Source organism: Orcinus orca, chromosome 5, assembly GCF_937001465.1.
Source record: "Orcinus orca chromosome 5, mOrcOrc1.1, whole genome shotgun sequence".
Taxonomy (NCBI): Eukaryota; Metazoa; Chordata; class Mammalia; order Artiodactyla; family Delphinidae; genus Orcinus; species Orcinus orca.
Genome location: NC_064563.1, coordinates 23,294,798 through 23,438,976, shown reverse-complemented (window position 1 = coordinate 23,438,976; position 144,179 = coordinate 23,294,798). Strand labels below are relative to the sequence as shown.

At 37.8% G+C, this 144,179-nt stretch overlaps 2 protein-coding genes across 5 annotated transcripts; both read right to left on the bottom strand.

Moving 5' to 3' along the window:
• Positions 1–46,120: 46,120 nt before the first annotated feature.
• On the bottom strand, positions 46,121–101,648 carry LOC101281683 (phospholipid scramblase 2-like). The gene is made up of 5 exons (XM_033402720.2): positions 101,591–101,648; positions 76,583–76,803; positions 74,185–74,346; positions 48,800–48,958; positions 46,121–46,250 (listed from the first exon to the last, which is right to left on the bottom strand). The coding sequence occupies exons 1-5, from the start codon at positions 101,646–101,648 to the stop codon at positions 46,176–46,178; spliced, it is 675 nt and encodes a 224-aa protein (XP_033258611.2). The 3' UTR covers positions 46,121–46,175.
• A 446-nt stretch (positions 101,649–102,094) lies between these two features.
• On the bottom strand, positions 102,095–133,063 carry PLSCR1 (phospholipid scramblase 1). Of its 4 annotated transcripts, none has more exons than XM_012536160.3 (9): positions 132,730–133,053; positions 126,374–126,399; positions 123,798–123,878; positions 118,954–119,156; positions 116,928–116,970; positions 113,977–114,197; positions 112,291–112,452; positions 105,464–105,625; positions 102,095–103,094 (listed from the first exon to the last, which is right to left on the bottom strand). In XM_012536160.3, exons 2-9 carry the CDS (start codon positions 126,384–126,386, stop codon positions 103,041–103,043), a joined length of 939 nt encoding a protein of 312 aa, XP_012391614.1. In that variant the 5' UTR covers positions 126,387–126,399; positions 132,730–133,053; the 3' UTR covers positions 102,095–103,040. The 4 variants fall into 4 exon arrangements, with proteins under 4 accessions (XP_012391614.1, XP_004278251.1, XP_033258657.1 ...); XM_004278203.4 differs by having other exon boundaries at positions 132,541–133,052; XM_033402766.2 differs by lacking the exon at positions 112,291–112,452 and having other exon boundaries at positions 132,541–133,063.
• Between the last annotated feature and the right edge of the window lie 11,116 nt (positions 133,064–144,179).

Here is a 144,179-nt window from a genome sequence, read left to right as displayed (position 1 = left end):
ACACCCTGCCCTAACCAGTGACGTGGGCCACAAACCCTGGGGCTGCCCTGGACACCAACCTGACCTCTGACAAGGAGATCTTTCTTTTCCTTTTCCTCAGAATAAGCTGGTTATGAGGCCCAGGAAGAGCTATGGTTGGACAGCTCCAGCCCTGGGAAAGGGTTTCAGAGCCAGAATAAGAGCGTGGACTCTGCACCCAGACCGTGTAGATTTGAACTACAGCTTTGCAACTTACTATCAGTTAAGACCTTGAGGAAAACACCAAACTTTCTCTTGCCTCAGTTTCTCCCTCTGTAAAAATGGGGTAATATTGGTCCCTGTCCTAGAGGTTTGTTGTAGGATTAAATGTGTCAATAAGTATAAAGTGCCTGTGAGAGGATCTGGTATAGAGTAAATAATATGTTAGCTATTATTATCAAGAAGCCTACATCACTGATGACTTATCCCGGCATAGGAAGGTCAAGTGCCACATCAATCAAGATATGTGACCTTGAGCATTTCACTTTATCCATCCGACTTTGTGTTCCTTACTGTAAAATGAGATGAATAATTCCTGCCCCTATTTGTCCCACAATGACTTAAAGGTTATCTTGCAAAGGCTCAGGGCACACAGCAGCAAGAACCACATAATGCAGGCAGGAACTCACAGGTGAGTGCCAGCACGAGCAAGAGACCCCTGCTTTTACAATTTCCTGGAGAGATGTGTTTGGGGCATAGGGCTGGGTGCTGGCAGAGGTACTTTGCCTCCTGCTGTTTTCTTTCTTTTTTTTTTCTTTTTTGCGGTACGCGGGTCTCTCACTGTTGTGGCCTCTCCCGTTGCGGAGCACAGGCTCCAGACGCGCAGGCTCAGCGGCCATGGCTCACGGGCCCAGCCGCTCCGGGGCATGTGGGATCCTCCCGGACCGGGGCACGAACCCGTGTCCCCTGCATCGGCAGGTGGACTCTCAACCACTGCTCCACCAGGGAAGCCCCTGTTTTCTGTTTTTAATGGGGAGGGCGTACCAGTGATATGCCTTTGGGGAACAGATGCTTTGAGCTTTGGTGTCAGTTTTTTAAAGATGTACTGGAAAAAGCCAGGTTTCTAGCACCTGGAGACGGTGAAGGAAGTGGCCTGGCCACCCACAGAGACAGGTCCACAGTCAAGAACCAGCACTCCTGTTTTTCAGTACAAGAGTAAAAGATAAAATGTAAGTAAACAGATTTTTAGAATTGTTAAGCACTATGTAAATTATTCTGCTATGAATACCAAAAAGTCATGGCAAAAGATTACAATGAAGAATACCATATGTAGACTATATAGTGCCCACAATATTATGTTCTTAATCCTAAATATATAACTTTGTTTAAATAATAAGCGTTTCTGATTTTAAAATGAACTTTACTTATGACTGATAGCTCACAACTGGGAAAAGGGACCCCAAGGATTGTGGGGGAGAAAAGCAAAAGATTGTTTTAATTAATGTAATTCTTGTTTCTAACACTAATAGCAAGATTTTAAAGTCACTAATTTTTATAACTTTTATAATACATTCAGTTATTTGTAAATTCACTAGAATAAAATTCACATGTGTAATTCATATGCGATGCTGGAACTCGCAATGGAAATTTAATTTGCATGGCCACATTTCGGAGAGGAAACTGAAAATAACTTGCCCCAAATCCAACAGGTGATATGTGACAGAGCTAGGACTCACATCTGCATCTGCAACACTGTAAACCAACAATTTCCAGTACCAGACAGAAATGGAAAAATATTTAGCTTGCTTCAATATGTAAAGTGATACTGCCCGCTGGCCAGGGCTGGCCTCAAGGGCCTCAGCGAAAGTGCAGTTGCTTGGAGTGCCACATGGTAACCTAACCCATTATCAAGATGTTAAATACTAGCTGCAGTCCAGCAAGCTTCCTCATGCCCCTTTCAAGCAAACCCCCACTCCACTCATTATAGGCAACAACTGTTCTGATCTTTTTCTTACCATAGAAATTTTTGCCTGTTTATAGATGCTATAAACGGAATCAGTATGTACTCTAGGTGTGCAGCTTTTCTCGCTCAGCAGAATATTTATGAGACTAGTCCATGCTGTTGTATATACCAGTAGTTCATTCATTTTATTGCTATGAAGTTTTCCATTTATGAATATATTACAATTTCTTTATTCATTATCCTTTTTTTCTGACCCAGATCCTTTTACTTATTTATTTTTAATTATTTTTTATTGAAGTATAGTTGATTTATTTTATGTTTTGGGTGTACAAAATAGTGATTTGATATTTTTATAGATTATACTCCATTTAAAGTTACTCTAAAATATTGGCCATATTCCCTGTGCTGTACATTATATCCTTGTAGCTTATTTATTTTATATTTAGTGGTTTGTACCTCTTTTTTTTTTTTTTTTTGCGGTACGCGGGCCTCTCACTGTTGTGGCCTCTCCCGTTGCGGAGCACAGGCTCCGGACGCGCAGGCTCAGCGGCCATGGCTCACGGGCCCAGCCGCTCCGCGGCATGTGGGATCTTCCCGGACCGGGACACGAACCCGTGTCCCCTGCATCGGCAAGCGGACTCTCAACCACTGCGCCACCAGGGAAGCCCGGTTTGTACCTCTTAATCCCCTTCCCCATCGTGCCCCTCACCTACCCATCTCCCCACTGGTAACCACTAGTTTGTTCTCTGTAACTGTGAATCTGTTTTTGTTCTGTTATATTCATTCTTTTTTTTTTAGATTCAACATATAAGTTAAAATATACACTATTTGTCTCTCTCTGACATACTTCACTAAGCATAACACCTTCCAGATCCATCTATGTTATTGCAATGCAAATGGAAAAACTTCATTCCTTTTATGGCTGAGTAATATTTCATTGTATATATGTATATATATACCACAACTCCTTCTTCTTCCTTTTTTTTTTTTTCAGTTGCATCGCGTGGCTTGTGGGATCCTAGTTCCCAGACCAGGGGTCGAACCTGGGCCACCACAGTGAGAGCACTGAGTCCCAACCACTGGACCGCCAGGGAACTCCCTATACCACATCTTCTTTATTCATTCCTCTGTTGATGGAAACTTAGGTTGCTTCCATATCTTGGCAATTGTAAATAATGCTGCTATGAACATTAGTGTTACTGTTTTTGTTTCCTTTGAATACAATATCCAGAAGTGGTATTGCTGGATCATATGGTAGTTATGTTTTTAATTTTTTGAGGAAACTCCATACTGTTTTCCATAGTGGCTCTACCAATTTACATTCCCACCAATAGTTCACAAGTGTTCTCTTTTCTCCATATCCTTGCCAACACTTGTTATTTGTAGACATTTTGATGATAGCCATTCTGACGGGTGTGAGGTGATATTGTGGTTTTGACTTACATTTCTCTGATTATTAGTGATGATGACCATCTTTTCATGTGCCTGTTGGCTATCTGTGTGTCTTTTTTGGAAAAATGTCTCTTCAGGTTTTCTGCTCAGTTTTTGGTCAGGTTTTTGTTTGTTTTTTGATATTGTGTTGTATGAGCCTTTATATATTTTAGATATTAACACCCTAGCAGATATATCATTTGCAAACATCTTCTCCCATTCAGTAGGTTGTCTCTTCATTTTGTTGATGGTTTCCTCTGATGTGCAAAAGCTTTTAAGTTTGATTTGGTCCCATTTGTTTTTTTTTGCTTTTGATTCCCTTGCCTGAGGAGACAGATCCAAAAAATATTGCTAGAATTTCTGTCAAAGAAAGTACTGCCTATGTTTTCTTCTTGGAGTTTTTTGGTTTCTGGTCTCAAATTTAGGTCTTCAATCCATTTTGAGTTTATGTTTGTATATATTGTAAGAAAAAGTTCTAATTTCATTCTTTTACATGTAGCTGTCAAATTTCCCCAACACTACATATTGAAGAGACTATCTTTCCCTCATTGAATATTTTTGCCTCCTTTGTCATGGATTAATTGACCACATGAGCATAGGTTTATTTCTGGGCTCTCTGTTCTGTTCTATTGATCTATATGTCTGTTTTTCTGCAAATGCCATGCTGTTTTGATTACTGTAGCTTTGTAGTATGTCAGAAGTCAGGGAGCATGATACCTCTGGCTTTGTCCCTTTTTCTCAAGATTGCTTTGGTTATTTAGGGTTCTTTGTGGTTCCAAAAAGTTTAGAATTACTTTTGCTAGTTCTGTGAATAATGTCATGGGTATTTTGATAGGGTTTGCATTAAATCTATAGATTGCTTTCAGAAGTATGGCCATTTTAATAATATTAATTCTTCCAATCCAAGAGCATGGAATATCTTTCCATTTCTTTTTATCATCTTCAGTTTGCTTCATCAATGTTTTATAGTTTTCAGAGTACAGGTCTTTCACCTCCTTGGTTAAGTTTATTCCTAGGTGTTTTATTCTTTTTGATGCAATTTTAAAATTAAAATTTTAATATTTCATTATTAGTGTATAGAAAAGCAGTGGATTTCTGTAATTAATCTTGTATGCTGCAACTTTACTGAATTCATTTATTAGTTCTAATAGTTTTTTTTTGTGTGTGTGGAGACATTAGGGTTTTTTACATGTAGTGTTATGTCATCTATAAATAGTGAAAGTTTTACTTTTTCCACTCCAACTTGGATACCTTTTATTTCTTTTTCTTGTCTTATTGTTGTGGATAGACTTACAATAACATGTTAAATAGAAACAGTAAGAATGTGGATCCTTGTCTTGTTCCTGATTTTAGAGGAAAAGCTTTTAGTTTTCACTAGTGAGTATGATGTTAGCAGTGGGTTTGTCATAGATGGCCTTTATTATGTTGAGATGTGTTCCCTCTATGCCCACTTTGATGAGAGTTTTTGTCATGAATGGATGCTGAATTTTGTAAAATGCTTTTTCTGCATCTACTGAGATGATGATGTGATTTTTATCCTGCTTTTGTTAATGTGGTGCATCACATTGATTGATTTGTGAATATTGAACCATGCTTGCTTCCCTGGAATAAATTCCACTTGATAGTAGTGTATGATCCTTTTATAAAATATAGCTGAATTCAGTTTGCTAATATTTTGTGGAGGATTTTTGCATCTATATTCATTAGAGATATTGGCCTGTAATTTTCTTGTTTTGTAGTGTCTTTGTCTGGTTTTGGTATCAGGGTAATGGTGGCCTCATATAATGAGTTTTCGAATGTTCCCTCCTTTAGAAATTTTTGGAATAGTTTGAGACAGATAGGTATTAACACTTCTTTATGTTTGGTAGAATTCCCCTCTGAAGTGGTCTGGTCCTAAGCTTTTGTTTTGGGGGAGTTTTATGATTGCTGATTCAATTTTAATTCTAATAATCTGTCTGTTCAAATTATCTATTTCTTCTTGATTCAGTCTTGGAAGATTGTATGTTTCTAGGAATATATCCATTTCTTCTAGGTTGTCCAACTTTTTGGCATATTATTCTCTTATGATTGCTTTTATTTCTGTGATATCAATTGTAATTTCTCCTCTTTCATTTCTTACTTTGTTTATTTGGGCCTGTTCTTTTCTTGAGTGTAACTAAAGGCTTATCAATTTTATTTATCTTTTCAAAACACAGCTCTTGGTTTCATTGATCTTTTCTATTTTTTTGTTTCTATTATATTTATTTATGTTCTGACTTTTATTATTTCCTTCCTTCTGCTGACTTTAGGATTTATTTTTCTTATTTTTGTAATTGCTTTAGATGGTAGGTTAGGTTATTTATTTGAGATTTTTGTTGTTTCTTGAAGAAGGCCTGTATTGCTATAAACGTCTGTTTCTCTAGAAAAATCAGCTGATACCCTTATATGTAACTCTTTTTCTCTTGTTGCCTTAAATTTCTCTCTTTATATCTAACTTTCACCATTTTAATTATGACATGTCTTGGTGTGGGTCTATTGAGGTTCATCTTGTTTGGGACTCTGTGCTTCTTATTCCCAGATGTCTCTTACCTTCTCCAGCTTAGGGAATTTTTCAGTCATAATTTTATCAAACAAATTTTCTACCCCTTTCTCTCTCTCTTCTCCTTCTGGGACCTTTGTAATGCAAATATTAGTATGCTTGATGTTATGTTAGAAGTCCATTAAACTATCCTATTTTAAAAATTAATTAATTAATTTATTTATTTTTGGCTGTGTTGGGTCTTTGCTTCTGTGCATGGGCTTTCTCTAGTTGCGGCGAGCGGGGGCCACTCTTCATCGCGGTGTGCGGGCCTCTCACTGTCGTGGTCTCTCTTGTTGCTGAGCACAAGCTCCAGATGTGCAGGCTCAGTAGTTGTGGCTCACAGGTCTAGTTGCTCCGCAGCATGTTGGATCTTCCCAGCCCAGGGCTCGAACCCGTGTCCCCTGCATTGGCAGGCAGATTCTCAACCACTGCACCACCAGGGAAGCCCTATCCTCATATTTTAAAATTTGCATTCCTTTTTGGTATTCTGATTGGGTAATTTCCATTATTCTGTCTTCCAGATTACTTATGTATCACTGAATCTGCTAATTCCTTCTAGTGTACTTTTCATTTCTGTTATATTATTATTTTTTTTTAGCTCTGATTGGTTCTTCTTTACATTTTCTTGTTCTTTGTTGAAATTTTCACTATGGTTATCTTTTCCCAAGTTCAGTTAGCATTCTTATTACTATTGCTTTGAACACTTTATCAAGTAAATTATTTGTGTCTGTGTCATTAGGGTTTTTTCAGAGATTTTTTTCCCTTTTTTCTTTTGAAACATATTTGTCTTTTCATTTTGTTTAACTTTCTCTGTCTTTGTAGATTAGATGAAACAGTTACCTATCCCAGTATTAAAGGCGTGTCCTGTGTGGGAGCATCTCTATGCAGTTTGTGTGTACCCACTGGCTTTGGTGGGAGAGCTGGATCTGAAGTGAGCACAGGCTATGTCTTCTCCAGGGGTACAGTGGCAACCAATGCATTGGTGGGATGTAGGGCTGGAGTGGGAGGATCTAGAGCTAGAGCCAAGTATGAGTCAGGGCTCCTCCTATGCTCAATGGCAGTCACCACCTTATCAGGGGTAAGGGTAGGACCCAAGGGGTGGGCAGGAGCTGTGAGGGAGTTGGGTCTCTCATGGGTGTGATGGCAGTCTCCATCTTGGTTGGGGGTGTCACCAAGGCCCAAGGACTTGGGGCTGTACTTCTGTGCTTGTTTGACATTTTCCCCCAGTGTGCATGCCCTAGTTTTAGGCTTGGGTGGGGCCAGAGAGGTTGGGGCCATACTACTGAGTAGGTTTCATTCCCTCCCAAGTGTAAACATGGATATTTGTGCCAGAAATGCTGGTCTTCTCCCTGGAGCTGGTTTTACGTCCTCCTAAATGTGTGCACACATGCATATGTCTGCAATGGCTGCCTCTGTCCTGGTCAAAGGCAGTGCCAGGGCCCAAGCCAGCTATGTTCCCTCTTAGTGTGCACATCCTCATTTGCAATGGCTGCCTCTGTCTTAGTTGGGAGCAGCATCAGAGCAAAAGGGGCCCGAGCAGGAGCCCAATGAGAGCTGGTGGGTATGCTAGTGGTGGTCCTGGCAAGCCAGCCAGAACACCAGGCAGTTTTCAATTGGCTGTCGCCATGCTGTGACTGGGAGTAAGCAAGTTTGTGTGTATACTCTTGAAGGGCAGAGTCTCAGTTTCTTACAGCCCTCTGGTAAGCTTCACTGATTTTCTTTTTTCTTTTCTTTTAAATTTATTTATTTATTTATTATTACTTGGCTGCATTGGGTCTTCATTGCTGTGCACGAGCTTTCTCTCGTTGTGGTGAGTGGGAGCTGCTCTTCGTTGTGGTGCACGTGCTTCTCATTGTGGTGGCTTCTCTTGTTGTGGAGCACAGGCTGTAGGTGCATGGGCTTCAGTTGTTGTGGTGCACACGCTTAGTTGCTCTGCAGCATGTGAGATCTTCCCAGACCAGGGCTCAAACCCATGTCCACTGCACTGGCAGGCAGATTCTTAACCACTGCACCACCAGGGAAGTCCCAAGCCTCAGTGATTTTCAAACCAGCTAAGAGGGCTCATCTTCCTAATGTCAGACCCCAGGGCTGGGGTGCCTATTATGTGACTTGAACACCTCACTCCCCAGAGGGACTCCCCAAGCCTGTGATATCCCCCTATCTTCTGGGTCCCCAGCTAGGGGTGTGGGTCCAGACTAGAGCGCTCCTCTTCCCTACCTACCAGACTCCATGTGGATCTTTCTTTATAGCCTTGGTGGTATAAGAAATGTTCTGCTAGTCTTCAGGTCAATTTCAGAGAGAGTTGTTCCCTATGTAGTTGTAGTTTTGATGTACGTGTTCATGATGAGGGAAGGTGAACTCAATGTCCTCCAACTCCACCATCTGGATCCCACCTTCTTTATCCATTGCCCTCAATGGAATCATGAGCTATTTCCAGGCTTTGGCTATTACAAATAAAGACTGCTATGAATATTTTTATACAAGTGTTTTTGTGAAAATGTGTTTTTATTTCTCTTGAATAAACACGTAGGATTTGAATTACAGTGTCAAAATATAAACATATGCTTAGTTTCATAAAAAATTGCCAGAGCTTTTTCCAATTTGGTTGTACGATATTACACACCAGTTAAAAATGTATGAGAGTTACAAGTGCTTCACATTCTTCCCAACATTTAGTTAGGTCATTCTTTTTCATTTTAACCATTCTGATGAGATGTGTAGAAATCTTCATGTGAATTTATTAGACATCTTCCTGTCACAAGCAATACTGAGCAGTTTTTCATGTGCTTATTGGTCATTTATATCTCTCCTTTTGTCAAATTTCTGTTGAAATATTTTTCTCATATTTAATAGATTTTCTTTTGTCTGTTAATTATTGAGTTATAGGGTTTTAAAATATATATATTGTACATAGCAGTCTTTCGTCAGATATGTTTGTAAAGTTTCTTCCCTGTCTTTGGGTTACCTATTAATTTTTTTAATGTCTTTTAATGACAGAAGTTTTTACTTTTCATAAAGTCTAACTTATATTTTTTTCTACTACAGTTATTGCTTTCTTAGTTTTGTCTACAAAACTTTTGCTTAAATCCACATTTCAAAGATATTATGCTATGATTATTTTTCTAAAACTTTACAGATTTAGCTACTATATTTTAGTTTATGTTATAGCTTGAGTTAATTTTTCTGTATGGCATTAGATAGTGTTTGAAATTAATTATTCCCATATGGATATCCACCTTTTCTGGATCATTTGTTGAAGACATTCCTATCCCTTTTGGAGTTCAGGGGCACCTTTGTCAAAACTACCATCAATATATGATTGTATTTCTGAACTCTATTCTGTTACTCTCTATTCTGTAATTTGTTTATCAGTCCTAGACTGATTATATATATAATATATAATATTATATATATAACTAATATATAATATTATTATTATTATTATCGTGATTGTGTTAGGATTGCCCTAAATCTATAGATCACTGTGGAGTGAATTGATGCCTTAACAATTTCAGGTCTTCAAACCAATAAAACCCAGTAAATTGATTCCATTTATTTAGGTCTCCTTTATTACCTTCCATCAATGTATAGTAGTTTCCAGTGTGAATGTCTTTCATAGCCTTTGTTAAATTTCTAAATATTTTATGATTTTTCATGCCATTATAAATGGAATTATTTCTGTAATTTCATTTACCAAATTTTTTTCCTGTTAAGTGTATGAAAATACAATTGATTTTTAATTATAATCTGTGAGCTTGCTAGCTCATTTATTATTTTTAGTATCTTTATTATAGTTTCCTTAGTTTTTACTATGTTAAAAATTATGTCACCTACCAACAGAGACAGTTTTGTTTATTTTTGAACTTTAGGCCTTTTAAGTATTTTCATTGCCTTACTGCAATCAGCTTATAGCTCCAGTACAAAGTTCAGTAGAAATGGTAGGACTGGGGACAGAGTCAAGATGGTGGTGTGGGAAGACACGGACTTCGCATCTCCCCACAACTAGGGTGCCTGCCAGATGCTGGCGGGGGACCCTAACGCTTAAGGAGATGGGAAGAACCCCCAAGCGAACTTGTAGGAAGGACATGGGGGGACTGATGGGGGAGGAGAAGTGGAGGGCAGACAGGACTGGAGCCCCTGAGGGGTGGCTGAGAGAGGGAGGGGTTCCCATGCCTGGGGAGACCCTCAGGAGCTTGGATTGGGGGGGAGCATGGTCAGAGTTTCCCCTGCCCAATTAGCCAGGGAAGTCTGCCCAGCTCTTGGGCTGGGTCCTATGCCCTCAGAGGTCCCCTCTGGGCTGGGTTGGTCCTGGGGGCGTAGGAGGGAGGCCGGGAGAGAACAGGAGAGGCAGGTGGGAGAGGCCCTCTGGAACCAGAGGAGCCAGAGAGGAGCAGAGGGCATTTTCCCCACCCCTCAGGCTCAGGAAGCCTGCTAAGCTCCCAGGCTGATCCCCTGCCCTCCAAAGCCCACTCCAGGCCATGTGGTTACTGGGGGAATAGGAGGGAGGCCAGGGAGATCAGGAGAGGCAGGTTGGAGGGGAACCCCAGGACCAGAGCAGGAGGCTGTATGCCCTGCCCACTCGAGCCCAGGAAGTCTGCTGGGCACCCAGGTGGAGTGCCCCACCCTCTGAGATCAGAGGTGGGAGGCACGCCTGGGCCCCTTCTGTTCTGTTGGGCCTAAGCCCCAACCCCAAACCTCCAGAGCCATTTCCAGCCCCGTGGGGCCTAAGCATAGGCCCCACCCACCACCCAAACCTCGCCCCTGCTTAGGCCCTGCTCTCCACAGCCAAGGCCTTTTCCACTTTTTCTTTTTTTGTTCTCTTTTTTACTATTCTGGTTCTGTTTTACCTTCTGGTTGTTATTTCATCTATATTTTTATTTTTATATTTTTTCTAACATAGCTATTAGTTTCCTAGTCTAATTTTATTTTTTACTTCATTATTGTTCTTCTTTTTTATTTTTGCCACCCCATGCAGCTTGTGGGATTTTGGCTCACAAGGAAGAGGTCCAGCCAAAGCTCCTGAGGTGGGAGCTCTGAGTCCAAACCAGTGGACTAACAGAGAACCTCAGACCCAAGGGAATATTCATTGGAGTGAGGTCTCCTGGAGGTCCTCATGTCAGCACCAAGACCCAGCTCTACCTGCAGTGTTGGAAGCCTCACACCAAACAACCAGTAAAACAGGAACACAATCCCACTCACAAAAAAAAAAAAAAAAAAAGAGCTGTCAAAAAAACATGTCACAGATGAAGGAGCAAGGTAAAAACCTACAAGACGAAATAAATGAAGAGGAAATAGGCAATCTACCTGAAAAAGAATTCAGAGTAATGATAGTAAAGATGATCCAGAATCTTGAGAATAGAATGGAGGCATGACTGAAAAGATACAAGAAGTGTTTAACAAAGACCTAGAAGAAATAAAGAACAAGCAAACAGAAATGAACAACACAATAACTGAAATGAAAAATACGTTAGAAGGAAATAACAGAATAACTGAGGCAGAAGAACGAATAAATGAGCTGGAAGACAAAATGGTGGAAATAACTGCTGAGGAGCAGAATAAAGGAAAACAGAATGAAAAGAATTGAAGGCAATCTCAGAGACCTCTGGGACAACACTAAATGCACCAACATTCAAATTATAGGGGACCCAGAAGAAGAAGAGAAAAAGAAAGGGTCTGAGAAAATATTTGAAGAGATTATAGTGGAAAACTTCCCTAAGATGGAAAAGGAAATAGTCACCCAAGTCCAGGAAGCACAGAGAGTCCCATACAGGAAAAACCCTAGGAGAAACACACACCAAGACGCATGTTAATCAAACTAACAAAAATTAAATTCAGAGAAAAATATTAAAGCAGCAAGGGAAAAACAAAAAATAACATGCAAAGGAATCCCCATAAGGTTATCAGCTGATTTTTCAGCAGAAACTCTGCAGGCCAGAAAGGAGTGGCAGGATATACTTAAAGTGATGAAAGAGAAAAACCTACAACCAAGATTACTCTACCCAGCAAGGATCTCATTCAAATTCGGCACAGAAATCAAAAGCTTTCCAGATAAGCAAAGCTAAGAGAATTCAGCACCACCAAACGATCTTTACAACAAATGCTAAAGAAACTTCTCTAGGTGGGAAACACAAGAGAAGAAAAAGGCCCATAAAAACAAACCCAAAACAATTAAGAAAATGGTAATAGGAACATACATATCGATAATAACCTTGAATGTAAATGGTTTAAATGCCCCAACCAAAACACACAGACTGGCTGAATGGATACAAAAACAAGACTCATATATATGCTGTCTAAAAGAAACCCACTTCAGACCTAGGGACACATACAGACTGGAAGTGAAGGGATGGAAAAAGCTATTCCATGCAAATGGAAATGAAAACAAAGCTCGAGTAGCAATATTTGTATCAGATAAAATAGACTTTAAAATAAAGACTGTCGCAAGAGATAAGGAAGGATGCTACATAATGATCAAGGGATCAATCCAAGAAGAAGATATAACAATTATAAATATTTATGCACCCAACACAGGAACACCTCACTACATAAGGCAACTGCTAACAGCTATAAAAGAGGAAATCGACAGTAACACAGTAATAGTGGGGGACTTTAACACTTCACTTACACCAATGGACAGATCATCCAAACAGAAAATAAAGAAGGAAACACAAGCTTTAAAGAGATTTAACTGATATTTATAGAACATTCCACCCGAAAGTGGCAGAATACATTTTCTTCTCAAGTGCACATGGAACATTCTTCAGGATAGATCACATCTTGGGTCACAAATCAAGCCCCGGAAAATATAAGAAAATTGATATCATGTCAAGTATCTTTTCTGACCACAACTCTATGAGATTGGAAATCAATTACAGGAAAAACACTGTAAAACCCACAAATACATGGAGTCTAAACAGTGCGCTTCTAAATAACCAAGAGACAATTGAAGAAATCAAAGGAGAAATTTAAAAATACACAGAAACAAATGAAAATGAAAATACAACAACCCAAACCTATGGGACACAGCAAAAGCAGTTCTAAGAGGGAAGATTACAGCAATTCAATCTCACCTGAAGAAACAAGAAAAATCTCAAATAAACAATCTAACCCTATACCTAGAAGAACTAGAGAAAGAAGAACAAACAAAACCCAAAGTCAGTACAAGGAAAGAAATCATAAAGATCAGAGAAGAAATAAATGAAAGAGAAACAAAGAAAACAATAGCAAAGAACAATAAAACTAAAAGCTGGTTATCTGAGAAGATAAACAAAATTGATAAAACATTAGCCAGACTCATCAAGAAAAAAAGGGAGAGGACGCAAATCAATAAAATTAGAAATGAAAATAAGAAATCACAACTGACACTGCAGAAATACAAAGGATTAAAAGAGACTACTACAAACAACTATATGCCAATAAAATGGACAACCACGAAAAAATGGACAAATTCTTGGAGAGGTACAATTTTCCAAGACTGAACCAGGAAGGATTAGAAAATATAAACAGATGTATCAACAGTAATGAAATTGAAACTGTAATTTAAAATATTCCAACAAGCAAAAGTCCAGGACCAGACGGCTTCAGAAGTGAATTCTATTAAACATTTAGAGAAGAGCTAACACAGATCTTTCTCAAATTCTTCCAAAAAATTGCAGAGGGACGAACACTCCCAAATTCATTCTCTGAGATCACATCACCCTGATACAAAAACAAGAAAAATCTGATATTATAAAGAAAGAAAATTATAGACCAATATCACTGATGGACATAGATGTAATCCTGAACAAAATAATAGCAAACAGAATCCAACAACATATTAAAAGGATCATACACCATGATCAAGTGGGATTTACCCCAGGGATGCAAGGATTCTTCAATATACACAAATCAATCAATGTGATACACCATATTAACAAGGAGTAAAAACCATACGATCATCTCAGTAGATGCAGAAAAAGCTTTTGATAAAATTCAACACCCATTTACAATAAAAACTCTGTAGAAAATGGACATAGAGAGAAACTACCTCAACATAATAAAGGCCATATATGACAAGCCAACAGCAAACACCATACTCAAAGTTGAAAAACTGAAATCATTTCCACTCAGATAAGGAGCAAGACAAGGATGTCCACTGTCACCACTATTATTCAACACAGTTTTGGAAGTCCTAGCCAGGCAATCAGAGAAGAAAAAGAAATGAAAGGAATACAGATTGGAAAATAAGTAGTAAAACTGTCACTGTTTGCAGATGACATGATACTATACATAGAAAATCCTAAAGATGCCACCAGAACACTACTAGAATTAATCAATGAATTTGGTAAGGTTTCAGGATCCAAAATTAATGGACAGAAATCTCTTGCATTCCTATACACTGACAACAAAAAATCAGAAAGGGAAATTATGGAAACAATCCCATTTACCATCGCAACAAAAAGAATAAAATACCTAGGAATAAACCTACCTAAGGAGGCGAAAGACTTGTACTCAGAAAACTATAAAACACTGATGAAAGAAATAAAAGTTGACATAAACAGATGGAGAAATATACCATGTTCTTGGATTGGAAGAATCAATATTGTGAAAATGACTCTACTACCCAAAGCAATCTACAGATTCAGTGCAATTCTGATCAAATTACCAATGGCATTCTTCACAGAATTAGAAGAAAAAATTTCACAATTTGTATGGAAATGGAAAAGACCCCGAATAGCCAAAGCAATCTTGAGGAAAAAAACAGAGCTGGAGGAATCCAGCTCCCAGACTTCAAACTATACTACAAGCCTACAGTAATCAAGACACAATGGTACTAGCACAAAAACAGAAATATAGATCTATGGTACAGGATAGAAAGCCCAGGATAAACCCATGCACATATGGTCACCTAATTTAGGACAAAGGAGGCAAGAACATACAATGGAAAAAAGACAGCCTCTTCAATAAGTGGTGCTGAGAAAACTGGACAGCTACATATAAAATCATGAAATTAGAACATTCCCAAACACCATACACAAAAATAAACTCCAAATGTATTAAAGACCTAAATGTAAGACCAGATATTATAAAACTCTTAGAGGAAAACATAGGAAAAACACTCTTTGACATAAACAACAGCAAGATCTTTTATTGACCCACCTCCTAGAGTAATTGAAATCAAAACAAAAATAAACAAATGGGGCCCATTTAAACTTAAAAGCTTTTGCACAGCAAAGGAAACCATAAACAAGATGAAAAGACAGTCCTCAGAATGGGAGAAAATATTTGCAGATGAAACAACGGACAAAAGATTAATCTCCAAAATATACAACCAGCTCATGGAGCTCAATATCTAAAAGCAAAAAACCCAATTAAAAAATGGGCAGAAGAACTAAATAGACATTTCACCAAAGAAGACATACAGATGGCCAACAAACTCATGAAAAGATGCCCAACATCACTAATTAGAGAAATGCAAATCAAAACCACAATGAGGTATCACCTCACAACAGTCAGAATGGCCATTATCAAAAAATCTAGATAACTACAATCCTGCAGCCTGTGGAACAAAAACCACATTCACAGAAAGATAGACAAGATGAAAAGGCAGAGGGCTATGTACCAGAGGAAGGAAAAAGATAAAACCCCAGAAAAACAACCACATGAAGTGGAGATAGGAAACCTTCTAGAAAAAGAACTCAGAATAATGATAGTGAAGATGATCCAGGACCTCAGAAAAACAATGGAGGCAAAGATCAATAAAATGCAAGAAATGTTTAACAAAGATCTAGAAGAATTAAAGAACAAACAAACAGAGATGAACAACACAACAGAAATGAAAAATACACTAGAAGGAATCAATAGCAGAATAACTGAGCCTGAAGAACGGATTAAGTGACCTGGAAGACAGAATGGTGGAACTCACTGCTACGGAACAGAATAAAGAAAAAAGAATGAAAAGAAATGAAGACATCCTAAGAGACTTCTGGGACAACATTAAACGCAAAAACATTCACATTATAGGGGTTCCAGAAGGAGAATATAGAGAGAAAGAACCTGAGAAAATACTTGAAGAGATTATAGTTGAAAACTTCCCTAACATGGGAAAGGAAATAGCCACCCAAGTCCGGAAGTGCAGAGAGTCCCATACAGGATAAACGCAAGGAAAAACACACCGAGACACATAGTAATCAAATTGGCAAAAATTAAAGACAAAGAAAAATTATTGAAAGCAGCAAGGGAAAATGACAAATAACATACAAGGGAACTCCCATAAGGTTAACAGCTGATTTCTCAGCATAAACTCTACAAGCCAGAAGGCAGTGACATGATATACTTAAAGTGGTGAAAGGGAAGAAACTACAACCAAGATTACTCTACCTGGCAAGGATCTCATTCAGATTCGATGGAGAAATCAAAAGCTTTACAGACAAGCAAAAGCTAAGAGAATTCAGCGCCACCAAACAAGCTTTACAACAAATGCTAAAGGATCTTCTCTAAGTGGGAAACACAGGAAGAAAAGGACCTACAAAAACGAACCCAAAACAATTAAGAAAATGGTAATAGAAACATACATATCGATAATTACCTTAAACATAAATGGATTAAATGCTCCAACCAAAAGACAGAGGCTTGCTGAATGGATACAAAAAAAAGACCCATATATATACTGCCTACAAGAGACCCACTTCAGACCTAGGGACACATTCAGACTGAAAGTGAAGAGATGGAAAAAGATATTACATGCAAATGGAAATAAAAAGAAAGCTGGAGTAGCAATACTCATATCAGATAAAATAGACTTTAAAATAAAGAATGTTACAAGAGACAAGGAAGGACCCTACATAATGATCAAGGGATCAATCCAAGAAGAAGATATAACAATTATAAATATATATGCACCAAACACAGGAGCACCTCAATACATAAGGCAACTGCTAACAGCTATAAAAGAGGAAATCGACAGTAACACAATAATAGTGGGGGACTTTAACACCAACTTACACCAATGGACAGATCCTCCAAACAGAAGATAAAGAAGGAAACACAAGCTTTAAAGGACACAATAGACCAGATAAATTTAATTGATATTTATAGGACATTCTTCCAAAAACAGCAGATTACACTTTCTTCTCAAGTGCTCATGGAACATTCTCCAGGATAGATCACATCTTGGGTCACAAATCAAGCCTCAGTAACTTTAAGAAAACTGAAATCATATCAAGCATTTTTTTCTGACCACAACGCTATGAGATTAGAAATCAATTACAGGGAAAAAAAACGCAAAAAAACCAAACACATGGAGTTTAAACAATACGTTACTAAATAACCAAGACATCACTGAAGAAATCAAAGAGGAAATCATAAAATATCTAGTGACAAATGATAATGAAAGCACGAAGATCCAAAACCTATGGGATGCAGCAAAAGGAGTTCTAAGAGGGAAGTTTATAGCTATACAAGCTGACCTCAAGAACAAGAAAAATCTCAAATAAACAATCTAACCTTACACCTAAAGGAAATGGAGAAAAAAGAAAAACAAAACCCAAAGTTAGCAGAAGGAAAGAAATCATAAACATCAGAGAAGAAATAAATGAAATAGAAACAAAGAAAACAATAGCAAAGATCAATAAAACTAAAAGCTGGTTCTTTGAGAAGATAAACAAAATTGATAAACTGTTAGCCAGACTCATCAAGAAAAAGTGGGAGAGGTCTCAAATCAATAAAATTAGAAATGAAAAAGGAGAAGTTACAGCAGACACTGCAGAAATACAAAGCATCCTAAAAGACTACTACAAGCAACCCTATGTCAATAAATTGGACAACCTGGAAGAAATGGACAAATTCTTAGAAAGGTATAACCTTCCAAGACTGAACCAGGAAGAAATAGAAAATATGAACAGACCAATCACAAGTAATGAAATTGAAACTGTGATAAAAAAAAAATCTTCCAACAAACAAAAGTCCAGGACCAGATGGCTTCACAGGTGAATTCTATCAAACATTTAGAGAAGAGCTAACACCCATCCTTCTCAAATTCTTCCAAGAAATTGCAGAGGAAGGAAACTCCCAAACTCATTCTATGAGGCCACCATCACCCTGATACAAAAACCAGACAAAGATAATACAAAAAAAGAAAATTACAGACCACTATCACTGATGAATACAGATACAAAAACCTCAGCAAAATAAGAGCAAACAGAATCCAGTAATACATTAAAAGGATCATACACCATGATCAAGTGGGATTTATCCCAGGGGTGCAAGGATTCTTCAATATATGCAAATCAATCAATGTGATACACCATATTAAAAAATTGAAGAAGGAAAACCAAATGATCATCTCAATAGACAAAGAAAAAGCTTTTGACAAAATTCAACACCCATTTATGATAAAAACTTTCCAGAAAGTGGGCATAGAGGGAACCTACCTCAACATAATAAAGGCCATATATGACAAACCCACAGCAGACATCATTCTCAATGGTGAAAAACTGAAAGCATTTTCTCTAAGATCAGGAACAAGACAAGGATGTCCACTCTTGCCACTATTATTCAGCATAGTTTGGAAGTCCTAGCCACAGCAATCAGAGAAGAAAAAGAAATAAAAGGAATACAAATTGGAAAGAAGAAGTAAAACTGTCACTATTTGCAGATGACAGGATACTATACATAGAGAATCCTAAAGATGTCACCAGAAACTACTAGAGCTAATCAATGAATTTGGTGAAGTTGCAGGGTACAAAATTAATGGACAGAAATCTCTTGCATTCCTATACACTAATGATGAAAAAGCTGAAAGAGAAATTAAGGAAACACTCCCATTTACCATTGCAACAAAAAGAATAAAATACCTAGGAATAAACCTACCTACGGAGACAAAAGACCTGTATGCAGAAAACTATAAGACACTTTTGAAAGAAATTAAAGATGATACCAACAGATGGAGAGATATACCATGGTCTTGGATTGGAAGAATCAAGATTGTGAAAATGACTATACTACACAAAGCAATCGACAGATGCAATCCCTATCAAATTACCAATGGCATTTTTTTCAGAACTAGAACAAAATATCTTAAAATTTATATAGAGATGCAAACGACCCCGAATAGACAAAATAGTCTTGAGGGAAAAAAATGGAACTGGAGGAATCAGACTCCCTGACTCCAGACTATACTACAAAGCTACAGTAATCAAGACAATATGGTACTGGCACAAAAACAGAAATATAGATCAATGGAAAAGGATAGAAAGCCCAGAGATAAACCGACGCACCTATGGTCAACTAATCTATGACAAAGGTGGCAAGGATATACAATGGAGAAAAGACAGTCTCTTCAATAAGTGGTGCTGGGAAAACTGGACAGCTACATGGAAAAGAATGAAATTAGAACACTCCGTAACACCATACACAAAAATAAACTCAAAATGGGTTAGAGACCTAAATGTAAGACTGGACACCATAAAACTCTTAGAGGAAAACATAGGAAGAACATTCTTTGACATAAATCACAGCAAGATCTTTTTTGATCCACCTCCTAGAGTAATGGAAATAAAACCAAAAATAAACAAATGGGACCTAATGAAACTTAAAAGCTTTTGCAAAGCAAAGGAAAATACCAACAAGACGAAAAGACAACCCTCCGAATAGGAAAAAAATATTTGCAAATGAATCAATGGACAAAGGATTGATCTCCAAAATATATAAACAGCTCATGCAGCTCAATATTAAAAAAACAATCCAATCAAAAAATGGGGGGCTTCCCTGGTGGTGCAGTGGTTGAGAGTCCACCTGCTGATGCAGGCGACATGGGTTCGTGCTCTGGTCCGGGAGGATCCCATATGCCGTGGAGCAGCTGGGCCCGTGGGCCAAGAAGCACGTGAAAAGCTTCTCAACATCACTAATTATTAGAGAAATGCAAATCAAAACTACAATCAGGTATCACCTCACACCAGTTAGAATGGGCATCATCGGAAAATCTACAAGCAACAAATGCTGGAGAGGGTGTACAGAAAAGGGAACCCTCTTGCACTGTTAGTAGGAATGTAAATTGATACAGCCACTGTGGAGAACAGTATTGAAGTTCTTTAAAAAGCTAAAAATAGAATTACCGTATGACCCAGCAATCCCACTACTGAGCATATACCCAGAGAAAACCATAATTCAAAAAGACACATGCACCCCAATGTTCATTGCAGCACTATTTACAATAGCCAGGTCATGGAAGCAACCTAAATGCCCATTGACAGACGAATGGATAAAGAAGATGTGGTACATATATACAATGGAATATTACTCCATCATAAAAAGGAACAGAACTGGGTCATTTGCAGAGACGTGGATGAATCTAGAGACTGTCATACAAACTGAAGTAAGTCAGAAAGAGAAAAACAAATATTGTATATTAACGCATATATGTGAAACCTAGAAAAATTGTACAGATGAACTGGTTTGCAGGGCAGAAATTGAGACACAGATCTAGAGAACAAACGTATGGACACCAATGGGGGAAAGCAGTGGTGGGTGGGGGTAGTGGTGTGATGAACTGGGCAATTGGGATTGACATGTATACACTGATGTGTATAAAATGGATGACTAATAAGAACCTGCTGTATAAAAAAATAAAATAAAATTCAAACAAATAAACAAATTTAGAAACAATTAATGCTGGAAAGGGTGTGGTGAAAAGGGAACCCTCTTGCACTATTGGTGGGAATGTGAATTGATACAACCACTATGGAGAATAGTCGGAGGTTCCTTAAGAAAGTAAAAATAGAACTATCACATGACCCAGCAATCCCACTACTGGGCATATACTCTGAGAAAACCATAATTGGAAAAGAGACATGTACCACAATGTTCATTGCAGCAGTATTTACAATAGCCAGGACATGGACTGATGAATTGATAAAGAAGATGTGGCACATATATACAATGCAATATTACTCAGCCATAAAAAGTAACTAAATTATGTTATTTGTATTGAGGTGGATGGACCTAGAACCTGTCATATAGAGTTAAGTAAATCAGAAAGAGAAAAACAAATACCATATGTTAACACATGTATATGAAATCTAAAAAGAAAAATTGTAATGATGAACCTAGTGACAGGGCAGGAACAAAGACGAAGACATAGAGAATGAACTTGAGGACACAGAGGGGAGGGGGAAGCTGGGGTGAAGTGAGAGTAGCATCAACATATATACACTACCGAATGCAAATTAGTTAGCTATTGGGAAGCAGCAGCATAGCACAGGGAGATCAGCTCAGTGATTTGTGACCACCTTGAGAGGTGGACAGGGAGGGTGGGAGGGAGGCTCAAGAGGGAAGGGATATGGGGATATATGTATGCATATGGCTGATTCACTTTGTTGTACAACAGAAACTAACAATATTCTGAAGCAATTATACTCCAATGAAGATTAAAGAAAAAAAAAATTGTAGGACTGAACATTCCGACTTTTTTTCAGATCTTAGTGGAAAAGCACTCAATATTTTAGCATTAAGTAGCTTTCCCATATACCCTTTATCAAACGGAGAAAGTTTCTTACAATACCTTGTATGTTGAGAGTTAATCACAAATTATTTTTTATTTATTTTTTTTGCGGTATGCAGTCCTCTCACTGTTGTGGCCTCTCCTGTTGCGGAGCACAGGCTCCGGATGCGCAGGCTCAGTCGCCATGGCTCACGGGCCCAGCTGCTCCACGGCATGTGGGATCTTCCTGGACCGGGGCATGAACCCGTGTCCCCTGCATTGGCAGGTGGACTCTCAACCACTGCGCCACCAGGGAAGCCCTTTTCTCCTATTATTTATTTATTTATTATTTTTTTTTGTGGTACGCGGGCCTCTCACTGCTGTGGCCCCTCCCATTGCGGAGCACAGGCTCCAGATGCGCAGGCTCAGCGGCCACGGCTCACGGGCCCAGCCGCTCCATGGCACGTGGGATCCTTCTGGACCACGGCACAAACCCGCGTCCCCTGCATTGGCAGGCAGACTCCCAACCACTGCGCCACCAGGGAAGCCCTTCTATTTTTTAAATAAAATGTTAATAGTTTTAAGTTTTACATTTCAATATGATTCATTTTGAGTTAATTTTTTGTGTAAGATATGAGATTTAGGTTGAGGTTTATATTTTTACCTGTGGATTTCCAATTGCTCCAGCTATTTGTTGATAAAGCTATCCTTCGTCCAATGAATTGTTTTTCCACTTTTGTAAAAATATCAGTTCAACAAGTCTGTGTGAATCTAACTTTGGACTCTGTATTCTGTTCCACTAATCTATTTGATTATGCCTCCACCAATAGCACACCGTCCTCACTACTGCAGCTCTCCATTAGGCCTTAATATTGGGTAGAAGGATTTCTACCTCTTTGTTCTTTTTCATGATTGTTTTAGCTATTCTAGGGCCTGTGTCTTTATATATTGTTAACATGAAATAAACAGATTGCCAGATATTTCTCTAGCAAAGGTGAGTTTATTTGATATCAGCAGAGAATTGCAGTTATGTCTGTATCCATGGCCAGAACGAAAAAGAAGTTGGGAGGGCTATAGTAAACACAACCGTCCATGGCTTTTCATTGACTGAGTCCTTGCCAGGGAAGAAAAGGAGTCTTTCTTCCTCCTGTTAGGCTCTGCTTTTGTCGCAGGGCGTGCGAACTTCCTGTTCTGGTCTCCTAATTCTAGTTAACTGAAGGTTTCTGTTTATTAATTTTTTGTAATATAAATTTTAGAATAAGCTTGTCTATGCCTACACAAATTTTTCCTCTGTTTTTTTTTTTTTCTGACTCAATAGAAATTACATTAAACCTATAAACCAATTTGGAGATAACTGTCTTTACTATGTTGAATCTTCCAATACATGAAAACTGTGTATCTTTCTGTTCATTTACATCTTTGATTTCTTTCATCAGAATTTTGTAACTTTCAGCATATAGATCCTGTACATGTTTGTTAAGTTTATGAATAAAGTAGGAGAAATCATTCTACCTAAAACTAAGGCCTGTTAAAGACTACCTAAGTCCTTCGTTTTCTTTGGAGTGATAGTAAATGATATTGCATTTCTAATTTTGATTTTCTATATGCTCATTGTTAGTATATAGAAATGCTGTTGATTTTTATGTCTTGATCTGTATCATGTGACCTTGCTCATTCGTTCTAATTTTCTTAATTTGTTATGTAGATTTCTTGGGATTTTCCATGTAGATATACCTGTCATCTACTTGTATCTGTGAATTTATATCTTTCATCAAATTTAGGGAGTTTTCAGCCATTATTTTTTAATACCCTTTCAGCCCCTCTCTCTCTGTCTTTTCTGATGATACAAAGGTTGGATTCTTTGTTACTGTCCCACAGGTCCTTGAAGCCCTGTTCATTTTCTTTTTTTCAGTCTATTTTTAAATTTTTGTTCAGATTAGGTCAATTATATCAAGTTCACTAATTCTATCCTCTGTCATCTAGAGAGTTTAAAAGAATTTGTTACTGTATTTTTCAGCTCTATCCTTTCCATTTTGTTCCTTTAAGTAACTTCTGTTTCTATGCTGGGCTTCTATTTTTCCATCTGTTTCAGAGAATTTGTAATTGCTTGTAAAAGTCATTTTTATGATGGCTGCTTTAAAATCTTTGTCAGATCATCCAATACCTGACTCATCTTGGTGTTGGTGTCAACTAATTTTCTACTCTCATTCATGTTAATTTTCCATCCTCTGTATAATGGGTCAATTTTTTTTTTTTTTTACTGTATCCTGGGCATTTTGCCTATTTTTTAAGGAAGCCCTGGGTCCTATTAATATTTTGTTTTAGCATCAGTCCTCTGTTTATCTTTGGCCTAATTCTGTGAGCTGTGGTTCCAATGACAATCTAATTTTCAAAGTCTATGCAGTGCTATTTTGCTGTCTGCTGCTTCTCTTAGCTTGTAACCTGAGGCTGCCACTGGTCTCAGCTAATGCAATTTGAGGGAGATGAAGGAGCTTCCCCAGGCTGAGTGATCTCACACCACTAAGGTGCATGGGACAAAGAACATTTCCTAGATTGTGTATTTATCTTGGCATGATGCCGTCTGCCAGTGCTGCCAGCAGAATGGTGTTTCTGGGCTGCGGAGAAGAGTCTTGTGCCCTGTGGGGGAGAAGAGAACCTCAAGGGCCAGGTACTTGTGGTGGGATCCCCCTAGCTAGTGTCCCCTACTATGTGGTGTCTCTGGGAAAGTGAGCTGAGTCTTAGCGCTGGCAGGGAGAAGGGCACTTCCTCTGGCTATTTAAAGTCAGTAAGCCTTTCCAATCTGTCCCTTTGTTGGTTCAGTCAGTTTTGCCTAGTGATGTAGGCAGGACTCCTAATCAGCCAGGGAGAGGAATTAGCCTATCTGTGCCAGCTCAAGGAGCTTGTAGTTGGTGTGCAAGATTGTCCAAGGACTAGAGAGTATGATCAGAGTTCAGGGTGAATCCAGATTTTGAAGGGCCAAAGCAGGTAGGATTTTGCAAGCCTTCCTTAAGAAAAACAGTACAAAATTAGGTATGAAAGTGAGTACTGCTTAAGACTTATAAAAGAAATACACATTTAACCCATCTAAAATTTTAAAAAATTGATAAATACCACAAACACCTCAAATCCAGAAAAATAAAATATTTTTATTAATTAAAAAAATCACAAATCAAATTGCAACTGTTTATGAGACAGCACTATAGAAAATGGTAAAGCAAGCTCAAATGATTGCAATTTGACTTTGTTGACTGTATTACTTTTCTGTTGCTCTGTAATTAATTACCACAAACTTAGCAGCTTAAAACAACATACATTTACTATCTCACAATTTCTGTAAGGAGTCTAGGCACAGTTTAGCTGGGTCCTCTGCTCAGGGTCTCACGAGGTATCAATTAAGATGTTATCTAGGCTGAATTATCATCTGGAGCCTTGAGTGGCTGAATCCGATCCCAAGCTCTTTCAGTTTGTTGACGTAACTCACTTCTTTGCTGCTGTGTGACTGAAATGTCTATTTTATTGCTGGCTGTCAGCTGAAGGCCATCTGCAGTTCCTTGCCACCTGGACCTTTCCCTGGGTTCACAAACAAACTGGCAGCTTGCTTCCTCAAGCCAGCAATAGAGAAAAGTCTCTAGTCAGCTAAGAGTGACATCTTATGACTTTTGTCATATAACTAACCTAATCAAGGAAGAGATATCCCATCTCATTTTCATATTCTATTATTTTAGAAGCAAGTCATAGGCCCTGCCTACATTCAAGCTGTGATAAGCGCTGTCATAAATGGATGTAATTTCAATGTATAAGAAATTATTCAGTAGGAAAAAGCTGTTAAAGGCAGAGATCAAGATGGTGGAATAGAAGGATGTGGAGCTCACTTCCCTTTACTAACACATCATATTTGTACATGTGGAACAATTCTCACAAAACACCAACTGAAAACTGGCAGAAGACCTCTTATACAATCAAAGTTGCAAGAAAGATCCCCATGTAACTGGGCAAGATGGGGAAAAAAAAAGGCATTGGGATGGGACTGGTGCTCCTGGGAGGGAGCTGTGAAAGAGAAAAGTTTCCCTTGCCCTGGGAACCCCCTTTGTTGGCTGGGAGGTTCACTATGACAGATAGAGAGTTGAAGGGGCATGGTATCTGCCTGCCTAGGAATCAGGGCAGAGAGAGACAGGAGCTGATGGCTTTCATGTCCCTGCCCTTCCCAGCCCGAAATGTGCGCCAGGTGGGGCTGCTAGTATGTGCAGTGCCTAGACACTGAAACTAGGGCTTCAGTGGATGGACCCTGGGAGAGGACTAAGTCTAGCTGCACACAGACAGCCTGAAGAGCCTGGTGTGTGGTCCGCGCTGCCTAGTGCATGCAGGGTGGGGGGCAGGTATGCCATAGGAGTTCCAATATTAGCATGTGCAGGGCAGGGTGTGGGTATGCCATGGGAGCCTCATTGTCAGCATGCCATGGTGGGGTGTGGCTCCAGAGGCTGCAAACTTTGTGACTTGAGGGCAGGGGCAGAGTGATTATTAACTCTCCCAGAGCAGGGGTATGTCCAGGGGGCAGGCCCAGCAGCAGCAGTGTTTGTTAGCCTGCACATCAGGTGGTGGATGGCATCACAGAATCGCATGTCCTTGGAGGACAGCCCCTGGGGAGGAGTATGGAGTGGTTCCTTTCCCAGCAGGAGCATTCCATTCCCACCTATATCACACTGCATCTTGGAGCTGGATCTGGGGTGGATGGGCCCTAAGAGATGCCTACCACAGAGGCAGGTCAGGTTCTAGGCAGCAGTACAACCACTTTGATTCCTGCAGCCACAGCACTCCGGCCCCCTGCGCCAGCCTAACACTAGGTCTGGGATGAACACAATGGAGAAAGGGATGTGACCTTGGGCTACTTCTGAGAAAAACCAAGGACACCAGCATAGGTGGCACATAGGTTCACTGTGACCACACAGGCCTCACTTGCTTCAGCACTCACCTCTTTAGGCACAGAGCACACACTAAGGGCAACAGAGTTTTACTGAACCCAAATCTCAGGGCTTCTACTCCAACAACTGGGGAGCAGACCTGCCCCTGACAGGGTTGTGACAGCCACAGATCAAAGAGGAGGCCCCACCCAACTTCCAGTGCAGGCTCTGGTCCCTACAAAACCAAACACACCCCCTATCAAGGAATAATAGCCAGCACACTCTGAGGAAAGTTATGGCAGGCATCCATACCAGAAACAGCCCTGGCACCAAAAATAGTAGACTCACACAGTCTACACAGTGACTCTCCCACATAAAAACAGCCCTTCATGACCACAGTATAACTGTTTCTCCTAAATACACAGAGACAGAGAAACTTGAGTAAAATGAAAAAGCAGAGGAACTACTCCCAATTAAAAGAACAAGAGAAATCCCCTGAAAGAACAAACAATGAAACAGATCTCTCCAGTCTACTAGACCCCATTCAAAAAAGGAGGTAATAAAAATGCTAAAGGGGGCTTCCCTGGTGGCGCAGTGGTTGAGAGTCCACCTGCCGATGCAGGGGACACGGGTTCGTGTCCCGGTCCGCGAAGATCCCACATGCCGCGGAGCGGCTGGGCCCGTGAGCCGTGGCCGCTGAGCCTGCGCGTCCGGAGCCTGTGTTCCGCAACGGGAGAGGCCACAACAGTGAGAGGCCCGCATACCGCAAAAAAAAAAAAAAAAAAAAGGTAAAGGAATTAAGAAAGATTATCAATAGAAATGCAGATCACTGTAACAAGGAAGTAGAAACTATAAAGAGGAACCAATCAAAATTAGACAACTCAATTGCCAAAATAAAAACCAAGCTAAAAGCAATGAGCAGCATTCTAAATAATGCAGAAGAACAAATAAGGGATGTGAAAGACAGAATAATGGAAATCACCCAATCAGAACATCAGACAGAAAGTCAAAACATTCTCTGACATAAATGGTAGCAATACTTTCTTAGATCAGTCTCCCAATGCAAAATAAATAAAAGCAAAAATAAACAAATGGGACCTAATCAAACTTAAAATCTTTTGCACTGCAAAGGAAACCATCAACAAAACGAAAAGACAACCTACAGAATGGGAGAAACTATTTGCATATGATGCGACTGACAAGGGGTTAATATCCAAAATATACAGACAGCTCATACAACTCAGTAAAACAACAACAAAACACTCAATCAAAAAACAGGCAGAAGACCTAAATTGACATTTCTCCAAAAAAGACATACAGATGGCCAATGGAACAGTACTCAGCCATAAAAAAGAATGAAATATGGCCACCTGCAGCAACATGGATGGACCTGGAAATTTCATACTGAGTGAAGTAAGTCAGACAGAGAGAGACAAATATTTTATGATATCACTTATATGAGAAGTCTAAGGAATAATATAAGGGAATATATTTACAAAACAGAAACAGACTCATGGACCTGGAAAACAAACTTATTTTTACCTAAGAGGAAGGGAAGGTGAGGAGGAATAAATTAGGAGTATGGGATTAACAGATACACAACTCTACATAAAATAGCTAAGCAACAAGGACTTACTGTGTAACACAGGGAACAATATCCAATATCTTGTTATAACCTATATTGGAAAATAATCTGAAAAAGAATATATATATATATATATAACTGAATCACTTTGTTGTACATCTGAAACTAACACAACTTTGTAAATCAACTATATTTCATTAAAAAAGCACTTATTCAGTAAAATTATATAATTATCTAAGTTAATGGTAAGATAAGATTAAGTATAAGATAATGAAGAATTACACTGTGGCCCATAAAATGGTTTCAGAGCATTGTAATCCAGTCCACTGTTGGACTGGATTACTTTCTGGAACCTTGTGTGAGAGCACAGTATTGAGAAGCATCACCCTCAATTATATGTATGAAAGAGAGAGACACACTACATGTAATGTGAATCAGAATATTCTATTTTTTACAAGGTTCAATAAAATAAAAAGGAAGACCATACTAATTCGAAACAGGAGTGAAAATGATATTAAAAATAAAAAAGAGAGAGAAATTGTGAACACATGAGACCTAGAAGTGTAGTGTTAGGGATGCTATGGAGGAGCTGCCCTTGTGCATGACCCCCTCCGCTCACTTCATCCATGGACCTATGGACAACACAATTGTCCTGGACACTTTTACGTCCCCTTGAACAAAGGGAAGAGAATTGGAAATCCTGTGAAAGACTGTGGGTATAAAAGTAATACCTCACACCTGTCCACAGTGTCAGTGAACATTAATTAACTAATACTGGAGCCTCAGTTTTCTTATCTATAAAATAATACTCTCTGTAAAACAATATTTTACCTGTTAAAGAATACTAAAGTTTCTTCTAGTTATAAATCCTGTGATTGTATAAATGCTCTCGAATTCTCCTTGCTGTACTCTGAAGGAAAGTCATCACATATTTTGAGAGGTAAAAGTTAAACTGAATTATGGATTCTCAACTTAGAACAAGTCTTCAACAAGTCTTCACAAAAACTAAAATTTGGAAAATATTGTTGGAAAACTAATCTGGAGAATGTATGGCTTATTTACATAAATACACATGTAAATAATTATAGTTGTTATTTGAATTGAGTATCAAAAATCAAAAATACGTTACAAATATACACCAGTATTGTAGGAGAGCATCTAATTCCTCAGTGTGGAAAATGCTAGATTAGATATATCCAATATTTAGAATTAGTAAAACTTTACTTTCTCATTATTTTTCTGAGAAATTTATCTCCCACTTTGAGTACTTACGCATCATCTGAAAGCCATAAAAATGTTTATAGGTGAGAATCAAGGGTGTATTAATAATATAAATAAAATAATAATGGTAAAACATACTTATTTAATCATAACAAAAATCCTAAAAAGAGGGAATTATTACCTTTACTTATCAAGGCTAACAGAGGCTTCATCGAGGATTTTGTCCAAAAAGGACAGAGCCAGGAAATCAAACCCTGGTCATATTTGGATTTCTGAAGCAAAAATGACATAACTTTATATATTTTTTATATCTGATAATATGACTGAATTTAATTATCTAGCACTTGCTCATAATTCCCTAAGGATGGATGAAATCAAAACGCTATTAGAAGAGTGGTTTGGCTAATAATCCTCAAAATACCAACTCCCATGAAACTTTGAGGCATGGATATGAACTTAGCACTATTTCAGTTAAAAAAAAAAAAAAACTACATCAGTTCCAGATGTGGAGGTCTATGACCTGTACAATAAAATAGGACAGTGCCAAAAACTAAGGAGGAAACAAAAATGACAACCATTAGTTAAATGGGCTGCACAGATGTGTTTTTGAAAGCCAGTGACACTGTGGTCTCATGGTGTCAGAAGCCTGGAATACTATCGGCCTGATCATTTGGCAGAATTCCAAGTTTTGTTCCACAATTTGACCAGATGAAAAGCTCTACATTATTTTATATCCTGGGACAATATATAAATTAACAAAGAGTGATAAGTCAATTCTTTCTCTTAAGGAAGTGATTGCTTAAATAACACATCCATATTTTCAGTAAGAAAAGAAAATGTAATAAAATAATTACTGGTTCAATTTTGTGTTTCTGTTGCTCCCAGTTTTTTACCCTTCAAAACCTATTTCCTTCCCACATTCTTAAAGAGGGTGTCATAAAAATACCACATATGATAAAACTGGAGAGTCAGTACCTAGATTTGATTTTACAACAGAGGGAAGAACAAAGGAATCTGGTAAAAGTTGTCCTGCTTTTTACTTTATGCACAACTTAGAAAAACTTATTTACAAAATACAAGCTCACTTTTGTTTTGATTGGTCTTCCCCTTCTTTAAATTATTTACTATTACTGTACAACTAATACTTATTAAAACTTTGCTATCACATAGCTTAAAATACTTCACAATTATACTTTACCATAAAAATGATTAGACCTCATTAAAAGTAATGGCATACACACACACACACAAATCAGAAGCAAGAAGAGATTTGTTTGCTCATTTTTTAGCAGAGCTTTACCTGGAGGTTGGTGACATAAAGAAGAACACCCAAGAAATCCTCCTCCCTTAAATGAGTAGTAATCATACGAATTACCTGTCAGACAGTATAAGAATGAGTAACTAGTTGTTTTGAAAAAAATGGCCCAAATGTCCATGGTCCCCACTCCTGCCACATTGCCCTCTCTCTCTCTCTCTCTCTCTCAGAATGCACCTACCATCAGCTCACAGAGGAGGAGAAGACTCAGGCTTGATTTACAGATGGTTCCCCATGATATGCAGGCGCCACTTGGACGTGGACAGCTGCAACACTACAGCCCCTTTCTGGGACAGCCCTGAAGGACAGTGGTCAAGAAAATCCTTCCAGTTAGCAGAGCTTTGGGCAGGACACATGGTTGTTCACTTTGCTTGCAAGGATAAAAAGCCAGATGCGTGATACTGATTCATGGGCTATGGTCAATGGCTGGATGACCATTTGGCTAGACGGTTAGAGACTTGGAATGAACACGGTTGGAAAACTGGTGACAAGGAAATTTGAGAAAGAGGTATGTGGGTAGACTTCTTTGAATGGACAAAAAAACATGACATTATTTGTGTCCCATGTGAATGCTCATCAAAGGGTGACCTTAGCAGAGGAGGATTTTAATAATCATGCAACTAGGATGAGACGTTCTGCTCTCCTAGCCAACTCCTTTCCCAGCCACACATCACTGCCCATTGGATTCATGAAAAAAGTGGCCATGGTGGCAGGGATAGAGGTCAACATGGGCTCAGCAACAAGAACTTCCCCTCCCCAAGGATGACTGGGCTATGGCCATGGCTGAGTAGCCAACTTGCCAGCAGCAGAGACTAACACTGAGTCCCCGGTATAGTATCACTCCATGAGGTAATCAGCCAGCTATCTGGTGGTAGGTTGACTGCACTGGACTCTTACATCATGGAAGGGCAGCGTTTTGTTCTTATTGGAATAGACGCTTACTCTGATATGAATTTGCCTTCCTTGCATGCAAGGCTTCTGCCAAAACTACCATCTGTGGACTTATAGAATGCCTTATTCACCATGATATTTCACACAGCATTGCTTCTGACTGAGGAACACACATTACAGCAAAAGAAGTGTGGCAATGGGCCTATGCTCATGGAATTCACTGGTGTTACCATGTTCCTCACCATCTTGAAGAAGCTGGATTGATATAATGGTGAAACAGCTTTTTGAAGATTTGGCTACAGCACCAAGTAAGTGGCAATGCCTTGCAAGGCTGGGGCAAGGTTCTCCAGGAGGCTACATATGCTCTGAATCAGCAACCAAAGTACAATGCTGTTTCTTCAATAGCCAGTATTCAGGAATCCAGGAATCTAGGGGTGGAAATGGGAGCAGCACCACTATCACCCATTAGCAAAACTTATGTTTCCTGTTCCTGTGACCTTATGCTCTGCTGGCCTAGAAGCCTTAGTACCAGAGTGAGGAATTCTCACACTAGGAGGCAAAACAGTGATTCCTTTACTCTGAAAGTGAAGACGGTCACCCTGGCACTTTGGACTCTTCATGCCTTTGAGTCAACAGGCAAAGAAGGGTGTAACTATACTGGATGAGGTGATTGATCCTGATTACTAAGGGGATATTGGATGGCTAGTCAACAATGGAGGTAAGGAAGAATATTCTGGAATACAGGAGATCCTTTAGGGCATCTCTTGGTATTACTATGCCCTATGTTAATGTCAATGGAAAACTACAATAACCCAATCCAGACAGGACTACTAATGTCCTATGGCATTTAGGAATGAAGGTTTGGATAATTCCACCAGGTAGAAAACCACAACCAGCTGAAGTGCTGTCTGAAGGCAAAGGTAATAAATAGTGGGAGAAGGCAATTACAAATGCCAGCTATGACCATGTGACCTGTTACAGAATTGAGAATTACAACTGAGTATTCCTTACTCTGTTATATGTTGTGTGTAGAGCAAATATCTTTGTTTTCCTCTCCTATTCCCTTATCATGTAACATAAGATATATTGACTTATTATCATGGTATTTACATATTAATTTTATATCATAGTATATAAGTTACTGGATATCAGGAGAAGAGTAAACATCACCCAAGGACTTTCTCTTCTAGGGAAGAGGTTAGTGTGTTTTCTTTTTTCTCTTTTTTAAATTAATTAATTAATTAAATTTTGGCTGCATTGGGTCTTCATTGTTGTGTGCGGGCTTTCTCCAGTTGTGGTGAGCGGGGGCTACTCTTTGCTGTGGTGCACAGGCTTCTCACTGCAGTGGCTTCTCCTGTTGCAGAGCACGGGCTCTAGAGCGCAGGCTCAGTAGTTGTGGCGCACGGGCTTAGTTGCACCGCGGCATGTGGGATCTTCCCAGACCAGGGCTCGAACCCGTGTACCCTACATTGGCAGGTGGATTCTTAATCACTGTGCCACCAGGGAAGTCCCAGTGTGTTTTCAACTGTAGGAAGTATAGCCCTATCATGTCAGGTGGAATTATCAACTTGTTATTATCTGTGTTCAAAGATTAAGTATGGTTTAAGGAGATATGTATGGATACCAAATTGACAAGGAGTGGACTTGTGATAGTTAGTTTTCTGTGTCAATTTGACAGGGCCATGGGGTGCCCAAATATAGAGTTAGACATTCTGGGTGAGTCTGTGAGGGTGTTTCTGGATGACATTAATATTTGAGTCAGTAGACTGAGCAAAGCAGATTGCCCTCCCCAACATGGTTGATTCTCTTCTGATCAGCTGGATGCCTGAATAGAGAAAGTGGAGTAAGGGAGAATTTACTCTCTCTCTGTCTGAGCTGGGACATCAGTTTTCTCCTGCCTTGGACTTGTACTAGAATTATACCATTAGCTCACCTGTGTCTCCAGCTTCCCAACTGCAGATTGTGGGACTTAGTCTCCAAAACCCAATGAGCCAATTCCATATATACATTCTCTTGGTTCTCTGGAGAACCCTAATACAGACACCTTCTGAGATTTTTCCATCTGCCATGTTGTGTTGTACGTCGCAGTTTCTCCCTTTTATTACTGTGGTACTCCATTGTGTGAATACAATACACTTTATTCTCCTATTGATGGATATTTTGGGATCTTTGAATTTGGTGCTATGAAAATAGCTGCTAGAAACATTATTGTACATGACCTTTGGTAAACATTTGCACTCACTTTTCTTGAGTATATACCTAAAAGTTAAACAGCTGAATAATAAAGTATATGTCTAGTTTTATTAGATACTTCCAAATGGCTTTCCAAAATGGCAAACCAATTTATGAGAGTTCCAGTTGCTCTCTACTCTCACCAACACTTGGTCTTGTTAGTCTTTTTAATTTTAAGCATTCAGGTCAGGCAAACTTCGAAGTGAGAGAAAGTATAGCTTTGATACCACTGCCTGTGTCCAGTCAAGAAGCTTCCCTCTATTTTTCTCATTTTCCTTATCCCTAGGGCCTTTCACTGCCTTTACTCAGCTGCCAAATTTATCCTAGCTTCTACTAAGATGTTAGTTGATAAAAGTGAAAAACTAGAAGCCAACAAGCATCATCAACCTAACGATGTGTTTTTAAAATGTAACTATTTGCCCACATTTATATGTGAAGTGATTTCATATAAGCTCTTCTGAAGAAAAAGAAAACAAAAACAAAAAACCAGAACATCTGTGGGGTAGTCATTAACGTTATTTACAAACTCTTTTCTTTCCTTCCAGGTATAAAAGATTGCATTTTTTTTTTTACTCATTTAAGCTGGTTGTATCTACATGGCTTGCGCTAACCAATGAATTGTGACTTCAGGTGAGGTACTTCACTTCTGGGCAGAAACTTTAAGATCCCGTCTGTGAGTTGCACTGTACACCTCCTCACACCCTGGCAATTATGAAAGATTGAATCAATATGGAGTCTTACCAGCATATGTCCTTGAGAAACTCTGATGAGCAGAGGTGTTCTGATAACTTGCACTGGACATATGGGGTAAGCAAGGAACAAACCTTTTTTCTTATAAGCCACTAAGACTTAGGAGTTGTCACCACAGCATAACCTAGACTACCCTGACTGATAATCTGTCCATATTACTCTCACATGCTCTGATGACTCAATCTGCTGATGGTAACAATCAGCTTCCCCCTTTAGATGGGGTCTCCAGTTTGCAACAATCCCCGGTAATTATTCCTCACTCATTAATGTCATTTACAAGGCCTCTATAAGAATTTTGTTTGTTTTTAATAGACTACTTTATAGAGTGGCTTTAGGTTCACAGCAATATTAAGCAGAAGGTAGAGATTTACCATTTACCCACTGTTCCCACACATGCATAGCTTTGCCATCATCAACATCCCCTATCAGAGTAGTACATTTGTAAAAACTGATGAACCTACACTGACATATCATCATCATACAAAGTCCATAGTTTACATTAGGGTTCACTCGTGGTGTTTTACATTCTATGGGTGTGGACAAATTTATAATGACATGCATTCACCGTCATAATGTCATACAGAGTAGTTTCACTGCCCTAAAAATCCTATGCTCTGCCTGTTCATTTCTCCATCTCTTCCAACCCCTGCCTAGCAACCACTGATCTTTTTATTATTTCCATAGTTTTGCCTTTTTTGATATTTGCCAGAATATCACATAGTTGAAATCATATAGTAAGAAGCCTCTCAAGGCTGATTTCCTTCACTTAGTTATTATACATCTAAGTTTCCTCCGTGTCTTTTTTTTTTCACTGAATGATACTCCATTGTCTGCATGTAATACTTTATTGCAGGTTTTTAGGTGGAGATGTTTTCAGCTTCTTTGGGTAAATACCAAGGAGCAGGTTTGCTGGATCATGCAGTAAGAATGTTTAGTTTTGTAATAAACTGCCGAAGTGTTTTTAAAAGTGGCTGCACCACTTTGTATTTCCACTAGCAATTAATGAGAGTTCCTGTCATTCCACATCCTCACCAGCATTTAGTGTTGTCAGTATTCTGGATTTTGACCATTCTAATAGGTATATGGTAGTATCTCACTGCTGTTTTAATTTGCATTTCCCTGATGACATATGATGTGGAGCACCTTTTCATATGCCATTTTACCATCTGTATATCTTCTTTTGGTGAGGCATCTGTTAAGGTCTTAGGCCCATTTTTTTATTTCGGTTTTCTTCTTATTGTTGAATTTTAAGAGTTCTTTGTATATTTTTTGTAATAGTCCTTTATCAGATATGTCTTCTGCAAATATTTTCTCCCAATCTGTGGCTTGTCTTTCATTCTGTTGACATTCTCTTCCAAAGAGCAGAAGTTTTTAAATTTAATGAAGTCCAGCCTATCAATTATTTCACTCATGGATCATGCTTTTGGTGTTATATCTAAAAATTCATTGCCAAATCCATGGACACCTAGATTTTCTCCTCTGTTATCTTCTAGGAGTTTTATAGTTTTGCACTTTACATTTAGGTCTGTGGTCCATTTTGAGTTAATTTTTGTGAAGGGTTTAAGGTCTGTGTCTAGATTCATTTTTGCATGAGAATGTCCAGCTGTTCTGGCACTATTTGTTGAAAAGACTATCTTCACTTCATCATCAAAGATCAGTTGACCATATTCATGTGGGTCTATTCCTGGGCTCTCTATTCTGTTCTACTGACCTATATGTCTGTTCTTTCACCAGTGCCACACTTTCTTGATTACTATAACTTTACAGTAGGTCTTGAAGTATGGTAGTGTCAGTCCTCCAACTTTGTTCTTCTTTTTTCAAAATTATGTTGGCTATTTTGTGTCTTTTGCCTCTCCATATAAACTTTAGAATCAGTTTGCCTATATCCACAAAAGAACTTGCTGGATTTTGATTGGGACCACATTGATTTTATACACAAGTTGGGAAGAACTAACGTCTTGACAACATTGAGTCTTTCTATCCAAGAACTTGAAATATCTCTTCATTTATTTAGTTCTTTGATTTCTTTTATTAGAGTTCTGTAGTTTTCCTCATATAGGTCTTGCGACACATTTTGGTAGATTTATACCTAAGTATTTCATTTATTGGGGGTACTAATGTAAATGGTAATGTGTTTCAAATTTCAAATTCCATGTGTTCATTGGTGGTGTATGGGAACGTGATTGATTTTTGCCTATTAACCTTGTATCCTGCAACCTTGCTATAATCCCTTATTAGTTCCAGGAGTTTTTGTTGTTGATCCTTTCAGATTTTCTACATAGATGATCTTATTTTTCCTGTCTTATTGCATTTGCTAGGACTTCCAACACGATGCTGAAAATGAGTGGTGAGAGGGGACATCTTGCCTTGTTCCTGACTCCACAGGAATTTTAGTTTAGATGTGACAATGTGACTAGGAGTAATTACATTTTACTGGAAACATAGGAAGACTGAACATCCTACTTGATTCAGATAAATAAATTTTAAATAGTCAAATCTTTTCAAAAATGTTTCTTAAGCCAGTTAAAAAGATAATTTTACATATTTTATTAAGTTTTGATCACAGTGCATAGGAGGTTTCCTTACATTTTGGGAAAATGGTGAAAGACTTAGTTCATTTAAGAATCAAGAAAAAGGGAGAGAAATGGAGGACTGGGAACTACCAGTATGAAGGATATTACTTCCTACCTACAGTTAAGTATAACAACATGCCACCTTATAGGAAGCTATATGCAAATAACCTAGTCTGCTTATACTCTGACAAGAATATGCCCTAGGAAAACAATTTCAAAAAAATCAATTAACCTAATTGCTCAGTTAAATTCATCAATTCTTGGACAATTTTTATAATAGTCCATGACTCATGATTTACATACTTAGAAAACATGTGTTTTCTTTTGAAAATCATGAGTGAAAATCATGTGTCATGGACTATTATAAAAATTGTCCAAGAATTGATGAATTTAACTGAGCAATTATTTAAAATAGAATAACCTAATTGATTTTTTTAAGAGATGTATCTTTTAGTATTATGTTTAGGTGCAAGTAACAGAGACCCAGAACAAGATACAAGTTACATGCAAGTCTGCCATTGGGCAGTCCAGGAATCATATAATATCTTTAGGTTAGCTCTATTAGCCCTAAGGAGTTCTTAGGAACCCAGGCTTTTCCTACCCTGTGGCTCAACTATTCATGGTTTTCATTCCCCAAATCAGCTGGTGTCCCAGAAAAGATACTCCCTGAAATGAGGAAAGGTGTTCCCTGGAATCAGGAAAGACTCAAAGAGAGGCAAATGGTGTGTGCCAATTATCTTTTAAAACAGTTGCTACAATTCACATCTAGTAGGCCCAAATTTTGCTAAGTCATCACACCTAGCTGCATAGTAGGATGGGAAATTTTCTCTTTATTCCAAGTTTTCATGTGAAATCAATGAAATCACAGGTTATGATATTATGAAAAAAGAGAAAAGACTTAAGGGACAAGCTCACCTCTACCACAATTACTCTCCACTCCTGAAATTTCCATGTAGAGACAGTGACTCTAGAGAACACACCTGACCTTTTCTGTCACCTCATTTGCTTGCCTCAGGGAATAGGGATGAGTTATTGGTCTGGTGAGATTGAAAGAAGCTGGGTAGGAGTAGTTCAGCCCTGTTTATCTTTGACTCTCTTTGGAGAGGCAGCCTGTCTGCAGGGAGAATACATTCCTAGCTCTTACATGGAGTAACGTTTATAGTGGCAGGCCTCTATGAGAAAGGACTGTGGATTTTTGGCTCTGCCTGAGACAAGAGTAAATCTCAATCTGCATCCTTCTACAAGTCTATTGTAGTAAGTCCCCTACATACGAATGAGTTCCATTCCAAGAGCATATTCGTAAGTCCAATTTGTTCTAAGTCCAACTAAGTTAGCCTAGGTACCCAACTAACACAGTCAGCTATATAGTACTGTACTGTAATAGGTTTATAATACTTTTCACACAAGTACTACATAAAAAACAAACAAACACAGAAAATAAAGAAAACCTTTTTAATCTTACAATACAGTGCCTTGAAAAGTACAGTAGTACAGTGTAACAGCTGGCATACAGAGGTTGGCATCGAGTGAACAGGCAAGAAGAGTTACTGACTCGAGGAGGGAGAGGAGGTGGGAGATGGTAGAGCTGAAGGATTGTCAGCGATAGGAGACAGAGGGCAAGCTGCAATTTCACTCACGCCTGACATTGATGGCACAGGTTATGGCTCCTTGCTGGAACCAGATGCACATTCACATCTTTGAAAGTTTGCAACTTGAAGGTTCGTATGTAGGGGACTTACTATGTTCCCAAAGAACATAACCATGCCCTCTCAACAGCTTTGTCAGGATAAAGATAACATATTTCTCACTCCTATGTCTCTCAATTGATTTTATTCACTGACAAAGAACAGTGATAGTATAAAGTAACCTCTCGAAATGCAAAAAATATGAACATGTTCTCTCTTAGAACATTATAAAGCTATAAGCGAAGAAAACAGCACAATCTCTCCCTGATATCCATGTCCAGACAGGTGCTATAGCCATATCTCAAATTAGTGGCATGGATTACATGTGGACAGAAACATACAAAGACATACAGAACAGAGAGAAATATACAAACATAAAAAAAAAAGAAAAAATGGAAATATTACAGTTGTTGTAAAAATAAAGGAAACAGTGTAGCAGTCCCCAGGTCATAGCTGACTATGAATCTGCTAGACCCCTGAATAAAATATTCCCACATCCCCAGTTAAGTCTTTTGTCAGGCCAGCAGGAAGGCTAGGTCACATCTGGGCATTGCCCATTAAATAGATACATTTCCCTTCTCCTAATCAAGGTAATAGTTTGATTCTGTCTGTGCTCATCTTATATTGTGCCACCAATAATTAAACTACCTCAGTACAAGTGAATCTGTCAAATGCTAAATATCCTTTTACAAAAAAATCTAAAAGTAGCTATATTAATAAAAGAAATTAAACTCAGATGTGAATGGTAGGCATGACAATAAAGATACAAGTGTATCAATGTTTGAAATAAAATAAATCTCTATGTCATCCATGATATAGACATTTTTAAAGTTTTTTTTTTTTTTGTAACAGTAATTTGCTTCTTCCTTCATAGTTAGAGGATTGCTGTGAGATCAGTCTGGATTATTGAAATGGGCTCTATTTGCATGTGCTTAAAAATCATTTAGAATTAATTTAGAATGATTATTAATTAAAATGTCATTGTTATGAAAGTACCTTGAAATGATTTAAATCAAATTTTTGGTGTGGTTCCAAAAATACTGGACAAAAAGGGGGAGTGCGTAGTCATAGTTCTGGTTCTATTACTAATTCCCAGTGTAACTTTGGATACACAAACTAGAGCTTTTCAGCTTTCTATTTGTACATTAGAATGTAGACAGTCCTTAATGTTCCTCCTAACTTTAAAATTCTTTGCTTCTATTCATTAAAATGTTCTAATTAGAACTGACATAATTTTGGCTAAGAAAATGAGTATATTTTAGTAAAGAAAGTTATGAGTTAGTGCTGCCCCCTTTTGTAGGCTTGTTTCATTCAGTTTTATAGCAGAGAAGGTGGAAAAGACTTCCAGCAGCAATAATTTTTTAAAAAACTAGACAAATATTTTTTCATTTTAATTTTCTCTGGCATCCCTCATCTGCCTAAACTTACATAAGCAAGAGTTTCTAAAATTGTTTATTTTCTCAATCTGTTTTGCATATTTTAAACAAAAAATGAGTAAATAATGTTCAGTGATTGTTAGTGTAGACAACTGAGCAAACATGCTCCTGAAATTTTCAGGAAAAACATGGTTTCAGCAATTCTTCCAAAATAAATTCTTCTGTGTCCTGGATCATAAACGAGTTGCTACCATATATATATTTTTAACATTTTTATTGGAGTATAATTGCTTTACAATGGTGTGTTAGTTTCTGCTGTATAACAAAGTGAATCAGCTATACATATACATACATCCCCATATCTCCTCCCTCGGGCGTCTCCCTCCCACCCTCCCTATCCAAACCCTCTAGGTGGACACAAAGCACTGAGCTGATCTCCCTTTGTTATGCTGCTGCTTCCCACTAGCTATCTATTTTATATTTGGTAGTGTATATATGTCCATGCCACTCTCTTACTTCGTCCCAGCTTACCCTTCCCCCTCCCCATATCCTCAACTTCATTCTCTATGTCTGCATCTTTACTCCTGTCCTGCCCTTAGTTTCTTCAGAACCTTTTTTTTTAGATTCCATATATATGTGTTAGCATATGGTATTTGTTTTTCTCTTTCAGACTTACTTCACTCTGTATGACAGTCTCTAGGTCCATCCACTTCACTACAAATAACTCAATTTCGCTTCTTTTTATGGCCGAGTAATATTCCATTGAATATATGTACCCCATCTTCTTTATCCATTCATCTGTCGATGGACACTTAGGTTGTTTCCATGTCCTGGCTAATATAAATAGAGCTGCAACGAACATTTTGGTACATGACTCTTTTTGAATTATGGTTTTCTCAGGGTATATGTCCAGTAGTGAGATTGCTGGGTCGTATGGTAGTTCTATTTTAGTTTTCTGAGGAACCTCCATACTGTTCTCCATAGTGGCTGCATCAATTTACATTCCCACCAACAGCACAAGAGGGATCCCTTTACTCCACACCCTCTCCAGCATTTATTCTTTGTAGATTTTTTGATGCTGGCCATTCTGCCTGGTGTGAGGTGATACCTCATTGCAGTTTTGATTTGCACTTCTCTAATGATTAGTGATGTTGAGCATCTTTTCATGTGTTTGTTGACAATCTGTATATCTTCTTGGAGAAATGTCTATTTAGGTCTTCTGCCCATTTTTGGATTGGGTTGTTTGTTTTTTTCATATTGAGCTGCTTGAGCTGCCTGTATATTTTGGAGTTTAATCCCTTGTCAGTTGCTTCGTTTGCAAATATTTACTCCCATTCTGAGGGTTGTCTTTTCGTCTTGTTTATGGTTTCCTTTGCTGTGTAAAAATTTTAACTTTCATTCGGTCCCACTTATTTTTGTTTTTATTTCCATTTCTCTAGGAGGTGGGTCAAAAATGATCTTGCTGTGATTTTCATCATGGAGTGTTCTGCCTATGTTTTCCTCTGAGAGTTTTATAGTATCTGTCCTTACATTTAGGTCTTTAATCCATTTTGAGTTTCTTTTTGTGTATGGTGTTAGGGAGTGTTCTAATTTCATTGTTTTACATGTAGCTGTCCAGTTTTCCCAGCGCCACATATTGAAGAGGCTGCCCTTTCTCCATTGTATATTCTTGCCTCCTTTATCAAAGATAAGGTGACCATATGTGCATGGTTTTAGCTCTGGGCTTTCTATCCTGTTCCACTGATCTATATTGCTGTTTTTGTGCCAGTACCATACTGTCTTGATTACTGTAGCTTCGTAGTATAGACTGAAGTCAGGGAGCCTGACTCCTCCAGCTCTGTTTTTCTTTCTCAAGATTGCTTTGGCTATTCTGGGTCTTTTGTGTTTCCATACAAATTGTGAAATTTTTTGTTCCAGTTTTGTGAAAAATGCCATTGGTAGTTTGATAGGGATTGCATTGAATCTGTAGATTGCCTTGGGTAGTCATTTTCACAATGTTGATCCTTCCAATCCAAGAACATGGTATATCTCTCCATCTGTCTGTACCATCTTTAATTTCTTTCATCATTGTATTATAGTTTTCTGCATACAGGTCTCTGTCTCCTTAGGTAGGTTTATTCCTCGGTATTTAATTCTTTCTGTTGCAGTGGTAAATGGGAGTGTTTCCTTAATTTCTCTTTCAGATTTTTCATCATTAGTGTATAGGAATGCAAGAGACTTCTGTGCATTAATTTTGTATCCTGCTACTTTACCAAATTCATTGATTAGCTCTAGTAGCTTTCTGGTAGCATCTTTAGGATTCTCTATGTATAGTATCATGTAATCTGCAAACAGTGACAGTTTTACTTCTTTTCAGATTTTGATTCCTTTTATTTCTTTTCCTTCTCTGACTGCTATGGCTAAAACTTCCAAAACTATGTTGAGTAATAGTGGTGAGGGTGGGCAACCTTGTGTTGTTCCTGATCTTAGTGGAAATGGTTTCAGTTTTTCACAATTGAGAATGATGTTGGCTGTGGGTTTCTCATATATAGCCTTTATTATGTTGAGGTAAGTTTCCTTTATGTCTACTTTCTACAGGGTTTTTATCATAAATGGGTGTTGAATTTTGTCACAAGCTTTCTCTGCATCTATTGAGATGATCATATGGTTTTTCTCCTTCAATTTCTTAATATGGTTTATCACATTGATTGATTTTGTGCATATTGAAGAATCCTTGCATTCCTGGGATAAACCCCACTTGATCATGGTGTATGATCCTTTTAATGTGGTGTTGAATTCTGTTTACTAGTATTTTATTGAGGATTTTTGTATCTATGTTCATCAGTGATATTGGTCTGTAGTTTTCTTTTTTTGTAGCATCTTTGTCTGGTTTTGCTATCAGGGTGATGGTTGCCTCGTAGAATGAGTTTGGGAGTGTTCCTCCTGCCATATTTTGGAAGAGTCTGAGAAGGATAGGTGTTAGCTCTTCTCTACATGTTTGATAGAATTCACCTGTGAAGCCATCTGGTCCTGGGCTTTTGTTTGTTGGAAGATTTTTAATCACAGTTTCAATTTCAGTGCTTGTGATTGGTCTGTTCATATTTTCTATTTCTTCCTGGTTCAGTCTCAGATGACTCTGATTTTCTAAGATTTGTCCATTTCTTCCAGATTGTCCATTTTATTGGCATATAGTGGCTTGTGGTAATCTCTCATGATCCTTTGTATTTCTGTAGTGTCAGCTGTTACTTCTTTTTCATTTCTAGTTCTATTGATTTGAGTCTTCTCCCTTTTTTCCTTGATGAGTCTGGCTAATGGTTTATCAATTTTGCTTATCTTCTCAAAGAACCACCTTTTAGTTTTATTGATTTTGCTATCGTTTCCTTTGTTTCTTTTTCATTTATTTCTGATCTGATCTTTATGATTTCTTTCCTTCAGCTAACTTTGGGGTTATTTTGTTCTTCTTTCTCTAATTGCTTTAGGTGTAAGATTAAGTTGTTTATTTGAGATGTTTCCTGTTTCTTGAGGTGGATTGTGTTGTTATAAACTTCCCTCTTAGAACTGCTTTTGTTGCTTGCCATAGGTGCGTTGTCATGTTTTCATTGTCATTTGTTTCTAGGTATTTTTTGATTTTCTCTTTGATTTCTTCAGTGGTCTCTTGGTTATTTAGTAGTGTATTGTTTAGCCTCCATGTGTTTGTATTTTTTTCATATTTTTTTCCTGTAATTAATATCTAGTCTCATAGCCTTGTGGTCGGAAAAGATACTTGATACAATTTAAATTTTCTTAAATTTACCAAGGCTTGATTTGTTATCCATGATATCATCTATCCTGGAGAATGTTCCATGAGCACTTGAGAAGAAAGTGTAATCTGCTGTTATTGGATGGAATGTCCTATAAATATCAAATAAATCCGTCTTGTTTAATGTATCATTTAAAGCTTGTGTTTCTTTATTTATTTTCATTTTGGATGATCTGTCCATTGGTGAAACTGGGGTGTTATCATCCCCTAGTATGATTATGTTACTGTCGATTTCCCCTTTTATGGATGTTAACATTTGCCTTATGTTTTGAGGTGCTCCTCTGTTGGGTGCATAAATATTTACAATTGTTATATCTTCTTCTTGGATTGATCCCTTGATCATTATATACTGTCCTTCTTTGTCTCTTGTAATAGTCTTTATTTTAAAGTCTATTTTGTCTGATATGAGAATTGCTACTCCAGCTTTCTTTTGATTTCCATTTGCATGGAATATCTTTTTCCATCCCCTCACTTTCAGTCTGTATGTGTCCCTAGGTCTGAAGTGGGTCTCTTGTAGACAGCATATATATGGGTCTTGTTTTTGCATCCATTCAGCCAGTCTATGTCTTTTGGTTGAGGCATTTAATCCATTTACATTTAAGGTAGTTATTGATATGTATGTTCGTATTCCCATTTTCTTAAATGTTTTGGGTTTGTTATTGTAGGTCTTTTCCTTCTCTTGTGTTTCCTGCCTAGAGAAGTTCCTTTATCTTTGGTGTAAAGCTGGTTTGGTGGTGCTGAATTCTTTTAGCTTTTGGTTGTTTGTAAAGGTTTTAATTTCTCCATCGAATCTGAATGTGATCCTTGCTGGGCAGAGTAATCTTGGTTGTAGATTCTTCCCTTTCATCACTTTAAATATGTCCTGCCAGTCCCTTCTGGCTTGCAGAGTTTCTGCTGAAAGATCAACTCTTAACCTTATAGGGATTCCCTTGTATGTTAATTGTTGCTTTTCTGTTGCTGTTTTTAATATTTTTTCTTTGAATTTAATTTTTAATAGTTTGATTAATATGTATCCTGGCATGTTTCTCCTAGGATTTATCCTGCATGGGACTCTGTGCTTCCTGGACTTGACCAACTATTTCCTTACCCATATTAGGGAAGTTTTCAACTATAATCTCTTCAAATATTTTCTCAGTCCCTTTTTTTTTATCTTCTTCTTCTGGGACCCCTATAATTCGGATGTTGGTGCGTTTAATGTTGTCCCAGAGGTCTCTGAGATTGTCTTCAATTCTTTTCATTCTTTATTTTTTTATTCTGCTCTGTGGCAGTTATTTCCCCTATTTATCTTCCAGATCACTTATCGTTCTTCTGCTTCAGTAATTCTGCTATTGATTCCTTGTAAAGAATTTAAAATTTCATTTATTGTATTGTTCATCATTGTTTGTTTGCTCTTTAGTTCTTCTAGGTCCTTGTTAAATGTTTCTTGTATCTTCTCCATTCTATTTCCAGGATTTTGGATCATCTTTAGTATCATTACTCTGAAATCTTTTTCAGGCTAACTGCCTATTTCCTCTTCTTTTGTTTGGTCTGGTGGGTTTTTACCTTGATCTTCCATCTGTTGTGTATTTCTGTGTCTTCTCATTTTGCTTAACTTACTGTGTTTGGGGTCTCGTGTTCGCACACTGCAGGTTTGTAGTTCCTGCTGTTTTTGATGTGTGCTCCCAGTGGGTAGGGTTGGTCCAGTGAGTTGTGTAGGCTTCCTGGTGGAGGGGACTGGTGACTTTGTTCTGGTGGATAAGGCTAGATCTTGTCTTTCTGGTGGGTAGGACCACATCTGGTGGTGTGTTTTGGGGTGTCTGTGAACTTATTATTAATTTAGCCAGCCTCTCTGCTAATGGTTCGGTTTGTATTCCTGTCTTGCTAGTTGTTTGGAATAGGGTGTCCAGCACTGTAGCTTGCTGGTCACTGAGTGGAGATGGGTCTTAGCGTTGAGATGGAGATCTCCGGGAGAGCTCTCGCCAAATGATATTACGTGGGGCCAGGAGGTCTCTGGTGGACCAATGTCCTGAGCTCGGCTCTCCCACCTCATAGGCTCAGGCCTGACACCCGTCCTGAGCACCAAGACCCTGTCAGCCACATGGCTCAGAAGAAAAGTGAGAAAAAGAAAGAAAGAAAGAAAAAATAAATAAATAAAATAAAATGTTTATTAAAATGGAAAAATTATTAAAAATTAAAAAGTAATTAAAAAAAAGAATAGAGCAACCAAACTAAAATACAAATCCACCAATGATAACAAGTGGTAAAAACTATACTAAAAGAAAAAAGCAAAAAAACCAAAAAACAATCAGACAGTCAGAACCCTAGGTCAAATGGCAAAAGGAAAGCTTTTGGGAAGTCTGAGGTCTTCTGCCAGTGTTCAGTAGGTGTTCTGTAGGAGTTGTTCCACATGTAGATGTAGTTCTGATGTATTTGTGGGGAGGAAGGTGATCTCCATGTCTTACTCCTCTGCCATCTTGAAGGCACCCCCCCAGTTGCTACCATATTAACTGAATAATGTTTTATCTAAAAAACAGTAGTAGAAACAAACCTTTTCAGATGATTTGAAATTCCATATGGCAGAAACATCATATTTGTCATCTCAAACAGAAAACAAAGGAGTATCTTTTTTAGTCATTGCCAACAATTAATAATTCACAAGAAGAAAATTATTTTAATTGTTATGTTGAAGCTTGAACATTCTTCCTATGTTTTTGGCACTAAAATCTGTCCCCTTTTCACAACTGTCACTTCCATTTCTGGCAATGTGCAAAGTAGATACTGTGAAAATCTAAATGTGCTGACTAAAGTACAGATGACCCCTGAACAATGCAGGCAGTGGGAGCACTGATCCTCTGTGCAGTCAAAAACCCACATATAACTTTACAGTTCTGCATCCGTGGATTCAACCAAGTGTGGATCATGTAGTACTATACCACATATTTACTGAAAAAATTTGCATACAAGTGGACCTGCAGTTCAAACCCTTGTTGTTCAAGGGACAACTGTATAATTAAAACCTATTTCCATGCAAAGCCAAACACCTAGGAAAGTTAGAGAAATCTGTGCGGCAAAAAGTAAGGAAAAATCTGAAAATTCGAGTGTTACAAAGACATTTTCTTTGGCTCCTAAGAGTTGCCAATCTTCCTTAGCAAGGTGATTTGATTTCATCAATTGTGGCAAGGCAGTGGGCCTGAGCAATAAATGTATTGTAATAGAGATGCCCCAACAAAGTGGGAACACTCAAAGGGACACAACCCGGTATAAAGGATAGACTAGAAAAAATTTACCCACCGGCAAATGAGGATTAATAAAAAGCTTGACTGCACTGGCCTGTGCCAGAGGTAGGGAAAAAACTGTCCACTGAGAATTCATAATCAAGATTTGCACTTGTTGTTTAGGGGTTCATATTTAAAACACATACAGAACTTGTGAAGCACCAAACTGACAGAATAACATAAAAAGTGGTCTTCAATTGGCTGCACCACTGGGACACCAGCAGAAGGAAAAGCAAACTGCTCATAGAGAGTGTAACCTCAGACAAGACCTCCTTGGAGACTCACGGGCTTCTAGAGGCAACATGCCACCATTTTACTCTATTTTTCTTCCTAACACAGAAAGAAACCAAATATCACACAGAGATGAAAGAGGCACATGGCACAGTGGTTTAGGGTGTAGCCTCTGGAACCACGTTCGATAGTGGCTTTCGGACATTTAGCTAACTGGATGACTTTGAACAAGATACCTAACCTCAGTTTTCTCATCTTTAAAATGAGAATTATTATAGTACTTTATCTAACATATAAGAATTAAGTGAATTACTATATGGAAAGTAGTTAGAACCAGAACCATGCCTAGAATATAGCAAGCACTAAAAAGGGCTAGCTGCTCTTATCATCATTAGCATCACTGTTGTTATAGGTAATCGGTTACATTATCCCACCTATTTCATCATTAGGATTTTTTTCCTCCATATTTACCCAGATGCATATCCATCTGGCCTGCAATTAAATTTTAAGGTAAACCTAACAACTATATATAGAAAAATTATTTGATTTCACATGACTGGTCTTTGTTGAGAAGCAGCAGAACTAAGAACCACAGGAAAATGTAATGGGCAACTATTAAGCTATCTAATTATATAATGCATTTAGAACTTACTATTTATTTTTTTAAAGCTACACTTATATATAGGTTTCCAGCATAAATCATTTGCCTTATAATGTGTTATGTTAGGGCACACATATTTTGGTTCCGTAGAATCCAGAAAATGTTACATGGATAGACGCTCTAAGATACACACAAGGCTGAGTAAACTGAATACAGCTTTAACCTCAAGAATGGATGAGCCACAGTCATCCCAGCACCTCCCCCTGCTCTGCCACACACACCAGTGACAATGACCACCAGCCTATCGGGGGACTGGGCAAACAGGGTTAGGACAGCAGGCTGCCTCACCAAGTTTCTGTTGGAACTTTGAGACTCATGAGCTCAACAGCTCTTGTATCAGCTAAATTCTACCTGTTCTGCATCCCCTCTTCCAGGACCTTTCATGTTTTTCCCTTTCTTTCCAACTCCCTTCCTTATAATTACATCTGAGGGAAGAGATTCCTCAGCACCCCATCTGCCTACTATGAACTCCTAATGAAATTTCAGCTTTGTCTCTAAAAAGTACAATTAACTGATACCTGTCTCATGATGTAGTTTTGAGAATCATATGACACACATGTATAAACTGATTAATTATTTTATATCAATAACTCTTGGTGAGCTTCATACTTTAATTATATAGTCTTGCTTTACACTTGCTGAGGGATAGAGTACTATTCTGTTCATCTTTGAATCTCCTTAAATACCTAGCAATGTCTTACAAACAACAGGACTTTTATTCATTCTGTCTTTCATTTATTCAACATTAATTGAGCATTTCAGATGTACTAGACACGCCCTTGGCTTCGGTGTAGGTTAATAAATAACTAAAATTTACTGACTGACCTTTTCAATTGAATCTTGTCACAAGTCATGTACCTAGTGAGTGGCGGAGTCAGGAGATATCCTAGTTGTCACATTTATTCCCTTCCCAGCGCCCTGTACTACTTCCCATCAGAAAGGATAACATTTTCAAGATAACTCAAAAGTGACAGACTTACCATGAGGAAGCAAGCTCCAGAAAAGATGGCTTTCATCATCACATCCAGGTCTAATGGGAAGTGAACTTCAAAGTGGTCAGCATCACTCATTGCAGATAACACACCATTCCACTTCTGAGTAACACTGCCCACGTTGGATACACCATTGAGTGATTTGACCTAGAAAGACAAGAATGAGACTTTGTGATGATTGAAAAGTGTTAAAATACATGTTTTAATCTTCTAATTAGAAGCAGTTTATATTGAGATAGCATAAAAACAGTGCATGAAAAGGATATAGAAGTTATGTAGTTTCAAATGAAGAAAGGGTTAAGAGTTAGGAAAGGTTAGGTACTATGCAACTAGTTAAGAGCTAAGCTGGACTACATCTTAAAATTAGCAGGCAATGCTCTTTCTTCATCCTTAAATGAAGCATTAGGGGGAACTTGTGTCAAGAGGTATGATGTGAACTAATTCCTAAATTCTTTTCAACATAGCAAAGGACTGGGGATTGGGAGGAAAACTCCTCCAGTTCAGGAAGCCACATGAAAAAGCAAGGAGGTATGTATGGTGCTGTGCACTTCACACAATCCATATAATCACATAAGCTTCTGTAGGCTAAATTCACTGTCTTCTTTAAGGTATCCTAGGACACCAAAAAGACTCTGCTTCTAAAAGGGGGACCCTGGCACTTGCTATAGGGTAAATGTGCTAATTTCACTTGGTCATGGGAATAATACACTCTTTTCTCCCCACACTTCAGTTTATCCACATTTTCTTTTTGCTACAATGGCCTTTTTATCACATAAGCAATGCCTGATGATACGGTGAAATAAAATGGGAACTCGAAAAGTTTACTGGATGTACATGATGAACTTAGCTGGATTGTAAGGCATTCAGAAAGGAATCTTTAAAAAAATCCAGGAAATATTTCTGTGAATTTCTTTTGTCAAATTTGTTAGACAATAAGGAATTATTTGTAGCCACTGAAATAAAGGCAATGTTGGGTTTTTTTTACTGAAAAAATGCTATAATATGACCTATTATGAGTTTTACCTGTACTAAAAAAATAGATTAGGTCAGGTTATTTCTCTCATAAGGTTTTTAATGAGTTATTACTCTTTTTACCTTTATCAACTGCTGAAATCATCAAAAAAAGAGCTCACATTTTGGAAAAATACCATGCAATCCATTAGCAATCTTTGAAAATATTTTGATGTCAGCTGGTTAACTCTTTCACCATACTACTATATTCATTTTATCAGTGATATTATAAACCTCAATTCACTTAACATGAGATAGTGGACTGAAACAATATCATTCTGAAGTTGGTTACCCCAGGTAGAGAAAATTCTAAATACATTATTTTAACATTAGGTTACCTCAAAAACAGAATCTGAACCACAGCTGTAGGTGGAGCACGGCCCATGCACTCATATCACATTTTCTTTCTTCTCTTTTTGGATGCTGTATACCACCCTTCACAGGTTCCAGTGTTCCATGACAAAGCCAGTGGTGATGCCAGGACACTGCACCTCCAGCTGTAAATGAAGCAGTGACAGAGGCGAAGATGCTACATTTATACATGTACACATACACACCACCTAGATGTGTTCTTAACTCACTCAAGAACTAGGGAAACTGTTGTTGGGAGAGATAGTCCTCCATGGATCTCTGGCACTTCACTCCTACTCTTCAAGAATGTCTTTGCAGGGAGGAACTTTGAAGGATGGGGCCACGTTTTCCTTTAGGGCACAGAGGAAGCTTGATTACCACCTGCTATAAAACAGCCAGTTCCCTTTCTAATTTTATTGTGGGTGTGGTTATAAAAGGGAATTTTTGTAGTGCTGAACTGTTGGGTATCTGTATTGTGGTGGTGGATACAGGAATCTACACAAGTGATACAACTTCACAGAACACACACACACACACACACACACACACACCACGAATACAAGTAAAACTAGAGAAATCAGAAAAAAATCTATCATGGGATAAATGTTCCATAAATTGAGTAGGCTTGTCATTTTGATTAGCTTTACTACATCATGGCTTACTTTAATCTTAGGAGGCTGCACTTACAGGATATGAGAAGAAAACCAAGCCATGAATATGAAGCAAATATCTTTTGTATATTCCTAGAATATCCAAAAGAATCAAGGATTAGAAGTGAAGATTCATGCTAAATACAAGGTTATTATTACAAAAACAGTAATGATAAAGTATAATACCTGGAAATAACAACTGACATTTTTTGAGCACTGTACTATGTGCCAGGTGCTGTTCTGAGCAGTTTACATTTATTTACTATTTAATCTTCAAAAAAATCCAGGTGATATGTACTATTATTATCTCCATTCTATAGACAATCCAAACACTTAATTATTGGGCTTCCCTGGTGGCGCAGTGGTTAAGAATCCGCCTGCCAATGCAGGGGACATGGGTTCGAGCCCTGGTCCAGGAAGATCCCACATGCCGAGGAGCAACTAAGCCCGTGCGTCACAACTACTGAGCCTGCGCTCTAGAGCCCGTGTGCCACAATTACTGAAGCCCACGTGCCTAGAGCCCGTGCTCTGCAACAAGAGAAGTCACTGCAATGAGAAGCCTGCACACCTCAAAGAAGAGTAGCCCCCGCTCGCTGCAACTAGAGAAAGCCTGTGCACAGCAACGAAGACCCAACAGAGCCAAAAATAAATAAATTAAATAAATAAATTAAAAAAAAACCATAATTATTAAGTATCAGCATTTACTAAATGTTAATGTATTAATGTAAATATATTAATTAATGTAAATGTATAAATTAATATTTATTTACATTAATACATTAATATTTAGTAAACACTCATACTTAACATAATATGTCTTTTAAAAGTAATTCTGTGGGGTATTATTATATGTATTTTATGTATAAGAACACTGAGCCCCAAAGAGGTTAAGTAGACTGTACACATTTAAGTAGGTAACATACATAGAATTCAAAATTCTGGTTGGTCTCTATTTAAAGCTGCTTTTCTTCTCCCTGCAGCAAACAATTTTCCTAGAGCTGCACAGGTTGTAGAAGAGTAACAAACTGTAACCCAGAACATCTGCTTTCTAGTTCCAGCACTGCCACCAGCTGAACGTAACACCGTCATCAGGCACTTAAATCTTTCTGAACCACTGTTTCTTTATCTGTAGCAAGACATTGGGTTGTGATGGGTAGTGTAAAGTTATCTAAAATCTCTTCTAATTCTAAAAGCATAAGTGTATGCTTAGCAACACCTTATCTAGGGATCCAAAGAGACGTTTAGATAAATGTGTGTGACTTCTGTTCTAGGTGATAGGTAAATTTCTAATTCAGTAGACACAACTGATAGAATTGTGGTCACTGACTAAACAACCCTAATCTGTGCTTGACCCACCAATTACCATTGAAGAGCGTGAACCCATAAGAAAAAGCCCTTTGTGATTTTTCTTAGGTGAAATAATTTGGTTTCCCCCTCCCCACCAATCTTCCATTCTGACTGGCAGAGCCAGTAGGAAATCCCCTCCTCTGTAGTTTTGGAAGGAGCATAGCCGTGCGATGAAGAGTTGGATCAGGAAGAAACAATGGATTAGACTTCCATTCTCTGACTTCTTGCCTGGGGCAGGGACAACAGAAGTTGGTGCATCTGAAAGGTCTCTTGCATTGTCATGACTTCTGGTCCATACAGTCAATGACCTGAGAGCCTCAACTCGATTAGTAGTAAGGCACCTAGAATGTCTTTAATTGTGTAGTAGGGGTGAAATGGAATTTTGTCTGTGTCAGATGGAATTCCTGTGGGGTTGTTAGATCCTGTTTCATGAAGGAATAGTAGGTGGACAGCCGCTAATGTGTCTCAGCATCATTCTGAATAAAGCTGGCTGCCTCTGTCTTCAGTTACAATGTAAGCTATCTTGTCCAGGTTGTTTTTAGCATGGTATCTATAACTAGTTTCAAAACCTGCCATCATTAAAAAACAAAATGAGAAAGTCATCTTAAATTAGAAGTAGTGAAAATGGTCCTCAAGAAGTATTTGTGCAGCATTTCTTAGGGTATAAAGAAAAACAGCTTTTTAAAAATTTTATTTGAAACATACACAATTGATTCAAACATCAAAATATTTTATAACCCTTATAAGTATATAAGTCCTTTAGAATTTAAAACATTTATTTTAAGCTCAGGGCAAAATGGTTTAAAAATGTTTTTTTTCACATAACAACAAAGATGGAAACCATACTGAGTAAGACTGATCATGTTTTATATAATACCTGTATTCAGAAAACTTGACTTATAAAAATATTTTAATGAGATTATACTTTGCATCATGAAATAGTCAGTTTGTGAACTGTGGTAAGATGATCAATATCATTGCAACTTGCAAATAGAAAAAGGGCCAAGAAGAGTTAAAAGCTTTATGCTGTAGCCCAACTAATGTGTAGAGTTGTTACTTTAAGGGTCAGGAATGCTTTACTGATAAAGGACAAGCTTCATGTTGACTGTCCTCATTTTTCCTACTTCCAAAGCAAGGATCATGGACTGGAATTCAGTAAATCGAGATTCTGCTTTTCTCTTGCTAAGTCATTTAGTTTTTCTGCTCTTTTTTCCCCCTCATCTATAAAAGGTGAATGATGGGGGTGGAGAGAAGGACTAAGTGTAGGACCAAATAATATATAAGATCTGATGATTATCTGATTTACAAATAAATAAAATTACACAAAATAATTCTCTTAGTTTCTATAGGACAATCTTTCCTCTTTGAACCACTAAAAATTGATTAAAGAAGAAAGTGGATATTAGATAATTCTGATTCAAATGTTGCTGATTCAAACCTGATTCAAATATTGCTGAACATTACTGGATTATACATACTTTCCAGAGGTTCAAAACGCTGAAGAACGTGTATGCTGTCCAACTATTGGGATTTTTAAAGTATCTTTAATATGAGTAGAATTAATTATATATTTTTTCAAGTGAAATCAGCCTATCTGCACCTGATCAGATGGTTATTAGCAGAGCTGTCCAGATAGGAAAAACACTTTCCTCCAGTTCAACCGTAAAAGATTGAAACATTTATCTAAAATATCAGAAAATCACCTTCCTGCTACAGTAACTGCATTGAGAAGCTGTGTTGACATAGATTGCTCCTAGCTCAGTCTCCTCAGTCCATACTCACTGACACCTTTGACATGTCTTCCACAGACTGGACTTGTCAGGAAGTTCAGGACAGTTTAACATGGACCAGCCATAGAGAAGCCAATTTTCTCAGCGGCTTTGGGAGAGTGAATCAGCTAGTGGACCTTATACAGGAATGTCCAGTTTTGTATCATTTCACAGGTACTTCTGAGAGAGTAACAATGATTGCCATTCACTTGAGTTACTAAACACCAACATCTTCCCTTAGCGCACACTTTAATTAGGAAAAGGTTGGAGAGGGCAGGGAACATGACTAGGATTAGGGCACAAGAGAGGAAAGAGAGGTTGGGAATACCATTAGATAAACTTTTTATCTTAGTTTTACTTCCGAATTACTCCCAAGAGGGACATTTGACAGGCCTATTATCTATTACACTTGAGTCCTTCCAGCAAAAGGAAAGAAATCTCCTTGAGGACAGACCGATCATACCTTATACAATTTTACATCGTTCCTAATTTGTGAACACAGAACATTGACTGAAATGCCATATTTCCTTAAATATCTGTTGTATAAATTAATGAACAAGTTAATGAATTTGGTGAATAAGTTAATGAATAGATTTTGAAATGAATAAAATTGAAAGTGACTTAACTGAGCATGAATGTTTAGTCATGTTGTTGATTACAGGAGGGTAGAGAGAACACAATCCATGCTTAATTCAAGACTTTTTCTTCTATGAAAACACAACCAGATGGGAGAGGGGTCTGAACGTGTCTTATAATTTTTCAAAAGTGGCCACTAAAATGGTTTATCATCCCTTTAAAAATATTCTAGGATCTTAAAATGTAGGATTAAAAGATAAAACAGGGCTTTCCTGGTGGCGCAGTGGTTGAGAGTCCGCCTGCCGATGCGGGGGACACGGGTTCGTGGCCCGGTCCGGGAAGATCCCACATGCCGCGGAGTGGCTGGGCCCGTGAGCCATGGCCACTGCGCCTGCGCGTCCGGAGCCTGTGCTCCGCAACGGGAGAGGCCACAACAGTGAGAGGCCCGCGTACCGCAAAAAAAAAAAAAAAAAGTCCTGTACATTTTGTGCTCCTTGTTGATAATCTGAAAAGAGGGTATTTTAATTTTCTAGGTGTTTATATACAGGAAATGTAACGTTTTCTGTAGATTAAGATTAAATGTAGTTATCCAGTTTACTAAATTTTCTTAGTTTTTCAAATAGCTTTTCAGTTGTTTCATTTGGATATTCAAGGAATACAACCATATTATGCATAAAGGTGGTTTTTGCATCTTCTTTTTCCATTCAGAGTAACGTGTTCTACCTAATTTGCTTGGCTGTACAATTCACAGTATTATCACATTGATTGTGTGATGGTGAACATTCTTGTCCTTTTCAAATTTGACGGAGATGATAGTAGTGTTTTACCATTAAACATGTCAGAACAACAGAAGATTATCTGTATATTCCTATCAGAGAGACGTGCAACTTAAAATACTAATTTATAACGCTTTAAGTAGGTGAGAAATGAACTTAGTACACACATTTTCTTCACCTAGACCTGTTTAGGTGGCTCCAATTTTAAATGTGTGATATAAAATTTAAAACTCAATGCAGGTTCTCAGTAAAGGTAAACAAAGGGGGAGAATATAAAATTAAGAGAAAACCTAAGTCTAGAAATATAAGTTTTATTTTACATGTAAGTGCATCCCGATATAATTACATCTCTCCAGTTTGCCTGAATGCTAAAGTGATAGATGGGTTCTTCCTGTAACCCCGCCCGTCAGGCCCGTCAAGAAGTGATTACAAACCCTTTTACCTGCGAGTCGACCTGACCCGGTTCCCCAGAGCTACGCGGAGGGAGCACCCGCCGGAGACCCCAGCTGAGTCGCATCCGGCGGGACCCGGCCGGCGGGACCCGGCCTGCGGGACAGAAACAGGCGGGTGGCGGGCGGCCCCGGGCGGCGGGAGGCGCGCCAGGAGAGGCGGGAAAGGGGCGCAGCTCGGCCAGGCAGCGCAGCCCGCTCTCCGGGGCGCGCTTCTGCGCAGGCACAACGGTCTCCCCAACACAGACTCCGTCTGGGGACCACGGCCGCCGACTTCAGATCCAAAGGACCCCGACCCCTACTCAGCGCCCGAGACCGCTCCCTCCCGGCAGTCCCGAAACTTCGGGAACCACCTGAGGATGTGGCGCGGGGCGGCCTCCGGCCTCGGGCCTTTCCTCGCGGCTCCCGCGACTCGGCTCTCCGCCCGCCTGGCCCCACTCACCTCCCGGCCCGCTGTCCGCACGGCACCCACGACGCCAGGACTGGGGGTCTGAGTTTATCCAGGGAGGAAAGAGAAAGGGACGGGGCCGGGAAAGGGAGAAGGAAGAGGAGGATTTTCTAATTAAAACCAAATAGAGCCCCGCCGGGCAGGGGGCAGGGGGCAGGGGTCGGGGGTCGGGGGCGTGACCACGCGGGCGGGGACCCTCCCCGGGCGCCGTCTCCCCGCCCCGTCCCGCCCCCGCGCTGGGTGCTCCGCCGCTCCGGCTCAGCTGCCTCCTGGAGGCGTGGGCCGCCGCTGAAGCCGGCTTTCAAGTAAAAAACACAGCGGACAGGAAAAGAGGGCAAACTAGTTGTCACCGCTCACATGTGAGGTGAAGAAAAAGATAAGAGCAAGTCGACGGTTGCCTCTAATCCTAAAGGCACTTTCTAGAGCCTGTGAGGCAGGGCTTCGTGGCAGAGATTAAAGAGCCCAGAAAGGAAAAGAAGAAGACACTTTTCGTAAGAGCCCTGTTAATTTGCACCTGTCAGTCCCTCACACGCTTGGCTTGGAGAATTGGCCTTGGCGATGCAATGTTGGCTGGAAACACTGGAGCGCGGGGGCTCGGGCATTTGTTTTCCTTTCCACAGGATTGGAGGAGGCCAGTTTGATGTTGGAGGGAGGGAGGAAGGGGTGCCAGGAAAGAGAGGTGCGGGAGCTGTGTTGCCTGTGTTTTCTGGCATTGGGAGAACAAAGCCATGTGTTAATTATTGTTGTTAGGCACAAGTATTGTTTTCAGACTACTGAAGTTCAGGTTTGTGGTCCGTGGGGAGGAACATAATTCACTTGTCGCTGTTGGGTCAGCGTGCCCTGAGTGTAGTAAAGCCAATCTACTGACCTGGGGTCGTGGTGAAGGAAGGTGCAGTGTTTCTTGCCGGGCGCCAAGCAAGCAGTCTAGGCAGCTAGCGCTTAGAAGACCTGAACTCCCTGATGGCTTTCAGGCAAAGGTTTTTAAAGCCAGGGTGAAGGAGGCAGGTTGTGGCCTGAGCCATCAGCTGGTGGACATTCTTCTGATTGGTTGGTTGTGAGGTAATCAGGAGTCAACATCATCAACCTTCTGCTTCCCATCAGTCTGGGGCCTGAGTGTTTGTGGGCAGCATACCGTTAACTTCTTCCACCTGGTGGCGGTTTCAGTATCTGCAAAATAGCTCAAAGATATGGCTCAGAATATTATGTATGGCCCTTGAGGAGGAACTAAAGGTCCTCGACTTTGTTTAATGGCTAAAACTATTATAGGATTATTTTGTCTTGCTTGACTGTTTTCATTTCTTTCTGCATTTTCTCACTTCTCTGATTAAATGTATTCTTTGGAACTCAGTGAAGACCTAGGAGGCTAAAGTTTTTCTACAGACAAGAGGCAGGTGGAGAATTTTGGGTGGGGGAGGTCTGTCCCAGAAAGGCCCCACAGAGTCCTGCTTGGTTACTCACTGGAAGGATAAGACTCTAGAGGTCCCAGACCTCTAGATTAAGCAATCAAAACTGGACAAAAATGGATTAAGCTCTGAAGAGTACTTCGCAGTGCCCCAGTATGGGAGAAGTTTGGATAGAGGAAAGCATATGGGAGGGGAGTTCTGCAATTTTCCATCTTCCTTTGTTTGCATGCTATTTGTCAGTATGTGTGTGAGAATAAATTTTTAAAATCATACTGTAGTTTTCCTTAGAAATTGCACAGGACATTTCCCTTTTTCTTTTTCTAAAATTTTCTTATTGAACAGGACATTTTTCAAATGTAGAAAGTGTGTTAAAATATAAAACAAAGAAACAGGCACCAAAGCTATGACCAGTTAAACTCAAGTCTTTCTCAAAGTCAGGATCTAATGATGTTCCAACTTGAATAAGTCACGTGACAACAACTGCATCTTTTTTGTTTTAAGTATTTGTTTCCACTTGTCTTGATGTTTTTAGCTGCATCTTTTTGTGTTGTGTGTTGTTATTTTTAACCAGTTGCTCTTATGTTGTCACAGTCCACTTAGAGTTAATATTATGTCACTTCATACAAAATTTAAAAATTTGCAACAGTATGTTTCAGTTTCTCAATCCTTTATGTCATTGTTGTCACATATTTTACATGGACATATGATATAAATTTCACGTACATTGTTATAACTTTGGCATAGAGTCAGTTCTCTTTTATAGGTATTAAGAGAAGGGAAAAAAGAAGATAGATCTTATACTTACCCGCATATACATAAGTCCATGTGCATTTTATTCTTTCTTGGACATTGGAGTTTCATATAGTGTCACCTCTCCTTGGGCTAAAGAATTTCCTTTTGGATATCTTAAAGTGCAGATCTGCTTGCAGTAAGTTCTCTCGGCTTTTATTAATCTGAAAATATATTTATTTTGCTTTCATTTTTGAGATTCATCTTTACTAAATATAGAATTGTGGATTGACAGTGTTTTATTTTATTTCCGCACATTTTAAAGATAGTATCACTTTGATTTCCATTTTTATCTGTCGAGTAGGCTGTCATTGTTTTATATCTTTGGCTTTCCTGCAGTTAGTCTAAAATATGTTAAAATAGTTAGTCTAAAATATGTGGTTTTCTTTGTGTCTTTCCTGCTGGGAGTTCTCTGAGCTTTGTGGATATGTCAGCTGATTTTTTCCCCAAAATGTGGTTACATTTCAGCCAGTTTTCTTTTAAACTATTCTCTGTTCCATTCTTTCCCTTATTTCCAGGAATCCAACTGAATATATGCCAGAACTCTAGATAGTGTCCCACAGATCACTGAGGATTTATTTGTATTTTCTTTCTTTTATTCTTTTCTTAGAACTGGATATTTTCTTTGAATCTCTCTACAGGCTTTGACCTTTATTTCAATCTGCTGTTAAGCCTCTCCAGTGATTTTTCCATTTCAGGTGTTACACTTTTCAGTTCTATTCTTTTTTTACATCTTTATTAGAGTCTAATTGCTTTACAATGGTGTGTTAGTTTCTGCTTTATAACAAAGTGAATCAGTTATACATATGTTCCCATATCTTCCCTCTTGCGACTCCCTCCCTCCCACCCTCCCTATCCCACCCCTCCAAGCGGTCACAAAGCACCGAGCTGATCTCCCTGTGCTATGCGGCTGCTTCCCACTAGCTATCTACCTTACATTTGGTAGTGTATATATGTCCATGCCTCTCTCTCGCTTTGTCACAGCTTTCCCTTCCCCTTCCCCATATCCTCAAGTCCATTCTCTAGTAGGTCTGTGTCTTTATTCCTGTCTTACCCCTAGGTTCTTCATGACATATTTTTTCTTATATTCCATATATATGTATTAGCAAACGATATTTGTCTTTCTCTTTCTGACTTACTTCACTCTGTATGACAGACTCTAGGTCTATCCACCTCATTACAAATAGCTCAATTTCGTTTCTTTTTATGGATGAGTAATATTCCATTGTATATATGTGCCACATCTTCTTTATCCATTCATCCGATGATGGACACTTAGGTTGTTTCCATCTCCGTGCTATTGTAAATGGAGCTGCAATGCACATTTTGGTACATGACTCTTTTTGAATTATGGTTTTCGCAGGCTATATGCCCAGTAGTGGGATTGCTGGGTCGTATGGTAGTTCTATTTTTAGTTTTTTAAAGAACCTCCATACTGTTCTCCACAGTGGCTGTACCAATTCACATTCCCACCAGCAGTGCAAGGATGTTCCCTTTTCTCCACACCCTCTCCAGCATTTACTGTTTCTAGATTTTTTGATGATGGCCATTCTGACTGGTGTGAGATGATGTCTCATTGTAGTTTTGATTTGCATTTCTCTAATGATTAATGATGTTGAGCGTTCTTTCATGTGTTTGTTGGCAGACTGTATATCTTCTTTGGAGAAATGTCTATTTAGGTCTTCTGCCCACTTCTGGATTGGGTTGTTTGTTTTTTTGTTATTGAGCTGCATGAGCTGCTTATAAATTTTGGAGATTAATCCTTTGTCAGTTGCTTCATTTGCAAATATTTTCTCCCATTCTGAGGGTTGTCTTTTGTCCTTGTTTATGGTTTCCTTTGCTGTGCAAAAGCTTTGAAGTTTCCTTAGGTCCTATTTGTTTATTTTTGTTTTTATTTACATTTCTCTAGGAGGTGAGTCAAAAAGGATCTTGCTGTGATTTATGTCATAGAGTGTTCTGCCTATGCTTTCCTCTAAGAGTTTGATAGTTTCTGGCCTTACATTTAGGTCTTTAATCCATTTTGAGCTTATTTCTGTGTATGGTGTTAGGGAGTGATCTGATCTCATACTTTTACATGTACCTGTCCAGTTTTCCCAGCACCACTTATTGAAGAGGCTGTCCTTTCTCCACTGTACATTCCTGCCTCCTTTATCAAAGATAAGGTGACCATATGTGCGTGGGTTTATCTCTGGGCTTTCTATCCTGTTCCATTGATCTATCTTTCTGTTTTTGAGCCAGTACCATACTGTCTTGATTACTGTAGCTTTGTAGTATAGTCTGAAGTCAGGGAGCCTCATTCCTCCAGCTCTGTTTTTCGTACTCAAGATTGCTTTGGCTATTCGGGGTCTTTTGTGTTTCCATACAAATTGTGAAATTTTTTGTTCTAGTTCTGTGAAAAATGCCAGTGGTAGTTTGATAGGGATTGCATTGAATCTGTAGATTGCTTTGGGTAGTAGAGTCATTTTCACAATGTTGATTCTTCCAATCCAAGAACATGGTATATCTCTCCATCTATTTGTATCATCTTTAACTTCTTTCATCAGTGTCTTATAATTTTCTGTATACAGGTCTTTTGTCTCCTTAGGTAGGTATAGTCCTAGATGTTTTATTCTTTTTGTTGCAGTGGTAAATGGGAGTGTTTTCTTGAATTCACTTTGAGATTTTTCCTCGTTAGTGTCTAGGAATGTTAGAGATTTCTGTGTATTAATTTTGTATCCTGCTACTTTACCACATTAATTGATTAGCTCTAGCAGTTTTCTGGTAGCATCTTTAGGATTCTCTATGTATAGTATCATGTCATCTGCAAACAGTGACAGCTTTACTTCTTCTTTTCCGATTTGGATTCCTTTTATTTCCTTTTCTTCCCTGATTGCTGTAGCTAAAACTTCCAAAACTTTGTTAAATAAGAGTGGTGAGAGTGGGCAACTTTGTGTTGTTCCTGATCTTAGTGGAAATGCTTTCACTTTTTCACCATTGAGGATGATGTTGGCTGTGGGTTTGTCATATATGGACTTTATTATGTTCAGGAAAGTTCCCTCTATGCCTACTTTCTGGAGGGTTTTTATCATAAATGGGTGTTGAATTTTGTCGAAAGCTTTCTCTGCATCTATTAAGATAATCATATGGTTTTTCTCCTTTAATTTGTTAATATGGTGTATCACATTGATTGATTTGCATATATTGAAGAATCCTTGCATTCCTGGAATAAACCCCACTTGATCGTGGTGTATGATCCTTTTGATGTGCTGTTGGATTCTCTTTGCTAGTATTTTGTTGAAGATTTTTGCATCTATGTTCATCAGTGATATTGGCCTGTAGTTTTCTTTCTTTGTGACATTCTTGTCTGGTTTTGGTATCAAGGTGATGGTGGCCTCGTAGAATGAGTTTGGGAGTGTTCCTCCCTCTGCTATATTTTGGAAGAGTTTGAGAAGGATAGGTGTTAGCTCTTCTCTAAATGTTTGATAGAATTTGCCTGTGAAGCCAGCTGGTCCTGGGCTTTTGTTTGTTGGATGATTTTTAATCACAGTTTCAATTTCAGTGCTTGTGATTGGTCTGTTCATATTTTCTATTTCTTCCTGAGTCAGTCTTGGCAGGTTGTGCATTTCTAAGAATTTGTCCATTTCTTCCAGGTTGTCCACTTTATTGGCATAGAGTTGCTTGTAGTAATCTCTCATGATCTTTTGTGTTTCTGCAGTGTCATTTGTTACTTCTCCTTTTTCACTTCTAATTCTATTGATTTGAGTCTTCTGCCTTTTTTTCTTGATGAGTCCGGCTAATGGTTTATCAATTTTGTTTATCTTCTCAAAGAACCAGCTTTAGTTTTATTGATCTTTGCTATCATTTCCTTCATTTCTTTTTCATTTATTTCTGATCTGATCTTTATGATTTCTTTCCTTCTGCTAACTTTGGGGGTTTTTTGTTCATCTTTCTCTAATTGCTTTAGGTGCAAGGTTAAGTTGTTTTTTCGAGATGTTTCCTGTTTCTTAAGGTAGGATGGTATTGCTGTACACTTCCCTCTTAGAACTGCTTTTACTGCATCCCATAGGTTTTGGGTCGTCGAGTCTCCATTGTCATTTGTTTCTATGTATTTTTTTGATTTCCTCCTTGATTTCTTCAGTGATCACTTCGTTATTAAGTAGTGTATTGTTTAGCCTCCATGTGTTTGTATTTTTTACAGATCTTTTCTTATAATTGATATCTAGTCTCATACCTTGTGGTTTGAAAAGATACCTGATACAATTTCAATTTTCTTAAATTTACCAAGACTTGATTTGTGACCCAAGATATCATCTATCCTGGAGAATATTCCATGAGCATTTGAGAAAAATGTGTATTCTGTTGATTTTGGATGGAATGTCCTATAAATATCAATTAAGTCCATCTTGTTTAATGTATCATTTAAAGCTTGTGTCTCCTTATTTATTTTCATTTTGGATGATCTGTCCATTGGTGAAAGTGGGGTGTTAAAGTCCCCTACTATGAATCTGTTACTATTGATTTCCCCTTTTATGGCTGTTAGTATTTGCCTTATGTATTGAGGTGCTCCTATGTTGGGTGCATAAATATTTACAATTGTTATATCTTCTTCTTGGATCGATCCCTTGATCATTATGTAGTGTCCTTCTTTGTCTCTTCTAATATTCTTTATTTTAAAGTCTATTTTGTCTGATATGAGAATTGCTACTCCAGCTTTCTTTTGGTTTCCATTTGCATGGAATATCTTTTTCCATCTGTATGTGTCTTACTTACTTTCAGTCTGTATGTGTCTCTAGGTCTGAAGTGGGTCTCTTGTAGACAGCATATATATGGGTCTTGTTTTTGTATCCATTCAGCCAATCTGTGTCTTTTGGTGGGAGCATTTAGTCCATTTACATTTAAGGTAATTATTGATATGTATGTTCCTATTCCCATTTTCTTAATTGTTTTGGGTTCGTTATTGTAGGTCTTTTCCTTCTCTTGTGTTTCTTGCCTAGAGAAGTTTCTTTAGCACTTGTTGTAAAGCTGATTTGGTGGTGCTGAACTCTCTCAGCTTTTGCTTGTCTGTAAAGGTTTTAATTTCTCCATCAAATCTGAATGAGATCCTTGCTGGGTAGAGTAATGTTGGTTGCAGGTTTTTCTCCTTCATCACTTTAAATATGTCCTGCCAGTCCCTTCTGGCTTGCAGAGTTTCTGCTGAAAGATCAGCTGTTAACCTTATGGGGATTCCCTTGTGTGTTATTTGTTGTTTTTCCCTTGCTGCTTTTAATATGTTTTCTTTGTATTTAATTTTTTACAGTTTGATTAATATGTGTCTTGGCATATTTCTCCTTGGATTTATCCTGTATGGGACTCTCTCTGCTTCCTGGGCTTGATTAACTATTTCCTTTCCCATATTAGGGAAATTTTCAACTATAATCTCTTCAAATATTTTCTCAGTCCCTTTCTTTTTCTCTTCTTCTTCTGGAACCCCTATAATTCGAATGTTCTTGCGTTTAATGTTGTCCCAGAGGTCTCTGAAACTCTCCTCAGTTCTTTTCATTCTTTTTTTTTTATTCTGCTCTGCAGTAGTTATTTCCACTATTTTATCTTCCTGGTCACTTATCCGTTCTTCTGCCTCAGTTATTCTGCTTTTGATCCCTTCTAGAGTATTTTTAATTTCATTTATTGTGTTGTTCATCATTTTTTGTTTCATCTTTAGTTCTTCTAGGTCCTTGTTAAATGTTTCTTGCATTTTGTCTGTTCTATTTCCAAGATTTTGGATCATCTTTACTATCATTATTATGAATTCTTTTTCAGGTAGACTGCTTATTTCCTCTTCATTTGTTAGGTCTGGTGGGTTTTTATCTTTCTCCTTCATCTGCAGTGTGTTTTTCTGTCTTCTCATTTTGCTTATCTTACTGTGTTTGGGGTCTCCTTTTTGCAGGCTGCAGGTTCATAATTCCCGTTGTTTTTGGTGTCTGTCCCCAGTGGCTAAGTTTGGTTCAGTGGGTTGTGTAGGCTTCCTGGTGGAGGGGACTAGTGTCTGTGTTCTGGTGGATGAGGCTGGATCTTGTCTTTCTGTTGGGCAGGTACACGTCTGTTGGTGTGTTTTGGGGTGTCTGTGGACTTATTATGATATTATGCAGCCTCTCTGCTAATGGGTGGGGTTGTGTTCCTGTTTTGCTAGTTGTTTGGCATAGGATGTCCAGCACTGTAGCTTGCTGGTCGTTGAATGAAGCTGGGTGCTTGTGTTGAGATGGAGATCTCTGGGGGATTTTCGCCATTTGATATTATGTGGAGCTGGGAGGTCTTTTGTGGACCAGTGTCCTGAAGTTGGCTCTCCCACCTCAGAGGCACAGCACTGACTCCTGGCTGCAGCACCAAGAGCCTTTCATCCACACGGCTCAGAATAAAAGGGAGAAAAAGTAGAAAGAAAGTATTAGTAGAAGTAGAAAGAAAGAAAGATAGATAGAAAGGTAGAAAGAAAGAAAGAAAGGAGGGAGGGAGGTACAAAGCAAGGAGGGAAGGAAGGAAAAAATGAAAGAAAGAAGATAAAGTAAAATAAAGTAAGATGAAATATAATAAAGTATTAAAATAAAAAATAACTATTAAGAAAAAAAGATTAAAAAAAAAAAGGACAGATAGAACCCTAGGACAAATGGTGGAAGCAAAGCTATACAGACAAAATCTCACACAGAAGCATACACATACACATTCACAAAAAGGAAAAGGGGAAAAAATCATAAGTCTTGCTCTCAATGTCCACCTCCTCAATTTGGGATGATTCGTTGTCTGTTCATGTATTCCACAGATGCGGGATACATCTAGTTGATTGTGGACCTTTAATCCACTGCTTCTGAGGCTGCTGGGAGAGATTTCCCTTTCTCTTCTTTGTTCTCACAGCTCCCAGGAGCTCAGCTTTGGATTTGGCCCTGCCTTTGCGTGTAGGTCGAAAGTGGGTGTCTGTTCTTCACTCAGACAGGACGGGGATAAAGGATCAGGTGATTTGGGGCCTCTGGCTCACTCAGGCCGGGGGTAGGGAGGGGCACGGAGTGTGGTGCGAGCCTGCGGCGGCAGAGGCATGTGACGTTACACCAGCCTGAGGCGCGCCGTGCGTTCTCCCGGGGAAGTTGTCCCTGGATCCCGGGACCCTGGCAGTGGCGGGCTGCACAGGCTCCCCGGAAGGGGGGTGTGGATAGTGACCTGTGCTCGCACACAGGCTTCTTGGTGGCGGCAACAGTAGCCTTAGCGTCTCATGCCCGTCTCTGGGGTCCGCGCTTTTAGCCGCGGCTCGCGCCCGTCTCTGGAGCTCCTTTAAGCAGCTCTCTTAATCCCCTCTCCTCCCGCACCAGGAAACAAAAAGGCAAGAAAAAGTCTCTTGCCTCTTTGGCAGGTCCAGAATTTTCCTCGGACTCCCTCCCGGCTAGCCGTGGTGCACTAGCCTCCTGCAGGCTGTGTTCATGCCACCAAACCCAGTCCTCTCCCTGCATCCGACCGAAGCCTGAGCCTCAGCTCCCAGCCCCGGCTGCCCCAGCGGGTGAGCAGACAAGCCTCTCGGGCTGGTCAGTGCTGGTTGGTACCGATCCTCTGTGCGGGAATCTCTCCGCTTTGCCCTCTGCACTCCTGTTGCTGTGCTCTCCTCCGCGGCTCCGAAGCTTTCCCCCTCCAACCACCCGCAGTCTCCGCTCGTGAAGGGGCTTCCTAGTGTGTGGAAACCTTTCCTCTTTCACAGCTCCCTCCCACTGGTGCAGGTCCCATCCCTATTCTTTTGTCTCTGTTTATTCTTTTTTCTTTTGCCCTACCCAGGTACGTGGGGAGTTTCTTGCCTTTTGGGAGGTCTGAGGTCTTCTGCCAGCGTTTAGTAGGTGTTCTGTAGGAGTTGTTCCACGTGTAGATGTATTTCTGGTGTATCTGTAGGGAGGAAGGTGATCTCCACGTCTTACTCTTCCGCCATCTTCCCCTCGTCTCCCTGCCTGTTTTAAGCTACGGAGCTTTAGGGGTTCTTATGCATCGTTATTGTGGCAAAAATGGACACAAATCTCTTGTACAGTTCAGTGTTGCATCTTCTAATAGCTGCCATTTAAGCATTTGTATTTGTAGCTAGTAAAGAAATCTTATTTTTAAAATTTATTTTTAATTTAAAAATATATTTTAAAATAAAAAATATAGAAGATAATTTACCAACAACCATAATCCTACCACTGGACATAGCAGATAGTAACATTTCCCCATTTTGATTCCTATAGCAAGAATTTTAAACTTCATCAAAAGTCATTCAAAAAGTAAAAATTATAATTCTTTATGGAAAGCTTCAAATATGAACAATGAGTTACAACTGAAAAGTAATCAGAACTAGGTGATACTTACCTAAATTTCAGATAGCCTTTTAAAAAGAGAAAATCCCTATAATAAAGTTATTTCAACTTTGAAAAAATTAATTGGTATTTGTGATGCAAGAAGGAATATATATTTAGTTTTTCTGTCTGATTCCTGGCATAGAGCTCTAAAACTCGTATAACTTTCTGAGTGATAGGAATTGTAGGAGAGTTTTAAAATTATAACATGTGATCTTTGTCCCAGGTTCCTGGCACACATATGCTAAAAGCTTTGGAAACTTCTGAGTGATAAATCTTTAGTGGGCTTATGAGATGACTGGCTGTGGGCCACTGAGAGCTTCAGGATTGGGGCTGGTCACCAGAAAGCCCAAGCCAAGGATTAGAGACTTGGCAAGTGGAAGGGGAGTGGGGCTTGTGGGGGAGAAGTCGGGGAGAGGCTACAGATTGACCTAATAACCAATGGCCAATGATTTAGTCAACCAAACTAAATGATGGGGTTCGGAGATCTTCCAGGGTGGTGAATGCATCCATATTCTTAGAGGCTGGTGCATCCCAGCACCATGAAGACAGATGTTGTTCTGTTCAGTACCTTTTCAGACCTCACCCTATATACATGCATACCTTGGATATATTGCAGGTTTGGTTCAAGACCACTGCAATAAAGTGCATATCACAATAAAGTGAGTACATGAAATTCTGGTTTTCCAGTACATATAAAAGCTATTTGTAAATTATACTGTAGCCTATTAAGTGTGCAATAGCATTATGTCTTAAAAAAATGTACATACATTAATTAAATATACTTTATTGCTAAAAAATGCTAACCACATTCCAGCCATCAGTAAGTCATAATCTTTTTGCTGGTGGAGGTTTGAAATATTGTAAGAATTACCAGTTTGTGACACAGAGACATGAAGTGAGCAAATGCTGTTGGAAAAATGGTGCTGGTAGACTTGCTTCACTCAAGGTTGCCATGAACCTTCTATTTGTAAAAAGTGCAATATCTGCAAAGTGCAATAAAGTGAAATGCAAATAAAAGAGGTATGCTTGTACTTCATCTTGCTGTTCATCTGTATCCTGATAATATCCTTTATAAAACCCATTATCATGAGTAAAATGTGTTTCTGAGTTCTGTGATCCATTCCAGCAAATTTTTGCCTCTGAGAATGGAATTGTGAGAACCGCTGCTTTATAGAAGGTTGGTCAGAAGTGCAGGAGTTCTGGGACTTGTGATTAGTATCTGAAGTAGGGGCAGTCTAGTGTGACTGAGTCCTTAACCTGTGGGGTATGCATCAACCCCAATTAGTGTCAAATTGTAGGACAACCAGTTGGTGCCTAGAGAGTTGGAGAATTGTTTGGTGTGAGAAAAATATTCATACATTTGGTGTCAGAACTGTGGGTTAAAAATAACATTATGGGGCTTCCCTGGTGGCGCAGTGGTTGAGAGTCTGCCTGCCGATGCAGGGGACACGGGTTTGTGCCCCGGTCCGGGAGGATCCCGCATGCCGCGGAGCAGCTGGGCCCGTGAGCCATGGCCACTGAGCCTGCGCATCCAGAACCTGTGCTCTGCAATGGGAGAGGCCACAGCAGTGAGAGGCCCGCGTACCACAAAAAAAAATAATAATAAAATAAAAGCGTTATGTATATTACATTTGAATTGAATTCACAAATCCATAAATTTAGTACCAATAACTATTAAGATATTCTAAAAAGAAAACTATAGACTCACATAATATAAATGCAAAAATCCCAATAGAAAACTAGCGCATAAAGCTAGGTAAGTATCAAAAGAATATACTATCATAAGTGTGAAATGCTAGAAAATTGATACAATTAAAAACAAATGATCGTATCAGTGGTTGCTGAAAAGATATTATTTAATAATTAAGCATTTATATAACATTTAGTATATGGATGACATACAAAGGCTTTACAATTGTTAGGTAACTTAATGTACATAATAACCTTGCATGTTACATACTATTATTATATACATTTTCCATATATAAAAACAGAAGCAAAGAAAGGTTAAGTAATTTGTCTAATGTTACGCGCTCTTGATCGTTATAACATTCTTCCTTTTAAAAAGTTGATACTTAACTTTTAAAATTCCTAATGAAAATCTTAGTCTGGAGGTAGCAAACAATGGTCAGTGGGCCACATCTGCCTGCCTTCTGTTTTTGTAAATAAAGTTTAATGGTACACAAACATGACCATTCATTTATATATTGCCTATGACTACTTTTATGCTACAACAGTAGAATTGAGTAGTTGTGACAATGAATACATGACCCATATAACCTTAAATGTTTTCTATCTGGCCCTCTACACAAAAATTTTTTTTTCATTCCTGCTTTAGGTAGATAGGAATAGAAAAAAATGGTATGAAAACAATAGTAATATCTTTCTAAATTATTAAATATTTGTTACTATTTCAATTGAAATAATCAAATTGGTAGGTATTCCCACTATTATCGTCATCATTATTATTACTGATGTGTAGGTAGGCTGGAAAAAAATGAACAAACTGGCACATAAACATTAGAGCAGCTACCATCTCATTTGCACTGTGATTTTATACCCAGAAAAACTAAGTAAATAAAGCAAAAACACCTAAATTTAATATTAGAATACAGTCATATGACTGAATAAAGGTAAAGAAAAATATCTTTTCTCATCATTTAAAATAAGCACCTCAAAATGTAAATATTTCTTCTTAATAATGAGAATGGCTATACATTACTTAGGAATAACTTAACAGAAAAGGCAGAGGTTCTGTATGAAGAAAACTATATGGCCTTATGAAGAATACAAAATGATATATGAATTAAAAGACATAACACTACTGGGATGGGACAGGTTTAGCGTCTCATACATGCTAATTTTAAAAAATGATAAACAGATTTTACACAATACTGATTAGATTCTAACCTCTGAAAAACTGAATGAAAAGGTCTTACTGTTCATATAAAAGGAAATATCAGATAATTCAAGAAAATATGAGAAGGAGAATAATGAGCGATCATTTTGCTATGACTAGACAGAGGACATATCATTAAGGCATCATAAGCATCATAAGGCATTGCTGTGAAAAGAGATAGATCACTGCAACAGAGCATAGAATCTCTAATAAAATTGCTGGTGAGTTAAAGATTTAAATATAAAATATTAAAAAAAGTTAGATAAAACATAAGGTTTGAGAGGTACCTTTATAATTAATACAAGAGAACCAGAAGCTATGAAAATAGCCATACTTAACCACATTAAGTAAATTGATACAGTCACTATGGAGAACAGTATGGAGGTTCCTTAAAAAACTAAAAATAGAACGATCGTATGACCCAGCAATCCCACTCCTGGGCATATAGCCAGAGAAAACCATAATGCAAAAGGATACATGCACCCCAGTATTCATTGCAGCAATATTTACAATAGCCAGGACATGGAAGCCACCAAAATGTCCATCAACAAAGGAATGGATAAAGGAGATGTGGTACATATATACAGTGGAATATTACTCAGCCATAAAAAGGGACAAAACTGTGCCATTTGCAAAGGTGTGGATGGACATAGAGATTGTCATACAGAGTGAAGTAAGTCAGAAAGAGAAAAAAGAATATCGTATAATATTGCTTGTATATGGAATCTAGAAAAATGATACAGATGAACATATCTGCAAAGCAGACATAGAGACACAGATGTAGAGAACAAATGTATGGACACCAAGGGGGGTAAGGGGGAGTGGGATGATTGGGAGATTGGGATTGACATATACACTACTATGTATAAAATAGATAACTAATGACAACCTGCTTATAGCACAGGGAACTCTACTCAGTGCTCTGTGGTGACCTAAATGGGAAGGAAATCCAAATGAGAGGGGATATATGTATATGTATAGTTGATTCACTTTTCTGTACAGCAGAAACTAACACAACATTGTAAAACAACCATACTCCAATAAATATTAATTAAAAAATAAAAAATAAAATTTCTGTACGGCAAATATATAAAAATAAAGTATGAAAACAAAGGGTAGATTTGTGGAAAAATTTGCAAATCAGAAGAGATGCAGGATCAATGTCTCCAATGCACAAATTATTTTTGTAAATTGACAATAAAATGTAAATGACCCAATAGATAAATGGATATTAATACACAATGCAAAAAGAGCAAATACAAACGGCTAGTAAAGGAAGAGTAAAATGCTCAAAATCTTAATTGTAGGTATTACATGTTAAAGTAGAGATAACTTTCCCCCTTGTCACTTGCTGATTTTAGATTTCCATTTTTAGTTTGAAGTTTGCTGTTTATTTAAGCTGTACCTGAGTGTCCTTTCTTTTTCTTACCCAGAACTCCTGGCAATCTCTGAATTGGAGTATCCATAGCGTAAGGTCTGAAAGAATCTTAGCAATTTGTCTCTTTAAATATTATTTAAGCACATTCTCTGTCTTGTCTTTCTTTGTATCTCCTCTGTAGCATATGCACAAGCAATTTTTTCTAGCTTCTATGTCCCTCAATTTTATTTTTGTCTCTTCAAATTGATGTCTTTTTCCCACCTCCTCTTTATTTTCTTCATATGGATCATCCAGTTCACTAATTCTCTCTTTACTTGCATCTAATTTTCAGCTCAACCTTTTTAATGTTTTTGTTTGTTTGTTTGTTTGTTTGCGGTATGCGGGGCTCTCACTGTTGTGGCCTCTCCCGTTGCAGAGCACAGGCTCCGGACGCGTAGGCTCAGTGGCCATGGCTCATGGGCCCAGCTGCTCTGCGGTATGTGGGATCTTCCCAGACCGGGGCATGAACCTGTGTCCCCTGCATCGGCAGGCGGACTCTCAACCACTGCACCACCAGGGAAGCCCTGTTGTTGTTTTTTTAATCAGTGACTGTTCCTTATTTCTGAAGGTTCTTCTGGCTTGTTTTCAAACTCTTTTCATTCTCCTCTTGTGATCTTCCTTGTTTCTTCTTTAGTCTCTTTAATATTTATTTAGGTATTTCTTATATAATTGATTGCTGACTGTTCTATTATATGCAGTTTATTACTGGTGGATTAGTTCCTAGAGCAGTATATAATTTATGAATCTGCTCATGTGAAGATAGGCTTTTTCTGTAGGAATAGAAGGTGCCGTTGATGAAAATCTTTTAGTGTGCTTTGCATCCGATCCTGACATCTGTATCACCACTCCAGGTCAATTTCTATGTTTTGAGATTCCTGAACTAAAATGGAGGTATGTATTCAGACTTCAAAGTCACAGAGCGTGCTGGATTGGTTTCAGTTTCATGTAGGCATATTTTTTCCCCCACCAAGAGTCCTGGAAGAAGACAGATTTGCCTATCATCTCCATGGGACAGAAAGTCTACTTGGCTTTCTTCTACTCATTCTTGGGATAATCTTCTCATGGGTTTAACTACCATCTGTATGCTGAAAACTTCCCAACCTTTTCCTCTACATACCTAAAATTGAACATGACACAAATACAAATCATTAGCTTCCCACAGATCAACTGTTTCTCCTCCAATGTTCTTTTTTTAAAAAAAAATATTTTATTTATTTTATTTTTGGCTGCACTGGGTCTTCATTGCTGTGCATGGCCTTTTCTCTGTTTGCAGCGAGCAGGGGCTACTCTTTATTGCAGTGCGCAGGCTTCTCATTGCAGTGGCTTCCCTTGTGGAGCATGGGCTCTAGCCACGTGGGCTTCAGTAGTTGTGGCACACGGGGTCAGTAGTTGTGGCTCGTGGGCTCTAGAGGGCAGGCTCAGTAGTTTTAGCTCACGGGCTTGGCAGGCAGATTCTTAACCACTGTGCCACCAGGGAAGCCCTCCTCCAATGTTCTTAACTTGGCCAGTGGATCATTATTCATTCAGCTTCTCAAACATGAGACATCAGAATCATCTCCAAATTTTTTTCTTCCTCAAATGACATCAAATCTATGAATCAGTTTCACTCAGTTCCTTATAAAATATCTCTGAATTATTTTCTCCTTTAGAATAACACCTGCTCCTTCATGTTCAGGCTCTTATCCCTTTCTACTTCAACTTTCACAGACCATTGATACCATGATGGAGTCTCTGTTCCATAGTGGTCCCTCATACTGATAAATCCAGCCTTAAGGTGTCGAGCTTTCCATCAGAAATTGATTCAAGTGACTATTTCTGAATTATCTGAAAGAATACCTAGTTAGCACCATTCTAGAAGTACAGGAGAGAAGTTAATTCATTACATATAATGTATGTTTTAAGGCATTCATTGGGAAGGATTGCTGGATGAAATCTAAATTTCTCAGCATTAAATATCAGAGTTTCAAAATGTATTCTGTGTTTTCACTTATCTCCACCAAATAAACTATCTGCCAGCTAAACTTCTGTTAATACTGTTCCTTGAATGAATAATTATCTTTCCACTGCTCTGAATCTTTGATAGACATACCATCCTCTACATGGAGAACTGATATTATATATACTTCTATAAAGTCCATTTACATATATATCACACACACATTATATGTATCTCTTTAAAAGAGCCTTTATAAAGTCTCTTTATACAATACTAGTTGTTGTTTTCGTAGGTTTGCCCATCTCTCTCATTAGACTAGGAAGTCCATGTGAAGTGATTCATCTTTAAATAACCAGTCTAACACAGGAATTGAAAACTACTAGGGAAGCTAGGCAGATAATGTAAAAGAAAGATGCTGGATAGTGGAAAATCTTAGGCAGTTAGGGGACAGTGGCAGAGTTCCCACATCTTATCATAAGGGGACAGTCCTGCTCAGTGTTAGGAGATTTTTGTCCCTTCTGTGGAAATGTGGATGTAATTGAACAGATTTTATGATTTTCTAATAGAATCATTATATTAATATTAAGTTATAAGGCACCCAAACTTTATACGTTTGCATCTAAATAATATAAAGGCTATAAGGCTAGACCACCTGCTGGAAAACTGCTGTGATAGAATTTCTTCATGTAGTAAATACACAGATATATTGTGATTTACAGTGACTCAATTAATGCAAAGACCAGGGCCATAGAGAAGCATAATTGCACCGTATGTCTTACACCATTTTTCTTAAAATTCTCTTTGTGTAAGTGAGCTTTTCATAGGAATTCAAAGATGTCAGAGCTTCTGAAGAGGGTCTGTCTGGCAGTCTGTGTTTCAGACTAAGGAAATACCATGTGCTTTGGCATTCAGATTTAGTGACAAGGTTAATGTTCTTTTTAAAATGATAATATCCAGTGCGTCCATACAAAACCCACCATATTTAAATGTTAGATGCTTTGCTTATGTTTTTTTTGACTATAAGGCTCTGCTTCTCTTTTTCCCTTTTAATATAATCAACACTGACATTTAATCAGAGCAATAACTACCTCTGATCAAAGTTAAAAACATGAGCACATTATCTTCCTCTTGAGATATCAGTTTAAAAATATTTATTTAATATATTTATAACATCCTACAAAATTATATTCTCCTTATATTAGGAAAGCACATCCTATAAATATATCACATCTCTTACCTTAAATTCAACATTTCCACAAGTGTTGCACACAAAATATGGGCCTATAATTCTTAGAACATCCTTTTTATTCTCAGTTTGAAGTGTAAACTTTGGCAGATATGGGTGCCAGGTCTGAGTAACATAACCTATTGGTATACCAGGAGGAGCATAGATTTCTATCTACAAAAACAAAAGAGTACAGGTAATATGTAATCATCATCATCATCATAACAATGTCTGATAATAGCTCTCATTTACTGAATACTTGTTTTTCAATTAGTCATATTCTTTTCTCCCATCTTTACTGAGGTACAGTTGACATACAAAATTGTAGTATGTTTAAAGTGTACAATGTGATGACCTGGTATACATACACATTGTAGAAAGATTACGACATTTAAGTTAAATGAAACAACCATCACGTCATATAGGTAACTTTTTTTTTTTTTGGTACGAACACATGAGATCTATCTCTTAGCAAATTTCAAGTATACAGTATAGTATTATTAACTGTAGTCCCCATGCTGCACATTAGATCCTCAGAACTTATTCATCTTATCACTGAAAGTTTGGAGTGTTTGACTAGCATACCCCAATTCTCCCACCACCCAGCCCCTGGCAATTACCATTATACTCTCTGTATCTATGAGTTAGACATTTTTTTTTCAGATTCGACTTATACGTGATACCATACGGTATTTGTCTTTTTTATCTGGCTTATTTCAGTTAGCATAATGCTTTCAGGTGCATGTATATTGTCACAAATGGCAAGATTTTCTTCTGTTTTTTGGCTGAATAATATTTTATGTGTGTATATATATACATGCATTTATATATATACACACACATATATAAAGTTATTTATATATATCCACACACATCTCACATTTTCTTTATCCATTCATCAGTCAATAGACACTAAGGATGTTTCCATATTGTGGCTACTAAATAAGCATTCAATAAACACATGAGTGCAGAAACTTCTTTGAAACCTGTTTTTATTTCCTTAGGATATATACTGAAATGTTGGATTGCTGGCTCATATGGTAGTTCTATTGTTAATTATCTGAGGAGACTTGATACTTTTTTCCATAATGGCTATACCAACTTACATTCCCACCAAAAGTGTACAGAAGTTCCCTTTTTTCTACATCCTCGCCAACATATGTCTTGTCTTTGTGATAACAGACATTCTAACAGGTGTGATGTGATATGTCATTGTGGTTTTGATTTTCATTTTTCTGATCATTAGTGATTTTGAGCAGCTTTTCATATATATCTTTTGGCCATTTGTATGTTTTCTTTGAAAAAGACATTTCTTTAATGTCTATTGGATCCTTTTCTCATTTTCTAAGTGCAAAACACTGTTCTATGCACCACTTAATTCATAATACATTCTTAGCAGGTTGGTACTATTATTCCTATTTATAGAGGAACAGAGAGGTAAATTAATTTGTGTTAAGATTCCACAGCTGCAAAGTGGAAGGGAAGAGACACAAACTGCATACACAGTCTCCACTCTGAAGTACTGCTCTACTGGCCTCCTATATTTAAAAATTTTCTCTTTTATTCATACTTATGAAAAATATCTAAATTATTAAAAACTCTTTTCTTAAACTTTAAAAACAGTGGTTTAGATGTATGGACAGAGCTCTGATCACTGGGGCAATTTTCAAATATGAATGGCAATTGTGCTAGGATGGAAAGAAAATGGGGCCTGGAATCCTGGCTCTGCACCTTAGCTGGGTGACCTGGAGAGCATCTCAGCATGTTCCTCTGTAAATAAGGACTTCTTAGGTCTATTTTTTAAGACCAAATGTATAATGTATGCTAATGTGCTCTATAAGTTGTAGAGAATATTCCATCCAACTCTCAGTTTTTCCTCACCTACTCTAAAGCAAGTGACATGGAAAACAAAATTTAGTATGAATAAGGTCAGTTATCCTTTCAAAATAAGTGCAGTATTGGACATCAAATCTTTATGTGCTTGTATCTCTGTGTGCTCTGCTCTCACAGCTACCTGTATGGATGACTGAGTGACCTAGGCAGCACTGGTCTCAGGCCAATGGAGATATAGGCAAATGCCGACTTCCTATAAACACTCTGTGCTCTGGCGTCTCCCCTGAGATCCATGTTCTCTATCAGAGGGCTGTCAAGTACTATGAAAGAGACACCTGGTCTTCATAGAGCTCAAGGATCTAAGATCTCACCCCCAGAGGGCACACTGCTCAGGGACATGGGGCTAACTGCTCACTCTTTTCCACCTGCCTTTCTTCCTACAATTTATCCTCAAGCATAAACCAATAGCTGGCGGACCACTTTTCCTTTAAATCTCATTTGATTATATAAGTTCAATGATAGGGTAAAAATTCTTACTGAACTACTTTACAAAGTACCCGGGTAATTGCTCACCGACCTCCTGCAGGCAGCAGGGAAAACAACAGCTGGTATACCTTAGTGGTCTCTTCAGAGTTATGACTTCTTGGCCCTTAAGATCATGAATCCTCATGATAAAAGGCCTATAAGATCCATAGCAAAATCGGGTGCACAAAGCAGTATCCTCTGCTGCATAGTATATCCTCTGTCCAAGGCTGTTCTTAATTTCATCTTTGTTATTGGTTTCATAACTTATTATGACTAAGAACATAGAAGAGGAAACCATAATCACCAGTATGTTAAAACTATCTAGAATCTAAATATTTTAGACTTACATATTTTTGGACATTACTTTTGATTATATTTACCAAATAGATAGAAAAGGAAAGGTGTTTAGAGATGATCTTGACAGAGAAAAATAGGCAAAGAAAAAAAGGAGGAAATGGTATTACGGTACTGAGAAATTAAGAGCATCTATGTAAGACTTGGAAGAGAAAACAACTTGTATCTTTCTAATTCCATAGACCCGTATCAGAAAGGGAGACTTTGCTGTGAAGGATGGTGCAGTGCTGCTGATGGCGACAGTCCTTTTAAGTGAATGCAGAAAATGTCTACTTGTTCATGTATTCAGCTATGGAGGGGAATATAGGAAGATTGCTATGTTTATGCACCGTATAGTATTATATTAAGTAAATTGGCTTGAGATTTAGTTTTATAAATCACAGTCATGGCTTCTCTTTCTGCACTGTGTGAGGAAGGTGTGAGAGGGCTTTCTCTCAATGCACACATGTGAAGAGGGAGAGAGTGAAAATGCAAGGTGAGGTAGAACGTCACCCTGGGCCCAGGGCACCCTTGTTTAGCTCAGCAGTGGTTGTTCAGCAGTGGGAAATGGGTATTAGATAATGGGAAAGGCACTTGGCAACCAAGGCTGCAAGTCAGAGGATATCTAGACCACTGGCATCCTAAGTGAACTCTGTACCTTAGCAGGGGCTAACCTCTTCACGGGGGAAACAGAGATGTGCTGACATCTGACACCCACGTGGTATCTTAGGGCTTCCCATATTGAACCACACTTTGGAAACCTCTCCTTGCTTAAAGCCAGGAGGGAGCAATTCATGAGTCCACAGCCCTCATTAACATGGGTCATAGGATGTCAGAAGCCACGAAAATAATGAGCAAAAAGAAACACTTGGAGACAAAAATCACTTTTAAATATCTGTGTCGATGGATTTAGTCAAATAGGAATATTGTTCACAAGTTCTATCACCGTGACCTCCTTTAAATGTTTTTTACTCAGACAGGCCGTGGGCTTTGCCTTAAAAGAACCATCCTTGACCTCTCTATCTCCCAGTCAAATGTCTAATGAGAAAAAAATTAAACTGATTCATGAGATAGAATCTATTATCTAGCTGATTTCATTAAGTACCTTAATCTCAAAAGTCTTGTTTGTTCATCTCTAAAATGAGATCAATGTTTTTACACAATCTCTAAGTTTCCTTCTAATTACTGAAAAAATGAAAACAAATATAAGAATTCTATAGTTATACCTTTCTTGTGTATTAAATTTTGAACTGGGGACAGCTATAAATAAGTGCCTGTCTTAGTCTCAGAGGCTAAAAATAAACTGAGTAAACTTTATCACTTTATACTACTCAATGTTAAAATATGATATAGACTTTCTATTTGAGAAAAAAAGAAAATTAAAGACATCTATTTTAAAAACTGAAACTTAACAACTAGTAAATTTGTTACTTTACATTTCATGCCAAAGATATGTGTTTTCACACATCAATATAAACTTTTTAATCTAAGAATTCTGTAAAATGTGTCATATCTGGTCTTTTGAGTTTTATAATCTCAATGAAATATACCTTAGAATAAAATGTTAAAAAAATTCAGAATACAAACTATCAAACATTAAAGAGCTCCTTTCCAGAGAAAACTTAGATTCAAAAAACTAAACAAACTCAATAATTTTATAAATAATAATGTATATATAAGTAATTTTTAAGATGACACTTTGAATTATTTTTATTGAGATGTAATTGGCATAGACCATTGTATTGATTTTAGGTGTGCAACATTATGATTTGATATCTGTGTATATGTGAAATGAATACCACAAGTTTAGTTAATATCCTTACCATACATACATTCAAAATTTTTTTTCTTGTGTGAGAAATTTTAAGATCTACTCTCTTAGTAACTTTCAAATACACTATATAGTACTGTTAATTATGGTCACCATGCTGTACATTATGTCCCTAGGATATTTGTTTATCTTATAACTGAAAGTTTGTACCTTTTCACCGCCTTCTCCAACCCACTACCCCCATACGTATGGCAACCACCAGTCTATTCTCTGAGTTTAGTCTCTTTCGGATTCCACAGATAAGTGAGATCATACAGTATTTGCCTTCTCTAACTTATTTCACTTTCACTCTAACTATTTCACTTCTCATATTCTGTTGGTCAAATCTAAATTGTATGGTAACTAACATCAGCTGTGTTCCTTCTTCCATGGTATAGAATTGTTGTTGAGAATTGGAGGTCTAGCTTAGAACTACAGTTCCTTGTATCTAGATGAGACCATGTGAGTGAATTTCTGGCAACAGACGTGAGATGAATCAAATATGTTACCTGCAGGCCAAGGTTCTCAGAAGTAGATGAGCCTTCATCATGCTGTTCCCCCCACCCCCCATTGCAGTTGGCTTGATGCAGGTGAGATGTGAAGAAGAAAAGAACTACAAAACAGGTTATTGTGGTCCTGAAACCATGTGGATAAAAGCTGCCTACAGATCAGAAACCCACTTTGATAGTTTTTAGTAGAGAAATACAATGCTATTGGGAAAAACCATTGAAATTTTCTAATCGTAGCTACCACTATCCGACGTAATCACTCTTGGAAAAGTTGGGCAGGCAACATTTATAAAAGGCCATACACTACGCTGGAGAGATTGGATTTTATTTTGGAGGATGGATTGAAGAATGATATACTTCCTGGTGTGAGAAAGACACTATTAGACTCTTGCTTTAGAAAAACTAAATTAGTGACGGGGTGCAGGATGATTTGTAAAACAGCAGCTGGGAAATCATTTAGTGACAATCCCAGACGCAAAATAATGTAATCCTAAAAAGCTAGGTATTGTTTAGTAAATTTAGAAGGGGAGAGGGGCGTTCAGAGATGAAGAAGGAGGAGGAGGAAGAGGGAAAGAAATTGGAGTAGAAGAAACATGGTGTTTGGTGAGTAAACAGATTTGGGAGAGGGGAAGGGAAGACGATTATTTTAAGAAGGTTTCCAGCTGAGCAGTTGCATGGGTGGCAATGCACACATGTAGAGAGGGATCACAGGATGAGATTCGGGGTAAAGTCCAGTTAAATTAATGAATTTAAGATGCCTATGGGACATCAAAGTAGAGACAACTGGTAGGTAAAGAGCACTGGTTCTTCATCTATTGCCTAAAGAAGATTGAAAGGGAGGGCAGGAAGAAATTTGTAAAACAGAAGTGTGATGGTTCTGAAACTCAGATGGGAGCGACTTTGAATGAGAGGTGGTCAAACGAGGCACAAGATACAGGAAGTAAAAGAAGTTGTGGCTGTGGTGGTCTAGTCCTGCTGCTCAGGTCACAGGGTCATGTCCTTTTGTTGTACCTAATGACAAGGAAACAGTGCTCACACATACCTTCTGGTTAACAACAATGTCTAATTCATTGTGCCCTTCTCTTCCCCAGTTCCAGAAGGGAAGGGAGATCACCAGTCAGAAGACATTATTTACAGTCTTATCTACAATCTGAAGCATGGTAGGTAGATGGTATCAGTGTGAAGAAAGTAGGATTTCACTCTTTAGAATTCTAACTACTTCAGCATTTATTATGATCACTTTGGTCCCATGACATACCAGTTGTGCTTTTCATTGTCATTCCTGAATATAATCTGATGCTGATAAGCAGTGAAATGTGTCATATCCTTGATTCTCCACCCCATTACTCTATTCACTACTCCTGGTTGAGGTAGCACCAGTTATTGCCCTGGCATGACTGGGTGGGGTGTATCGTTGCATTTACACCTGTTTTGTCATGTGGACCAGTCCTGATTCCCTCTCAGTCCTCTACTGGAAGTTCTGCAAGGCTCACTGACTCCCTGGGAGGCCAGCCTCTCAGGGTCATTCAAGTTAAACTTTACCATTTGTTGTGCCTATAAGAAATATTTACTTTAAGCTTTCAGATTTGAAAAAGTGCTGCTGCTTTTTTCAGGGCTTAACTTTGGCATCATAGATAATAAATAGATACAAATCTGCTGTAACTCCAAATGATACCAGAAGTTTTCTGTGTGGTGTGTTGTGGAGAGTCCTATTTTGAATTAGAGTTTGTGAAAATTTAGAATCCATTCTTTGGAGAAGAATTGAGAACTTGGATAACCATAGAATTTGGCTTAGTGAATTGGGATATGGAACAATCTCTCAAAATAAGAGCATTGTGTCCTAATATAATAATGAGTTGATCCATTCTTTGCAAAATAATAGTGAGTGCTTTCTCACAAATTGTCTACAAGTCTTCACAGAAGAGATGGACCATTTCATTTAAAAAAGTGTTCTCATGAACTGTAACACAGAACACACACATTTAGGAGACATGCTTCAGTTATCCCTTCTCACCCACTTTCAAAGGCTAACCTCAGACTCCAGTGTTTGACACAGCTAACTGGAGAGTAAGAGAGATAATAATCCACATTTGTAGATTTGGAAATGGCAACAAATTACTTCTTCTGTTATGGCTACAGTTTCCATGACTACTATTTTTTTTTATTGGAGTGTAATTGTTTTACAATGTTGTATTAGTTTCTGCTGTACAATGAAGTGAATCAGCCATATATATACCTGTATCCCCTCCCTCTTGGACCTCCCTCCCACCCCACCTGCCATCCCACTCATCTAGGCACCGAGCTGAACTTCCTGTGTTTTATAGCATGTTCCCACTAGCTATCTATTTTACGCATGGTAGTGTATATATGTTAATCCTAATCTCCCAATTCGTTCCACACTCCCATTCCTCCACTGTGTCCACATGTCTGTTCTCTACGTCTATGTCTCTATTTCTGTAGGTGTAGGTTCGCCTGTAACATTTTTCTAGATTCCACATATATGTGTTAATACACGATATTTGTTTTTCTCTTTCTGGCTTACTTCACTCTGTATGACAGACTCTGAGTCCATCCACATCTCTACAAATAACCCAATTTCATTCCTCTTTATGGCTGAGTAATATTCCATTGTGTGTATGTACCACATCTTCTTTATCCATTCATCTGTCATTAGACATTTAGGTAGTTTCCGTGTCCTGGCTATTGTAGATAGTGCTGCAGTGAACATTGGGGTATATGTGTCCTTTTGACTACTATTATTATTATGACGACTTCTCCTACTAACAACCCAGTTTGGTAGAAGTTCAGAGGGCCTACCTTAACTGTATACAATGAAATTAGAAACGTTATCATTTTTCTTACACTATTGTAATAAAAAAATTTTGGATTCTTAATCTAGAGAAGAACTCTAATGAAATTAAAATGAACCTTTTTGAAAAATTAGAAACTGAAAAATGGATAATTTGTGAGGTGCTTTGCTTCACATATTATTTAGATCAGACTTCAGTAAGTAAGAGCAAAGCTTCTGCAGTTGGTCTCCAACATATAAAAAGATTTTTCAGTCTCTACAAAATAAATGCTGGGGTGCTTGAATAATTATTTGAGGATTGTTTGATTAAAATATAGATCACTCTTTGTTCTTTATAAACTTAATGACAAAGTAATAAAAAATAAAATGCTTTAATAAAAGTCAATAATTTAAAAAATCCCCAAACCACTATTTTGGGAGTATGTCTAAAAGTTTTTTATAATTCAGCAAGATCAAAGGTGCTAATATTTATCTTTGACTGCTTCATAATAAGTCTGGGATGGAAAAATGTAAGTAGCAATTCTGTGATTTAGTCTTTCACTTTACCATCTTGGCCCTCAAGAAAAAATGTGACCTGGTCAAATCTTCACGTAAAAATACTAATGACCGATCTCCTGGCTAAGGAACTAAAAGTATTTGCTAGTAGGAAAGATTTTATCCGTTTATGCTTATAATAGGATGGAGCTGTCTTGTCTAGGGTTTATACTGTGAGCAAATCTAGAATCTGTGGATTTAGGGAGCACTTCTCCCTGGAAAATGTCAAATGAGCTGTTTAACTGTCTGGGTATAAAATGGAGATGTTTCAGACCAAAATAACTCCCTTCTGTTAAGTAATGTAGGTACATAAATTATTTAGCAATCTGTTACATTAATTTTGGCCAGAGTGTGTCCTGAAATGGAAAGATAGGACCCAAGGAGTTCTGTCAGTGTTCCTGGGCCTCCTCCTGAAGCTTCACCTCTGTGAGGCAAATAGACTATTTATATCTTTTTTTTTTTTTTTTTGCGGTACGCAGACCTCTCACCGTTGTGGCCTCTCCCATTGCGGAGCACAGGCTCTGGACGCGCAGGCTCAGCAGCCATGGCTCAGGGGCCCAGCCGCTCTGCGGCACGTGGGATCCTCCCGGACTGGGGCACGAACCCGCGTCCCCTGCACCGGCAGGTGGACTCCCAACCACTGCGCCACCAGGGAAGCCCAGACTACTTATATCTTGAAAAATTCTAGTAAAGCTTGATACTGGATAAGATCTCTTGTTTGTGTGAGTTTGATTTTACATTTGGATTCCTCGTGTTATCTCACTTATTATAATTAATATCTATATATCTGTAGTTTAGATGAACATAGTCTGTCATCTGACTACTCATATTCCAACTTATACCACTTAAAAGTAACAATTCAGTAAGTTTTTCTTTATCAATATGTCAATTGATGGACATTTAGGTGCTTACATGTCTTGACTATTGTGAATAATGTTACAGTAAACATGTGAGTGCATATACTTTTCAAGATCCTGATTTTGTTTTCTATGGATATACAGCCAGGAGTGGAATTGCTGGATCATATGGTAGTTCTATTTTTAGTATTTTGAGGAACTTCCATACCGTTGTTTATAGTGGCTGCACCAGGTTACATTCCATGAACAGTGTACAGATGTTCCCTTTTCTCCACATCCTTACCAACACTTGTTATCTTTTGCTTTTTTTGATTATAAACATCCTAACTTGTGTGAGATGATAGCTCATTGCGGTTTTGACTTGTATCTCCCTGTTAATAGTGATGTTGAGCAACTTTTCATGTGTTTTTTGGCCATTTGTATGTCTTTTTTAGAAAGGTGTCTATTCAGTCCATTTGCACATTCTTTTTTTTTTTTTTTGGTGCTATTGAGGTGTACTTTGTATATTTTGGATATCAACCCTTTCAGCTACACAGCTTACAAATATTTTTTCCCTATTCTCTAGGTTTTTTCATGTTTTTAATGGTTTCCTTTTCTGTGTGGTAGCTTTTTAGTTTGACATAGTCCCACTTGTGTATTTTTGCTTTCGTTGCCTGTTCTTTTGGTGTCACAGCCAAGAGGTCTTTGCCAGGACCAACCTCAAGAAGCTTTTCCCCTATATTTTCTTTAGGAGTTTTATGGTTTCAGATTTTGTGTTTAAGTCTTTAATCCATTTTGAGTTGAATTTTGTGTATGGTATAATAGAGTCCAGTTTCATCCTTTTGCATATGGATATCCAGTTTTCCTAACATCACTTACTGAAGAGACTGTCCTTTCCCCTGGATTCAGATCATGGCCAGACCTAAAATATCATAAGATATTTTAAAGTTGAAAATTAACATCACATTTTAATATTGCTCAAACCCATTTTGTGTTCTACCATATGTTATACTTGTTTATATGTTCTAAAACTAAAGTTTATATATTTTCTATTGAACTAAAAATTTCTTTGAAAATATATAACATGTCATTTGAGTATTGAAACTTCTCTACCCCTGACATATTTTAAGCCAGGTAAGGAAAATTATTTTTGCTGAAAAGTCTTTTAAACATTAGAAATTAATGCTGCCATGTAAAATCAAAGGTAATCTACATAATATTTTTCCTACAGGTTTCAAAAATATTACTCTAGATGGGTCATGATAAGTTGATCATTTTTAATAGGTGTAATATCTGATAACTTCTCATAGATGTACCTTGGTAACTGTTGAACCATTTGTCTTTTTCAGAGTCTTCCTCGGATAACAAGAAATTGAACAAATAGGCTTTCTTTCTGGAATGCTGAGACTGTGCAAGGGCATTTGAGTGCTTATGTGAGTCACCTTCATTACCCAAGATATGGCCTTGTAAGTGTTGAATTTGTTAAAAAAAAATGGGTAAGCTTGATATAAAGAGTTCCTTAAATATAAGTACCTAAATTTTTACAGTGAGGTCTTCCTCAGTAGCAATGTAAGCACATGTGTAAAAAGATATTGACAAAGCACGAATCTGGTATTCTTTTAACCCTATGTGAATGGAGAGACTTAAGAAAGTAAAGTGCTAAGAACCAAGGCAGAAGAAAACACAAAATAGACATGTGTCCTTATTTCTTAGAAACGTCTTTTATTTTCCAAACATTTTTATAGCTCTTTGTTAATGTAGTCTGTTGTGTGTTCTTGGTTTTGTTCTGCTTTGTTCTTTTTCATTATTTTTTTAATGTGAAATTAGTTTTAAAAATATTTGTCAAAAGATCCTTTGTTGTAGATTTTGGTGAATATTTCATATGTGCCTCAAAACAATATTCTTCATTCATTGCACATAGAGCAGGCGTTCTCAAAATGTGGTCAGAACTATTTACTATATCACTAAGATGTTATTTGCTTTTTTCAGTCTTTCTCCTATGAGTGTACAGTGGGAGTTTCCAGAGGTTTGTGATATTTGGTGATGACATCACTGCTCTGACAGCTATTGGAGTGTGAGTCTGTGTTTTAACAATATCTCAGTTTAAATTTCTAATTCTCGTAAATATCACTAGCTACAATGCATATAAACAAAAGCTTTTTGGAGGTCTTAACATAATCTGCCTGCTACTATTACATTTTCAGATTCCTTTAATAGCAGCTCTATGTCCAATCCAGGCTTTATAGCTACACTAAGTGGGAGAGACAGAGAGCAGTGTGCTTACACCATCCCACTTGGATCTGGAATCTTTTTTGTTTTTTTTTAACATTTTTATTGGAGTATAATTGCTTTACAATAGTGTGTTAGTTTATGTTTTATAACAAAGTGAATCAGTTACACATTTACATATATCCCCATATCTCCTCCCTCGTTCGTCTCCCTCTCACCCTTCTAGCTGGTCACAAAGCACTGAGCTGATCTCCCTGTGCTATGCGACTGCTTCCCACTAGCTATCTATTTTACATTTGGTAGTGTATATACATCCCTTTATACACTACCACTCTCTCACTTTGTCCCAGCTTACCCTTCCCCCTCCCCGTGTCCTCAACTCTGTTCTCTAGTAGGTCTGTGTCTTTATTCCCGTCTTGCCACTGGGTTCTTCATGACCATTTTTTTAGATTCCACATATATGTGTTAGCATATGGTATTTGTGTTTCTCTTTCTGACTTACTTCACTCTGTATGACAGAATCTATGTCCATCCACCTCACTACAAATAACTCAATTTCGTTTCTTTTTATGGCTGAGAAATATTCCATTGTATATATGTGCCACATCTTCTTTATCCATTCATCTGTTGATGGACACTTAGTTTGCTTCCATCTCCTGGCCATTGTAAATAGTGCTGCAGTGAACATTGTGGTACATGGCTCTTTTTGAATTAGGGTTTTCCCAGGGTATATGCCGAGTAGTGGGATTACTGGGTCGTATGGTAGTTCTATTTTTAGTTTTTTAAGGAAACTCCATACTGTTCTCCATAGAGGCTATATCAATTTATATTCCCACCAACAGTGCAAAAGGGTTCCCTTTTCTCCACACCCTCTCCAGCATTTATTGTTTGTAGATTTTTTGATGATGGCCATTCTGACTGGTGTGAGATGATAGCTCATTGTAGTTTTGATTTGCATTTCTCTAATGATTAATGATGTTGAGCATTCTTTCATGTGTTTGTTGGTAATCTGTATATCTTCTTTGGAGAAATTTTTATTTAGGTCTTCTGCCCATGTTTGGATTGGGTTGTTTGTTTTTTTGATATTGAGCTGCATGAGCTGCCTGTAAATTTTGGAAATTAATCCTTTGTCAGTTGCTTCATTTGAAAATATTTTCTCGCATTCTGAAGGCTGTCTTTTGGTCTTGTTCATGGTTTCCTTTGCTGTGCAAAAGCTTTTAAGTTTCATTAGGTCGCATTTGTTTATTTTTGTTTTTATTTCCATTTCTCTAGGAGGTGGATCAAAAAAGATATTGCTGTGATTTATGTCATACAGTGTTCTGCCTATGTTTTCCTCTAAGAGTTTGATGGTGTCTGGCCTTACATTTAGGTCTTTAATCCATTTTGAGTTTATTTTTCTGTATGGTGTTAGGGAGTGTTCTACTTTCATTCTTTTCCATGTAGCTATCCAGTTTTCCCAGCACCACATATTGAAGAGGCTATCTTTTCTCCACTGTATATTCTTGCCTCCTTTATCAAAGATAAGGTGACCATATGTGCGTGGATTTATCTCTGGGCTTTCTATCCTGTTCCATTGATTCACTATTTCTGTTTCTGTGCCAGTACCATACTGTCTTGATTACTGTAGCTTTGTAGTATAGTCTGAAGTCAGGGACCCTGACTTCCTCCAGCTCCGTGTTTCTTTCTCCAGATTGCTTTTTCTATGCGGGGTCTTTTGTGTTGCCATACAAATTGTGAAATTTGTTGTTTTAGTTCTGTGAAAAATGCCAGTGGTAGTTTGATAGGGATTGTATTGAATCTGTAGATTGCTTTGGGTAGTAGAGTCATTTTCACAATGTTGATTCTTCCAATCCAAGAACATGGTATATCTCTCCATTTGTTTGTATGATTTATTTCTTTCATCAGTGTCTTATAATTTTCTGCATACAGGTCTTTTGTCTCCTTAGGTAAGTTTATACCTAGGTATTTTATTCTTTTTGTTGCAGTGGTAAATGGGAGTTTTTTCTTAATTTCACTTTCAGATTTTTCATCATTAGTATATAGGAATGCCAGAGATTTCTGTGCATTAATTTTGTATCCTACTACTTTACCAGATTCATTGATTAGCTCTAGTAGTTTTCTGGTAGCATCTTTAGGATTCTCTATGTATAGTATCATGTCATCTGCAAACAGTGACAGCTTTACTTCTTCTTTTCCGATTTGGATTCCTTTTATTTCTTTTTCTTCTCTGATTGCTGTGGCTAAAAATTCCAAAAGTATGTTGAATAATAGTGGTGAGAGTGGGCAACCTTATCGTGTTCCAGATCTTAGTGGAAATGGTTTCAGTTTTTCACTATTGAGGACGATGTTGGCTGTGGGTTTGTCATATATGGCCTTTCTTATGTTGAGGTAAGTTCCTTCCATGCTTACTTTCTTGAGGGTTTTTATCATAAATGGGTGTTGATTTTGTCAAAAGCTTTCTCTGCATCTATTGAGATGATCATATGGTTTTTCTCCTTCAATTTGTTAATATGGTGTATCGCGTTGATTGATTTGCGTATATTGAAGAATCCTTGCATTCCTGGAATAAGCCCCAATTGACCATGTTGTACGATCCTTTTAATGTGATGTTGGATTCTGTTTGCTAATATTTTGTTGAGGATTTTTGCATCTATGTTCATCAGTGATATTGGTCTGTAGTTTTCTTTTTTTTGTGACATCTTTGTCTGGTTTTGGTATCAGGGTGATGGTGGCCTCATAGAATGAGTTTGGGAGCGTTCCTCCCTCTGCTATATTTTGGAAGAGTTTGAGAAGGATAGGTTTTAGCTCTTCTCTAAATGTTTGATAGAACTCGCCTGTGAAGCCATCTGGTTCTGGGCTTTTTTTTTGTTGGAAGATATTTAATCACACTTTCAACTTCAGTGCTTGTGATTGGTCTGCTCATACTTTCTGTTTCTTCCTGGTTCAGTCTTGGAAGTTTGTGCTTCTCTAAGAATTTGTCCATTTGTTCCAGGTTGTCCATTTTATTGGCATAGAGTTGCTTATAGTAGGCTCTCCTGATCCTTTGTATTTCTGCAGTGTCAGTTGTTACTTCTCCTTTATCATTTCTAATTCTGTTGATTTGAGTCTTCTCCCTTTTTTTCTTGATGAGTCTGGCTAATGGTTTATCAATTTTGTTTATCTTCTCAAAGAACCAGCTTTTAGTTTTATTGATCTTTTCTATTGTTTCCTTCATTTCTTTTTCATTTATTTCTGGTCTGATCTTTATGATTTCTTTCCTTCTGCTAACTTTGGGGTTTTTTTGTTCTTCTTTCTCAAATTGCTTTAGGCGTAAGGTTAGGTTGTTTATTTGAGATGTTTCTTTTTTCTTAAGGTAGGATTGTATTGCTATAAACTTCCCTCTTAGAACTGCTTTTCCTGTATCCCACAGGTTTTGGGTCATCGTGTTTTCATTGTCATTTGTTACTAGGCATTTCTTGATTTCCTCTTTGACTTCTTCAGCGGTCTCTTGGTTATTTAGTAGTGTATTGTTTAGCCTCCATGTGTTTGTATTTTTTGCATAATTTTTCCTGTAATTGATATCTAGTCTCATAGTGTTGTGGTCAGAAAAGATAGTTGATATGGTTTTGATTTTCTTAAATTTACCAAAGCTTGATTTGTGACCCAAGATATCATCTATCCCGGAGAATGTTCCATGAGCACTTGAGAAGAAAGTGTATTCTGTTGTATTTGGATGGAATGTCCTATAAATATCAATTAAGTCCATGTTGTTTAATGTATCATTTAAAGCTTGTGTTTCCTTATTTATTTTCATTTTGGATGATTTGTCCATTGGTGAAAGTGGGGTGTTAAAGTCCCCTACTATGATGGTGTTACTGTCGATTTCCCCTTTTATGGCTGTTAGTATTTGCCTTATGTATTGAGGTGCTCCTATGTTGGGTGCATAAATATTTACAATTGTTCTATCTTCTTGGATTGATCCCTTGATCATAGTCTTTGTTTTAAAGTCTATTTTGTGTGATATGAGAATTGCTACTCCAGCATTCTTTTGATTTCCATTTTCATGGAATATCTTTTTCCATCCCCTCACTTTCAGTCTGTATGTGTCCCTAGGTCTGAAGTGGGTCTCTTGTAGACAGCATATATACAGGTCTTGTTTTTGTATCCATTCAGCCAGTCTATGTCTTTTGGTTGGAGCATTTAATCCATTTACATTTAAGGTAATTATCGATATGTATGTTCCTATTATCATTTTCTTAATTGTTTTTGGTTTGTTATCGTAGGTCTTTTCCTTCTGTTGTGTTTCCTGGCTAGAGAAGTTCCTTTATCATTTGTTGTAAAGCTGGTTTTGTTGTGCTGAATTCTCTTAGCTTTTGCTTGTCTGTAAAAGTTTTAATTTCTCCGTCAAAGCTGAATGAGATCCTTGCTGGGTAGAGTAATCTTGTTGTAGCTTTTTCACTTTCATCACTTTAAATATGTCCTGCCACTCCCTTCTGGCTTGCAGAGTTTCTGCTGAAAGATCAGCTTATGATCTTTAACCTTATAGGGATTCCCTTGTATGTTTTTTGTTGTTTTTCCCTTGCTGCTTTTAATATTTTTTCTTTATATTTAATTTTTGATAGTTTGATTAATATGTGTCTTGGCATGTTTCTCCTTGGATTTATCCTGTATGGGACTCTCTGTGCTTCCTGGACTTGATTAACTATTTCCTTTCCCATATTAGGGAAGTTTTCAACTATAATTTCTTCAAATATTTTCTCAGTTCCTTTCTTTTTCTCTTCTTCTGGGACCCCTAGAATTCAAATGTTGGTGCATTTAATATTGTCACAGAGGTCTCTGAGACTGTCCTGAATTCTTTTTATTCTTTTGTCTTTATTCTGCTCTGCAGTAGTTATTTACAGTATTTTATTTTCCAGGTCACTTATCCATTCTTCTGCCTCAGTTATTCTGCTATTGATCCCTTCTAGAGAATTTTTGAATTCATTTATCATGTTATTCATGATTGCTTGTTTGCTCTTTAGTTCTTCTAGGTCCTTGTTAAACGTTTCTTGTATTTTCTCCATTCTATTTCCAAGATTTTCGATTGTCTTTATTATCATTATTCTGAATTCTTTTTCAGGTAGACTGCCTATTTCCTCTTCTTTTGTTAGGTCTGGTGCGTTTTACCTTCTTCCTTCATCTGCTGTGTTTTTCTTTGTCTTCTCATTTTGCTTAACTTACTGTGTTTGATGTTTCCTTTTCTCAGGCTGCAGGTTCGCAGTTCCCATTGTTTTTGGTGTCTGCCCCCAGTGGCTAAGTTTGGTTCAGGGCGTTGTGTAGGCTTCCTGGTGGAGGCAACTATTGTCTGTCTTTTGGTGGATGAGGCTGGATATTGTCTTTCTGGTGGGCAGGTACACATCTGGTGGTGTGTTTTGGGTTGTCTGTGACCTTATTATGATTTTAGGCAGCATCTCTCCTAACAGGTGTGTTCCTGTCTTGCTAGTTGTTTGGCATAGGGTGTCCAGCACTGTAGCTTGCTGGTCGTTGAGTGGAGCTGGGTCTTGGCGTTGAGATGGAGATCTCTGGGAGGTTTTCGGCGTTTGGTATTACGTGGAGCTGGGAGGTCTCTGGTGGACCAATATCCTGAACTTGGCTCTCCCACCTCAGAGACACAGCCCTATGCCTGGCTGGAGCACCAAGAGCCTTTCATCCACACGGCTCAGAATAAAAGGGAGAAAAAAAGAAAGAAAGAGGGAAAAAGGTAAAATAAAATAAAATGAAATAAAAACGTTATTAAAATAAAAAACAAAAAATAATAATTAAAATATTTTTAAAGTAATAAAAAAGAATGAAAGAAAGAAGAGAACAACCAAAACAAAAAACAAATCCACCAATGATAACAAGTGCTGAAAACTATATTAAGAAAAAAAAAGAAAAAAGAAAAAAAAGACGGAAAGACAGAACTCTAGGGTAAAAGCAAAGCTATACAGACAAAATCACACACAGAATCATACAAATACACATGCACAAAAAGAGAAAAAGGGAAAAAATACATATATATATCATTGCTCCCGAAGTCCACCTCCTCAATTTGGGATGATTCGTTGTCTATTCAGGTGTTCCACAGATCCAGGCTACATCCAGTTGGCTGTGGAGATTTAATCCGCTGCTCCTGAGGCTGCTGGGAGAGATTTCCCTTTCTTTTCTTTGTTCGCACAGCTCCTGGGATTCAGCTTTGGATTTGGCCCCGCCTCTGCGTGTAGGTTGCCTGAGGGCGTCTGTTCTTCGGTCAGACAGGACGGGGTTAAAGGAGCAGCAGTTATTTCGGGGTCTCTGGCTCACTCAGGCCGGGGGGAGGGAGGGGTACGCAGTGCAGGGTGAGCCTGCGGCGGCAGAGGCCAGCATGACGTTGCACCAGCCTAAGGCGCGCTGTGTGTTCTCCCGGGGAAGTTGTCCCTGGATCACGGGACCCTGGCAGTGGCGGGCTGCACAGGCTCCCCGGAAGGGGGGTGTGGATAGTGACCTGTGCTTGCACACAGGCTTCTTGGTGGCGGCAGCAGCAGCCTGTGCGTCTCATGCCCGTCTCTGGGGTCCGCGCTGTTAGCCATGGCTCGCGCCCGTCTCTGGAGCTCCTTTAAGCAGGGCTCTTAATCCCCTCTCCTCGTGCACCAGGACACAAAGAGGGAAGAAAAAGTCTCTTGCCTCTTCGGCAGGTCCAGACTTTTCCCCGGACTCCCTCCCGGCTAGCCGTGGCGCACTAGCCCCTTCAGGCTGTGTTCACGCAGCCAACCCCAGTCCTCTCCCTGCGATCCGACCTCCGAAGCCGGAGCCTCTGCTCCCAGCCCCGCCCGCCCCGGCGGGTGAGCAGACAAACCTCTCGGGCTGGTGAGTGCTGGTCGGTGCCGATCCTCTGTAAGGGAATGTCTCCGCTTTGCCCTCCGCACCCCTGTTGCTGCGCTATCCTTCGTGGCTCGGAAGCTTCCCCCCTCCGCCACCCCCCTATCTCCGCCCGGGAAGGGTCTTCCTAGTGTGTGGAAACTTTTCCTCCTTCACAGCTCCTTCCCACTGGTGCAGGTCCCATCCCTATTCTTTGTCTCTGTTTTTTCCTTTTTCTTTTGCCCTACCCAGGTACATGGGGAGTTTCTTGCCTTTTGGGAGGTCTGAGGTCTTCTGCCAGCGTTCAGTAGGTGTTGTATAGGAGCAGTTCCACATGTAGATGTATTTCTGATGTATCTGTGGGGAGGAAGGTGATTTCCACGTCTTACTCTTCTGCCATCTTGAAGCTCCTGCTGGGTTTTTTTATTTGAATTCTCTTATTCTTTTTTGATTATACTGAATATTGTGGCTGTATGTTCATATTTGTATGAACATTGATATGTGCATCATGTGATGTATTTAATCAGGATTAATTACAATTACAGATATGTTAAATATTTGAAATTTGTAGGCAGTTGTACTTTGATAATCATTTTTTGGTATGCAGACTACATACAAAGACAGGATACAGGGAAACTAGTGGACTGTTGAAAAAGTATTTAAAATTGGTTTCCCAATAAACCTCATATTTCATTGGCAGTATTTCTAAAGAGTTCTTTGATGTAAATGTTAATTTAAATCCATATATGAAAGATGTTATCTATGAGCTCCAAAATGAAAAAAATGCAGTGCAGTTATTTTATTAAAAAAGTGAGTTGTAAATATATGATATTGAATCTTAGGTATCAACTAGATAGCAAAGTAAATTCACAGATTCTCTTTCAGGGTTTAGACTTTAATTATTTCAGGATAACTGTGGAATGCTAATAGCAGACACAAATAGAAATAATATGAACTTCATAGTTTTCTACCTATGTCTCACTCTTATAAGTCCCCAGACGTAGTAGGTTCTTGGATCCAGCTTAGTGAACAGTCAGAGCCCTTACAAAGGTTAAGAGATTAGAAATGCTGTAAAGGAAAGAGTTTGCATATTTTTGTAAGTAAAATAGCAGTTAAGCACTTACTGCATGCCAGAACTTGATTTGAATGCTATATTGATTATAAAAATTTAATTCTCTGTGTTTTAGTTAAATGTTTTTTAAATTTTTTTAAATTTAATTTTATTTATTTTTGGCTGTGTTGGGTCTTCGTTGCTGCACGCGGGCTTTCTCTAGTTTCGGTGAACGGGGGCTACTCTTCATTGTGGTGTGCAGGCTTCTCATTGCGGTGGCTTCTCTTGTTGCGGAGCACGGGCTCTAGGCACGTGGGCTTCAGTAGTTGTGGCTTGTGGGCTCTAGAGCACAGGGTCAGTAGTTGTGGTGCACGGGCTTAGTTGCTCTGCGGCACGTGGGATCTTCCCGGACCAGGGATCAAACGCGTGTCCCCTGCATTGGCAGGCAGATTCTTAACCACTGCACCACCAGGGTAGCCCTGTTTTAGTTGAATTTTATCACGATTTGACAGGTAATGGATGTTTATAGAGAGTTAAGGAATGTGACCACAGCTGATAGAATTGAAGCCAGGCAGTACACCTTCCAGGGCCAACATTCTTAAACATTGTATGTTCCTTCTTGGCTCAAATATATCCATTTATGAGACTTACCAGTTCAACTTTTCCCTTGTTTTACTGAGGAAAGTAGCCATGATTCCAACATATAAAATTCTTGATTTAATTGGGTTTTGGGATGTGTTTATTTGATAAGCTCATGTGCAACAAAATATAAAATAAACCCCCTTTCATAAAATCAGTCAGGGAAAATAATTTCAGTATGAGATAAACGTCTACCATCTCAGCACAGCTGCTTTGCCTTTTCTTTAGTCACGTGGGGCACGTCACACAGGAAAGGAGAAGAAAGGATAAGAGCAGATTATTCAGTGGATGCCTTAATCTCTGTAATTGCCCCAGCAACTAGATGGCATCATCAGTGCTTCTCCACCCTCATTCTCAAAAAAAAGAAACCTTTCTAAGTTGAAGATCCCATACATACATGAGTACACACTCATGCACATATATGTATAGATGTATGTACTGCAAGCTACGTTTACTGAACCACTTGGTCAGTGGGCCATGACATATCAAACTTCTTAACGTTCACTGGTTGTTCATGTACAAGTAGTATGAGGTGTGAGCTTAACTGACTCAGTGCTGTCTCAATTGTAAAGTCTACAAAGATGCTGTGTGGTAGCTCCACCACTCTGCACACTTTCCTCATCTGCTGTCTCATCTCTAAAGTGGAGATAATATTATAAAAATATTAGTCAAATAAGTTAATATATAGTCTTAGTACATGTCTAATGCATACTAAATGCTCAGTATCTGTTAAGTATTATCATCATTATTATCTACCAGGGGTAGAAAATGTGCTTGGATTTATTGCTGATAGGTTCTTTCTTTCTCACCCTTTTTCATTTCTCAATGCCATGTTTGTAGAATAAAGTTTGCCAAATTAAATGAACAGTTTATATTAGTGAGAAGAAGTACAGCTGACTAGACAAAGTAGGAGGTGAATTTTCACCTTGGAAAGATGAACACAATGCACTAAGCAGCCACATTCCTTATCTATAATTTGAATTATACTATTTGCAATCTTTGCTTATGGTTGAAAATATCATATTTACAATTGGGAGATGCTTTTCATTTCCACCAGTTAGAAACCTAAAAGATTTGGGAAATTTATGTGTGAAATCGGCTTGCTTTTTAATTGTAATCTGTTTCTGTTTAGTACCCTCTGGGTTTTCTTAATTTGTTTATTGAGTTCATTAAAACTGGCCATTGTAGAAAACAAACATGAACACATTTCTTACATTTATTTACTTGTTAATTTATATTTTGTTGTTACTGTGCTTTAGAAATCAGTTGATAGCAAACATACTAACTATAGTTAAACTGGGATAACAGTCTAGAAATTTTCCAGATTGCCTTTCTGTATTAAATTGAGTTCTGAAGACTTAACTTGAGATAATACATATATAACTACTAATAGATGTAGCTTTATCATAATACCAGAATTTATTCATAGGTATTCACAATCAGATGAGGATTACAAAATATATATATCCACTATTACATAATCCAAAGAAATCTATCTGTGCTATTTATTCCATTTATATTTATAGGGAATAAGTATAATGGAAATTTGGCACATATATTCTGAGTCAGAGGCTTTCATTCTGAGTCAGATTGACTTTCATTTGGCAAATATTGATATTTATCAGGCTTCTTCTATCATATCAGGTACCGTGCTTTGCACTAGAGAATAAAAATTGAAAGGGACACTGTTCTTGACTGAAAGTAGTGCAGTCTAGTGGCAGGGACGCATAAGTTGTATGTCTATAATGACTATATGTAACGTATATTACCATTTTAAACTCGGTAATTTAAAAAATGTGTGCAAGTTAGTATTTTTGTTTCTTTTTCAATATGAGAAGTTTAGCCTTCTAAAATAGCTACATCTTTAGAGGTTTGAAGTTGTAAACATATTGTAATTTAATAAGGCTTTTAATGTTGTTTGAAAATTTCAAGTTTTCAAAAGTCATTATAATTTTGGAAAAGCAGACAGTTAAGATATTTTAAAAGTATATGAAACAACCATTGCTGACATATGGAAAAGAAGACAACTTCTTTTACAACTTCTGCTTGAAATAATATGTACAGGATTTTCTTTCAAGAACCAAAATTCAGTCTTTATGATTCTGATTGCTAGTGAGATTGAATGTTTATTTGTAAATACACTGGATACTTAATGATTGTTATCATATATTTCCTTGTATTTAACTTTTTTATTTTGACTTGTATTTAACTTTTATAGATTTCTGGGAAATTTAAATAGCTCATTGATACCAATATTATCTTTAAACTTTTTGCTTTTAATTTAGGGCATTTTGTGTCAACAATATAAGATTCTAAATATAAAATTAAAAATTTTCAGTATTTTCCTGAGTTTTTTGTTGGGACACCTTATCAAAAGAGTGATTATAAAAAAGTAAACTCTTTTGGTTTTTCTACTCTTTTTATAAAGTTTTGTTTTTTGTATTTTTTCATCTGATATTTACTTTTCTATGTGACACATACAAGGATTTTAACTTTTTCTTTCTTTTTTCAAATATTTTCTGATTATCCTAATGTCATCTTAAAAGTAGTTGACTTCTTACCACTGCATTAAGATGGCATTTTTATCATATGTGTAATGCCCGTATTAAATATGACTTGATTATTATTTTCATTATGGTGTTTGCCAAGTGTAGGATGGGAGAGAACTTATTTGACATCTTTCCATGTGCAAATAACTGAATGGTTTGAGACAGCAGACTTTAGGGTAACGTAAGTGGAATTAATGACTTCAGTGTAATTACTGAGCTTATGACATGAACTATTTCCTTTATGAAGAATTAGGGCTCACTTTTTTAGTGCTGAATTGAATCCTGGAGTCTCTCGTGTTATCCTTTTTAACAACAGAATGAGTAATACGGAAAAAGAACATATTCTGTTCATAGTTCTTTCTAGTAACCCCAATACACACACGCGTGCACACACACACACAACAGCACATAGCCTCTCCTCTACATGACTGTGGATTTTCTAGGTAGAAATAAAACAGTTAGGTACTCTAGTTGGCTATCTCCTGGATGATCAGAGCACTCCAGGCAGATTAGGGACATTATGCTTTCAATGGCATATTCTCCAATTAATGCCTTTGCTTAGCCTCTATAAAAAAGGTGTACTTTAGAGTGTATTTTAGAGTCATGAAGTAGACACCTTGTCAATGCCTTATTTTTTCCTTCTAGCTTTCTCTTAAACCCATACCCTCATTGTTCGTTATGTCTAAAGAATCCTAATTTTAGTGTTCTGTTCATATGGTCATAAATCTCACCATGAAAACATACCAGTATGAAGACATTGCTGACTGAAAGCATAAGTAATTGCAGCTCAGCGCCGGGAGGGGAACATGGAATGCTCCAGACCATCTTGCAAACACATGCAGAGTGCTCACTAGTGACTTTCCAAGGCACTTGTCACTTATGGTTACAGCTGCATTCAGGTCATCAGTAGTCCCTACACAAAGTCTGGGAGGTTGTGTAGTCTGACTTCTTCCCAAAACTAAAATACTCTAAGTTTCTGACCTAGAAGCATTTAAGTTGAAAGTTGAACTGTTTCACTATTTTGAGAGGTTGGAAAATTCTAATTATGATGAAGCACTTTCTTATACAAACAAAAATCTGTCTATGTATATCATTGGTCCTTGTTCAACGCTTTGGAGGAATAATAATGGTAATAGTAGCTAACATTTTTATAGTGTTTACAGTGTGCCAGGAACTATTTTAAGAGCTTAACATGTAGTGACTTAACTCTCACAACAACTCTATGAGGGTTATACAATTATTGTATCAGTTTTATAGCTGAGAAATCTGGGGCATTACAGAGCAGTTAAGAATAAACTTATCCCACTTCCATAGTTCAGCACCCACATTTTCCCTTCTTGAGGCTGTATACCATTAGTCATTCTTCAAAGAACATGGTTTCCACACTCTTCATCCTTTTAATCATATTTTCTCAGGTGCCAGAGTTCTAAGAGTTTGGATACTCTGATTATAGTATTATTATAGTATTTATAACACCCAGGATGAGGATTATAGACACATCCAGTGCCATAGCTACCAATCTTGTTGTGCACATTATATTTATGTCAGTTCATCCTTAAAAACTGTAGTGTTTTTGGAGGTTTCTTGGGTTTGTCATTAAATAAACTCCTGTTCTCCTTTTACATGAAATGTTGGTATCTCTCAATTTCAAAATTTTTCATGATTTTCAGTCAAGTCTGAGATGTTACATGTATCTGTTTAAAATTTTCATTTGTTCCACAACAAGAAGAGAAACATTTATTGAAATTAACTATATGCAAGTCACAATGTTTTGGCATCACTGGGGATAGGTACAAAAATGATTTTGAGGCAGAGTCTGCCCAGAAGGAGTACACACTGTAGTAAAGAAAATAAATCATAAACAGAAGATACATAGCTATAATATAGGGTAAAATGTGCTCATATTCATAATAAAATTACCATTTTATTTATGGCATGAAAAGAAGAAATACAGACTGAACGAAAATCAGAGAATTCTGATGTAGCAACAATTTTGACATTAAAAAAATGAAGAGCCACTTCTGACTCTAGTTCCACAGGTAAGGAGCTTGGAAGTCGCTCTCCATCCTAACAAGTAAAAAGCTGAACTGACTGAAAAGTTAACAGCTCTTCTAGGATCTGCAACAGAAGTGAGGATACAAGGCCAACTGCTGCCCCAAGGTTGGAGAGACAGGTGAACACAGGGAGTCACGGCTTACTGGAGCTAAGGCTCAGGAGCGGAAACCACCGCAGAACCAGTGCCAGAAAAGGAAAATGTATTAATGTACTGACACTCAGTGTGCACAAGTCAGTGAGTTAGAAACTCTACAAGGACCCTGTCATTGGTGGGTGTGGGGAGATGGGGGACACAATTTTGTGAGATTCTCCCTCAGAAGCTCAATCAAGTTCTCACAGTAAATTAAAAAGATAAAATCCCCTTGTGCTTCCTGCGTGGGAGGGGAAAAGGTATCATTTTGAAACACACCAGAGCACTCTGTTCTTAACAAGGTCTGCCCTCAGGAAAAAGTACTTACCCACAGCCTAAATGACCTGGTGGAAAGGAAATAACCCAACTCCGTCAGCTCTAGCCTTACATGTGATAGAAGGGAAATACCCAACTCCAGCCCACTATAGCCATCCTGTTCCATCAAAGAGGGGAGAAAAAAATACTGAAAAAACACCTGTGTAGTTCCCAGTCCAGAAGGGAAAGCTCAGTAAAAGACTGAGATGTAATCATCAGAGTACAGAACACTTCCCACTCCCCTGCATCTCACCATACATTATGAAAAGCCCTATTTACAGCATTCCTTTTATCCCATACATCATGCCCAGCTATCAGGAAAAAATTTCAGGGAATACCAAAAGTCAAAAAACACAATTTGAGGGCTTCCCTAGTGGTGCAGTGGTTGAGAGTCTGCCTGCCGATGCAGGGGACATGGGTTCGTGCCCTGGTCCGGGAAATCCCACATGTGGCGGAGCAGCTAGGCCCGTGAGCCATGGCCGCTGAGCCTGCGCGTCCGGAGCCTGTGCTCCACAACGGGAGAAGCCACAACAGTGAGAGGCCCGCGTACCGCAAAAAAATAAATAAAAAATAAAAAACAAACACCCCCCCCAAAACCCACACAATTTGAAGAGACAGGCATCAGAAATAGACATGGAAGGGGTGTTGGAATTACCAGACTGGGAATTTAAAACAACCGTGATTAATATGCTAAGGTCTCTAAGGGATAAAATAGCATGCAAAAATAGATGGGCAATGTAAGAAAGTGATGGAAATCCTAAGAAGGAACCAAAAGGAAATGCTATAGATAAAAAACATTGTGACAGAAATGGAGAATGCCTTTGATGAGCTTATTAGTAGGCTAGACACAACTGAAGAAAGAATCTCTGAGGAGGATGTCTCAATAGAAACCTCCAAAACTGAAAAGCAAATAGAACAAAAACTGAAAAAAAACAGAACAGAATATTCAGGGACTATGGGACAAATACAAACGTGCAACATAAATGTAATGTGAATACCAGAAGGAAGAGAAAGAGAGGAACAAACAGAAGAAATGTTTGAAACAATAATGACTGAGAATTTCCTCGTATTGTCAGGCACCTACCCACAGGTTCAGAAAGCTTAGCAAACATGAGGCAGGAAAAAAGTGAAAAACCCTACACTAGCATATTATTTTCAAGCTACATAAAATCAAAGATAAAAAAAATTGTGAAAGGAGACAGAGGAAAAAGCACCATACCTATAGAAGAACAAAGATAATACCCGACTTCTGTTTGGAAACCACGCAAGCAAGAGGAGAGTGGAGTGAAATATTTAGAGTGAGAGAAAAAACGCAACCACCCAGAATTCTGTATATGGTGAAATTATTCTTCAAAAGTAACAAAGAAATGGGTCATTTTCATTAATTTTGTCTGGTATGTGATAAATCCATTCACCTAGCGATGACAGCCTGTTTGGAAATATTCTCTTGACCTCATCTAATTTCTGCTTGTGGAATTTGTTGTGCATAACATGAAGTGAACGTATCTGTTCCTCAGGAATCACCTTTTCCTCTCTATACTTTGTGTTTATCTGACTTCTGGGAGAATTTTTAAAAATCTCTTTTATCTTATTGTGTTATTTTTCTACCTAAATCAATCGACTATACCAGTGCCACCATCATCCTTTAAAGTGTGGTTATCATACTTTTCGACTTTATTAAAATTTTGCGTCATCAGAATGTTCCTTTTTTTTTTTTTTTCGCGGGCCTCTCACCGTTGTGGCCTCTCCTGTTGCGGAGCACAGGCTCCGGACGTGCAGGCTCAGCGGCCATGGCTCACGGGCCCAGCCGCTGCGTGGCATGTGGGATCTTCCCGGACCGGGGCACAAACCCGTGTCCCCTGCATCGGCAGGCGGACTCTCAGCCACTGCACCACCAGGAAAGCCCAGAATGTTCCTTTTTCTCTACTGCCTGTTCCAGAAATAAATATGCAACATTTCCTCAAATCTCATTGAGATTACAAATGAAGACATTTGTTTCAAGTCCTGATATTTTTCTCACTTAAATTTCTAATTTTCCATGTATGATGAGTCTTTTCTTTGTAAATATTTAATGAGAGCACATTTTTCTAGTATTTGAACTTAAATAGATTCTGCTGATAGTGTGTGGGTTTCTGCTCAGACCTTCTTTGCATAGTTGAAGAAGGAAGGAGCTGTTCAGATAAGTTGCAGTTTTACTTTGCTTAACCAGAGATCTTGAGTCCTATGCAAAGAAGGAGTAGGAGTAGGGGAGATTGGGAGGAGGAGGGGGAAGTGAAAGCAAGATGTAGCTGTCACAGGGATAATGTCAGTCTCTTAGCCTCATTTTGGGTTGGTTGTGGTACCTGACAGCGGGCTTGGAAAACCCTCCCTTCTCTAACTGGCATAGCTAATGCCACTAGGTCCAGCTGTGCAAGTACCTCGCCTTACCTGGCATGCTGTCTGTACCAACTATAAACTGAATGTGAATGCCTCGGTTACACGTCATCATAGGAATCTGGCATCTGGTGCATTATTTAGGCTAATGAAAGGCGGTCTGGACATCACCTTTTCTGCAGCTTCCTGCCATCCCAGTGTTCTCAACATTAGGAGCTGATGGTGTTGGAGTTCTGCTGAGGATGAAAGGGAATCTCTCCCCTAAGTTCTTATTTCCTAAACACACTTTTCCTTTCCATGAGGTAAACTGTGGGTTGGACATCTCCTCTCACTTGATTCAGTTTTCCCTACAAAACAGGGTATAAAAATTCCTTTAACTTTCTGACAGGAAGAAAACTTAAGTTTCCAGCACAGGTATATATTTTGCTAAAGATTATCCTATGCTTTTGCTCTTTTAAAGGAGATTCGAAAGGGAAGGTAAATGTGTAAAGTTCAGAATATCATGTGAGTTGACTGTTCACAGTTTGTTTAAAAACAAAAATCAAATATGCAAAGAAATATATCAGCAATTTTTTATTTTAGTTATTTGATTGTTGGTAAAAATAATCTAATAGACCATTGTAGGCATTTATACTCAGAATATATATGTTCTATTTAATTAACACCTGAGTGATCTGAAAACTATTATGTTCCATGAATGACAGAATACAGAACAGGAGCTAACCATTCCATATATAAATAATTACTTCAAAACTTATAACAATATCCCAGTTGTAGAGTGAGTGAGTCTTTAAATGTGTCTTTCTTGGGGACAGAATCATTCTTTTTTCACGAAAAATCATTATCAAAAATTGGTAATTTATAGTCTTGTCAAATGAAAATGTTATTTATAGTTGCAGATTAGCTTACAGGAGAAGTTAAATGTAGTGTGATTTTCTGATCAAAAAAATGATTTTACTTTCCCTTGACATAAGAATATTGAGTATTATTTGAATGTAATTTTAAAAAAACACTGAAATTATGTTCATTTTGAATTCTTTTGAATATACGGTATTTGCAAAATAACAGTTGTTACATATGAAATAAATTGTAACTAGATTTAATAAAATAATGTGTAAGTTTATATTAAAATTACTTTAAAAAGTCTTTAATTAATTTTGCGATACAAATTGAAAATAAAGCAGAGACTGTAGTTCAAAGTAATTAATCATAGGAAGTTATGTTTAAATGTAAAAATTTCTATATCCTTTCTCCAAAATACACAATGAAACAGAAAATGTATAAAAGAAAATGTATAAAAACATTTATAAGTAAGTGATATTAAAAATAAACTCTTTAATTTGAAAAGTAAAATCATATTTCTGGAGCTTCAGGCATCACAGTGTAATTCACATATGCTATAATAAGTCATTTACATAAAGAGAAAAATCCACCAGTTCTTCTTTTACATAGTCCCAATCGATATAGGGACTTCAGATTTTCTGAGGAGATGTCAATGAATGCATTACCACACTCCTGCTCTCTGTTCATTTCTAGTCATTTCAAAAAACATGAAGTCCTAGATAAAAACAAAATACGGAAATGGGTTTTCAGCAACAAAACAGAGATCAGCTCTCAGATGCATAAATGCTAAGGGATCTGATGAAACACAACAACGTATCTGCTAAACAAGAAAAATCAACTAATAGGTAGATCTGGGAAAGGTTGATAGCTTCAGCTTTCCATTTTAATGGCAATTAAATCCTGTAATTCTATTCACTTATTGATACCTGTATGAACTTAATTAATCCTCTGGTAATTTCTCTAAATTCCACTTTTTTCATGCCTCTTAGAATGTTCCTCTTTCAATCTTTGTTCCTCAACTTTTTGTACTCCTTCTCTAGTAATATAACTTGTGTTGTGACTGGAGTTCCATGTACAATTTTTAGATTGTTTCTGGAGAATGACAGCCATCTTAGAGTTAGAATAACATCTTAGAATTTTTTGGCCCAGTTTTATGATTTCTCTTCCAAACTTGTTGTCCACTGTGTTCCTCAGCTTGTCTTACTCCATCAATTTCTAACCAGACCCTCTCCCCTACAACTTCTGTCAGGTCCTGTGGATTGTACCTCTCTCACATCTATCATTTTCCTTTTTCTCTTTACAAAGAAATAATTGAATCTTTATCACCATTCACTTGCAATTGCACTATTACAATTTTACCTCTCTTCAATCCATTTGGTACACAGTCACCAGGATTTATCTTTCTAAAATTTGGGTTTATAACTCTTTTATTTATGCATAGCTTAAAATTAACCAGTTAACTAAACAATTTTCAGTATCTTCCCAAGGTCTATAAGATTGGGAAGACTGCCCAATCTACCCCATATTCACTTCCTAATAACCGCACCACCACCACCCCTATCCCATTTCTCACCTATCCAAACACCCCAGACTACTCTCTCCACCCTGTACACACCGTATCTTTGGTTATGGTGTGTAAACCTTTGGTTAAACAGTTCCCCAAGTTAAGGTTAAAATTTTCTTCTCATGTGAAATAAACACTTACTGAAAACATAGTTTTTAGATAGAACTGTGGTTATATTTAAAAGTTTATTTAAAAGGTTATATTTAAAAGTTTATATAGAAAATACTAAGCCTGTCCCAAAGTAGATAGAATAGTATAAATAAAGTCCCAATGACCACTCACCCAGCTTGGTTCACCAGTTACTCCATCCGCTGTGTCCCTTTTCCCTCACCCCCATTATTTAAAAGCAAATCTGTGATACCATACCATTTTATACCGAAATACTTCAGTATGTGCCCTTGAAGAAAATGGACTGTTTTTGTATAACCACAATAACATCATATTTTTTTAAAAAACCTTAATAATTCATTAATATCATCAAATTGCCAATGTTCACATTTCCCTGAGTGTCTTGTAAATGTCTTTTTATATTGGTTTGTTTAAATCAGTTTCCAAACATGGTCTACAAACTACATTAAGCTGATGTTTCTCTCTTTTTATTTTATTTTTATTTTATTTTCCTGATATGTATTTGTTGAAGTAACTGGATCCTTTGTCTGTATGTTCTTTTACTTTTTATTTTTTTTCTGATTGCATCCATATGCCAATATTTAAGGTATTAATCTAGTGACTCCAAACCTTGCTTGCTTTGGAATCATATGATAGCTCGAACAGCTTGAAGGCTTGGATCCACCTCAGGATTTGGTTTACTAGATCTGGGTACATAGTCTTGACACAGGGAGTGTGAAAGCTACCCAGGTGTTTCTACTGTGCAGCTAAGGTTGAAAACCACTGCTCTGTCCCAGGAGCCCTTGACATCGGCTGTATATGGAATCATCTGAGGAGCTACACAAACTTTTAATTCTGAGCTTCTGATTTAGTTAAACTGGAATATGGCCTACTACTAAAAGCTCCCTAGGTAATTTAATGTGAAGACAAGTTCAAAGTCATTGCTGTATCTCATATATTTCCTCTTAATTGGTAGTTCTGTCTAAGGCTTGATTGAATGTAGATTCTTACTACAATTTGTATTTCTGTATTAGATGGTTTAATTTAATAATGAATCAGGCAGAAATCTCTTTGTTTCACTGAGACTTATTCCATTTAAACACACTGGAAGATTCAGACTCTTTTCCAAATCACCAATTTTTTTTTTTTTTTTACTAAAACCAGAGCCTCTCCTTAATATGTAAGATCCTCTTGTTACAATGTGAAACTGCATAGACCCTCCAGAGAGAAGCTAGTCATTTGTGAACCCAGAGTAGCAGAAGAAAATGGAATTTCAGAGCTAAAATTAAATAGGACCACTTTCAATAAAACCTACAAATTTAAGGTCATTTAAAAATGTAAAATTTACCAAATTATTTCAGAATGATCCTAGAGAAACCATCTATACCCCAGATTAGCAAGAATAAACTTACAATGAGGAAACATGCGCCGAGCATCACAGCTTTCATTTTCACATCAAGGTCTAAAGGGAACTGGATGCCAAAGTTATCGACATCTGTAAATAACTCTCTCACAAGGCCAGTCCACTGCTTGGAAATCTTGCCAACCACATATTTATCGTCAAGAGATTTAATCTAATTTTAAAAAAAGACAAAGAATTCTAGAAAACTAATAATAAAGCTGCTTTCCAAGTAGGAGTAAAATAAAACAAATATTATATTAAAATTATACGCCATTCATAACTATGAACATTATATCACTCATTACATGCATGTAGATTCCTATATCCATTTATAGATTCATTTAAAAAAACTGTTTCTTTGGTACAGAGAATATGAAAGTAGTTTAGCTGAAATATTTAACATTTTCTATTCTCCATTAAGACATACAGTAATAAGTTAGTTGACTTGAGCCAAAATAAAATTTAAGCAGGAAATATTTCTTTGATGAAATTTCTAGAAGCCATCAGGAAGGTAGTAAGTGAAACTCCTATCTGACTTCTGCTTTAACACAAGCACAGAGAGTTGATATAGGCAGAGTTTTAAAGGTGATGGGAGGCCCCATTATCACCCACTGTCAGTAGGAAAACATGAAATGCCAAGAGCCTGGTAAAGAGGACTGGCAGTTTTGAGTGAAGGTTAAGTAACCAATAGTAACTTGATGAGATGCCTCAGGTCAAAGGTTGGGGTATGACTCGACAACAGGAGGAGGATGAACAACAAAAGAGGAAATGTGTATGGAACAAAAAAAGCTCCAAAGTAAAGTTCTTCTAATTTTTCAGTTCTGCCTGAGGAAAGCTCAGGGCCATGATAAAGAGTTGAACAGCTTATAGCCAGAGAAATGCACCCCACCAAGTGGGCATGTGGAGGCTGAATGTAGTCCACACTTGTCAGGGTATATATAGGCAGAGTTGTGTCAAACCAGTAAGAGAAGTGTCCTTTTCAAATATGCACAAGGTACCACACGTGCTGGCAACAACCTTTGAAGACCTAGCTTAGGTTGGGACAGCTACATAAATGTGGGCAAATTAGAAACAGTTGACTCATTTTATTTGGATGTGGGTGGTTAAGTTCTTTAAAAACTTGAAACCTCTAATATGAAAAAAACTGTGATAGCATGGATTACTGTTCATCAAATAGTCATTTCAGTCCCCTCCCTCTGTAAGCCCAGTATACTTTCCTGCACATTGAAATTAGGCTTGGCCTTGTGCCTTGTTTGACCAGTGGAGTGTTAGTGGATGTGACACCAGCAGAGACCTTAAACATGGCTGAGTGGTTCTGCCTTGGTCTTGCTCTCCAGTGATCAGCCACTAGAAAGCATGATCCAGGCAGCTGCTGTTGCTGAAGCTCCAGGATGAACATACCTGGAGCAGACCTGAGACCAACTGGAAGCCTAAATCAGAGCCATCTGTCTGAGCCTAGGTATATCATTTGACCTTCAGACCCATAAGCATGTTTTCTTAAGCCACTGAGCTTTAGGGATTATTTGTTATGCTCTTGTGGCAAAACAAACTAATACAAATTCCCTATTGCACACCTTCATGTTTTGTCTGCTCATAGCTGTCATGTAAGGATTTGAAGCTAGTAATAACACCTTACATTTTATTTTTTAATTCAATTATTTTTAATTTTTGAAAAATAATTTTTAACAAAATATACAAAAGATAATCAGCCATCATAATCCTACTACTACACTTACCAGATATTAACACTTCCCCATTTTGATTACTATAGCAAGAAATTTAAAAATTCACCAAAAATTTATGTAAGAGGTAGACATATAATGTTTTAAAGGAAAGGAACAGAAAAGTGAATAAGGATCTACACCTGAAAAGTCAACAGGACTAGATAATTTTTAGCTAAATTCTAGAAAATATTTTAAAAACAGAAAATCTACATAATAAAATGATTGCAACTTCTGGAAGTAATAAACTGGTATTATATTACTATTAAATTTATAAACCTATAAATTTAATACAAATAATTGATAAAGGTATTCTAAAAAGAAATCTATAGGTTCATCTCACAACATAAATATAAATACAAAAATCCAAATAGTACATTAGCACATAGAGCCCAGTATAAAAAATACTATAATAAAGTACAAAATACTAAAAAAAAAATCATATAATTCAAAAATATGAGTGTATCCATAGGTCCTGAAAAGGTATTTTATTTACTTACTAATTAAGCATTTATATAACATTTAGTATATGCTAGGCATATAAATGCTTTACAAGTCTTAGGTAATTTTTTCCTCATAATTTCTCTATAGGATATATAGTATTATTACACACAATTTTCATATGAATAAACCAAAGCAAAGAGAGGTGAGTCACTTGTCCAAGTTCACACAAATAAGAAGTCATGGAAATGGATTTCAAACCCAGGTGTTCTTCTCCAGAGTCTATATTCATGACTGTTATGATGCTCTGCTGTTTAGAAAGTTAAGTATCAATTCTTAATAAAAATCTAGGTCAGGGTCAGCAGGCAAAGGTCAATGAGCCAAATTTAGTCTGCACCCTGTTTTTGTAAGTTTTATTTGGACACAGTTACACCCAATATTTGTGTATTGTGTATGACTACTTTCATGCTAAAATGGCAGACCTGAGTAGTTGTAACAATGACCATATGGCCCAAAACTCTAAAATGTTTTCTATCTCTTCCTTTACCAAAAAAAAAAAAAAAAGTATGTTGATTCTTGCTCTAGGTAAAACAGGAATAGAAAAATACTATGAAAAATAGCCAGTATCTTTCTAAATTATGAAACATTTGCTGCCATTTCAGTTGAAATCATCAACTTAGTAGGTATACACAAAATTGGCAAATATTATTCAGTTTTGCTGTAAGAAGTAGGCTGGAAAAGAAAATAAGTTAATTGGCAAATTAGAAGAGCTTCCATTTGCTATATGATTTTATACCTAGATAAACCAAGTAAGTATAGCAAAAATGCCTTCCAAATTAAATACTAGAATATAGTCACAAGGCTGAATAAGAGGTAAACAAAAATAAATAGCTTTTCTCAATATTAACAATAAGTACCTACAAATAGAAATATTCCTGATTAGTAGTGATAATGCCTATAAATTACTTACAAAAATTTTAAAAAAGAGATAGAAGTTCTATATGGTCTTATGAAGAGTACAAAATTAGATATAAATGAATTAAAATATATTACACTTTTGGGATGAGACACGTTTAGCATCATAAATATATTAATTTTAAAAAAATCATAGACAATACAATACGAATTGGATTCTAACTTCTGAAAAATTTAATGAAATGATCTTAAGGTTCACATGAAAGGAAACATCTGACAATAGCAAGAAAATATGATAAAACAGAATGATTAGTGACTGTGTGGCTATGACTAAATATAGGATACATCACTGTTACCATAATTGAATTATAAGGCACTACTGTAAGAAAAGTGGTAACAATGCAATAGAAGAATGAATCTAGAAATTGCTTGTGGAAATTTAATGTATGTCATTTCAGCTTAGCAAGAAATGAATAGTTTACTTAATAAATTGTGATGACACAGTTGTCCAGCCAACTGAGATATATTTATAAAACAAAGTACAAAAGGGGTAGATTTGTGGAAAATATTTGCAGATCAGAGGACAGAAATACAGATGCAGGGTCAATGTCTTCAACACACAAACTATATTTATGAATTGACAAGAAAAAAATAAACAACCCAATAGAAAATACAGGCAACCAATATTAAAAGATAATTCAAAGAGCAAATACAAGTAGCTAGTAAACTTAGAGAAATGTTCATAATCCCTAATGGTCAGAGAATTACATATTAGAAATAATCTTCCCCACTCCCATTTGATGATTTTAGATTTCCTATTTTAGTTTGCAGTTTGCAGTTTATCTAAGCTGTATCTGGGTGTTATTTCTTTTTCTTACCAGAACTCCTTGCAATTTCTGAATCTGAGAACCAATGGCATCAAGTCTGCAAGATTCTTAGCTATGTATCTCTTTGAATATTGTATCAAAACATTTCTGTCTCCTCTTTTTTTGTAACTCATCTTTGGCATATGCAGTAGTTTATTCTAGCTTCCATGTCCCTTCAAGTTTATATCTTTTGCCCACCAACCTCCTCTTTATATTCCTAATATGGGTGATCCAGTTCACTAACTCTCTCTTCACCTGTGTCTAATCTGTAGCTCATCCTTTCAAATGAGGTTTTATCAATGACTGTTCCTCATTTCTGGAGGTTCTATTTGGCTTGTTTTTATATCCTCCTGGCCTTTATTATTTGTTTCATCCTCCCCTTATGACCCTTTTTGTTTCTTTGTTAGGCTCTTTAATGTCTATTTAGGTATTTCTTGTATGACTGATAACAGACTGTTCTATTATATGCGGTTTGGTTTTGGTAGATTAGTTCCTAGAACAGTATGTTAATTTTTGAATCTGCTCATGTGGAGATAGGTTTGTTCTGTAGGGATAGAGGGTGACCTTGGTGATCAATCTCCATCTAGTATGTTTTTGCATTCAATTCTCCCATGTGTATCACCACTCAAGATCAGTTTCTATGTCTTAAGATTCATGAATCATACTGGTGTTATAAATTTTTGTTTTGTTTTGTTTTGGTTTTTGGTTTTTTTTGGCGGTACGTGGGCCTCTCACTGCTGTGGCCTCTCCTGCTGCGGAGCACAGGCTCCGGACGCGCAGGCCCAGCGGCCATGGCTTACGGGCCCAGCCGCTCTGCGGCACGCGGGATCCTCCCGGACCGGGGCACGAACCTGTGTCCCCTGCATCGGCAGGCAGACTCTCAACCACTGCACCACCAGGGAAGCCCCATACTGGTGTTATAAATTCAGACCTCAAAATCATAGAGGGGGCTAGATTGGGATATCAGTTTCATGTAGGCATATTTTTTTCCTACTCCTAATAGCCCTGGAATAAGACAGATTCCCTCATTATCTCTAAGGGTTACAAAGTCTACTTGTCCTTCTTCTACTCACCCGTGGGATAATCTCATGGCTTCCACTGCCATGCCAGTTGCCATGCCAGTATGCCAAAAACTCTAAAATTTTCCCTTACACACCTAAAACCAACATGACTCAAAAACAAATCATTAGCTTCCCACAAATTAACTGTTTCTCCTTCAGGATTCTTACCCTGGTCAATGGCATCATCATTTAGCTTCTTAAACATTCAGCTTCTTAAACATCAGACATCAGACATCAGACCAATAAGACTTTAGAATCATGTCTAAATTTTCTTTCTTCCTCCACTGACATCAAATCTATGTATCAGTACCACTGGGTACACTTGTAAATGTCTCTGAATTATTTTTTTCCTTTAGAATGACTCTTTTCCATGTTCCATAGTGGTCCCTCATACTGATAATTCCTGCTTTCAAAATTTCTATTATCTAGTATATAGAAAGTGATTCAAGGTACTATTTTCTCAATTCCCTCAATTGACTAATTATCTAATTATCTAGTTAGCACCATTCTAGATGCACAGGAGAGAAGTTAATTCATTGCCTATAATAGATGCTTTAAGGTATCCACTGAGAAGGGTTGCTGAATGATTTCCAACTTTCTTATCATTAAATATAAGAGCTTCACACTCCAGTGTGACTTACTTCACCAGTATTTTTACTTATTTTACATAGATAAAATATATGTCAGCAAAACTTCCATTAATATTCCCTGAAACAACAATTACCTTTCAGTCTTCTGAATCTTTTATGGGAATGATAACCCCTACATAGAGAACTGTTATTATACACAAACCTATAAAATCTTTAAACATACATAGTTTATATCCCCCCCACACACTATGCATTCTTTGTAAGAGTCTTTATAAAGTCTCTAATTACATCATATGTACTTTTCTTAGAATTGCCTGTCTGCCTCATTAGACACTGAAGTCAATGAGAGGAGTGATCCATCTTTATATAACAGAGGAATTAAAAATCATATGACTAGCAAAGACAGGCAGATAATATAAAAGAATGAAGCTGGATAGTGGAAAACCTTGTCAAGTCAGGGGCAGTGGCAGAGTTCCCACTTATTTATCATAAGGGGGCAGTCCTGCTCAGTTTTAGATTTTTGTCCCTTCTGTGGAAATTGTCCAGTTTACCAGATTTTATGCTTATACAAGAGAATCGTGGTATCAAGATTAAGTTTTATAATCTCTCAACTTTTAAGCATTTGCAACTAAATAATTTGGGCCATAAGTCTGGGCCCCATTTGTTGAAAAACTGCTGTGATGCAATTCCTCCAGGTAGTAAATACACAGATATATTGTGATTTCTAATGAATGAATTTAATACAAAGATAAAGGAGAGATCACAGAGAAGCATGATTGGGTAGTACATCATATATTTGTTAAAATTCTCTTTGCATAACTGGGCTTTTTGTAGGAACTCAAAGATGTCGGAGATTTTGAAGAGGGCCTAGAGCACTGGCAGCCTGTGTTTCATGCTAAGGAAGAACCATATGTTTTGGCAATCAGACTTTGATGACAAGGTTAATGTTCCACTTAAAATGGATAACGTACAGTACCTCTACACAAAAACCACCAATGTTAGATGCTTTGTTTATATTTATTTGACTACAAATCTCTGTTTCTCTTTTTTCCATTTAACACAATCAACACTGATGCTTAATCAGAGCAATAACCATCTCTCTGACCAAAGATAAATATGAAGGACACTGAGACCCTCTTGAGATATCAGGACATATTCATTTACTATATTTGTAACATCCTCCCAGCTTATGTTATTCTTATACTAGGAAAGCAAAACCCATAAACGTTATCACACCTCTTACCTCAAAATCAACATCTGCACAACAGCTGCAGACAATACATGGACCAGTAAGTCTTAGCACATCCTCTCTCCTCTCATTTTGAAGTGTAAACTTTGGCAGGCATGGGTGCCAGGTCTGAGTAACATAACCTACTGGTACACCAGGAGGAGCCTGGATTTCTATCTACAAAAGCAAAAGAATATATAAACTGTAATCATAACAATGTCTAATAAGAACTCTCATTTACTGAATACTTTCTAAGTGTCAGACACTGTTCTAAGCACCACTTAACTCACTCCACATCCTTACCACGTTGGTACTATTATCCCTGTTTATACAGGAAGTAACTGAGGAACAGAGAGGTTAATTAACTTGTATCAGATTCCCCAGCTGCAAAGTGGAAGAGATGAGACACAGACTCGGGGAGGCTGCATGCACTGTCTCCATTCTGAAGCACTGCTCTACTGGTCTTGTATATTTTAAAATTTCCATACTTATAAAAAATGTCTAAATTATTAATAGCTATTTCCTCAAATTCCTTTAAAAACAGTGGCTTAAGTGTATGGACAGAGCCCTGATCACTGGGGCAGTTTTCAAATATAAGTGGCAATAGTGCTAGCATGGAAAGAAAATGGGGCCTGGAATCTTGGCTCTGAACATTAGCTGGGTGACCTTGACAGCATCTCAACATGTTTATCTGTAACTGAGGACTTCCTAGATCTCTTTATTAAGACCAATTGTATAATGTATGCTAAGGTGCTCTATAAATTATAGAGCATATTCCATCACACTCAGTTTTCCCTCAGCTATTCCAATGAATATTATTACGTCTAAACTAACTGACATGGAAAACAAAATAATTCAGTATGAACAACTTCAGTTATCCTTTCAAAATAAGAGCAGTATTAGACATCAAATCTCTATGTGCTTGTATCTTTGTGTGCCCTGCTCTCACAGCTACCAGTAAGGATGACTGAGTGACCCAGGCAGCTCTGGTCTCAGGCCAGTGGAGATACAGGCAAAGGCCAACTTCCTATAAACACTCAGTGCCCTGGCGTCTCCCCTGAGATCCATGTTCTTTATCAGAGGGCTGTCAAGTACTATGAAAGAGACACCTGGTCCTTATGGAGCTGAAGGTGTTCACAATTCGCATACCCCTATTACAGGGACTCAAATATATTACTTGTTTTTTTCAAATGGAGAACTGAAAAATACAGGAGTTGAGATTTCTCAGAGGGGGCCTCTCCTAGGTTTGCTCCTTGTAGGTTGGCTAAAATAATGAGATGAACTGAACATATGCGTTCTTTCCCTCACTCTTCTGTCCACTTGCCTCTGGGATGGCATTCGAGGATATTCTCTATTGGGCCCTCCTCTGGCTTTGGCCAGGCCCTCATGGTCATTTCAGGTGAGGGACTTGACCAAGGTGACCTATGTTCTCAGCTCTCCCTGAAGATCAAGAAGTCTGGTCTCTGAGATCCCTGATCTCACCCCCGGGGGGCACACTGCTCAGGGACATGGGGCTAACTGCTCACTCTTTTCCACCTGCCTTCCTTCCTACCATTTACCCTCAAGCATAAACCAATAGCTGGTGGACCACTTTTCCTTTAAATCTCATTTGATTATATAAATTCACCAATAAGGTGAAAATTCTTGCAGAACTACTTTGCAAAGTATTTGTAAAAATTACCCTGGTAATTGCTCACTGACCTCCTGCAGGCAGCAGGGAAAACAACAGCTGGTACACCTTAGTGGTCTGTCCAGAGTTATGACTTCTCGGCCCATATTATCAAGAATCCTCATTGTAAAAGGCCTAGAAGGCCCACAGCAATTTCGGGTACAGCAATCAGTATCCTCTGCTGCAAAGTAAATTCTCTGTCCAAGGCTGTTCTTAATTTCATACTTGTTACAAGTTTCAAAACCTGTTAAGACTAAAAACATAAAAGAGGGATTCACTATGACTATTGTGTTAAAAGAATAATCAGTCTATCCTAAGATACTACAATATCTAGTTATACCATTTTAAGATGATACTTCATATAATACAGGAGGAAGAAAAGGAAAGATGTTTAGAGATGATCTAAACAGAGAAAAAAAGGCAAAGGGAATGGATGAGAGGGTATTAAAGTACAAAGAAATTAGGAATTCCTGTATGAGACATGAAAGAGAAAACAACTCGTATCTTCCTAATTCCATAGACCCATGTCAGAAAGGGAGACTTTGCTGTGAGGGATGGTGCAGTGCTGCCGATGGCGACAGTCCTTTTAAGTGAATGCAGAAAATGTCTACTTGTTCATGTATTCAGCTATGGAGGGGAATATAGGAAGATTGCTATGTTTATGCACCGTATAGTATTATATTAAGTAAATTGGCTTGAGATTTAGTTTTATAAACCACAGTCATGGCTTCTCTTTCTGCACTGTGTGAGGAAGGTGTGAGAGGGCTTTCTCTCAATGCACACGTGAAGAGGGAGAGAGTGAAAATGCAAGGTGAGGTAGAACGTCACCCTCAGCCCAGGGCACCCTTGTTTAGCTCAGCAGTGGTTGTTCAGAAGTGGCAAATGGGTGTTAGACAAGGGGAAAGGCCCTTGGCAACCAAGGCTGCAAGTCGGAGGATTCCAGGCCACTGGCATCCTAAGTGAACTCTGTACCTTAGCAGGGGCTAATCTCTTCACAGGGGAAACAGATGGGCTGACATCTGACACCCACGTGGTATCTTACCAAAGGGCTTTCCACATTGAACCACACTTTGGAAACCTCTCCTTGCTTAAAGCCAGGAGGGAGCAATTCATGGTGCCACTTGTCCATAGCCCTGATTAACGTGGGTCATAGGGTATTAGAAGCCACCAACATAATGAGCAATTAAAAGAAACATAGAGACAAAAATCACTCTCTAATATTGGTGTGGATGGACTTTTAGTCAGATAGAGATGTTCTTCACAAATTTTATCACCATGACCTCCCTTAAGTATCTCTGCTCTGACTCAGACAGGCCCTGACCCTGCCTTTAATAGAACCACCCTTTACCTCAATATCGGCCAGTCAAATATTTCATGTGAAAAAATTAAACTGATTCATGAAATGGGATCTATTACCTAACTGTTTCATTAAGTAGCTTAATCTGAAAATTCTTCAGCTTGTTTATCTGTGTAATGAGATCAGTGGGCTTACACAATCTAAGCTTCCTTCTATTTACTTAAAAAATGAAAACAAATAAAACAAGAGAATTCTATGGTTATGTCTTTATTGTCTATTAAGTTTTGAATTGGGAAATGTATAAGTGCCTGTCATAGTCTCAGGTGCTAAAAATGAACTGAGTAATCTTTATTTCTTTATACTGCTCATAATGTTAAAATATAAACTTTCAGTTGGAGACAAAAAGAAAAGAAAATTAGACATCCTTCTTTAAAAAACTGAAGAATTTATAACTACTAAATTTGAAATTTATATTTCATGATTAATACATATATATTTCCAAATATATACATAAAACTTATAAATCTTAAAACTATAAATGGAGTGCTATATAATGTATAGTGTCTGTTTTTTTGTTTTTTATAATATCAAGAATAAATTCCCTAAAATGAATCATTAAAAAAGTTAAGAATATAAATTATCATATGAAGAGTTCCTTTCCAGAGAAAATGTAATATAAACAAACTAATGAAAATGAGAACATTCTAAATATCTAAGTGTACATTACAAGTAATTTAAGTGTAATAAGCAACAATTATATATTCTAACCAAATATCAACCGTATTTCTACAGTAGCACAGTTCACATAATTTCTATCAATGGAAAAGAACTTTGCAAAGATGTGAAGAAAGAGTTAATAGATATATTCTAAAATCTATTAGAGTTTTCACTGACCTCTTTATACCTATAAGGAGGATACTGTAGTGCATGAATCTACCCAGATTCCCTTTCCCCCGGCAGCAGTCCTGAAACATCTAGTGGCTTCTTAAGTTTACTTTGCACCTGACGAGCACTGGACCTAAGGAAACAGCTGTAGGAGTCAGGCCCTGTTCAAAGGAGCACCAGTGGCATTCTAGGAAGTCAGGCCTCTTGGCCGGCTGGTCAACACCCTCCAGTGCAGTGTCCCTGTGCCCAAGGTGATATCCACAGCCTGTGGAAAAAAGGGTTTTATAGGGTTCCTCTGGACTCCCAAGAGAAACTGTGGGCAGTAATGCAATTTTCCAAAACATTCCCATCCATCCAAATTCAGAGTTCACTTGCTCTGGAAATATATTTACTAAGGGAACTGAACTATTGCATGTGGCTCTGTGACAACTGCAAGGACATCACACACTGGGGAAAAAACGGTTGAAGGGACAGAGGTTAGGCAAAGTGATAGAATCACTGAAATGATTTCTAGAGAGAAGGGGGAACAACAGTAAGTTTTGACTGGTTTCCTTCTAAGTTAGGGTCTGTATCATGAGGAGAGATGTCCAGCATAATAGTATTTTACCACTTGGCTCCTAACTCAAGAAATGAGCTGCTGATAATACTTATCAATTCATTATCACGAAGAGAGACATTTGTAAATAACCAGTTTTAATATCCAGCATCACTGAAGGTGTTATATCTGTGGTTGGTGATATGCCTTTATCTGCATAAATGTCCTCTCTTCCTAGAAATATGATAAATACAATGAATACATACCTTCCAGAAGTTCAATTTGCTGATGAATCAATAGTTGATCTATCTATTATAATAAAAAAAATTAAGCTGTAACCATATGTTATTAAGCCAAACAAATTAACATTAGTGTTCTTATATTTTAGAAGAATGTATGTAATCAATTATCAACATTTATCAATATTTAATAATTGTTTATATTACTTCTAGATATAAAATTAAAGTTAATATGTTCCTTCCAGAAGGGCCTAAGAAATATTAAGACCTTTTCATCCATTTAAAGAGCTTTTTTCTACAAATCTAAACATTTTTTCTTCCTTTTGATATCATCATTTGTAGTAGGTGACAACGTCCCCAAATATTTTGTAAGGGCCTAATTTAAAAAAAAAATCTGCTTAGGGTATTTCTTAGAGAACTTAGGAGCTACCAAAATTCTTTTTTTTTTTAAAACATCTTTATTGGAGTATAATTGCTTTACAATGGTGTGTTAGTTTCTGCTATATAACAAAGTGAAGCAGCCATATGTATACATATATCCCCATATCTGCTCCCTCTTGCGTCTCCCTCCCATCCTCCCTATCCCACCCCTCTAGGTAGACACAAAGCACCGAGACGATTTCCCTGTGCTATGCAGCTGCTTCCCACTAGCTAGCTATTTTACATTTGGTAGTGTGTATATGTCAATGCCACTCTCTCACTTCGTCCCAGCTTAACCTTCCCACTCCCCGTGTCCTCAAGTCCATTCTCTACGTCTGCGTCTTTATCCTGTCCTGCCCCTAGGTTCGTCAGAACCATATATATTTTTTTTTAGATTCCATATATATGTGTTAGCATACGGTATTTGTTTTTCTCTTTCTGACTTACTTCACTCTGTATGACAGACTATAGGTCCATCCACCTCACTACAAATAACTCAATTTTGTTTCTTTTCATGGCTGAGTAATATTCCATTGTATGTATGTGCCACATCTTCTTTATCCATTCATCTGTTGATGGACACTTAGGTTGCTTTCAAATACTGGCTATTGTAAATAGTGCTGCAATGAACATTGTGGTACATGACTCTTTTCGAATTATGGTTTTCTCAGGGTATATGCCCAGTAGTGGGATTGCCGGGTTATATGGTAGTTCTATTTGTAGTTTTTTAAGGAACCTCCATACTGTTCTCCATAGTGGCTGTATCAATTTACATTCCTACCAACAGTGCAAAATTCTTATATTATAGGCTGCCCAAGTGCATTGTAGTAAATTAAATTAGTGCAGACAGTGCAAGAGAGACAATTCATTTACTGAAAACTAACCTACCAGATTTCTAATGGCAGACAAATACTAAATCTCACATTGCTGAGATAAGCTATCATGTAGTACATTAAAATCCAGGAATTATTTTTTCTTATTGGTAGCATTAATAAAATTGGGTCTTCCAAAGAACAAAAGGAACATAAAAATGTAATTTTCTTAAGTATAATGAAAGGTAGGTCATATTATACACAAATCAATAACTCCTTTCTTGGTACCACTTACGGAAAATCAACACTAAATCGAGTCTGATGGTTCTTTCCAACTCCTAGGAAATTATTCAGTATTGGGATTAAAGGGCAGGATCCAGAACTAAGGTTCCAGAAGTAAAAAGCCATTCCCAATTCCTCTGCATTTTGATGTTAAGCAAATTATGTAACTTCTCTGGACCTCAGTTTCTTCTTCTGTAAAATGGTGATAATTAGAGCACTTGTATATCACAGAATTTTTAAAAAAGAATTTAAATGAGTAAGTACATGAATTATACTTAGGAACAAAGCCTGGAAGCTTAATAAAGGTTTGCTATTAGCTATTATTGCAGATTATATTCAAGATCATAGAAAATACAATTTCCTAAGACATTTTCATTTTGCTTTAAACGTAAACCTGACCTAGAAGAATTAGAGTAATCTGTAAGCAAAACATGTTGTTTTACCATTTCAGACTTTTGTGAATTAGCCAGTTGTTAATCTCATTAAGTAAACTGGAAGCACAGTTTTGTTTTTAATGAGTCTTTTATGCATTGAATTACCTGAGTCAAATATTCCAATCCGGGTGGACAGTTTAATGGAGGTGATGGTGCTGGCATCCATGGTACCCCTGCAGGTGCGCCTGGCTGACTAGTCACTGGTTGGTATGGGACAGGAAAGCCGACTGGGCCAGCACCTGAATAGCCAGCTGGCGGGACTGGATAGCCAGCCTGGGTGCCAGGATAGCCAGTATATCCTGGAGGTCCTGAAATATGAACATGTGAAATTATTTGTAACTGCAGAGAAAAATGCAAACTTCAACTCTTTTAGGATCACCCAGCTACCTACAAACTACAATTTCTACTTAGAAATCCTGTTTCTATGAAGCTTAAGGTTTGTGTTTTTCTCTCTCAGTGACTTTTCAATGAAATACCTGTGGTTTCAGGTCCACTCCTATTCTGAGGGTTTTAGGCTGTGTTTAGAGTTGCCCCACAGCCTTACCCTTATCATTCAAAACTCAGGTGAAAATATGCTTGAAATCTAATAAAGTGAAAGAAAGTCAACAACGATCTAGAATCAGGTACATAAAAATTCTGGAATGGCTTCCAGGAAAAGAGGGATGGCATTGAGTAGAAAGCCCAGAATAAAGGCTTTGAGTCAGCATTTCTAGGACCAAACCACCCTGTAAAAAAAGATAATTCTAGAATTCCAACATGTGACATTTCTTATCTGTATAGAACTGATAGTGGTTTTGTCCCCTCATGGCATATTTGGCAAGGTCTGGAAACCCTTCTGGCTGTCATAATTGAAGGGAAGGGGATACTGGCATCTGGTGGGTAGAAGCCAGGGATGCTGTTAAATATCCTACAAGGACCAGAATGGTGCCTTGAAAAAAGAAAAAGAATTATCCATCCCGAAATACTGTAGTATCTTTGTTGAGAAACCCTAGTATAGTGGTAAGGGTATGTCATTCCTTCCAGTACTGCCCAGATACTCCTCTGGGTTAACAATTTGCCTGAAGGTTTAACCCATGGTGTATCCCATTCCTAAAACCCTCCATGTGAAAAAAAAAAAAAAGTTATGATATTAGGTTACAAATGTAAATTTCACAGTTTAGCAGCCTAAGCTCTCTGGAAAATACAGTTTGAGAACCAAGGAAGGTAAAACCTTATAGTAGGCAAAATTGTCTCAAGTACTTATTACGCACAGTAGAGGAAGAAATGAGTATATACTCTATTCCACATGAATGTGTGATTACAAATATGAAGCTTCATAACTTTATAACTTAAATGAATAGTCTGCAGAGTAGCTGTTCCATAGGAATGGAGGATGTAGTTGCAAAGAACTGTGTCCCACAATATTTTAACAGTTAAGGCTATGCAAAATTTAACACTTAGAGCAGGAAAATTGTAAATACTTTTAAGTGGAATACTGACGACAAAATACATACACCAATAAAAAGTAAGACTCAGAAGACAGACTAAACCTCATAGCAATGTCTTTTAAGTATAGTTTTATAACTTATTCCCTGTTAAATGAATAAATATTTACAGATGATCTATAATGTGATTGGGTCTAGAATCAGAGGATACAGCTATCAACAAGGCAACCTGCTCTCAGGGAGCTTAGAGGCAACTTCTAGGAGACAGAAAATAAATTTTAAAAAAAGATTTCAGATTGACCTGATGAAGAAAATACATGGGGAAAAGGGCAAGGTATCAACCAATTACTGTAGATAGATAAAATTTATGGTTGACACCTAAAAGTTGAGAAGGGAAAAAGTGTGTGTGAAGATATGGTAAGAAATATTCCAGGAGGCAGGAATACCAAATACAAAATCTCTGACTTTAGGAATAAATCTGACATGTTTGAGAAAGAGAGGGACGTTATAAGGGAGAGGAAGAACAGAAACAGCTGTCAGTAAAGAAATAGGATCAATTCATCTTGAGAGCCCCTTAATAAGGAGTGTGGATTTTATTCCAAGTGTGATTGACAGGCTTTAGGGATTTTAAACAGAAGACTGAGTTCCATGATCTGTGTGATATCTTGCAAAGTTTTTAGGAGTACCAAGCACTGGGATTTAAAATGGGAAATGCAAATGCAACCCCTGCCCTCATTGCCTAATGGGAGAGAGAATTTTACACTCACCCTTACTCTAGGGATCTACAACACCAGTGTCAGTAAGTGATTAACTAAAATCAGAGACAAGCGCTTTGAAGGGAGGGACCAGGGTTTTATGTGCCAAAGGAAGGCATTTAGATGGGGAGAGACAGAGGGAGGGAGTTGGGACAGCCTCCCTGAGGACCACCCTCAGCTGAGATCTGAGGAATACAAAGGAGTTGAGTAGGTGGGCAGCAGGGAATGAATATTTCAGAAAGAAGCCCTGGGATAGTAACAAACACAGTGCATTTAAAAATCTGCAAAAAGGCCAGTCTACCTGAACAGGACAGACAGTCTTAAGAGACAGATAAGGAGAAGGCAGGGGAGCCCCTTGGGTTTGGTGGACCAAACTAAGCATTTTGGTCTTTATCCTGAAAGCAAAAGGAAGCCAATGATGTACCCATTGGGTACTGTCTGTAATATTAACAGATAACTATTTTTAAATATCACTGACTACAGTGCAAAGATGAAACCACAGGCAAGCCAGTGAGGGGGAGGAGATGTGAATTAATTGGTTACATTATTAGCATTATTAAACCTTCACGAGATTCTTAGAGAGGATAATTATTTCCCAAATCAATGGATTAAGCATATAGAATTACCTGAAATTTAATTTACCTAAAGCCCAATTGATTTAATATATTATTAATATAATAGTAAATATTTGTCATTTATTAATTGTAAGGCATTGTGCTAGTTGCTTTACACATACTCTCATTTAATCTCCAAAACGCCTGAATTACAAAATATTATGCCCATTTTATAGATAAGAACTGAGGCTTGGAGGTACAGCAACTTGCTTAAAACCACAACACAACTATTAAGTGCAGAAGCCAGAACTTGAAGCCTGATCCAGCCTCTCTATGCCAGTTTTCCCACTTGCATAATGGTGATAATTAATAGTATTTACCCCATAATACTGTCTGAGAATTAAATGAGTTAATTCACATTAGGCACAATAAACTCTCAGTTTTAATCTATTACTATTGTTAGCATCACTGTCATAAAAGACCTGTGCTATACTGGCCTTCGACTTGAGAAATAAATTTGAGGTATTTTTCTCACAGACTCTCAAGTCTCATTATAACTTAATTATGTATCGCCTACTATTATTTAGCCATGGGTGGATTAAAATATCCTCCAAGTGCCTTGGGTGCATACTATAGACTTGCTAATAATTCTTCAAACACCAACCATTTAAAAATTGAGAGCAGCAGTTCTCAGCCCTGGCTGCACATTAGAATCACCTGCGAAATTAAAAAATTACCAATCCTGGGGTCCCACAACCAGAGCTTCTGTTTCAGTTTTCCTGGGATAGTGCCCTGGTACTAGTGTTTTCAGCAGTTTACAAGTAATACTTAAGTATAGGCACCTTTGAGAACTATCATCCTAGAGCCTTGGGAGTCTTTCTACCTCGCATTCGTTTAAATGCAAACATCTGGATGAGATCCAGGCTCCACTGAGGTTTCTGGCTAGACAACTAAACAAGCCATTCAGCTCCTAAACAGATTTGTTTGCTCAGAGTAGAATAAAAAATGCATACACCCTTCTGGCCAAACAAGACTCCTTTTGATCCTAAGTCCTCAGGATGGTCTCTCAAGATGTGGGTAGCCGGCCTACTTGCAAATGTAGGTGTACCATGAACTCTGCCATTTGGTAAAGTTCTGGTAACGTTTTTTATTTTATTTTATTTTATTTCTGGCTGTGTTGGGTCTTTGCTGCTGCGCGCGGGCTTTTCTCTAGTTGCGGAGAGCGGGGGCTACTCTCCGTTGCGGTGTGCGGGTTTCTCACTGTGGTGGCTTCTCTTGTTATGAAGCACGGGCTCTAGGCGCATGAGCTTCAGTAGTTGTGGCACACGGGCTCAGCAGTTGTGGCTCGCGGGCTCTAGAGTGCAGGCTCAGTCGGTGTGACGGGCTTAGTTGCTCCGCGGCATGTGGGATCTTCCTGGACCAGGGCCTGAACCCATATCCCCTGCATTGGCAGGATGATTCTTAACCACTGAGCCACCAGGGAAGCCCAAGTTCTGGTAATGTTGATAACTGCATTTGTCTAAATGAAAATCTCTGAAGTCTTCTATGCAGTGGTTCAAAAGAAATAATATATTACTTGGTATGTAGCGATATGACTCAGTTACTTTTCTTAGAAAGGCAAGGCATGTATATAAAAGCAAAGGTTGCACATTTTTGTATGTTACAAAATAAAAATGAGAATTATCCCAGGTAGCTATGTTTCTATTGCTTGAAGCTTCCAGGCTTAAGCAGTCATCTCTTTTGCATGACAATCACTTAACATAATTAACCCTAGATAATAAATGACTCAAAAGCACCCAGAGATAAATCTCCTAAATGTGACTGCATGACCATAATTTTCAGAACGAATGGAGGATCGATAAAATCTGTTACTTAATATGTGTATTTTGGGGTTTAATTTATGTGCAACCTTATATCTTATTTGCTAAATGTCAATTCATTACTGTTTTTATTAACACAACACTTTTACTATTCTGTATAAATAAAAAATATTTTAATGATATTTATGATAACGTATAGTCAAAGAAAAAAATCCAGAACTAGGCTACAAATTTCATTATTGAACTTTTAGTAAAAGACACTACTAAAATACAGAGACAGACAGACAGACACACACACACACACACACACACACACACACACACACACACACACCCTTTGGGGAATATCAATAACTCATAAATTTTGTTTTTTTATTCTTTAAGCCTGTGTTTTACCTGGGAAAGCTGCCGGAGGATGTTCAGGGGGATACCCGCCTGGCAACTGTGTTCCTGGGTGAGGATCATTCATTTGTACATCTGCAATTCAAGGAGAGGTAAACATATATCTTCTTAAAAAAATACATATCAGAAAAAAAATGCATTGTTCTTAGATAATTTCATTTATATGCTCCTGTGTTGTATTGAAACAAAGTGAATTCTTCACTTAACAAAAGCTATGCCTGTTATCAGAGTTAGTCTGCAGTAGAATCTTGTTTCAAACAAATTCCCTTCTGATAAAATAGGCAGCTAATTACTGGGGCTGAATTTCTAGTTTTCAAATATGCCTGATGAGTGTTCTCTCCCATACACTGATTTTGTTGTTACTAGGAAAAATAGATTGTTTCAAAACTACATAGACTCTTTTTGAATTATGGTTTTCTCAGGGATAGGGAGGGTGGGAGGGAGGGAGACGTAAGAGGGAAGAGATATGGGGACATATGTATATGTATAACTGATTCAATTTGTTATAAAGCAGAAACTAACACACCATTGTAAAGCAATTATACTCCAATAAAGATGTTGAAAAAAAAAAACAACTACATAGACTGTGAAGAAGGAGATAAATGAAACTAGTTGGATGTGGGTTTGGTAATAGAAGGATAATAGGTGATTTTAAAGATATCTATAATTGTTGCTATAAGAATTATGTTTTAAATATTTAAAATAATACATGCAATTCAGTATTTAAATATCCTTTTTATGCTTACTCTGGAACTACCCCATTAAGTTTGAACTATAGGAAATTCCCAGTATTTGACTGATTTTGAACTACAAAAATCATAACTGACTTAGTTACAATAAATAAACATATTAACTTTTGTTATTTGCTAATCAATGTAGTTTGAATAATCTTTAATATGTATGTACAAATGGTTCAGTTTCCTAGTTCTTCATATTTGTGTTTATCTAATCATTCCTTTAGCAAGCACCCTGGCCAGAAAATAAATATTTAGTACTAGCATCTCCTGTGTCACCCTCAGTTAGGCTCTCCGGCTACACTGGCTCTGCCTTCATGGAATTTATGGTCTAGTGGACACTACACTTACACCATATTCTCGTCTCTTCCCTATGGCTTATTAACTGTAAATTCAAAATAGTTTATCTTTGAATAATGGGGACATGGCAACGGTGCAGAAGAAAAAGTTGACCAAACTTTCAATCTGACACATTTCCTGTATGTATCATGGGTCTTGAAATACTTAAAGACCCATCCTTAAATGATATGTCACATTTTGGCACCTCTTAACAGGTACCACTGTTTAAACAAGAGTAAATATACACACATATCAAGGAGTTGACATATTCAAGAAATTAGGAGCTCATAATCCCTGGGGTTTTGGTACTAGAGCAATGATCCTGGTTTCAGGAATTCCAGGGGAATTTATACAAAGAGAAAATAAATGCATGGGCGAGTACTCAAGTAGATCAGAGACCATATGAATTATGGATGGATTTCTGCATTTGTGAAATGCAACTTAGAATAACTTACAAAAATCACAGGACTTTCATATTGTCAACAAGTTATTGTTATTTCTCTCTATATTTATATACATACATACATTCTATTTCAATTTATGCACACATACACATACAAACACATGCATTTGTATATAGGAAGCTGAAGAGTTAAAAGGTAATTGTCACCATGACCCAATGATTTTTTTTAAGTGATTTGAAGCATCCTATTTTTGTAGCAAAGAAAATAGCTTAATACTATATAAATTTACGTTTAAAAAGTAAAGTAAGTATTGTTAATACAATTAAATTAGTATAGCAAGCATTAAGAAAAATCATGAAACTTCGTGAAGGAAAGTCAAGGTTTCTGGTCCTAAAGAGTATCTAGTATATGTAGCAAGGCTGGCATTGTGGTAGAGATAAACATCTCTTTAGCTATCTAAACAAACATAGGGAATAGAGATCCTTCAGAAAACAGGATTTTGTTTTCCCTATTTTTCCCATAGGATTTTTTTTCTCTTCAGAAACTTGAATTTTTTAAAAGACAAAGTCTTTTTTTACATGTTTGGTTAATACTCATCTTATTTAGAATTTTCTTGAAAAAAAAAAGCCATAAAATAAAGTTGTATTTATTTAAACCTATTCACATGTGTATTTTATGACATATATATTGGGGATGTATCTGAGCATTTTATTACAATGTCCTGGCATATTAAAGTCATTGTTTGTTAAACAATATGATGGGAACAGTCTTTTTGTATATAAAATGCACAAAGAAAAGGGAAACTTGATTCAGATGAAATGTAATATAAATTATACAACATATTTCCCAGTAAGCCTAAAACTTCTTAGGTTTATCTAAGGCTTTTTTATTTTTAAAGGAAAAATTAGTGGTCATGGATATTTGTGTACATCTTCTCTATAGCCAAAACACTGGCCCAGACTTAGGATTCTGGAACATAAACAACACAAAGCAAATTATATCCTTTCAGAAACTGAATAGAACATTATGACAAATAACACATTAACAAGAGATTTAACATTATAGGTGGAAAGTAAACACTTAAATTACTTACTTTGTTTGTCCATGATTTAAACAGTTCTGAAAAAGAAGACCTGATATAAATATATAATTCAAATATGACAGTTGAAACAAGATACTCTGAAACTATATACACATGAGATATTCCTCTATTCATCTAGTCTTCCAGAATCTGGTCATTTAAACCCTTCAGTCTTGACTGTATTCCCTGCTGCTATGTTTCTGAGTAGGATTTTACAAGTTGTAGGTCAGTCCAGGATGGTGGACAATTTCTAAAAATCTTGGGAAGAGAGGGTTCAATGAGGCAGAAAGACAGAAACACTGTGAACCCAAGGCCCTCCAGTTAAAAACTGGAGCCTTCCAACATACACAATCTACAGGGAGCATGCAATCCAGCATCCATCTGTAGGGCTGGGCTGCAGGCGTGGTCCAGCAGGAGAAGGAAAAAGGTTAGCTATCAGGTCACACTGCTGTAAATATCTTTGGAAATTCCAGGTCCTGAGGACATGTTCTGCCCAGCTTCAGCAACAAATTTGAGAAGGCCTGACCCCCTGTTTGTGTATCAATACATGATTTTAGCCTAAAAACTCAGGGGTTATAGTAGCTGTAACACCATGATAATCCAACTGAAACTTTGTCTTGCTTATTTCTACAGAAAAATAATGATAAAAAACATTATACTCAATACTTCTGCCTTCTACTGCCTTGATCCCATCCTAGTCTTTCCCACAATTATCCAGTCACTACTTTTCCTATCTCTCCACTTTAAATCCCAACCCCTATCTGCCTGTTAATTACAATTAACACATTAGGCAAAAACTTGCTACTCAGTTGTTTTATTTGGGACCCACACACTAATATGAATTGGCTCTACCCTTCCCAGGCCTTCTCCAGTTTTTGCTGCCCCTTTACTAGCTCCTTCCACTGTGTTATCCTAAATGGTAAATAAAAGTCAACTGATCCTTCCATATCCTTAACTAAAATCCAATGTTCCCAAGAAGAAACCATATCCCTCTTCTCCTTTTCTAAGTTATCGATTTATCATTGCCTGTTATAAGCATAAAATTTAATAATATAGTAAAACTTTTAAGAATATTCCAATTACAGTCACCTCTTAATTATATATACTCAAGGAGTTCAGTAATGGGTCTTCTTGGCCCTGGAATAAATTTAAAAATATGTTTTTTGTTACAGATTTGACTTCCTGGATTTTCTTAGAACAATACTACCCTGTTAGCATTAACTGGTCAGAAACCAGTTAATGTGCTATGGACCTCCTCAGGACAAAAGAACAAAAAGATTAAGATTTATGTTTTTCTGCAGTTATTCAAGAAGGTGAACAATAAGCTAATAAACACATGTAACAAAAGCATACCAAAAGTTTTCAAAGGCCATTATTGTGTTTTATGTTCTATCATATGAAGGACAACTAAGAAAGGAGACTAAATTCTTATATACAATAGACCATGATTACTTTTGTCAACATGCAGTTCTGTGATCAAAGACTGTATATTAAAATTCATACCCATTATCTGCAATACCCTAACATACATAAAACATTTAAAAACTACTCCATTTCTGGAGTAGAAATGCGTAGTATCCCTTAGTTAACAAACTGGACTAAACAGCTCAAGATTTTACTTAACTACTGTTTCTCATAGGACCACTTCATAATATGATTAGTTTTTTTTAAAAATGTTATATGGCCCTTCAATCAACTTAGCAATTTTAAGGGACTACTGTTTCAGTCATTCCTGCCTTGCCTAAAATGTCAGAAGGGCGCTCAGTTCAAGGAAAAATCCTAAATAATACCTGAGGTCTAATTTTTAGAATTAAACAATTTATTTTTGTGAACAAATCACTGAATTGGCAAAAAAATTCCATAGTTTCTGGAGGGCAAGTCTATACATCTGAGAGGAAAAAAAATTAGTTTTAATTTAAAATATATTTCTTCTTAGCATTTAGTTGTTTGAGCCTGGGAAATTCAGTGCCAGTCAGAAATAAAGAATGTGCTAGAAAGAGAGGGAATTCATACACGAGTGCTATGCATCACATTAGGAACAGGTGGAGGCTCTTAAGCAATGGAGCAATAAGTACCCAGGTCCTTCCAGAATGAGTACCAACTATGAATATGAGTATTTACTTTTCATGAACCCAGAGATAATTCTCTCCTTGCACAGAAATCAAAGAAAAGGAAGTGAAACAGACTCAAACAGAGCTCACTTGTTCATATTTACTCTTTCCTTCCTACTTGGTCACAATATCTTGAGTCTTAAACTGTAGTTTTGTGAGGATGAGTACCTGTTGGCAAAACTACTGCAGTATAATCTGGGTCCTCATTTTCCTGTAGTTTTTAGAATTTTCACAAGTTCCTAATATCTCAAGCATGAAAAATGTTACATCATAAGCTCTGGTGCAAAATGTGAAGTGACAGTTGAACCTGTATGTGTGCCACAGGCAGAATAACGTACTTGTGGACTAAAGACATCCCCCATGTTCATCCCTGTCTGCTCTCCTTTGCTGTTTTAAGGATGTTCTGGTTTTCTCAAACTTAATGGTTCTATTACAAGACATAACATCACTCAGTTTTGGGAATGATCGGGCTGTGTGTCCTGGATGAATTAATTTATTAGTTAATTAATTTAATATTATAACTTTTAAATAATGTCTTCCACTACTCCTAGTAAGAAACAAATCACAGCAAGACTTGCAACAAAATCATATTTATCCTGTACTAAAAGAAAAAGAACTCTAATGAAGTCATATTATACATTGTACCACTGGAATCATAATTACTTCAGGACAAATACAGAATTCCAAATTATAATCTGATTACTACACACTTATCCTAACTTGTTAAATGAGAGCTTCTGAGGAAATTAAGGCATCATATACTATACATATAAGCATGTATCTGTTAAATTTATTCTATCAGACACCATTAAGACATATTCTATTGGTGCTATGGGATACTAGATAATCATAAACCTCTACCACCCAGGAGAAGGGGAAATAGTGCACGTGATATCCAGTTGTGGCTCCACAATTCATATTACAGGAAACCCTTTGACCCATCTCTTGGGGTCCTGAAAGTTCTATCTTATTTCGTCAAAAATATTAAAGTATAACCTGCAACCCAAAGGGGAAACATCCCTAATTCTGAAAGATCCTGAAACTACTAAGCCTATGAACTAGGCATAAACTAGATTTGGGTTACTTATCCAATTTTACTTAACTGCCAAAAACCAAGCCAGTTGACATTTTTCTCAGAGTCCCAAAATGGAGAGATGTGTCCTTAATTATTTTAACAAAACTTTACTGCTCTAAACACAATCCCAGAATTCTATATCCCTAACTTCCTATGAATAAATGAAAATGAGATACTAGACTAGGGGGAGAGGAGGAATTAGACAGAGCTAGCGGAGAACCCAACCCTTGCTGAGGTAAGTCACAAATCAAGCAATTTCCATGTTGTTCAGCTTATGTTTGTAGGTAAATTTTATGCATTTAGAAAGGTTAACACCTAAGGTCAAAAGCACTTCATCTGTTGAACTGTGGTTTTGGTAAAACACAAGCAGAGCAAAAACAAATGGGTTCACACAAACAGGTGGCCAAGATGTTGGTGAGGATTTGAATATACCAGTACACGTATGTCCAAGACAGGGGACCGAAGTGGGGTGGCTGAGGCCATCATCAGTGCAAGGAACCTGATAAGAGAGACTCTGCCTATAAAATACCACTTCTGTATTTTAGATTCAAGAAATCAAAACAAATATGCTCAGAACCACATTGGGATAGCATTTCATAGTAAACCTTGAAGAACAACGTAGACATTTCATCAGTTGGGACCAACAGAGAGAGAGGTGGTCGAGTGTTGTACAAAACTAGCAACTAAACCAAAGAGACCAAAGACACATAAACTAATCTTTATGTCAGCTATCCTAGTTTGGTTGCTTTATTACTCCTGAAGAGCCTTTCCTGACAACTGAGAGCTCCCTCACAAATTTGTGTTGTTTCCTTTCCTCCTTAAAAATGAGGAAACTAAGGCCAGAGAGGTTAATGGTTACTTAATGTCATACAGCTCAGTAACTAGCTCATATGAATGATTCACGATTCATTTCCTTTGCAGTCATGTTCTTGATTCACTGGAAAAAAAAAAAAAAAAAGACATTATCCCAAATTGCCAATTTTCAGTGAAATTTGTTAAGAGACTATCTTTATGGTGTTTTTCTTATGTAAGGCAGAGAGCAGGAATTTCAGATTTACTGCTGCCTATTTGTTTTTTTTACTAGGCCAGGCAAGAGTTTTTTGTAAGTACTTAGTATTTGAAAAATTTGAAAAATGTAAAGCACAATAGTTAGCACTGCTTAACTACAATGCTTTGGTTTTTTAAAATTTAGCACTATTAAAGAAAATGCAGTAGAGTATACACACTCATGTACACATATATAAATGCACATATACACAAATAAATATGTCTGTAAATAGTCAGTCACTATAAAGTTTGTGCCTCTTTCCAAGGAATATTGCTTGAAGGCACAGAGCATGTAAGGCACTATAACAATCACTAGAACAAAATGGCAGACAATTAACAATATATTATTACAAATACTAGCGCTATGAATAAAAATAATCGTTCTATAAAAAGAGTTATGGAGGCACTAATTTAGGTAGTGTAGTGGGGTTATCAGAAAGTCACATCTGAGAGCCAAAGGCAGTTTAAAATCGACTAGGCTATGGAGGTGTGTATTTGGATGGGGTGAGGCATTAGAGGCAGGGGGAACTGCATAGGTAGCAGTCCTGAGGCTGGAGGGAGGGAGCTTGGCTCATTCAAGGGAATAAAGATCTGTGGGTCACAGAGCATAGAAGGAGAGAGATCACTGGACCAGAGGATGGAGAGGTGAACAGGGAACACTTCTTACAGGTTTCCTGTCTAAGCTCTCAAAGGCCAGAGCATGGCCTGTCAGGACAAGACGCTTAATTGGTGCTTGCTGATTCAATAGTTGTGTACAGTATTATTTCACTCCCTTCAGTCAGAAAGGACAGTTACCTTACAGATGTGAAGGCTGGCTAATCTGTGACTCAGCTGTTTCATGTGACACTTCTATCCAACTGCAGAAACTCACTCACTTCCCTTTTCATTTATTTTTCATTTCCTTGTGTTTGTTCCGTGTTCAAAGCCCTACAATTGTCATACTCGCCAGGGTGGTATTAAGAGAAAGTTCCATTGTTAAGAAAGCTCCAGGAAGAACAAGGGGACCCTGAATCTCCTGATAATTCACACTAAGCAAGTGACACTTGCACTAACCATGCATCTCAAACTGCTCAACTAGGAGAAACACTGACTGCCTGTTCCCGGAACTGGGAAGTGGCCATTCCAGGATTTGCTGGAATAGCTGTCTAAATAAAACCACATGGGAACCAGACAGTGAGCTTGGAGGATCAGGGACTTGCTCAAATATTTAAAGTAATAAATCTAATGTTTACTGAGTACACTCTGCAGTGCCAAAGTTATACGTCACACTCTAACTCTTGTAACTTTTGATCGTTACCCAGTTTCAGAGATGAGCCAAGGAAGGAACATGTAGGAAGAAACTGCCTGGGAGTCCACAGATATTAAGTAGTAGAGGCAGGTTCAATTCAGGCAGGTGGGCTCCTGAGCTACTGGCTTTAGCCTCTATGTGATAAACCGCCTGTCTTCCCAATTCGTCTGGTGTCCCAGGGTGCCTAGTATAGTTTTGGCTGCAGCCACACTCCTCATTAATACTGACTGTTCAACGACAGCTAGCAGGATCTATTAATCGTCCCTCTGAATACCCCTAAATGCTCGCAGATACCGCTGAGCCCAGGTTCTGGCCATGATCCAGCGCACTTCCGCGCTATTAAGAGATGGACTAAGAGCATTCGAACCTACGAGGCAGTTTCAGGCAGAAAACACCTTGGCCTTGGAAAGGTCCTGGGACGGGCCGGGATAGGACGTCAGCCGGGCTCCCTGCTGAGTTCCTGGTCGGCTTCTGCGGTCGCTTCCCAAGGCCGCTGGGGCCCGAGCCCCCCGCCCCCAACCTCAGCGCAAACGCAACCCGCCGGCCCTCGCGCCCCTCGCTCCCAAGCAGCCCCCAGTGCCCCGCGCCCGGCCTGGGAACCCGCGCCAGCCCCGCGCCCGGCACCCGCGGGAGGAGACCGGGCACGCCGCCCACCAACCTGTGGCCGCCGCAGCTCCGGCGCTGCCTGCGGTGAGACGAGCTCGGGGAACCCGGGCGCGGAGCCGATGCTCGGCTTCCGACCCTTGGCAGTCAAGAGTGCTCCTTACACAACCTTCCCTGAAGTTACCAGGAAAGAGACCTCCGAGAGACCGTGGTGACGAAACCCGTGGCTTCTGGTTTCGTTTACCTAGATCGTGAGTTCCAAACGGGCTTCCCGCCCTCGTCCCCGGACTGGCGCTTCCGCGTAGCTGCGGGAGGCTTGAGACCCCGAGGCGGGACCGCCGCCCCAGTGCAGCGTGGAGAGATTGTCAGCTCCCTTTCTGACCCCTGGGAGGCTCCAAAAACGTTGGTTCTGAGGTTCAGGGCCGCGAGGAACTGGGAGGTCGAAACCAGCTGGAACTTGGTCATTAACAGGGGAGTGGCCGCCCCCGGGGTGGCCTCGCCAGGGAGCAGGAAGCGGTACAGAGTACAAATGAGGGCGAGTCAAACTTGTTTTTTCTTTATGGTGTCTTTTCTGTTTCTCTCTCGCTCTCTCTCTGTCTCTCTCTTTCCACTAAATGATGTTAACTCCTTTGGAGAGTCCAATCAACCAGATGTGTTTAGAATGTTCACTATTTCCAGCGCCCCTACTGGCAAACTGGCGCAGTAAGAAAATATTTGTTGACCTGAAGGATTCATTGTTGTTGTTTTTCTAGTAAAATTTTTATTTACCAAAGTAACACATGATCTTCCAAACAAAGCTGGATATGGAGAAAAGAAGTGATATGTACCTTGCCGTTTAGCTTTCTGACTGCTGATATCTACTGCAGAAGGAATAGGAAAACGGTAGAGATCCAGTACCTTCCATTTTCAATGTTTTTTTTTCAACCTCTCCTCCTCCATGAATATTGTTTTTGAATCTCTAGAAGTTTCTGTTATCTTTTAAACAGAAAAAAGCTCTTACACCTTGCTTAGGGTGGTATATACCATTGCCACATTCTCTCCGTGGCGAGAGTGAATGAGGGTTGGTGAATAGACCTGTGAATATAGACTTTCAAGCATTTCTCATTTTGATCTTTAATTTTCAACTTTATTCTCCCTTTTACTTGAAGTCACTAAGTCCTCAGTCTCTCTGGGATTCTGTGGTAGTAAGTTGGATCTCTTTATTCTTACATCTGTCTATACACACGTTGTAACTTCCTGTTATAAAATAGTTACATCTGCCTCTTTCCATTTTCTCAAACATGTTAAGATTTTATTCCCCTCTGTACATTAACATTTTCTTGTTCTTCTTGTGCTTTTTATATGTTTGGTTTTTTGTTCGTTTTGTTTTAACTGTATTTGCTTTCATTTTGTTATGATCTCTAAAGAAAAGTACTTTTAATTAGAAAATATCTTTAATTAGAAAATGTCTAGGCATTGCATAAACAATTAGTTGCCTACCCCAAACTCAGTATCTGCTTTTATATGGTAGAGTAGTGGGTCTCAAATTTTAATGTGCATCAGAAGCACCAGAAATTCTTGTTAAAACTCAATTTGTGAAGCCCTATCTTCAGTTTTTCTGAATCAGTAGGTTTGGGATGGAGCCTGAGAATGTGCTTTTCTGATAAGTTCATGTGTGGTGCTGATAATGTTGGTCCATGGACTTCACTTTGAGAACCACTTGGTAAGGGAATCCTATTTTGGTTACGTATTGGGGAGCAATGTGTTCATGGAACAAGTGTCCTAACCCGAAGTATGAATTTTCATTGGTAGACAATTGTATTGACACCGGCCTGTCTCCTTTGCCTGTGATTGGTGCACACGTGGGCATATTTCTCAGATTTGGCTGAGGAAAAATCTTCTTGAGGACTTTGAGAAAAGCATTCCTGCCTAATTTTATATATGTATGTGTATATATATATTTCTGTATATACACACATACAAATGTACATACCTACACACATACATGTATATACACTTACATACACACACATGCACACACACATACATATAGGAATTGTGGAACGATCTCAAGAGCATAATGACCCCTTTGAGCCACAGCACTGACCCTGACTTACATAGTTCCAGATGACTTGTTATGTGTAAGCTGGCTGTGGTTATGGACTCACCAAGAGTATTTATTTTTGTTTTTCATCTGATTGCATACTAAAAATAAACAGGATTCTGTACTGCTGTCCTTTTCTGCATGGTGGGGTTTATGTCTTTATAATTTTACACCATGGTTATAGCTCTTCATGATTCTTTCTTTTTGTTTAAGCTGTTTAAAGTTATTTTTAAAATAATCTTAGCATTGTACCACCGAGAATCTTAATATATTCTTTCCAAAATCCTCTTTTTTGCTCTTTGTTTTCTTGTTTAGGCCAATTGCTGTAGCCGATAGCTCCAAGAGAGTCCCGCAGCCCCACGGTGAAATTGGTACAATAGGGAAGCAGCAGAAGGTCCTGACATCTGAGTGCCTCAGGCTCACCATTGGTCAGGCAAATTTATCTATTTTGAAATATTAATGTTAGCAAAGATTTTTAATTTTCCAGGAGATCACCAAACATGAATTCTTTAGTCATCAACACTGGGCTGTATAATTTGGGATAATGCTGGTGGCATTATCAACCTCAAAACTTCAATGACATAACATAATAAAAGTTGTTTGTTTTTTTTTTTCACGACATAACAGCCAAATGGAAGTGTTCCCTTTTGGTAGGCTGGGGGCTCTGCTTTACAGCATCACGCAAGGACCCAGGCTCATGGAAACACTGACATCTTTAACATATGGCTTTCGAGATTTTTCTGGGCTTTGACACTAAGTCTGCAGGGGAAAGAAGTTGGTTGCATAGGAGAGGTTTTTATGGGCCAGATCTGAAATTGAGACACATCATTTCTGTCCACATTTCCTTGGTCAGAACTCAAATGTATGGCCACACCTAACTGCAAAGGAAGCTGAGAGATGATGTCTGGTGTCTCTTCAGAAAAATAAGGAAGTGAGTGTTATTAAGCAAAAGATTTTTATACCATCTTCTACAGGTTTTTCACTTAAGATTAAAAACACACAAAAAGCTCCTGTTTAACAAATTGTATATTACCAGTTGTATGATAACAGCTATTTATAAAATCATAAATCCTTTTACTTTACCAAAAATATTTTCATAAATTTGTAATAAGAATCGCTCCAAATGAGTCAGGTTTCATTTTCAACACTCATATTTTTTAGGTCCCACTGAGAAGAGAGATGAACATTTTTGAACTTAAAATGTACATAACTGAGTCTATCAAGATTTTCCAAGCACCTATTGCAACAAAAAAATATGGAACACATAGGGAGGATATTAATCCAGAAATAAGAGTTCTGTAATGGCTTTCTACACAAAAAGATTTCTCAGCTGCATTTTTAAAGATGAATAGAAGATAGCCATGAGCAGAAGGCAGCAACATATGCCAAGGGATGCCATAGTGTATTTCAGGAGTACGAGGGTTAAGTATGGCTGCCATGCAACAGGGAGCAAGATAGGGAACGGAAGGAGACTTTTGATGTTGACGCAGAGAAAATGAACTGTTCGCCAAAATTTGTGTTCCTTCTTCCTTGGTATAGAACTGCTGCTGACAAGTGGCCAGCTACTATTTGGCCATATGACTGAATTTCAGCCAACAGAGTGTGAGAAGAAACCAAGGTATTACTTCCAAACTAAGAATCTTAAGCTCTAGGTGAGCCTTCACCATACTGTTTCCTTCCCATTGGCTTGTTGCAGAAGATGCTGAGACCCTAAGGGATGACAGAACTACAAAACAGAGGCTTTCGTGGCCCTGAAACACTGTGTGAACGAAAGCTGCCCAGAGACTAGAAACGCTCACCTTGATAGTTATGGGAAAGAAAAAGAAAGTTGTATTAATAAAAGCCATTAAAATTTGTTATAGGAGCTATCATCAGCCAAACTAATTAATTCTGGAAAGGTTGGGCAGGAAGCATATGTAAAAGGTCCTACACTGTGCGGAAGAGATTGGGTTTGATCTTGGAGACTGGATTGAAGTATGATATAATTTTAAGTATGAAAAAGACACTATTAGGCTCTTGTTTTAGAAAGACTGAATTGTGACAGGGAGAAGAATGATTTGTAGAGTAGGAGAAGAAAGGAGATCATCTTAGTGACAAAGATACTATCCTGAAAAAAATAGTGAGATGGTGTTTAGTGAAGTGAGAAAGGAGGAGATGAATTCCAAGGATGGGGAAAAAAATGAAAGGACAGGTGCTGCTTGGTGACTACAGATTTTGAGGAGAGAAAGGGAAGGGGATTATTTCCCGTTCCCTTTGGGGGAATGGGGAATGTCTCCATTTTGAACAATTGGATAGATGCTAGTGCATACGTATAGACATCAGAGAATTAGAATAGGAGTAGAGTTTAGCTAGAGTTGTTGAGTGTGAGATGGCTGTGGGACATCAAAGTAGAGACAATGGGTAGGTAGTTAAGGTAGATAGTTAAGATATTCCTCCCTACCTGTTGAGAGAACTTGAAATATGCACAGTAATTGATGTTATAGAAAAACCCACACCACTGAATTTGCAGCGTGAGGAATGGGTCAAGGATGGAAATGAGAGACACTGGTATTTAATGAGTGTGGGTACTGTATCCTTCCCTTAAAGAAACTGAAAGGGAGGAAGGACAAAGAGCGCCATGTAAAGCAGAAGTGTAATGTTCCTGAAACTAAGGAGGAAGAGGCTTTTTTTTTTTTTTTTGGCGGTACGCGGGCCTCTCACTGTTGTGGTCTCTCCCGTTGCGGAGCACAGGCTCCGGACGCGCAGGCGCAGTGGCCATGGCTCACGAGCCCAGCCGTGCCGCGGCATGTGGGATCTTCCCGGACCGGGGCACGAACCCGTGTCCCCTGCATCGGCAGGCAGACTCAACCACTGCGCCACCAGGGAAGCCCAGAGGAAGAGACTTTTAATGAGGAAAATCTAATGGTGTCATTATTAAATTTAAAAAATTTTAAATTTAAATTTTAATGGGAAACTTTTAACGGTGTCACAACTGCAAGAAATAAGAGAAGCTGTCGTTGCGGTGGCTGAGTCTTGCACTTAGGTCATAAGATCATGTCCTGTTTTTGCACCTGATGAAAAGGAAAAGAGACCTTCTGGTTAAACGCAATGCCTAATTTATTGCGCCCTCCACTTCCCCAGTTCTAGAAGGGAAGGGAAGTCACTAAACAGAAAATATATCCCACGATCTTACCCACAATCGGAACCCTAGTAGGTAGATACGAGCAGAGTGGAAAGAAAGTAAGATTTCGCTCTACAGTTTCAGGTCCCTGTAATGTACTAATTCCCATTTTTTTTAGACAGAGACAGAGATAGAGAGCTGTGTTTCAGTGAACAGGGTGGGAGTGGCCAGGCTGCTGCACCAGGTTGTCCTGCAAGGAGGTGCAGGGCTGAATCTTTTCCTGAGGTTTGAAGTTGTAGCTATAGCTTTATCAATCACCATCTGATGAGCTTATCTGTTTTGATTCTTCACTTTGCACAAGTCAAACAATTTTCACTTACCCCAAATCCAAACCAGCAAAACAAAATAGTCAGATCTGGGGCCTAAATTTTCTACTTATTTAGCCAATATCAAATAACCATCTAAAGAGATAATTATTAGGTTAAAAAAAAATCCAAGAAATCTGAGCACAAGAGATATTTTAATATACATTTGTCCTGGCTTGTCAGTTAAAGATTTAACAGTTTCCAGATGGTCTAACAAGTATAAAGGCCATTACCAGTCTTAGCAAGGACAATTTTATTGGAATTGTGGGAATGGAAACCATATTTCAATGGTTTACGGAATAAAAAGGAAGGCAATGAAATATAGACGACTTTAGGATTTTTTTTTAAAGTAAATAAAATGACTGCTAATTAAGCTTACTTAAAAGTAATTATAAGTAATTGTAAGATTACTAACCATGAAGATGTAATGAAAAACCCTAAAGGGGATCAAGTTCATTGGACTAACCCTTTGTTAACTGAAAACATTAACTTTCTTGGATGTATCACAAGCAAAAACAAGAGAAGAGACACTTTAATAAAACTCTAAGAACAATTTGAAACCCTGTTAACTGAGGAATTCATATTCAGATTATAAGCGTTCCTGCTTATGAAGTACAAATATCTGGTTACTGAGTCAGAGGGTGAGTTTGAGTGTCATACTCCTTTATGAATGCCAAATTTAAACAAAACAAAGTAACTCATTACAAACAAAACCCCATAGCAGGTCAATAATGCTTTCATCTCCTCAATAAGTCATTATATTAAGAATGTCATATGTCAATCTGAGTTCAGTATAGATAGTATATTATATAAGGTCAACAGATAAAAATTTCAGTTACTTAATTACACTTTATCATGTTTGCCCTTTTCTTGCTTTCTCCTCTGATCACGTCTTTGCTTGTTTGTATCACCTACAATCACATTACCAGTGGAATCAACATTGAAAACAAACCACAACATACGGCAACAACTAATCATGGTTCTGTTAAATATTAGCTCTTCTTTCACCAGTTTAGTAATTCAACATTTTATCTACATTTTTTAAAAAAGAAAACTTTAGTCTTGATCTTTCCAATAATGATGTTGTTATGTTTGGTTTGTTTTATTTTGTTTGTTTTTGTTTGTTTTGTTCTGTGGTACAAGAAAGAAACTGCTTGGTATTGACAGCACATATTTGCAAACTCAGATGGTGAACTGAATTCGTTTGCAAAGTAATATCATTTAAATTCATACCAGAACAGGAATTGCATTTATTTATATGGTTTTATATTCATTTGTGAAGAGATAATAGTGAAGAAACAAGTTTCATAGCCATTTGTAATAACTTAAATATAGTGATATTTCAAGGAATGTTATTTGCACTTATTAGTCTGGTAAATAGATTCCAAACCATTCCTTCACTGAGTACCAAATTTCTAATGCATTCTTTAGGCTTAGAGGGTTAATGCAAATTAGTACATTAAGAAATTAGGTTTAATCTGGGTTGTGTAGATGAGAAATTCAAACAATTCAGGATGAATGCTAATAGATTTTTTAAGCTCATAACTGAATGAAAGTTTTTTAAATGGAATATCCATCATTGATCTTTTATTTCTTTTGAATCATTTCATAAGGATAAATTTCCAGGTGGATTTTGAGGTCAGATTGCTTAATCATTTTAATTCTCTTTGTGTATCATGCTAAAATGCTTTCCAAAAGAATTGTACCAAATTTGCTTCCACCTGAAATTTTATTTATACTCCTACATATAGAATGAAATATATGAAAGACAGGATTTAAAAAAAATGAAAACAGATATGCATAGAGTTTATTAAGTTTTAAACTAGATGGCTGAAATATAATTTTAATGATAGAAAATAGATTTGATAATTTTTAAAATAATGAATTCAATTAAAAACTCTTACAAACAAACATATGCAAACCTTATTTTGGTATGCATAATGTTAATATAAGGCAATGATAAGAGCATAAATATTTGGAAAAGGAAAATCACAAATACTTCTATGTAGTTGTCATTTATGTAAGAATATTACTTAAAAAATATAAAGAAAAATTAAGATAGCAACTTCCCAATAGTTTGTGCTCTTGTTTGTACTTTCTTAATTGTCTTCAAAACTCATGTAGTGACAGGATGATAAGAAGATCATTTATTGTGGTTTAAGAGATGATTCATGTTCAGAGTTCAAAAAGGGCTCATAAAGGACCTATGGCAACGATGACATGAAGGAGAAAAATAGCAAAGTGCCGAAGACCAAGTGATGATTCTAGGGCTATACATTATAAACCTAGGGTTTTCGTGACACTTCTATATTTAGATATTCTTAGAATTTTTGTGTTCAAAGAGATGTTAGGTTCTTTGGGTCAATTTATTTTTGAAGATGAGGGAACCAATGTGCTAAAAGGTCAATTTGGCAAAGTAGTATATAGAATTAGTGCCATATGTATAAGTAGCAAACTAATTCTACAGATTAATATTCAGTGTTTTTTTAAAAAAATCAAATTGCAAAGTAATAATATATAAAAATTTGATAAAATATGTAAAAATTACTAATAACCTACCACACATTAATGACCACCATAACAATGTATTTCTTTCCTGTCTTCATTGTGTGTGCAAGTGTATTTGTAATTTTAATAAAATTAGACTCAGATAGTTGATACAATTTAGTATCCTGCTTTCATTTAGCAACTGGAGATCATTTCCTTCAAAAATCTATTCAAGGGTTACATAATATTTCATGTAATAATTGTGCCATGATGTATTTTATTTATTCTTTATTGTTATATAAAATGCTGTGAGCAGTCTCCTACATGAAACCTGTGAGCCTCTAGAATGTTTTAAGTGGATTAGAATCCTAGGTATGAAATCATTACTATTACAGGTAATCCTAGGTATGAAATCATTACTATTACAGGTATCAGTACTATTGCCCTTGCCACTAAATACCTGTACAAATGGGACTAGTGTACGTGGATAATGAATATTCAGGTATTTAATTTATGCATTATTTGACTGTAAATAGAATGTAGGAGAAAATATGCAGCAACAAACATTTTGTACTTCAGTAGTTAGATAGGCAGCAACACTAGTTTCAGGTAAAACATTACATGGCATAGCCAGGGGTGGTAGTTAGCAGTTACTGTGTGTAGCCTGTGTGCAAGCTCTACTGATAGGTTGGGCATTTATATTAGATTTTTATTGCTGCTGTAACAAATTACCACAAATTTAATAGCTTAAAATAACACAATTTTGTCATTTCACAGTTCTGTAGGTCAGAAGTCTGTGTTGGCTTCACCAGGTTCTCTGATCTGGGTCTCAAAGGCTGAATCAAGGGCTCTTAACTGGAAGCTCTGGAACGAACCCACTTCCAAACTCATTCGGGTTGTTGGCAGAATCCCTTTCATTGTGGTTATAGAGCGTGGTCCTCATTTCCTTGTTGGCTGTCAGCTTAGGGCCTACCCTTAGCTCCACAAGGGTCCATACATCACAGAACTAGCAATTGTGTGTTGAACCTTCCTCATGCTTGAAATCTGTCTGACCTCCATCTCTGCTGCATCTTTCATACTGCGTCTTCTATCTTCCTGTTTTGCTTTTTATGCTCGTGTGATGGCATTGGGCCCACCTGGGTAATCCAAGAGACTATCCCTATCTTAAGGTCAGCTGATTAGCAAACTTAATAACTTTCACAGCAGTACCTAGATAAGTGTTTGATCAACTAACCAGGGAATGGAAAACTGGGGGAGAAATCCTTACAATCTATCCCAGCTACTATTCTATTACGTTGGTCTCGTGCCATCCCAGTTACACGTTTGATTGTCATTCCTGAATAAAATCTAATGCCGGTGGCAGTGAGATGTGTCATAGCCTTGGCAGTCAGCCCTATTCCTTGTCTCACTCATCTTGGCTGAGGAAGCACCACTTATTCCTCTGCCGTGGTTGGGTATCATAAGGGAGTCCAAATCTAGTAGCTGCCGCTGATGTATCATGTGGACCGGTCTTGATCCCCACCTCAGCACTCTCTCAGAAGTTCTGCAAGGCTAACTCCCTCACTGAGAGGCCAGATTCTCAGAGATCAATCAAATTAGACGTTATCATCTGTTGTGCCTGTAAAAAAATACTTTAAGCTTTGAGATTTGGAAGAAAGATGCTTGTTTATTTGGTATTATCCTTGGGATCATAGAAAATTAAAAAATACAGGTCTGCTCTAGCTACAAATGATATGAATAGGTCTCAGTATGGTGTGTCATGAAGAGACCTGTTTTGGATTAGAGTTTGTGAAAATTCAGAATGCATTCTTTAGAGAAGTTTTGAGGCCTGGAATAACCATAGAGTTGGTTCAGTTACTTTGGGATACAGAGAGATCTCTCAAAATAAGAGCGTTATCTCCATTTATAATTAGAGCTGAGCCATGCTTTGCAAATAATACTTACAGGACTGTCTCACAAATTGTCTGTAATTCTTCATAGCAGAGATGGACCATTTTTTTTTACAGAAGAGTACTCAGGAGCTGTGAAACTGAACATAGAGATTCAGTAGACGTGCTTCAATTATCCCCTTCCCTCTATCCTTCCTCTATTCTTGGAAAATAAAAAACAACCTCCTAGGTTAGTTTCCTCTGGACCAGAGAAGCCTGGTGTTTCAGTGAGTCCAACACTGGTTGCACATATAACTTCTCATTTAATTAAATTAATTTATTTATTGTTATTATTTTTTAAGAAGATGTTGGGGGTAGGAGTTAATTAATTAATTAATTAATTTTTGCTGTGTTGGGTCTTCGTTTCTGTGCGAGGGCTTTCTCTAGTTGTGGCAAGCGGGGGCCAGTCTTCATCGCAGTGCGCGGGCCTCTCACTATCACGGCCCCTCTTGTTGTGGAGCACAGGCTCCAGACGCGCAGGCTCAGTAGTTGTGGCTCACGGGCCTAGTTGTTCCGCGGCATGTGGGATCCTCCCAGACCAGGGCTCGAACCCGTGTTCCCTGCATTAGCAGGCAGATTCTCAACCACTGCACCACCAGGGAAGCCCTAACTTCTCATTTTAATTGGTGTTAAAATCAAACGCAAATTGACAAGCAGCCTTGAAAATTCCCTGAGCGACAAAAATCAGTTTAGTCATACAAACAAAGCTTAATTTAGCTTGTTCATGATATTGACTTGGGTCGTTTCTTGCTTATGCGTCTGGGAATCATAAGCACAACTTAAACTGGTTCCCAAAATGGATATGAGGTAGCCACTAACCAATTCTCTATTATTTAAGAAAATTCTAAGGTTATAACCAATCACTGTGAAGAAAAAATAGTCATTACTTTCAATAATTTACCCAGAGTCTCATTCAATATTTAATTTGAGTGTTCCCAATTCTCAAACTGTCTTTCTGGTGTGTGCACAGAAAACTTTTACTACTTTGGTGATTGATTGGTTTCACTTTTTGACAACATCCAAAGTAAACCAGAATTCCCTTCCTAATAGGGTTTTCAATTCACCTTTCTCTTTCAATTCTCTCCCTTTTCCTTCCCCTCTACCCTCTCATACCTTTTCTTCCCTATTTTCCTTCTTGGTACTTTTTGTTTGTTAAAATTTCTGAGGGATTTTTCTCAATTTATCTTTCATACCCAAACTTAATTTAAAACTTTTGCTATTATGTTTTCAACTCCTGCCCACCACCCCAAATACTCTTCTTGTAGTTTTGTATTCTTGTTTTATAAATTGATTTTTATGTCTCAGAGGATATTAATTATGGGTTTGGATTTTTTTTTCCTATTTTTTTCAGCAATGTGTCTTTTTTTCCCAAGTTTTGCTTTTCTTTTGTTTGTTTTTGTCTCTCTTGTCTGATACCTGCCTTAGGTGTCTGGTGATCCTTAGATAGCCTATTTATATATATGCCAGAGGCAGTAAAATATTCAGTAAAAGATTTCAGCAGCAGACCTTGTTGATTGGTGTGCCTAACTGTAGCGTTAATGGGTTGAAACTGAATTTTCTTCTTTCAGATATCCCAGAAATCTAGACGTTTTTTATTTTCCTTTGACTATTCAATTTCTCCAGGAAACAATTTTCTGACCATGACAGCCTCAAGCTAGATTGGTCCCTGTTCAATTTCAAAGTGTTTGCAGCAAGCTAGATTATCTTGGGGGTGTCTGCATTTGGCTTTGT

What these genes read in the sequence shown, in the direction of transcription:
- LOC101281683 (XM_033402720.2), bottom strand. Translation starts at nt 101,648, where the DNA reads ATGACGTGTAACCGAGGCATTCACATTCAGTTTATAGTTGGTACAGAC. An exon ending in TGGTACAGACAGCATGCCAG is followed by an intron (nt 76,804 to 101,590) that starts GTAAGGCGAGGT and finishes CTATGTTCTTAG; the next exon opens with TCATAATAAGTTATGAAACC. An exon ending in CTGGAGCTTGCTTCCTCATG is followed by an intron (nt 46,251 to 48,799) that starts GTAAGTCTGTCA and finishes TTTCTGTTTGAG; the next exon opens with ATGACAAATATGATGTTTCT.
- PLSCR1 (XM_012536160.3), bottom strand. An exon ending in TTCCCTGCTGCCTGCAGGAG is followed by an intron (nt 112,453 to 113,976) that starts GTCAGTGAGCAA and finishes TTGCTTTTGTAG; the next exon opens with ATAGAAATCCAGGCTCCTCC. An exon ending in TCGGCGCATGTTTCCTCATT is followed by an intron (nt 103,095 to 105,463) that starts GTAAGTTTATTC and finishes GTTTTTATCTAG; the next exon opens with GACTTCATGTTTTTTGAAAT.